The following is a 144,179-nucleotide window of genomic DNA, read 5'->3' on the forward strand; positions in this document are numbered from 1 at the left end:
ATTTTGTAGTCTATCTCATTAGTCCAACGAAATCCATCCACAGGTAGTGGCTCACACATAGCTGTGGAGTATAGCGAGTTACAATCTAAATATATTAAATACACACTCTCTTGATTGGGGTCATAGTGTTCGCCCATATATCTATTATTGGCTTTAGCGTAACGTGTAGAAATCATACTGACTCCTCCTCTAATCGCACTTTCTATAAACAAATGCATGTCAATATCTTGAAATAGTTGTAATTTTATACCAGTCATTCTAAGACAGGCCTCCCACGTAAGTCCAGGAAGTGAATACATATGTACGGGGTCAAGTTTGTAATCTTTTAAGCACAGGTCTCTAAAAGTCTCAAAGACATCAGCCAGTAGCAATACATCTGTTTTAAGATATAAATCATGATATTCTTGTAAATTATTTATATTAAAATGTATCCAGACATTTTTAGCATATTCATATTCATTGGGAGAGATATGTTCTTTAGTTAGAGTACTGTAAAATGCTTCTATAGGAGGGAGATACTCTGCAAACTTATCTGGTCCTGTCATGTATTCATAGGGAAATACACCTTTGCGTTGTAGTAGTGGATTTTGTATGAATCTAAATATATTTAAATTGGAAGCTAATTTGTATAATGGAAGAGACAGAAAGTTATAGTAATCTAAAAATACTAAATCATCAACTGAGAATGATATATATTTTTCCATATCTTTGGCTATGCAATTTAATTTACAATTATTAAATTTTCCTAAGTGTTGCATTATTAAATGACCATCGTAATTTTTCAAGTTATGGAAGAATACTGGGATTTTCTTTGTTACTTTATAGTTTAAATTACAATCATTGTGGGCAGCTCCACGGTATTGCCCAGAGGAATGGCAATGATCTCTCACCCTATCAAAATATAGGGGTTTTTCACAAATGTGACAATGTGTTGAGTTTTGGAAAGATGCCTCTTGCTCTGGAGTTATTACAAGGGGAATATATATCGACATTTGACTTTTAATGAAGTCATAAGTCTCAAACAACCTTTTGAAAAACACATCCATAACATTTGCACCACTATACAACTCTTCAGATATTATCTTAGAATCTCTTACTACAACAAATGCAAATCCAGATGGAGTATGGTTGTTAGAGTTTATAAAGCATTCAAAATCTGCATAAATCACAAATGGGGCTTTAAGTTGATATTTATAATTTTTAAATTGTAATGTATCTTGTTTAGACATTTCCACTCGTTGGGCATCAAAGTTTTTACAATATGTTGCATGACGTTCCAATATATCATTAGTGTAAAAATGTTGTAAACAAAATTTGCAAAAATGCTTCTTATGGTCATCTTTTGTAGAGTGGAACATTAACATATTAAAATCACGAATTAAACAGTAATGTGATTTACGACCTTCTTGTAATAATAATAAATCTATGTGAGTATTTCTATTTAGTTTGGTTGTTCTTAATGGATATATACATTTCTGGTCTTCAACTCCAAATACATTAACACTTATATTATTCTGTCTTTCGAATTTATCTATATCAGATATTTTTACGGGATATTTTATATTTGTCATATTTAACTGACTTACGTAGGGTACATAGTTAGAGACCCTTTCAGCATGATCATTAGCATTCCTTGGATATAAAGCTGCTAAAATTGACCAAAGAAAGCATTTATTATCCAAATTTTTTATATTTAAAACTGCTTTTGTCAATTTAATACTCTCTGGTGTGGGAATGTATGATTTTGGAGTTAAGGGCTTATACTTGTAAACATGTAACTGCCAATATTTAGTATGGTCATAAATCCATCCACTGCCTTGGGCTTGATATTTGTGTATAGATGCATCAATCTTTAAAAGAGCATTCTTAATTTGAGGCTTTAAATCTCTCTTCTCAATAGTTAAGGTGGTAATGCTTCTAAAATCTGCAATACATTCTTTCTCATTAACTAATTTTCCATTTTGATCCATAGAATATTTTATAAATTTGATTCTCCTTACTAAAGTCCATTTTATCGGCAGAGGACAAGAGTGAAGAGTATTTTTAAGTTTAGTTTTAATCGATTCACCAACAAATTTAATCATTGTATATGGACATTTGTTGCAAGAATGTACATGTCTTTTAAAATGACCAACAACATTTCTTTTACAGAAACTACAAGTCTTGTGAGTTATTAATATATGAGATTTTAGAGCTATGTTACTATCACAGATTAAATTACAAACTTTACACAGTTTTACCTTGATTTGATGTATCAAATTGTAGTGGCGAATCAGGTTACTTTTGGTGGAGAATGACACAGAGCAGTGTTGACATGTAGCCTTCATTTTATATATGTAACAAAAAACTAGGTTGGCATCTTCTATATAGTTGAAATTACATTTTAACAATTTCAATTAGTGAGAAATAATAATTTAAATCAGAATTTTAAATGTTAATATTCAAAACAATTTTATACAATAAGATTTTATAATTGCAATTTTCAAAATCAAAACTAGATCAAAAATTAAATTTGTTAAATAAAAAATACTTTTTAGCAATTCAGAATGTTGAGTCTACATTTATACAGTGTGTGCTATAGAGAAAACTACCTATGTTACCTGTGTTACATTAATGAGTGAAATTCAGCTAATTGTATAAAAATCAGGACTTGTTATATTTTAACATAGTAGAAGTTATACAAAAATGACAAAGTGTCATGAGAGAAAAATAATATAAGTTTTAAAGAAAAATCCTGTAAAATTTTTTCTAAGTTCAAAAATAAGGATTTTAATGTTTAAGTTTCACTGCCATAGTAACTGTTGAGAAATACTCTTTAGTATAAATTACATTTTGACAATTTCAATTAATGAGAAATAATAGTTTAAATCAGAATTCTAAATTTCAATATTCAAAACAATTTTATACAATAAGATTTGACAATTGCAATTTTCAAAATCAAAACTAAATCTTAAAGGTTAAATTTGTTAAATAAAAGAATACTTTTTAGCAATTCAGAATGCTGAGTGGAGCGACACAGAGCAGTGTTCATGTAGTCTTCATTTTATATATGTAACTAAAAACTAGGTTGGCATCTTCTATATAGTTGAAATTACATTTTAACAATTTCAATTTGTAAGAAATAATAATTTAAATCAGAATTTTAAATGTTAATATTCAAAACAATTTTATACAATAAGATTTTATAATTGCAATTTTCAAAATCAAAACTAAATCAAAAATTAAATTTGTTAAATAAAAATACTTTTTAGCAATTCAGAATGCTGAGTCTACATTTATACATCGTGTGCTATAGAGAAAACTACCTATGTTACCTGTGTTACCTTAATGAGTGAAATTCAGCTAATTGTATAAAAATCAGGGCTTGTTATATTTTAACATAGTGGAAGTTATACAAAAATGACAAAGTGTCATTAGAGAAAAATAATGTTTTAAAAATAATAATAAAAATAATAATAATAAAATAATAAGTTTTAAAGAAAAATCCTGTACAATTTTTCTAAGTTCAAAAATTAGGACTTTAATGTTTAAGTTTCACTGTCACAAGTCTTTTGAAAAATACTCTCTCTAAGTTTCAAATAATAAATACACAGACAGGCAGTCACCTAACTAAGTCATTTCCGCACGAGCAAGCGAGGAAGTGTCCATACAACTGCAATTAATTATACAGAAAGACCAGTCTCAGACATTCTATTCGCTACCGAGACAGGGGTGTGGCAGCGTAGGATGTCTAGACAGGTCCACGGTGCCGACGCCTTCCACTAGCCCAGCCCCGCATGTGAAAAAAACTTACCAGAGGAGAGAGATCAAGATGGCTGCGCTGGCTGCGACGGAAGGGGACTTACTGAAGGAACCGGTTTTCCCCGCCTTTTTATATAATTCCCAGCGAGTGAATTCATAAAATAATTTTTAACAATTGCAGTGTATTTGTAAAATTTATTTTAACAATTTCTGGAGAAAATTAAAATATGAAAGTACAAATTTAATTTAACACCTGTCACCTGTCATCACATCAATCACTGTCAATACGTCCGACGCCGCGCGCCTGTCTAGACATCTGGCACCACGCACCTGTCTAGACGTCTGGCACGGCGCACCTGTCTCGGCAACGAATAGAATGTCTGAGACTGGGCTGTCTGCATAATTAATTGCAGTGGTCTCAACACTTGCGCATTCAGGATCACCGAACCTTGGCGGAGGTACCCGAAGTAGCCTTGATGTGTTGTTAGTGTCGCTGTTGAAAGTGAGAAGACCGGTCGCACTCAAGGCCAGCAGCATGCCCAAGTTTACGCAGTAGTTATATATCAATGGTTTACGTACAAACCTCGCACTGTCAAGTTGATGATTTTGAGAATATACTTGTAAATGCATGTGGATTTGAAATAGTAATGAAGTTATACAATGGTATTGAACATTTATATTGGGGTGTACAGGCGAAGATCAGGATTTTTGGATTTGGTGGCTAAAAAATGATCCCCATAAGAATAACATGGGAAAAACATGCCTAAAGTGGGGTCATACCGGTAGTTCACCACTACTAACGGCGGGAAATTGCCGAGCCGACTTGTTTAAACAGTTAACTGAATCTCCGCCTGACTGTGCCACCATCTCAGACGGACCAGAGAGAGAGAGGTGGACGCTGCACGCCAGCACGCCCAGTGAAGAACGCAAGTCAGTGTCTGCGCGTGCGTTGTGAAGTGTGAGGTGTTTAGTGACAAAAAGTTCCTATACAATATTTGTGAATGGATTAAATCGACCCTTTGACTTTCAGTGCCGTCTCCGGTGAGTTTACAGCGATTATGGATGTGATTTTGTTTATTTATAAGTCACATTGCCGATTGTACATTTGATTTCTTTTCATACAGCATTACTACCCAAGCATTGATTTTATTGAGTACAGTCAGCAGTGCCCAGTGTGAGAGCTACTTGTTGGATGAAATTGATGATTAAATTATAACCCAAAGTAATCTTATCTAAGAATGTTCTACACGCTTAGTATTTGATTAAATAATAATTCGGGTAATTTGTGCTGTTAATAACAAGACCAATGATAATGTTATTAACTTAATAGCAAAACTGATTAATAACATATACACAAAGCTCTTTACAACATACAAATCAAATAACTGCAAAAAAATACTGGTACATAAAAAATACGTAATTCAATTTCGTATATCATAGACTAAGGCTTAAAAAAATTGAAAATCCTTTCACTCTAAATGTATGATATGGTGATTATCCTGCAAACATTGTTGGGGTGTACAGTTTATTAACTGGGCTACGCTAGGCCTATCGATTGAAAATAAACGATTCAATTAGTAAATCTTCATTCGATTTTTTTAACTATCAGCAAGTTTAGCTAGTTTGGGATAGCACACACGATTATTACAGTATTCACTTAATAATTTATGTTAGATTGTGTGGGTATAGAAAGATAAAAATGACATTGCCATCCCTTTTATTGTTTATAATACTTTGACACAGGTTTTTACTTTTTATGTTAACATATTTAATACAGTAATGGAGAATTTAAACTTTGTTGAGTGTACAGGTTTGCTGCGATTGGGGTTTAAAGGGCTTATCCAAAATTAAAATACTTTTCTGTGGTGCATTCTGTGGAAACATTGTGGCGCTATTTAAAATCATTACTTATACAGAATGTTGTGATTCAAACATATTCAAACCTACAAAACAGTTGGTGAAAGTAAACATCTGCTTTTCAATAAAATATTTTTGTAAACATTGTAGTTCCAAAAGTCTGACATTGAACCCCTTAAAACCCTCTGGGGCGGGGCCCTTTTGACGGATCTGCACCAAACTTCACACAAACAATCCTTGAAAGATGCTTAATAATGCCTGAAAGTTTCATTACAATCTGTCGAGCGGTTTCGGAGTCCATAACATATATACACATATAATGCCTGAAAGTAAGCCTGGGAAGTTACGAACGTACTTTTATTATTCTTTAATGTTTAATGAAGAGTATAATTATCGTGTGTGGTAAAGACCATTGCCCGATGAACAAGTACAGCTGGATCTATTATGTACAAATTTAGCAATACGTGTTTGAATTTAAAATTAATATCACTCCCTGTGTGTAACACCTGGCGGTGTGCAATTCTTGAGCGGAAGCAGCAGCAGTGACATATTAGGCGACGTAGAGCGCGAAAGTGGGCAGACGACGCGATTGACCAACCAGACGTCCTTGTATGCCTGCCTCCACCTCCGAGGTGTGGAAAACAAATGTTACATACTCTGGATTAGGCGTGCTTGCTTAGGTTTGGATTGAGAAATGGCTAAAATAGACTACGGAAGAATCCAAGTAATTTGTTTTTAGAACGTACTCGAAGTCAAAACAGTTCATAATTCGACGATAGATAATGAATTGCTTATCGCACATCATTTTACTTTAAAACACACGTTTAATTTCTTGTCGCATTTCTTCTCATGGATTTCTTCGATTCAAACTTATGTTTTAGTTTGTGGTTTTAAGTACTACAATTTCTAACCAATAATGTGGTCTGAACTAAAGAGAAGAAAATGGAAACTCAAGATTTTGTTTGTAGATGATACTGAATCAATCTCTCCACTTCAGTATCACGACAATCAGATACGTTTACGTTTGAATATTCGGGTTGACGAGGTGGAACAACTTGACACGCCTATAACAGAGCGTCGTGCCCACGGGCCTGTCGCAATAACTTACTTTTGGGTCGTGACTTTTCCTTTCGCTGGCGAGCGATTATGAACCTGGCTGTTGTGTCATGCTGTCCCTACGAGGTTCATTTTTCTGTGTTTCCAAAATAATTCAATCCTTTTGAAATATAAATACCGGTACACCGATGATTGGCATTCGACAAGCGTTTTGCGGTCGATTTGTTACCATTGATGTGTTATTTGACTTAAAAGCACTTTACATATTCTGTTAGAAATATGTTACATGTAAATACTCCTAGAAACATAAAGCATGTGGGGTACTACTGTACTTCCTTGTGTTCACATTATAAATTCGTTGTCAAAACGTGATAGGGTATATGTTTTATTTTTATAATATGGACAAATCGTTAACGGTTCCTCATTAAAAATTCATTATAACAACGTCATTGGGTTTGATGTTATGAACCAATCATTATACGGTCATTGACCTAATATTTTGATTTTAATCAACAAATGACAACATATTGGAGAATTGGTTTAGGAATTATGTCGTAGGTCACAGAAGTAAATTTATCGTGGCCGTTTACAAACGCCAAGCAAAGTACCAAATTTATTTGAACCCGAAATGAAAACTTCATCCTGAGAAGTCTTCTGGCCAATCAATATTAATAAACATTTTCATTTTACTATTCTTTATTTTTACTTGCTTATGTTGTCGAATACCAGGTTACAACAATTTTAGTTTAATTCAAAGATAGCAAACTTTTAAATAAATTTTAATATCAGTATTCACCGTTGGGATCGATAGCTAGGAGAAGCGTGTGTTTCGGTACTATCGACGCGTTCCACACAGTTCACATTGAGTTGTGAAAGTAAAATGGAAATAGTCTTTCACCTCACCCACTCTAGACAATACTAGGCTGACTGAAGGGACTGGCCTAGTTGGGGAGCAATGAAGCTTTCATTCGGGCTTGGAATATACAGTAGTTCGGTCAAACTAACTGCACCCAAACTGAGATAAAGTTTTAAATGTAGGCTACGTGCATACGTTTTTTCTAAATGGACAGAAGGAGTATTGTCTCCAAAGTTTCCTAGACATAAGTTAAATTTGAAAAAAGTTGTATTTATATAGATCAGTGTACCTTTTTGAAAGCTACATTTTATTATACATTGAAGAATCAAAAGCATTCAGAAGCATTCAAAATCATCCAGACAGAAGCATTCAAATGCATGGCAAATTTAGAGAATTAGTGTACCATTGTCTTTTGTATACGGAAGTAGATATCCTTCGATGGACAAGTTGTGGCAATTTTTTATTAGAAAGATCATTGTGTAATATCATAGTGCATAGTTTCATTGTACTAGCAGAGGACACTACCACAGTCTCTTTAATACTTTCCCTGCAAGTTTTTAATACAATGATGGTTTGTTGTGACTTGAACAAATGCGAAATAGTATATTTCATCACTAGGGTTCATCAGAAGTGACTCTTTTTGGCTCGAGCTCAAGTTTTACGATCGAGACGAAGCCGAGGTTGGAAAATGAGCGTGTGATGGACTATATTTTTTCATATTGCATCATTATTTGAACAAACTATGTATCAAAACTAAAATAGTTTTCATTTGAAGATAATCTCTCAAAACTACTTCTAACTTTTTTCCATTTAATTTTCTAATGGAAACAATCAGCTGTTTAGTAAGTGATTCAATCGTTTCGTTGATTAAGATTGTGGCGCCGGTAGTATGCATAATACTATTGATGTGTGGAAAAATTTACAATAAGGCAACGATTAACTACAATCGATTAAACAAACAATACTTCCTTTGATACATGCAATATTGTTTAAAATCGAAATTTACAACTGAGCTGACAACAGCTGGATTTTTACTCCCTAAAGAGTAAATATGCCACTTAAGACCCGCAACGCATGCATAAAAAACGACTGTTTTTGTTGCAGTGTGACGAAAAATAGTTAATAGTCAGTTGATCTTTCAGTTTAGCTTTGTTAAATAAGTATTCTGCAGAAATTGTAATTGACACAGCACACACTTTCGGTAGTTTAATTCAACTACGGTCATTCTAAAACTGACTACAGATTTAACATGGGAATGGAATTGAGAGCAATAGATACTCCAATGACAAATTACATCTGGATGCAATATCAATCCCCATCGGGTTCTATCCGGCAACCTTCAGGTGTGAATGCGGGTACTTTTCGTATCGTTTACCATTTTTATATATACCCGTTCATTATATTATGCTTGTTCTCAGACATTAATAGTATTGGTGTTCAACAGAAATATGGCCTACAAATTTGTTGTTGAGAAAGTTTATGATTAACAACCAACTCATCTGAAGCCACCGCTTCGTGGTGTAGTTATCTTTTGCATTCTGTGATCTTCAAACTAGTTGCACCGTCACGACCAATGTTCCGCTCAGTATCTTCTCCAAGGGCAACTAAAATGGTATTAAAATCCCACAAACGTGATGTAGCCTCTCTTATCTCAATACCATCTGTAGTTTAACCTTTGACAGTCAATGGGTTTAACTGAGCTCTCCCCGTTGTTCAAGGTTAGTTCACAGAGTCAATAATTGTAGAATTGAGTCATCGCTGCATGATTTCTTTTGAAACCTAGCATAATTTTGTTGGAAACAGTGCAACCTGACCAAGACTAGTCAAATTCAACTCTGAATTCTCTTGTAAGACCTTCATAGTTTTCTTGTGAATAGATCTACGTTTTCATTACTCTGTAGGAGAGAGAGCTGTCCTAGTGGTAGAGTGTGTGCGGGGCTTCTGTTCCCGTGGATACAGGTTCAAATCCTGCCAATCACCAATGGATTTTATAATTTTGTACATGCTAGAGCCTAGAGCTTAGAGGCCTAGAATGTGAAGAAAAAATAAAATAAGCTTTATTTACTATGAACTATTCTTGTTTTCAACCACCATTCATCTGTGGTGATATTTGTTGTTAAGGACGTATAACGACGAGTTTCAGACATTTTCCCCATCAGGTTCTGTTACGTGCACTAATTACTTCATCGTGTAGCAACCGTTAGACAACGTGGGACCGCATAGAGTAATGAACGTTGCCACAGCTGGGGCATAGAGTAATAATCTACTTTAATTAAACCTACTAAAGATTGCACAGTCGGCGTTTCATTTTGTTTAGTTTATGTAAGTTTGCCGTCAATAACGGTTATAATAGTCTAGATGCAGTTGTGCTAATAACCAATGTTTATAATTTAGTTGATTGATATTACTGAAAATTGCATTTTAAAGACTAAGAATTGTAATTGAATGCGTCCATTGACTTTTAAATAAATAAAAAACTTCTTTATTTAAACGGCAAAGTTAGAACTTACAAGTCCTCTCTACCTACCACTTAACCTCTAAAACATAAATGTAAATTAAAAAGTGCGGGGACAATCTAAAGGGACATAATATAACTTACAAACGCGCTAAAATAAAGCCAAGCACTATAAATTCGCTCGCCTGCTAGACAAATCCAAACAGTCCGCTCCTCTGCTAGAGCGTTCATAACACTCTCGACTGTTTACCTGATAAAGAAACCCATGCAATTTGCCTTCTCACTAGAGCTTAGCAGAGGATGTCCCTCAGCTTTACCCCCAGGATCGACCTCTGAACATCCATCGACGTTGACGTCTACAGATCAACCAGCTCATCTGAGCTACCAGGCCTTGGAACCACAGCTGACCATGCGTTTATGCTCCATCAAGGAGCTGAAACTAATGAAAAAGTGGCGCGAAGCGAGTGCATGAGCAATCCGGGACCTCCCTCACTTGATGGCGACGATGAACGTATATTGAGCTGATTAAATAATATTAGCCAGAACTGTATGGTCCCTTTTGATCATTCTTATCGACCTGAGCCATCTATCCCATCTCCCTAACCTGAATACCGTATTCAGGCCCCACACGACTTCAGCACACGAACGAACCTATCCTCTCGCCCCACAAGATTATGTTGCAAACCTTTAAAAAAAGGACTAAACTTTGTTGTACAATAGACGAATGTTATAACATTTCTTTCTCATTGACACCTTTAACGTAGTTATACAGTTTGCAAAATAGTTGTATAGTTGTGCATTTAATGTATTGATGATTGGTAGCACCTTTAAAGTCTACTTTATTCCATTTAACACATACTTATTTAAATAATGGGCCAATTTTTCATGATAACAGCACATAAAACGAGATTTTCATTGTGATGTCAGGTTATATCCGAACTCCTAGAAAACTAGTCCATCAATCCATCGTAGACAAGCGTTGAGAGGCAGTTTACGGAGAGCAAGTATGTGATCGATTATTTCCGTTTCCGTCGTTCCGTGAGAACGTCGTCGGTTCCAGTGTTTCAGCTACGGCGCCATAGCGTTCCCCGTTACCGTTACTGTTCCTCGTGTTTGTGTGCTCCATTTTCCGTCCGTCACAGACGAGCGCTCATCGCGTCCCACATAAGCAGCTCGCAGCTCCTGGCTGGCCTCTCATTGTCTTGGTCGTATACTCAGTAATTCGTCACTCTTGTCATCTTTGGAACTATCAAGAATTATTGGCCAGTAGCGTAGCCGTGAGGTGTGTATTACTAAATTCTGATCTAAATATTACTGCTTTCTAACGTAGTAGCTTTTCTGTTCCAGGTGAACGTAAAAGATACTGGTTTAAAATTATATTCGTGCAGATGAACCCGGCTATCACGTGGCATACTGTATATGATTTTCCTCGAGCTTAAGTCCGGCAGTGGAATGTTTATTTTTTGGAACAAATGCTGGTCAGAAATGGTCTATCTATTTATGCTTAACTTTGTTTACATTTTGATAAAGTTATTGATTGTTCTCTGTCGAAAATCGTTACCTTTGACTATTAGTCAATGGTATTACTAAACCAATGACAGTTACATAAAAAATGATACAGTACAAATACAGTAAGATGTGTTTAGTTGTTCAATTAATCGTAATGTTTTCTAAAGTAAAGGGTGTTCCAGAGGTTAAAGGCGTTTTATTTTACAGTCCAGCCCCCTTTGAAGCTAAAAGGACATACCCCTTGATTTTACAGTACCTACCCCTTTGAGCTACGGCATTTATACAGATTAAAGTAGGCAGAGAATGAAAACATCACTGTGACAACTAATACAGGGACTGTAACAGTAATGTTGGGACGATCAGGTTAACCTGTTTACTGAGGGGTCATTGTTTCCTATGTTTGTTATATTTGTTGGCCAGACCTGGGGTTTCACGTACGCTTAAAAAAGGATTTGACCGCAAAATATTTCGCGGCATATCGAAGATTGGTCCGTTGAAGTGTTAACTCTTTTATTTTGTTTTCCAACCCTATAACTTACCTATGCAGTCTACATTATTCCGCAATATTACACCTCTACAGGCACGATGACCCAAGACTCAGAGGCGAGGCGAAGCCTACAAGGAGTGACGTCACTGGGAGAGGTTGACGTCATCACACCTTGGCTCGAGGCCGCCGAGCCCACGGGCTCACGGACAACACATACTCTCGCCTTATGTTGAGAATATTTAAATTAAAGGGGTTACGACCAAGATTATCTATTCTTTTAGATCCGTAATTCAACGTATTTAGTATACAGTGCAATATAAGAATCACATTGATTATTGAAGGATTAAATTTAATAGGATATAGACCAACGGTATAGTTAATCAACGATGGATTGATAGTCCACATCAAAACCTCTAGAATCTGTATTCACAGCCTCATTGATTTATACTCAACTCGAGACTCAAATCATTCAAGTAGACCTTTTCATCATACAAGTAAACTTCCCATCCTATTGTCATAGCAAAGCTGAAGCTTGTTTTCATGTGCATGCCCCTTGAGTTTGGGTTGGTTTGATGATTATCTGTTAGTTTAGAGTAAATTGTAGTGAGCGCGTCAGGTGCCTCACACGAAGGCGCAAGAGTATAGGGATGTGTTCCAGACGGAGGTCGGTTGACCTTCAGTTCTAGGTTGATTGGAGGAGGGGTGAGAAAGTGAGAGAGAGAGAGATAGCGTGTCGTCCAAGGCGGAAGAGTACAAAGCGTATAGTCTACCTTCCCTTAAGGACTGGGGTGTCGTACCACAACTAAGCTGTTCACAGACGTTTGAATAACAATAGCAGGAATAGTGGCCAGCAACGGAACCCAAAACTAATAAACTCTATCGTATAAATAATGTTTTTAGTACTGGATTATGAAATGTGCAGATAGGCTTACAGTATTTAGCTGATTGATAGTCTCTCTCACCCCCTCTCACTCTCTCATTGTCTCTCTCTTCCCCTCTCTCTCCAGCGTTTACTACCCTTTAGGCCATAAATCAGGTGATTGTCCAAGACAAAGTCCTGGAACGCTTTCCGTCTCCTAAGATATAGTAACAACACTTACAACATATATCGTAACAAACTATTAACTCTTAAACAAGAGAAGAAGACTTAAACGACATCGACGCCAAACATTACCAACATGGTATACACATCAAAACGTTCCACAGATTTTTCAGTATGATGTAAACTTGCACTATTCAAAGTCACTACTATATATCTTTTGTTGTGTCGGCGTTGTTGCTGTACCCCGAACATGTGTATGTATGTTTTCGCGGTCTTTTTGTATTCAGTTGACATTGTTACATCGAACGTCTGTGATAGTGGCCATGTTTCATGTGTATGTAGTGTTTGTTGGTCTTTGTCGAAGGTCGACGACCTACAGCTTTCACTAGGACGGTGGAAAACTCACTTTCTTCTGACCATCACAGACCACCGTCAACAATATAACGGTCTGTCTACACACTGTATCAAACATCAAACTGGTCTGACCGGTTTAGTAAAATTGTTTTAAATTATCTTGTTTATCAACTAGTGTATTATGTAGATATATTAAATTGTATAATGTTATATCATATCATTTTCTTTGTGATCTCAATGCAGTTGTCATTGATTTGTAACACTAAAGCTGATAACACAACATTTCGAACATTTTTCAAAGACAACAACGAAGTCTCGAGAGACTTGAACGATAGGTCAATATGAAGCGAAGGTTCATTGAGTCAAAAGACAATAATGTGTAGATTTTCAAAAGTTATTACGTATTTACAGTACATTTATAACACGCATTAAATGAGAACACTACGATCGCAAAGTAATGTACTATTACACCAAACCAAATATTTCCCATAATAATTGGTCATGATCCTAACTACAGTACATAAAAATGGAGTTAAAGTTGTTCGTTCACGAATTGCCGCCAAAAACATGCCAATTTCATGTTATTTATACTGCGTTGTAAACAATGCCTGTAGAAATTACAAGTCAACACTGAATGTTTATGTAAATATAATAATTATAAATTATTGAGAAACAAAATTGTAATGTTAAATATTCAGCGATCTGGTTAGATGGGTGATCAAGCAAAGGACAAGAGTTAAGACTAGACAAAGGCGTAAAAAAACATCATTTTGTCCTAAGCTATACTGTTGTACTTATGATCATATCTAGGTTTTATATTAAAATGATAAGAGATCTGTGATTTTCTTTTTCGGGGAAAGAGCTGTTCTAAGGTAGAGCTCGGGGCTTCAAAGCCAGAAGTTATATAATCCATTTTTATTCTCAGTTTTGTAAAGACGACCAAATAATAAAAATTACCCCAGTTCAATAATAAATCATGATACTTTATTAAATTCTCAGCAAATGAAATAAACTGTAATAATAATTCTTGTTAAATTAATTAGGCATAATCGTAACTGAGTCCAAAATATGTTTTTTCTTTTACCCGTTAAAAAATAACTTATTTAATACTCTTCAAAAAACGAATTTAAATGAAGTCTTCAAACACAAGCTAAAATTTTTAACCGCGGCATTTATTGTATATTATTATAAGTGACGTATTTAAACATGTCAATTTTTACCCGATTGCCATTTTTGCCTTATGGCGAGAAGATAATATTTCTAATAGTGTGAATCGAAGGCAAACCATTGGTAAAAGACTTTGGAGAAACAAATCTGCATAACGGACTTAATCACACTAACATATCACATTCAAGAAGATTGCAACCAAACTGTAAGGGTACAAGGTCATGAAATAATGATAAGGTAAACAAGGACATTTGAGGTGGGAAAGAACTAATGTTTAATCCTCCTAGGAAAGAACTGTGCTAATGTCCAGAACTCGAGGTCGATGTGAATAAAACATGATGAATCTGCACTCCTCCTCGTGGTATATAATGTTTGCCGGCGAATGTTCTAATTTACGAAGTTTAAGTTTCCTTGTTCTTAGAAATTAACCAGTCAATATACTAAAATATACCAGTCAAAATTATACCATTGTTGGACATCATACTATTTTAAAGCGGTTTTAAGCTTTAGATATGACAGCTATGTGTGTGTGCAAATTCATTCTTATCTTTACTGGTTGTTGTTTAATCATGTTAATTAGCCAACAGATGATACATGAGTGGTGTCATTTGCAGCTGTCATTTTGTGTTTTATTAAGTTAATTAGATTTTTATTCTATTTTGTTCATAACAAACGTTCGTGCCTTGGTAAATTAAACAATTTGCTGACCAACTGAAAAAAATACCTTTCATCGTGTTATAGAAAATCCAATTATCAACAAGCCTTTAACTAACATCAACTCTGACAAGTAATTATTTCAAAACAGCTTTATGCATAAAACAGAAACGCGGCCATTCAAACTCTAATAAGTATTAGCATTGACTATTGGATAGGAAGCCAACTGAATATATTCTAGTAGTAATATAGGCCTACCCTCAACAGCAGAGCACCCAACCGAACACATCGGAGCAGTAGTGCTTCTTTGGAGCTTGTGTAATTGTGCTGATTACACAAACAAACACAACACAACAGTACTACTTCCTTAATATGAGCTGACTAGAGACGGCTATGGCTGAGCTGATAAAAAATTCATTCCTACCCGTAGTGTAGTGCTGCTTTAAAGTTTGAGCTGGTCAATAAAAAAAGGGGAAAACACGTAGGCTACACACACCTCAACAGTAGAGTCTTATAACGCCTGCATGAGCAGACCAACAAGTAAAACACACACCATCGACGCTTGAGCTGAGCAACCAACCAAACAAACCACAACAGTAATGTCACAACGACGCTTGATTTGAATTTGAGCAGCTAACCAAACAAACCTCAACAGTATCTTTTGAGTTGTGTATTATTCCAGCTTCAAGAACGAATTAATAAACTAGTTTACCTTGTGGTTGCCAGATTCTTGAAATGTGTAGATATCTTGCTCGATGTACATTTCGCTACATGTGTAGCATCGTCAGGAGCACAGTTTGTCACATTAGTGTTTGTACAGGAGCACATTAGTGACAAACTGTGCTCCTGACGATGCTACACATGTAGCGAAATGAAATGTACATCGAGCAAGATATCTACACATTTCAAGAATCTGGCAACCACAAGGTAAACTAGTATCTTTTGATTTTGACGCCTGAGTTTAGCCAGCGAAACGAACCGATACTCCAACAACGTAAAGAACTACTGTACATGAGTTGAGTGACTCCTGTTTAGATCATAGTTTAGACAACGCTTTGATGACTGAAATATGATTGGCAGTAAGCAATCATCGGTAGACCTTTTTATCGGCTTGAGCAACAAACCAAACTCAACACAACAGTAGTGCTCCTTTGACGCCTGCGCCGAGCGCGCGGTCAAGGTCGACTGCGCCTGCGTGACTAAGCGGTGCGCAGACCTGTGTTCTGTGTTGCCAATCTACAACCAATTACCCGATTTGCGGGCATTTGGGGACAGATTTGATATTTGCGGCCGACTTGTGGTTGTTTTCCAGCAGGATTGGTTGTTGGAATATATAGATCAAACATTTTCGCATTGAGTTCTTGTTAGTTTTGTTTTACAGTAATTTTAGTGTTGGCTCAATACAACAAAGTTGTGATGGTGAGCTCAGGGTAAACAGGAAGTGGTTTAATGAAATGGCAATTTGGTTGGTGTAGTGACTCCTGACTATCTGTACATTAATTTTTATTTCACATAATTAATTATGTGAAGTACCTAATTAATTTACATAATTTTTTTCAAAACTTTGGAGAAGTAGGAAATGATTTCATTTTTACATCTTCTTAAAGCACATGTATTTTGATTGATAGTTTATTTTTTACTACATCTATCTATACTTCTATATCTATATCTATACTATCATATAAAAATCTAATGGTATCTGTCTGTATGTGTAATACCTTTGACTATTAATACATAGTCAATGGTAATACTTATTAGGTACAAAAACTACTGAACCAACTGGGCTAATTAGACTGCAGTTTAATTTTACAAAAATATAGCTACCATACCAAGAATGGTAATAGGACTATTCACACTTTGATACTGACCGTGAGACCATGGACTTTGCCCCTTTGGCTTTAAAAGTTCTGAGGTGAGGATTTAAAAAAGTCAATATTGATTTGCGGGCTTGCCTTTACTGGGCACATGCGGCAACTGAAACGCCTTGGCTGGGCACATCCTTTATCTTTGGCAGGGAGGGTCTGCCCCCCTCGGTTCCAGGAAGAACTCACGTAGCCAGCCAGTGAACTAAAGACGTAACTAATGAACGTAAGACTGTAAGTACAAACCACTAAAACTGTTGGGCTTATTGTATTTATTATAACTACACTCTACCAACAGAATTAAAAGTAGAATAAAAGTTACAATTATTCATTTGTAATCACATGTTAATGAGCATATTTTTCATTATTTCTCATGATCTGGTAGATTTGGACATAATCCGCTATTTTTCCCAACCCCCTGTGACCTGTAATTTGAACCCTCTCCCATGATCCTGTGAGCTAACAAACTCTTACAATTTAGATTTTTTTAAATCTCTTAAACAGAATAGACAGATACTAAGTGAAACCCGTCAAAATCGACGGTTTACTTTCAAGGCTTACTTTAATTAATCCAACTGCGATAAATTGAGTGAAAATTATACATATTTTGAGCAATTAGCATTGTTTAAAGAGTAATAAGTGTTAAAACAATAATGCTATTAATTGCGTTAGTTACCAAATATGGTTGATCATTCAATGAATAAAATATTTCCCATACCGTACGTCATCGGAGTTATTATTAGTATGTTAACTGGTATCTCTTCTTTTGGAAGAACCTTTAAATAGTATTAAAATCGTATTGGTGGATCTTTTGTAGTTAAAAACTTCCGCGATTTCATCAGTGCAATACAGATTAATCTATGATTATATTTGAGAAAAAAAATATCTGTTTGTTGAGGAGACACATTCTAACTTAAAAGGGAGGTCCATCCGTCACAGTGTTAGTTTGATTTTTCCTTCGTCACGTCGCGTCAGTTTATATCGTACTTCTGTGCCATTGAATAGTACCCTCTAGTATAGTTTTGAGAAATTGGTTGTGGGGTTAATGTTAAACATTTTTAATGAAACATATAACAACCAAGTTAAAGACACAGTATGAACAAATCCGGCATTTATCAAATAAAATGTTCAGACTGTAATAAATCCTACATTGGCCAAACAAGTCGTAAATTCAAGAAAAGGTTCCACGAACACATACAAGCATTAAAATCAGGTAACAAAACGACAATGAAATCAAAATTTGCAGAGCACCTAATTGAAACGTGGCATAAATATAAAAATATACATGGAACTTTAGAAATTCTAGAATAACAAAATAATGAATCTTAATATAAATGTCAAAGAGGATTTTCATAAATATACCCAAATTACTAAAGATTTCCTCAAAATTTACTGAATACCATGAACACCCACAAAACAAATCCGATGTTTGAAAAAATCCTACAATTGCAATAAAACAGAAATATTATATGATATACTCAAAATTAAACAAAGAATAAATCAATATCCTCTAAATTCTAAGTTAGCTCTTAGTTAGTATAGTTAGTTATATGATTATAATTATTCCTTTTATTATTTGTTATTATATTTGAATAAAATATCAACATGACTATGGCCCAAGTGTTGAAACTAGTTGTTTGATAATAAAATGAGTTAAAAGGGTACTAATTGTTTTCTAATGTTTTCATTTGCATATATATATATTTATGAACAACTAATGCACAAATGTGGAAAATCAGGAACATACCAAATCAACTGCAAAGATTGCTCTAAACTTTATATGGGACAAATATGGTGATCAATTTCTTGACGATTCAAAGAACACATTCAAGCAGTAAAATACAACAAAATAACAACTCAAAAATCAATGTACGCCGAACACATTTTATCACATAACCATAGTTATGGACAAATTAAAGATAGTGTCAAAATGTTAGAATATGAACAAAAAGGAGGAAGGATGAATGTAAAAGAAGAATTACATGTATATCTAGTAACAAGAAAAATGAAAACAACATCCTTAACATAATGCAAACACAAAATTTAAACCCAATTTATGAAAAGATGGAAAAATTAAGACAAAATTAATCATTAAAACCATTGGCATAACGATATTTTTAATTATATATTTTTCCAAGACAAGATAGATTGAGTTAAAATTTAAACATTTAAACAAGAGTAAACTATCGTCCGTCACTCGTTCAAAATGTGTTTACCGGACTCGTATAGCAATCCCGCACTCGACTTCGTCTCGCACGGGAACGACCACAGTCTCATGGAGAAAATGAAAACTGTTGTAGTTTACTTTTGTTGTTGTGGTTTACGGATATATTTTGATAAAATTTGGCAAATTTATTTATTTCATTCTATACTATTGACGTATGGTCAAAAAACATGTTTTACCTTTCCCGTAGTAGCAAACCTCGTTAACACTCGTTAAATCTAATGTTATTGAAATTGGGAATAAATATGTCTTATTTATAGAAAAAATGTAACCAGACAGGTTGAAATTCGCTTCGTCTACAGGTTTGCTGTGGCGGGGGTATTGTATTGTTCTTGATGATTTGTAGAAAGTTTTTCAAACATTGTACTTTTGGAAATTTCATGTTTAGTTTGATATACTGAAAATAAGAATGTGTCTTTGATAAATTTCTTCAGGTGTCTAGGTCTGATAATCACAAAATTGAAAGTTCTCACCAGTATTGATTTTTCACAGTGGCTTATCGTTAAATGTTGATGTGGCAGTACAAATTTTAATAAAAACAAAAGAATATATAGACCACTGCTCTTCTATTGCTTATAGCTATATTTTTATAACCTTTTACTTTAGAAGATATTTGTGGATGAGACCCTCACTAAAATAGAAAATTAATCCTAGTTAAAATTAGTCCTAGTTTAATTAATACAAGAGTAAACTATCGTACGTCACTCGTCCAAAACGTGTTTACCGGACTCGTATGGTAATACTTACTTACTTACTTTTCGTCCAGTAAACACATATTTTCAGGACTAGTAACGTAATAAGCTATAATGTGCTTAATCTGTCATGTCTGATAGACAAGCGAAGAATTTCACAAAAGAGGTTCATTGTTGTTGCCAGCTGTCTTCTTTCTTGATACATCACTTCACTTATATTTTGGCTTTTGAATCATCTAATGGTGGGATTTTAGGATAAACTTAACCCTTGTTTTGAATAACATGTAACATGCACTTTCTTTGGTCACTCGGGATTTTCTAGGAATTCATTGCCGCGCGCCGTGAATGCCGGGCAAATGCGGACACGGAATATTGGGGACACATCATTAAAGAGGGCAAAAGCGGACACTAGAGATTACTGCTACCTGACAAGGGGTTGACAGGTCTCTGCAAATATTTCTAGGGCGGAATATTGCGGACACATGTATCTACGACGGGGAAAAAGGTGCGAGGGAGGGAGGCCACGGGTATTTGGCAGTTTAAATCTTTATCTTTCTATTTATAGCTAGACTATCCCTATACTATACGCGTTACGTTTGTGCTTACAATGTATAAATGCTCCAAGGATTTCCAAAACTGGAACTACAACTAATAGCCTTCAACAAATGTTGTTATTTATTATGAATATTTCGTGGAGTTTACTGTTAATAATTAAATTTTCATTAGAGAGCGCTTGCCAGATTAACAATGTTTGTTAATTAAATAAAGAATAAAGACGGGGAATCGCTAAGAGATATTGGGTTTTCTTACTTTATTAGTCCGGCCATGCTGGTTCGCGATCTCCTTTGAACAACGTAGATTTTTACACGTTTGTTTCAAATGTTGCCAACATCGTATTTTTACTTGAGTTATAGTGCTAATGGACGCATGTACAAATATCTCTATATTGCACATTCATATTTGAACGGACTGTTTTTGGCCTTTGGGGAGCTTAAAACAAAAAAAATAAAATCTGTTTCGGTTTCGGGCCTAGGTCTTGCCATGAAACCTATGTTTAGCGAATTTCCATTTGTGCTATTAAAATTGGATGTATTATGCCTATCCTGTTGTGCCGCATCACGGTAATAGATTATTCCCTATATAAACAATTTGATTTAACAGATTATAGGAATAATCTAAATATATAAAAGGCAAAGCCCTCACTGACACACTCACTCACTCATCACTAATTCTCCCACTTCCCATTTACCTAGGAGGCTGAAATTTGGTACACCGATTCTTTAGGCATTACATAGGAAAACTAAGTTGTTTTTATTCTGATCGGACTCTCGGGCTCCGCCCCAGTGGCTCTGGAGTTTCCATGTTAACCTTATGATTTTTCATATTTAAAAGGAATTAATGAATCTTATCAGCTGTTTCAATTAAACAAGTTGGTTCTGTTCAATAGCTTTAAAGGTACAAGGATTGCCAACAGGGTGCAGCACTATTATTATTTTTTTAATTTATGACAACAGCTAATTTGCAACCAAAAGGTGAGTGAGCGTAGCGAACGAACTTCAACCTGGAGGCGAGTTAACGTAGCGAACGAGCTAACCTGAAGGCAAGTGAGCGCAGCGAACGAGCTCCAACCTAAAGGTGAGTGAGCGTAGCGAAAGCACTTCAACCAGGACGTGATTGAGCCATGCGAACGAGCTCATCTTGAAAATTAAGAAGTTAAACGGGACAAAGCCCGCGGGTACAGCTAGTAACCAATATGCGTATCCCTTATAAAGAGCACAAGGCCTACTCTTTTGCGTAGTTGTAACTTCCATACCGAAGAATGCGTACACTGTGACGGTAAGAAGCAAACTGACATCTAATAGTTACCTCCCAACCCAGGTAAACTCGCCCTGTGTATTGTACGTTTGCTGAATTCCAAACAGAAAAATACCAGTAACACCCCTACTCTGGCATTCGCGCCCCAAGAATTGTACGTTTGTGAAATTCCAAACAGAAAAATACCAGTGAACTTAATCAATTTACTTAAACCAAATTTTTATAACTAACGTATTGATAATATTGTTCAGAAGTGCATTTGATATGTTTCGTTTTAGTTTTACATGTATAATAGGTTTACAAATATAAACTAATTTCTCTACCATTTTTAATGTTTATTTATATCGACCCCCAAAATATTTGACATTATAAATATCTCTTAAGTTTAATGTATTTCAATGTATTTCAACTACTTATTGAAAGCTGGAATATAAGTTGAACATCATTCTGTTATTGAGTTCTATATGATATTAATAGTTAGAACAAGTGGATAGAGTGTGGTCCATTATCATTTGTCAATTATTCATTACAAATTATTCTCAATAAACACGCATCAAATAAAAATGCCGAATTTTAGATAAATATCGCGCTTTTTGAAGCTAAGCCGGGCATCATTAAAATTATACAAGGCTTAATGTTACACCACCACACACCACAACAATGATAGTGGTATGAAAAAGTTTTCATACCATATATCATTGTTTATAGGCTCATATTTGACATCGGGTTACCTTTGTCAATTGATTGCTCAGGCGATAGACACGTCGTACAGTTTTTACAGGCCTACAGGAATAGTATATTACACTACTAGCCCGGTAAATGGTGTTTTACCGTGCAAGCACGACAGTTATTCGCGGATTTTAACAGGATTTTCGTGCGAGAACAGTGAGGCTTACCGGGCGAGTAACGTACGATTCCTGACATCATACTACACAGAAAAATTAGTACATTTTTATTCACTCATGAAACAATTTGTTTGGATATAACATATATTATAATATTTTTATATTTCAGAAAATAAAATAGGCCGTTGAATTTTGCTGACTAAGTGCACGGTAAAAAACTTTTACGCCACACAACACTGGTTTTACGATCTTTCCACACAATGATTTAGTCCAGATGACAGCTGTTTGCTAATAAAGTAAGAAAACCAATATAAGACAACAATTTTGAAGACAACAATTGGATTGCAAGAATAAGTTATTTAAACCACTATCATAGTAAAACCAATATCTCTTAGCGATTCCCCGTCTTTATTCTTTATTTAATTAACAAACATTGTTAATCTGGCAACCGCTCTCTAATGAAAATTTAATTATTAACAGTAAACTCCACGAAATATTCATAATGAATAACAACATTTGTTGAAGGCTATTAGTTCCAGTTTTGGAAATCCTTGGAGCATTTTTACATTGTAAGCACAAACGTAACGCGTATAATAGTATAGGGATAGTCTAGCTGATAAAGATTTAAACTGCCAAATACCCGTGGCCTCCCTCCCTCGCACCTTTTTCCCCGTCGTTGATACATGTGTCCGCAATGTTCCGCCCTTGAAATATTTGCAGAGACCTGTCAACCCATTGTCAGGTAGCAATAATCTCTAGTGTCCGCTTTTGCCCTCTTTAATGATGTGTCCCCAATATTCCGTGTCCGCATTTGCCCGGACACCCGCGCCGTCTGCCTGGCGTGGACCATGTGCCCAGCCAAGGTGAGGATTAGTGAACCCTTTTTGGCTTGTGCCCAGTGAAGGTTCGTCCTGATTTGCCACCACGATTACTAGATTGCCACCATGGCTGCAATGAGAACACTTATATGTTTGTTAATATTTGCTTTGACATTTCAATGTAAACAAGAAGAACTGCCAAATTGCATATTTCACAACTTCAGACAGCTGATCCAAAGAAATTAAATACAATATTTTACCTAACCCGCCATGTTAAACTTCCCTATCCCAAGCGTGATGTATACAACTTCCTTACTTCTCGAGTGATGTAAAGTTGAACAAAAACTCACTCGGTGATGTAATGAAACCCATTTAAATAACATTGAGTGGATAACTTAAAAATTATACCTCTATGGAGCCAAAAACGTTCAACGCTAGAAATCAGCTGTGTGTTTGAATTTTATTGTTATGCTTTGAAGAATTTTCCTAACCTAGCTTTTGTTTGTAAATGAACGTTACTGTTAGAAGATGAGTGAAATTGATAATGAAGCATATTGCTCGTACCTCCTGAATATTGTCGGGTCAGGTAAAATCTTGTACGTTACACGTTACGCAAGAGCGTGTTTACATCACTTCGGTGAATTATGCAACTCGCATTCGCTCGTTGCACAACATTCACCTGCGTGATGTAAAAACGCTCTTACTACACTTGTAATGTAAATAGCTATTACACAACTATGTGGTAGATTCGACCACTGAGCTATAATAATCTATACTAGTGAACCTGTGCGGCTCAATGCCCCGCAAAAAACCTATGAATTTAGAAAACAAATTCATCGTGTTATATTGACTCGACGTCGAAAATTTAATACAGTAATAATAAGGCCTTAGAAGGGAAGCAGTCCAGCCATTTTCTAGCCGTATGCGTATCATATTATTTAGTAAATTAATAAGTGTTCAAGTTCAAGTATGTTATAGGGTAGTTTTTTTTTTAAGATTTTAAAAACACATTTAACAAAATATTTTATTATATCAAACCAATAGGCCTATGTACCATATTTTTAGGGTCATAAAATGCTGCTTGAAGAAAACACTTTTAAAAATAAACACTAACAAACAATATTTTTATCACAAAATCACTTCCATGAATACTACAATTTTAGTCTTAAAGTTACCTTCAGGAATATTACCCTGGCCAGAATTTTCCGTAATGAATATGCGTATCCTATTAAAAGATGTAGCCTTACTTAAAACAACAGTTGCTCCATGACTGAAATTGGTCTGGCTAAGAACAGTGCTGCTCTTTAAATAAAGTGCTTGTGCTGCAAATGTCATAGATAACAGAAATTTGCATCTTTCCATTTTAAAAGGTAAGTTTGTTCCAGACGGGCATATTTGTATCCTGAAAATCAAAATAACTCTTTTTTTTATTTAAAAACTTAGTTGGATTTTCTAGATGGGTGTCCGCCTTCGACTGTTTTCAAAGACCCACTCTTCTTCCCTTTGGCATACTGACAATTAATTACCTAACTTGTCGAAGTCATGTAGTAATTCATTAATACTATTGTTAGTGTATAAAGAAAACTCGCCTTTGGCTCGCTGGGGGCTCCGCCCACAGGCCCCCTAGCTGTTAGTCGTCATTAGCGGTGGGATGAAGGGGTGTGAATTAGTAGATAGTAGTTTAGTTGTAACAAAGAGGGTAACAAAGCAGTCAATGAAACAGTTCCCAAGAATTTACATAGATTGGGAAAAGGAGCGAAAATTGGGGGTAAAATTTTGTAAGTACAAATGTGCCACAGGGCGACAGGGTGCAAATTTCAGGATTTTTAGCTAATCTAGAAATTGGTAAACGTGATTTAGACCGATGAATCTGTGGTGGCTATAGGATAGATATAAGGGGGATTTCGAGAGGGGGGGACTTTTTAAATGGTCCTTATTATATTCATACCTTGGTGTTAGCTCTAATACAGTAAACTTTGTATAGTTTTAATAACCTTGTGCATACAGAAAAGGTAAAGAGTCTATTATTACCTCGTGAAACTGGTGAAACCTTTTAAATTTTGATATTCAACTTTTAAGTTTTGGGGGTTAAAGAGTAAAGTTACGAAAAAACATGTATGATTAAAACCGAAATTAAGCCAAGGAAAATACAAAGCATTAATAACATTTGCAAAAAGTGATTATTTAAGTATGTAAAAATAGCGAAAACCAGTAAAAATTTGAAAAATACCAATTTCTGATAGCCGTAAAAAAACGTGTTATATCGTCTTTAGATATCCGCCATTTTGGACTTTTGGGGAGTTAAAAATTTTAAAATGTGACTTTTGCAAATTTCACCCTTAACTTAGTATCCCATACTACAATACTGCCAAATTACAAGTCTCTAGCACGATTCTAAACGATTCTGATGACCATAACAAAGTCATTAAATTTCAATGTTATTCTCCATAATAATAACATTGGGCTCGTAGTTTTGGGGGTCAAGGAGTAAAGTTACGAAAAAAAATTAAATGAGTAAAATTTAAAGCAAAGTAAGGGAAAAACAATAATAATATTTGCAAAAATAAATTATTCAAGTATAAAAAAATTGCGAAAACCGGTAAGAATTTTATAGAAATTTACCAAATTTTGAAAGTAGGGGGAAGCTGAAGCAGTGCGATTTTCGGGTAACGCTTAAAAGGGTTTTGTAGAAAATTTAATTCCTGTTCATGAAAAATCTTTCAAATCTTTTCTAGCTCTTACAGTTTTCGAACTATAGCCGACTGAAAAAAAACGTGTTTTGTCGTTTTCAGAGGTCCGCCATTTTGGATTTTTGGGTGTGTTAAAATTTAAAAATTGGAATTTGCAAATTTCACCATTAACTTAGGATCCATTACTAGAATACTAACAAATTTCAAGTCTCTAGCACATTTCTAAACGATTCATTTGACCATACCAAAGTCATCAAATTTCAATCTTATTCTGCATAAGAATAATATGGGGCTCGTAAAAGTGGTAAAAACTTAAGTATTTTGGGTCAAGGAGTAAAGTTACGAAATAACATGTAATGTGTAAAATTTAAAGTAAAGTAAGGAGAACACAAAGCAATATTAATATTTGCAAAAAGGAATTGTTTAAGTATGAAAAAATAGCGAAAACCGGTAAAAATTTAAAAGAAATTTAGAAAATTTTAAAATTAGGGTGTTTTTTTAAGCTTAAGGAGTGCGATTTTTGGAAAACGCCTAAGAGGGTTTTGTAGAAAATTTAATTTCCTTTCGCTAAGATCCTTTCAAATCTTTTCTAGCTCTTACCGTTTTCGAGCTACATCCGGTTGAAAAAAAAGTGTTTTTTCGTTTTCAAATGTCCGCCATTTTGAATTTTTGGGGGGGTTAAAATTTGAAAATGGGACTTTTGCAAATTTCATCATTAATATAAGATCCCCTACTACAATAATACCAAGTTTTAAGTCTCTAGCACGTTTCTAAACGGTTCAGTTGAGCACACCAAAGTCTACCATTTTCAATGTTATTCTCCCTAAGATTAACATGGGGCTTGTAAAAGTGGTAAAAAAACCTTTAAATTTTGACATTAAACCTAAGTTTTGGGGGTTAAGGAGTGAGGATACAAAAAAACATTAAATGAGTAAAATATAAAGTAAAGTGAGATTAATACAGAACATTAATAATATCTGCAAAAATAAATTATTTAAATATGAAAAAATAGCGAAAACCGTAAAAAGATTCAAAGAAATTTACAAAATTTTGAAAGTAGGGCGTTTTTTGAAGGTTAAGGAGTGCGATTTTTGGAAAACGCCAAAGAGGGTTTTGTAGAAATTTTAATTTCCTTTCGCTTAGATCCTTTCAAATCTTTTCTAGCTCTAACCGTTTTCGAGCTACATCCGGTTGAAAAAAAAGTGTTTTTTCGTTTTCAAATGTCCGCCATTTTGAATTTTTGGGGGGGTTAAAATTTGAAAATGGGACTTTTGGGAATTTCACCGGTAATGTAAGATCCCATACTACAATACTACCAAGTTTCAAGTCTCTAGCACGTTTCTAAGTGGTTCAGATGAGCATACTAAAGTCGGCATTTTTCAATGTTTTTCTCCATAAGAATAACATGGGGCGTGTAAAAGTTGTAAAAAACCTTTAAATTTTGACATTAAACCTAAGTTTTGGGGGTTAAGGAGTAAAGATACAAAAAAACATTAAATGAGTAAAATATAAAGTAAAGTGAGATTATTACAGAGCATTAATAATATCTGCAAAAAGAAATTATTTAAATATGAAAAAATAGCGAAAACCGTAAAAAATGTGAATGAAATTTACAAAATTTTGAAAGTAGGCCGTTTTTTGAAGCTGAAGGAGTCCGATTTTTGGAAAACGCCTAAAAGGGTTTTGTATAAAATTTAATTCCTGTTCCTGGATATACTTTCAAATCTTTTCTATCTCTTACCGTTTTCGAGCTACATCCGGTTGGAAAAAACGTGTTTTGTCGTTTTCAGAGGTCCGCCATTTTGGATTTTTGGGTTGGTTAAAATTTGAAAATGGGACTTTTGTAAAATTCACCGTTAATTTAAGATCCCATAGTACAATACTACGCAAATTTCAAGTCTCTAGCACGTTTCTAAACCGTTCGGATGGGCACACCAAAGTCGGACATTTTTAATGTTATTCCCCATAAGAATAACATGGGGGGGAAACCCTTAATTTCGGGGGGGTTAAAATTTAAAAATGTCACTTTTTGGAATTTTCCCGGGGGTTTGGGCACTAGACCTACAAAACACCGAAAATTTCAAGTCTCTAGCTCATCTAGAAGTGGGCTAGAATTTGTACCCCCCAGTGAGTTACATATGCGGCTGTATATATATTAGACTCGCCTTGTGCTCGCTGGGGGCTCCGCCCCCAGGCACCCTTTTTTGGTTGGGGGATAGTTGCCCCCAGGCCCCCTTTTAATAGTATCCGTGATGAGAAGTTGTCACGGGGGACAGGATGTTGTTCGGAAACATTTTTGCGTAAAAGATGTAGTGATAACTTGGCAGTTGCGAAGTATTCCATAGGGGGGTAGTTTAGTGCAAACCAAACCAGTCTTGACATGTTACAGTCTCGATGTAGGGCCGGTGCTATCATAAATTAAATTTGCTAAGTCACAACCTCTAAAACTTTCTTCACATCAATAAGCATCGATATAAAGTCTTAGGAGTTAGAGTGAGGTAAAATAATATTTTAAAATAATCTTAGGCCCCCTTCGGGGGCGAAGGGTTGGTAAAAATTATCGGCATGAAGAATGGACCCTTTACGCAGTAAAAATCACCGAAAATAGGGGAAATAAGGTAAAATTTCAGGTTTAAACACGAATTTGGGGTGGAGATGGGAAAAAATTAAACTAAATGCATGGCTCAATCATATCCTGGTTAAAGTTCGTTCGCTACGCTCACTCACCTTTAGGTTGGAGCTCGTTCGCTGCGCTCACTTGCCTTCAGGTTAGCTCATTCGCTGCGCTCACTTGCCTTCAGGTTAGTTCGTTCGCTACGCTCACTCACTTTTAGGTTGGAGCTCGTTCGCTGCGCTCACTTGCCTTCAGGTTAGCTCGTTCGCTACGCTCACTCACCTTTAATTTGGAGCTCGTTCGCTGCGCTCACTTGCCTTTAGGTTAGCTCGCTCGCTACGCTCACTCACCTTTAGGTTGGAGCTCGTTCGCTGCGCTCACTTGCCTTCAGGTTAGCTCGTTCGCTACGCTCATTCACCTTTTGGTTGCAAATTAGCTATTGTCATAAATTTTAAAAAATTTTAAAGTGCTGCACCCTGTTGCTAATCGTAACATTTTATTAATGGGGATGAAAGAGGGGGGGTTAGAATGGAATTGGTCTAAATATTTATAATTCACCTACTTTCATTTAGATCTCGTTTGCGTGTATAAGCATGTTAATTTTCTATAAGGAATACGTTAAAAAAGCGTTAAAAACTTACTTTTTTGAATGAAAACCCGCCATTTTAAATTTTTCAGTACGTTGAAATTATAGAAGGTCACTCAAGGGACTTTCCTTTCAACGTTAAGACCATAAAAAGTACAAATATACAAAAAGTCGTTTTATAAATTAAAAACACCAAAAAAATTAAGAATTTTCACAATTTTTGGAAGTATAGCGTTTTTTGAAGGTGAAGGAGTAAGATTTTCGATATGACCCCTTCTTCGAGAAAACTGTCTTGTAGAAAATTTAATTCTGAACCTACGATTTTCCCTCAAATCGTTTCTAGCTCTTACCGTTTTTGAGCTACAGCAGTTTTTAAAAAACGTGTTTTTCCTAAAAAACTAGGGTTTTAAGGGATTTCTTTTGGTGGGTTTCGGTTGGAAAAAACTAAATTTTGGGACTTTCTGGGTGGTTTGGTACCCAGACAAACCTTCAGAAAAAATTTCAGCTCCGTAGCTACTCTAGAAGTGACAAAAATGTTTTTTTCTGTCGCCAAACGCCCATATTTCACCTACTGACGTTTACTTCTAGTTTGCTTGTCGTTGCATGTTAATTCTCCATAAGAAATACGTTAAAAAACTATCTTTTTTATTAAAAATCCGCCATTTTGAATTTTTTTTGTAGGTTTAAATTATTGAAGGTCACTCTAGGGACATTCCTTTTAACGTTGGGAGCATTAAAAGTAGAAATATATCTGCGAAAAGTCGTTTAAAAAATTAAAAACACTTAAAAAAATCAAGAATTTTTACAATTTTTGGAAGTAGAGCGTTTTTTGAAGGTGAAGGAGTGCGAATTTCGATATGACGCCTTCTCTAAAAACTGTCTTGTAGAAAATTTAATTGCGAACTCACGATTTTTCCTCAAATCGATTCTAGCTCTTACGGTTTCCGAGCTACAGCCGTTTTAAAAAAACATGTTTTTCCAAAAACCGAAATTTTTATGGAATTTTTTTGGGGGGGTAGAATTTTGAAAATGGGGTTTTTACGATTTTTACCGGTAAAGTAAGATCCCATAGTACAATACTACGCAAATTCCAAGTCTCTAGCACGTTTCTAAACGGTTCAGATGAGCGTACGAAAGTCGTTGTTTTTCAATGTTATTTCCCATAAGAATAACATGGGGGGGAAATTGTTATTTTAGGGGGGGTTGAAAGGGGAAAATGCGACTTTTCGGGATTTTGCCGGGGGCTTGGGCACTAGACCTACAAAACGCCGAAAATTTCAAGTCTCTAGCTATTCTAGAAGTGCCCAAACATTTGTATCCCTGATGAATCAGTCAGTTACACATGCGGTTGTATATAATATAGACTCGCCTTGTGCTCGCTGGGGGCTCCGCCCCCAGGCCCCCTTTTTTGGTTGGGGGATACTTGCCCCCAGGCCCCCTTTTTTGGTTGGGGGATAGTTGCCCCCAGGCCCCCTTTTAATAGTAGCCGTGATGAGAAATTGTCACGGGGGACAGGATGTTGTCCGGAAACATGTTTGCGTAAAAGACGTAGTGATAACTTGGCAGTTGCGAAGTATTCCATAGAGGGGTTGCTTAATGCAAACCAAACCAGTCTTGACATGTCAGAGTATCGATGTAGGGCCGGTGCTATGATGAATTAAATTTGCTCTAAAACGAATTAAAGTCACAGCCTATAATCATGTTTGAAGTTCGTTCGCTACGCTCACTCACCTTTAGGTTGGAGCTCGTTCGCTGCGCTCACTTGCCTTCAGGTTAGTTCGTTCGCTACGCTCACTCACCTTTAGGTTGGAGCTCGTTCGCTGCGCTCACTTGCCTTCAGGTTAGCTCGTTCGCTACGCTCACTCACTTTTAGGTTGCAGCTCGTTCGCTGCGCTCACTTGCCTTCAGGTTAGCTCGTTCGCTACACTCACTCACTTTTAGGTTGGAGCTCGTTCGCTGCGCTCACTTGCCTTCAGGTTAGTTCGTTCGCTACGCTCACTCACCTTTAGGTTGGAGCTCGTTCGCTGCGCTCACTTGCCTTCAGGTTAGCTCGTTCGCTACGCTCACTCACCTTTTGGTTGTAAATTAGCTATTGTCATAAATTAAAAAAAATAATAGTGCTGCACCTTGCTAGTGGTAAAATTTTATTAATGGGGATGAAAAAGGGGGGGGGGGTTAGAATGGGATTGGTCTAAATATCCATAATTCACCGTCTTACATTTAGATCTCGTTTGCGTGTTTAAGCATGTTAATTTTCTATAAGGAGCGTTAAAAACTTTCTTTTTTGAATGAAAACCCGCCATTTTAAATTTTTCAGTACGTTGAAATTATAGAAGGTCACTCAAGGGACTTTACTTTCAACGTTAAGACCATAAAAAGTACAAATATATGTACGAAAAGTCGTTTTATAAATTAAAAACACCAAAAAATTCAAGGATTTTCACAAATTTTGGAAGTAGAGCGTTTTTTGAAGGTAAAGGAGTGCGATTTTCGAAAAACGCTTAATGGTGTCTTGTAGAAAATTTAATTCCAAACTCACGATTTTTCCTCAAATCGAATCTAGCTCTTACCGTTTTCGGGCTACAGCTGTTTTAAAAAAACGTGTTTTTCCAAAAAATAGTCGTTTTTAATGGAATTTTTTTGGGGGGGTTGTAATTTGAAAATGTAACTTTTTGGGATTTTCCTGGCGGTCTGGGACCTAGACGGACCTCCACAAAAAATTTCAGCTTCCTAGCTATTCTAGAAGTGCCCAAAGATTTGTATACCTGATGAATCAGTCAGTCAGTCAGTTACACAAGCGGCTGTATATAATATAGACTCGCCTTGTGCTCGCTGGGGGCTCCGCCCCCAGGCCCCCTTTTAATAGTAGCCGTGATGAGAAATGTTCACGGGGGACAGGATGTTGTCCGGAAACATTTTTGCGTAAAAGACGTAGTGATAACTTGGCAGTTGCGAAGTATTTCATAGAGGGGTTGTTAAGTGCAAACCAAACCAGTCTTGACATGTTAGAGTCTCGATGTAGGGCCGGTGCTATGATGAATTAAATTTGCTAAGTCACAACCTCTAAAACTGTCTTCACATCAATAAGCATCGATATAAAGTCTTAGGAGTTAGAGTGAGGTAAAATAATATTTTAAAATAATCTTAGGCCCCCTTCGGGGGTTGGTAAAAGTTATCGGCATGAAGAGTGGACCCCTTGCGCAGTCAAAATCACCAAAAATGGGGAAAAAAAGGTAAAATGTCATGATTAATCACGAATTTGGGGTGGAGATGGGAAAAAAATTAAACTAAACGCATGGCTCAATCAAATCCTGGTTGAAGTTCGTTCGCTACGCTCACTCACCTTTGAGTTGGAGCTCGTTCGCTGCGCTCACTCGCCATCAGGTAAGCTCGTTCGCTGCGCTCACTTGCCATCAGGTAAGCTCGTTCGCTGCGCTCACTTGCCTTCAGGTTAGTTCGTTCGCTACGCTCACTCACTTTTAGGTTGGAGCTCGTTCGCTGCGCTCACTTGCCTTCAGGTTAGCTCGTTCGCTACGCTCACTCACTTTTAGGTTGGAGCTCGTTCGCTGCGCTCACTTGCCTTCAGGTTAGCTCGTTCGCTTCGCTCACTCACCTTTAGGTTAGAGCTCGTTCGCTGCGCTCACTTGCCTCCAGGTTAGCTCGTTCGCTACGCTCACTCACCTTTAGGTTGGAGCTCGTTCGCTGCGCTCACTTGCCTTCAGGTTAGCTCGTTCGCTACGCTCACTCACCTTTTGGCTGCAAATTGGCTATTGTCATGAATTTAAAAAAAAATTATGGGGATGCAAGAGGGGGGGTTGGAATGGGATTGGAATACGTTAAGAAATCGTTATAAACTACCTTTTTCATTGAAAACCCGCCATTTTTAATTTTTTTTAGTACGTTCAAATTATAGAAGGTCACTCAAGGGACTTTTTTTTCAATGTTGGGTCCATAAAAAGTACAAATATATGTACGAAAAGTCATTTAAAAAATTAAAAACACTTAAAAAATCAAGAGTTTTTAAAAATATTTGAAGTAAGGCATTTTTTTTAAGGTGAAGGAGTCAGATTTTTGATATGACCCCTTCTTTGGGAAAAGTGTCTTGTAGAAAATTTAATTCTGAACCTACGATTTTCCCTCAAATCGTTTCTAGCTCTTACCGTTTTCGAGCTACAGCAGTTTTAAAAAAACATGTTTTTCCCAAAAAACTAAAGTTTTAAAGGATTTTTTTTGGTGGGTTTCAGTTAGAAAAACTAAATTTTGGGACTTTCTGGTTGGTTTGGTACCCAGACAAACTTTTACAAAAAATTTCAGCTCCGTAGCTACTCTAGAAGTGACAAAAATGCTTTTTCTGTCGCCAAACGCCCATATTTCACCTACTGACGTTTACTTCTAGTTTGCTTGTCGATACATGTTAATTTTCCATAAGAAATACGTTAAAAAACGAACTTTTTAATCGAAAATCCGCCATTTTGAATTTTTTTTAGTAGGTTTAGGTTATAGAAGGTCACTCTGGGGACTTTCCTTTCAACGTTGGGAGCATAAAAAGTAGAAATATATGTGCGAAAAGTCGTTTTAAAAATTAAAAACGCTTAAAAAAATAAAGAATTTTTACAATTTTTGGAAGTAGAGCGTTTTTTGAAGGTGAAGGAGTGCGATTTTCGAAAAACGCTTAATAGTGTCTTGTAGAAAATTTAATTTCAAACTCACGATATTTCCTCAAATCGATTCTAGCTCTTACTGTTTTCGAGCTACATCCGTTTCAAAAAAACGTGTTTTTCGCAAAAATGGGCGTTTTTAATGGAATTTTTTTGGGGGGGTTGCGTTTTGAAAATGTAACTTTTTGGGATTTTCCTGGTGGTTTGGGACCTAGACGGACCTCCAAAAAAAATTTCAGCTCCCTAGCTACTCTAGAAGTGTCCAATATTTTGTATACCTGATCAGTGAGTCAGTTACACATCGGGTTGTATATAATATAGACTCGCCTTGTGCTCGCTGGGGGCTCCGCCCCCAGGCCCCCTTTTAATAGTAGCCGTGATGAGAAATGTTCACGGGGGACAGGATGTTGTCCGGAAACATTTTTGCGTAAAAGACGTAGTGATAACTTGGCAGTTGCGAAGTATTTCATAGAGGGGTTGTTAAGTGCAAACCAAACCAGTCTTGACATGTTAGAGTCTCGATGTAGGGCCGGTGCTATGATGAATTAAATTTGCTAAGTCACAACCTCTAAAACTGTCTTCACATCAATAAGCATCGATATAAAGTCTTAGGAGTTAGAGTGAGGTAAAATAATCTTAGGCCCCCTTCGGGGGTTGGTAAAAGTTATCGGCATGAAGAGTGGACCCCTTGCGCAGTCAAAATCACCAAAAATGGGGAAAAAAGGTAAAATGTCATGATTAATCACGAATTTGGGGTGGAGATGGGAAAAAAATTAAACTAAACGCATGGCTCAATCAAATCCTGGTTGAAGTTCGTTCGCTACGCTCACTCACCTTTGAGTTGGAGCTCGTTCGCTGCGCTCACTTGCCATCAGGTAAGCTCGTTCGCTGCGCTCACTTGCCATCAGGTAAGCTCGTTCGCTGCGCTCACTTGCCTTCAGGTTAGTTCGTTCGCTACGCTCACTCACTTTTAGGTTGGAGCTCGTTCGCTGCGCTCACTTGCCTTCAGGTTAGCTCGTTCGCTACGCTCACTCACTTTTAGGTTGGAGCTCGTTCGCTGCGCTCACTTGCCTTCAGGTTAGCTCGTTCGCTTCGCTCACTCACCTTAAGGTTAGAGCTCGTTCGCTGCGCTCACTTGCCTCCAGGTTAGCTCGTTCGCTACGCTCACTCACCTTTAGGTTGGAGCTCGTTCGCTGCGCTCACTTGCCTTCAGGTTAGCTCGTTCGCTACGCTCACTCACCTTTTGGCTGCAAATTGGCTATTGTCATGAATTTAAAAAAAATTTATGGGGATGCAAGAGGGGGGGTTGGAATGGGATTGGAATACGTTAAGAAATCGTTATAAACTACCTTTTTCATTGAAAACCCGCCATTTTTAATTTTTTTTAGTACGTTCAAATTATAGAAGGTCACTCAAGGGACTTTTTTTTCAATGTTGGGTCCATAAAAAGTACAAATATATGTACGAAAAGTCATTTAAAAAATTAAAAACACTTAAAAAATCAAGAGTTTTTAAAAATATTTGAAGTAAGGCATTTTTTTTAAGGTGAAGGAGTCAGATTTTTGATATGACCCCTTCTTCGAGAAAAGTGTCTTGTAGAAAATTTAATTCTGAACCTATGATTTTCCCTCAAATCGTTTCTAGCTCTTACCGTTTTCGAGCTACAGCAGTTTTAAAAAAACATGTTTTTCCCAAAAAACTAAAGTTTTAAAGGATTTTTTTTTGTGGGTTTCAGTTAGAAAAACTAAATTTTGGGACTTTCTGGGTGGTTTGGTACCCAGACAAACTTTTACAAAAAATTTCAGCTCCGTAGCTACTCTAGAAGTGACAAAAATGCTTTTTCTGTCGCCAAACGCCCATATTTCACCTACTGACGTTTACTTCTAGTTTGCTTGTCGTTACATGTTAATTTTCCATAAGAAATACGTTAAAAAACGAACTTTTTAATCGAAAATCCGCCATTTTGAATTTTTTTTAGTAGGTTTAAGTTATAGAAGGTCACTCTGGGGACTTTCCTTTCAACGTTGGGAGCATAAAAAGTAGAAATATATGTGCGAAAAGTCGTTTTAAAAATTAAAAACGCTTAAAAAAATAAAGAATTTTTACAATTTTTGGAAGTAGAGCGTTTTTTGAAGGTGAAGGAGTGCGATTTTCGAAAAACGCTTAGTAGTGTCTTGTAGAAAATTTAATTTCAAACTCACGAATTTTCCTCAAATCGATTCTAGCTCTTACGGTTTTCGAGCTACAGCCGTTTCAAAAAAACGTGTTTTTCGCAAAAATGGGCGTTTTTAATGGAATTTTTTTGGGGGGGTTGCGTTTTGAAAATGTAACTTTTTGGGATTTTCCTGGTGGTTTGGGACCTAGACGGACCTCCAAAAAAAATTTCAGCTCCCTAGCTACTCTAGAAGTGTCCAATATTTTGTATACCTGATCAGTGAGTCAGTTACACATCGGGTTGTATATAATATAGACTCGCCTTGTGCTCGCTGGGGGCTCCGCCCCCAGGCCCCCTTTTAATAGTAGCCGTGATGAGAAATGTTCACGGGGGACAGGATGTTGTCCGGAAACATTTTTTGTCCGGAAACATTTTTGCGTAAAAGACGTAGTGATAACTTGGCAGTTGCTAAGTATTCTATAGAGGGGTTGTTAAGTGCAAACCAAACCAGTCTTGACATGTTAGTGTCTCGATGTAGGGCCGGTGCTATGATAAATTAAATTTGCTAAGTCACAACCTCAAAAAACTTTCTTCACATCAATAAGCATCGATATAAAATCTTAGGAGTTAGAGTGAGGTAAAATAATATTTTAAAATAATCTTAGGGGCGGGGGGTTTGTGAAAATTATCGGCATGAAGAATGGACCCCTTGCGCAGTCAAAATCACGAAAAATAGGGAAAATAAGGTAAAATTTAAGGTTTAAACACGAATTTGGGGTGGAGATGGGAAAAAAATTAAACTAAACGCATGGCTCAATCAAATCCTGGTTGAAGTTCGTTCGCTACGCTCACTCACCTTTAGGTTGGAGCTCGTTCGCTGCGCTCACTTGCCTTCAGGTTAGCTCGTTCGCTACGCTCACTCACCTTTAGGTTGGAGAAACGCATGGCTCAATCAAATCCTGGTTGAAGTTCGTTCGCTACGCTCACTCACCTTTAGGTTGGAGCTCGTTCGCTGCGCTCACTTGCCTTCAGGTTAGCTCGTTCTCTACGCTCACTCACCTTTAGGTTGGAGCTCGTTCGCTGTGCTCACTTGCCTTCAGGTTAGCTCGTTCGCTACGCTCACTCACTTTTAGATCGGAGCAAGTTCGCTGCGCTCACTTGCCTTCAGGTTAGCTCGTTCGCTACGCTCACTCACCTTTAGGTTGGAGCTCGTTCGCTGCGCTCACTTGCCTTCAGGTTAGCTCGTTCGCTACGCTCACTCACCTTTTGGTTGCAAATTAGCTATAGTCATGAATTTAAAAATTTTAATGGGGATGAAAGAGAGGGGGTTGGAATGGGATTGGAATACGTTAAAAAAATCTTTAAAAACTCCCTTCTTGATTGAAACCCCACCATTTTTAATTTTTTTAGTACGTTAAAATTATAGAAGGTAACTCAAAGGACTTTGTTTTCAACGTTGGGACCATAAAATGTACAAATATATGTACGAAAAGTCGTTTAAAAAAATAAAAACACTTAAAAAATCAAGAGTTTTTACAATTTTTGGAAGTAGGGCGTTATTTGAAGGTGAAGGAGTCAGATTTTCGATATGACCCGTTCTTTGAGAAAACTGTCTTGTAGAAAATTTGATTCTGAACCTACGATTTTCCCTCAAATCTTTTCTAGCTCTTACCGTTTTCGAGCTACAGCAGTTTTAAAAAAACATGTTTTTCCCAAAAAAAACTAGGGCTTTAAAGGATTTCTTTTGGTGGGTTTCAGTTGGAAAAACTAAATTTTGGGACTTTCTGGGTGGTTTGGTACCCAGACAAACTTTTACAAAAAATTTCAGCTCCGTAGCTACTCTAGAAGTGACAAAAATTCTTTTTCTGTCGCCAAACGCCCATATTTCACCTACTCACGTTTACTTCTAGTTTGCTTGTCGTAGCATGTTAATTCTCCATAAGAAATACATTAAAAAAACTATCTTTTTGATTGAAAATCCGCCATTTTGAATTTTTTTTGTAGGTTAAAATTATGGAAGGTCACTCTAGGGACATTCCTTTCAACGTTGGGAGCATTAAAAGTAGAAATATATGTGCGAAAAGTCATTTTAAAAATTAAAAACACTTAAAAAAATCAAGAATTTTTACAATTTTTGGAAGTAGGGCGTTTTTTGAAGGTGAAGGAGTGCGATTTTCGAAAAACGCCTAATAGTGTCTTGTAGAAAATTTAATTCCAAACTCACGATTTTTCCTCAAATCGATTCTAGCTCTTACCGTTTTCGAGCTACAGCCGGTTTAAAAAAACGTGTTTTTCCCAAAAAAGGGAGTTTTTAATGGAATTTTTTTGGGGGGGGTTGCATTTTGAAAATGTAACTTTTTGGGATTTTGCTGGTGCTTTGGGACCTAGACGGACCTCCACAAAAAATTTCAGCTTCCTAGCTATTCTAGAAGTGCCCAAAGATTTGTATACCTGATGAATCAGTCAGTCAGTCAGTTACACAAGGGGCTGTATATAATATAGACTCGCCTTGTGCTCGCTGGGGGCTCCGCCCCCAGGCCCCCTTTTTTGGTTGGGTGTCAGTACAAATGAGCCACGGGGAAGATGAGGTTGTCCGGGAATTTTATATTGTGTAAAAGACTCAGGGATAACTTTGCAGGGCAGGCCCCCGTTTTTAAGGGGGTTAGTGGGAATGTTCATGGGGGGGTTGTAATACAGCAGCAGGAGGGGTTGAACATTGAAACCGTCACTTTTCAGGACTTTCCCGGTGGTTAGGTGTGGAGACACGTCATCGTGCAAAATTTCAACTTCCTAGCACATCTTGAAGTGCCCAAGGCAACTTTCAGTTTTATTTCCTACTAGCTGGCCCGTCAGATGACGTCCAGTCCTAATGTGGTTTTATGTCAAATGCTCGTTCTTTTTTAAGATGAGCTCGTTCGCATGGCTCAATCAAATCCTGGTTGAAGTTCGTTCGCTACGCTCACTCACCTTTAGGTTGGAGCTCGTTCGCTGCGCTCACTTGCCTTCACATTAGCTCGTTCGCTACGCTCACTCACCTTTAGGTTGGAGCTCGTTCGCTGCGCTCACTTGCCTTAAGGTTAGCTCGTTCGCTACGCTCACTCACCTTTAGGTTGGAGCTCGTTCGCTGCGCTCACTTGCCTTCAGGTTAGCTCGTTCGCTACGCTCACTCACCTTTAGGTTGGAGCTCGTTCGCTGCGCTCACTTGCCTTCAGATTAGCTCGTTCGCTACGCTCACTCACCTTTAGGATGGAGCTCGTTCGCTGCGCTCACTTGCCTTCAGATTAGCTCGTTCGCTACGCTCACTCACCTTTAGGATGGAGCTCGTTCGCTACGCTCACTCACCTTTAGGTTGGAGCTCGTTCGCTGCGCTCACTTGCCTTCAGGTTAGCTCGTTCGCTACGCTCACTCACCTTTAACGTTAAGACCATAAAAAGTACAAATATATGTACGAAAAGTGGTTTAAAAATTAAAAAATCAAGAGTTTTTACAATTTTTGGAAGTAGGGCGTTTTTTGAAGGTGAAGGAGTCACATTTTCGATATGACCCCTTCTTTGAGAAAAGTGTCTTGTAGAAAATTTAATTCTGAACCTACGATTTTCCCTCAAATCGTTTTTAGCTCTTACCGTTTTCGAGCTACAGCAGTTTTAAAAAAACGTGTTTTTCCCAAAAAAAACTAGGGTTTTAAGGGATTTATTTTGGTGAGATTCAGTAGGAAAAACTAAATTTTGGGACTTTCTGGGTGGTTAGGTACCCAGACGAACCTTTAAAAAAAATTTCAGCTCCGTAGCTACTCTAGAAGTGAAAAAAATGCTTTTTCTGTCGCCAAACGCCCATATTTCACCTACTCACGTTTACTTCTAGTTTGCTTGTCGTTACATGTTAATTTTCCATAAGAAATACGTTAAAAAACGAACTTTTTAATCGAAAATCCGCCATTTTGAATTTTTTTTAGTAGGTTTAAGTTATAGAAGGTCACTCTAGGGACTTTCCTTTCAACGTTGGGAGCATAAAAAGTATAAATATATGTGCGAAAAGTCGTTTTAAAAATTAAAAACGCTTAAAAAAATAAAGAATTTTTACAATTTTTGGAAGTAGAGCGTTTTTTGAAGGTAAAGGAGTGCGATTTTCGAAAAACGCTTAATGGTGTCTTGTAGAAAATTTAATTCCAAACTCACGATTTTTCCTCAAATCGAATCTAGCTCTTACCGTTTTCGAGCTACAGCTGTTTTAAAAAAACGTGTTTTTCCCAAAAATGGTCGTTTTTAATGGAATTTTTTTGGGGGGGTTGTAATTTGAAAATGTAACTTTTTGGGATTTTCCTGGTGGTCTGGGACCTAGACGGACCTCCACAAAAAATTTCAGCTTCCTAGCTATTCTAGAAGTGCCCAAAGATTAGTATACCTGATGAATCAGTCAGTGAGTCAGTTACACAAGCGGCTGTATATAATATAGACTCGCCTTGTGCTCGCTGGGGGCTCCGCCCCCAGGCCCCCTTTTAATAGTAGCCGTGATGAGAAATGTTCACGGGGGACAGGATGTTGTCCGGAAACATTTTTGCGTAAAAGACGTAGTGATAACTTGGCAGTTGCGAAGTATTCCATAGGGGGGTTGTTTAGTGCAAACCAAACCAGTCTTGGCATGTTAGAGTCTCGATGTAGGGCCGGTGCTATTATGAATTAAATTTGCTAAGTCACAACCTCTAAAACTTTCTTCACATCAATAAGCATCGATATAAAGTCTTAGGAGTAAGAGTGAGGTAAAATAATATTTTAAAATAATCTTAGGCCCCCTTCGGGGGTGGGGGGTTGGTAAAAATTATCGACATGAAGAATGGATCCCTTGCGCAGTAAAAATCACCAAAAATAGGGAAAAAAGGTAAAATTTCAGGTTTAAACACGAATTTGGGGTGGAGATGGGAAAAAATTAAACTAAACGCATGGCTCAATCATATCCTGGTTGAAGTTCGTTCGCTACGCTCACTCACCTTTAGGTTAGCTCGTTCGCTGCGCTCACTTGCCTTCAGGTTAGTTCGTTCGCTACGCTAACTCACTTTTAGGTTGGAGCTCGTTCGCTGCGCTCACTTGCCTTCAGGTTAGCTCGTTCGCTACGCTCACTCACTTTTAGGTTAGAGCTCGTTCGCTGCGCTCACTTGCCTTCAGGTTAGCTCGTTCGCTACGCTCACTCACCTTTGGGTTAGAGCTCGTTCGCTGCGCTCACTTGCCTCCAGGTTAGCTCGTTCGCTACGCTCACTCACCTTTAGGTTGGAGCTCGTTTGCTGCGCTCACTTGCCTTCAGGTTAGCTCGTTCGCTACGCTCACTCACCTTTTGGCTGCAAATTGGCTATTGGCATGAATTTAAAAAAATTTAATGGGGATGAAAGAGAGGGGGTTGGAATGGGATTGGAATACGTTAAGAAATCGTTAAAAACTACATGTTTGATTGAAAACCCGCCATTTTTAATTTTTTTAGTGCGTTCAAATTATAGAATGTCACTCAAGGGACTTTGTTTTCAACGTTAGGTCCCTAAAAAGTACAAATATATGTATGAAAAGTCATTTTAAAAATTAAAAACACTTAAAAAATCAAGAGTTTTTAAAATTTTTGGAAGTAAGGCGTTTTTTTAAGGTGAAGGAGTCAGATTTTCGATATGACCCCTTCTTTGATAAAACTGTCTTGTAGAAAATTTAATTCTGAACCTACGATTTTCCCTCAAATCGTTTCTAGCTCTTACCGTTTTCGAGCTACAGCAGTTTTAAAAAAACATGTTTTTCCCAAAAAAACTAGGGTTTTAAAGGATTTCTTTTGGTGGGTTTCAGTTGGAAAAACTAAATTTTGGGACTTTCTGGGTGGTTTGGTACCCTAACAAACTTTTACAAAAAATTTCAGCTCCGTAGCTACTCTAGAAGTGACAAAAATGCTTTTTCTGTCGCCAAACGCCCATATTTCACCTACTCACGTTTACTTCTAGTTTGCTTGTCGTTACATGTTAATTTTCCATAAGAAATACGTTAAAAAACAAACTTTTTAATCGAAAATCCGCCATTTTGAATTTTTTTTAGTAGGTTTAAGTTATAGAAGGTCACTCTAGGGACTTTCCTTTCAACGTTGGGAGCATAAAAAGTATAAATATATGTGCGAAAAGTCGTTTTAAAAATTAAAAACGCTTAAAAAAATAAAGAATTTTTACAATTTTTGGAAGTAGAGCGTTTTTTGAAGGTAAAGGAGTGCGATTTTCGAAAAACGCTAAATAGTGTCTTGTAGAAAATTTAATTCCAAACTCACGATTTTTCCTCAAATCGAATCTAGCTCTTACCGTTTTCGGGCTACAGCTGTTTTAAAAAAACGTGTTTTTCCAAAAAATAGTAGTTTTTAATGGAATTTTTTTGGGGGGGTTGTAATTTGAAAATGTAGCTTTTTGGGATTTTCCTGGCGGTCTGGGACCTAGACGGACCTCCACAAAAAATTTCAGCTTCCTAGCTATTCTAGAAGTGCCCAAAGATTTGTATACCTGATGAATCAGTCAGTCAGTCAGTTACACAAGCGGCTGTATATAATATAGATATAGTTATTTAGATTAGATAAAAGTTATTTGGCTTGGTGCTTTCATAACTACAAACTCAAAATACACCCACAAGTAAAAAAGGATCAAGTTATTGGTTTAAAAAAAAAACTATGTTTGTGTAAAAACATTATTCACATGAAGTAGATGATTTGTTTGATTTCTCGATCAGCTGTTTCGTTTCTAATGAATTAATAATTCCAAAGATTTGTGATTTTACTTACATACATTATTATAGTAAAGTTTTCTAAATCATGGTAACCTAGTCTCAACTAAATTTTTATATTCCCAGCATTAAAATAAAGTAGTGAATCCATTATGAGTAAACTTTAAGGTACACAATCCTTGATTGAAATGTAGTATACATTAACAGCCATAATACGCAGCAATTATTATTTAGTAGACTTTGACTATTTTCAAGTAACAAACACATGTTTCTGTAAATAAACATTATCTCCCACGTTACCCTTATGGAGAAATATGAAACTTTAAAGGGCCCCAGGGCCTCACTCTCTAATTATTTCCCTAAAAAGAAGGTTTCCTGCACAACTTCATGTTACGCTATTTCCAATGACACCAAAAACATATCAATCCGGTCAGTAGTTTTGGAGGAGTAATTGTCACAAAAAACCTGCTTGCGTATTAAATAAGTACTAGTGAACCTGTGCGGCTCAATGCCCCGCAAAATAACATATGAATTTAGAAAACAAATTCATCCTGTTATTAATATTGACTCGACGTCGAAAATTTAATACAGTAATTATAAAGCCTTAGAAGGGAAGCAGTCCAGTCATTTTCTAGCTGTATGTGTATTATATTTAGTATATTAATAAGTGTTCAAGTTCAAGTGTGTTCCTAGTTATTTGTTAAAGATTTTAAAACACATTTAACAAAACATTTTATCATATCAAACCAAAAGGCCTATGAAGCATATTTTGAGGGTCTTACAATGCTGTTTGAAGAATATACTGTTAAAAATAAACACTAAAAACAATATTTTTATCACAAAAGCACTTCCACGAATACTACGATTTTAGTCTTAAAGTTACCTTCAGGAAGATTACCCTGGTCAGAATTTTCCGTAATGAATATGCGTATCCTATTAAAAGATGTAGCCTTACTTAAAACAACATACAATATAGTTGCTCATGACTGAAATTGATCTGGGTAAGAACAGTGCTGATCTTTAAATAAAGGGTTTGTGCTGCAAATGCCAAAGATAACATAAATTAGCATCTTTCCATTTTAAAAGGTAACTTAAGTTTGTTTCAGACGGGCACATTTTTATCCTCGAAATCAACATATGTCCCCACTTACTTGTCCCGGTTAAGACTTTACATTCTATTAAGCTGTTAACCATTCTGATCACATGAAGCCTTGTGCCATTAATGAGGCCCTTTTGATGTATTAATATTCCACATCAATAAAACCACTGCCCCCTTTTATTAGTCTAATCTGAGTCTTGGCAATACACTGACCTCTATATTTAAAAACTCAGTTGGATTTTCTGATGGATGTCTCCGCCTTTGTCTGTTTTCGAGGACCCACTCTTCTTCCCCTTGCCATACTGACAGTTAATTACCTAACTTGTCAAGTTCATGTACTAATTCATTAATACTGTTAGTTTATAAAGAAAATTAGATAAAAGTTACTTGCCTCGGTGCTTTCATAACTGCAAACTCAAAATACACCCAGAAGTAAAAAAGACTCAAGTTATTGGTAAAAAAAAAACTATGTTTGTGTAACAACATTATTCACATGAAGTAGATGATTTGTTTGATTTGTCAATCAGCTGTTTTATTTACATAAAACGATTTAATAATGTCAAAGATTTGTGAGTTTAAATACATAAACTATTATAGTAAAGTTTTCTAAATCATGGTAACTTATTCTCAACTAAATTTTACTATTCCCAACATTAAAATAAAGTAGGGCCTATTAAGATCCATTATGGGTAAACTTTAAGGTACACAATCCTTGATTGAAATGTAGTATACATTAACAGTCATAACACACAGCAATAAATTATTATGTAGTAGACTTTGACTATTTTCAAGTAACAAACATATGTTTCTGTAAATAAAAATCATCTCCCATGTTATCCTTATGGAGAAATGTGAAACTTTAAAGGGCCTCACTCTCTAATTATTTCCTTAAAAAGAAAGTTTCCTGCACAACTTCACGTTACGCTCTTTCCAATGACACCAAAAACATGACAATCGGTTCAGTAGTTTCGGAGGAGTAATTGTCACAAAATATCTGCTTGCGTATTAAATAAGTACTAGTGAACCTGTGCGGCTCAATGCCCCGCAAAAAAACATATGAATTTAGAAAACGAATTCATCGTGTTAAAGGCCTATATTAACTCTACGTCGAAAATTAAATACAGTAATAATAAAGCCTTAGAAGGGAAGCAGTCCAGCCATTTTCTAGCTGTATGCGTATTATATTTAGTAAATTAATAAGTGTTCAAGGTTAAGTATTTTATAGGGTAGTTATTTTTTAAAGATTTGTAAAACACATTTAACAAAACATTTTATCATATCGAACCAATAGGCCTAGCCTATGAAGCATATTTTGAGGGTCATAAAATGCTGCTTGAAGAAAACACTTTTAAAAATAAACACTAAAAAACAATATTTTTATTACAAAAGCACTTCTATGAATACTACGATGTTAGTCTTAATGTTACCTTCAGGAATATTACCCTGGTCAGAATTTTCCGTAATGAATATGCGTATCCTATTAAAAGATGTAGTCTTACTTAAAACAACATAGGCTATACAGGATATATATATATATATAGTTGCTCATGACTGAAATTGGTCTGGCTAAGAACAGAGCTGCTCTTTAATTAAAGTGCTTGTGCTGCAAATGCCAAAGATACTGTAACAGAAATTAGCATCTTTCCATTTTAAAAGGTAAGTTTGTTTCAGACGGGCCAATTTTTATCCTCGAAATCAAAATATGTCCCTACTCACTTGTTCCAGTTAGGACTTTACATTCTACATTACATTGTTGTTAACCGTGAAGCCTTGTGCCATTAATGAGGCCCTTTTTGATGTATTAATATCAATAAAACCACTGCACCCTTTAATTAGTGTAATCTGTGTCTTGGCAATCCACTGACCTGTGACCTCTATATTTAAAAACTCAGTTGAATTTCTAGAAATTCCAACTGTTTCTAGAACCCATCTAGATGGGTGTCTCCACCTTCGTCTATTTTCGAGGACCCACTCTTCCCCTTGGCAGACTGACAATTAATTACCTAACTTGTAAAGTTCATGTAGTAATTCATTAATACTGTTAGTTTATAAAGAAAATTAGATAAAAAGTACTTAGCTTGGTGCTTTCATAACTGCAAACTCAAAATACACCCACAAGTAAAAAATTATCAAGTTATTGGTTAAAAAAACTATGTTTGTGTAAAAACATTATTCACATGAAGTAGATGATTTGTTTGATTTCTTGATCAGCTGTTTCGTTTCTAATGAATTAATGATGTCAAAGATTTGTGATTTTAAATACATCAATTATTATAGGCTAGTAAAGTTTTCTAAATATGGTAACTTATTCTCAATTAAATTTTACTATTCCCAGCATGAAAATAAAGTAGTGAGATCCATTATGAGTAAAGTTTAAGGCACACAATCCTTGATTGAAATGTAGTATACATTAACAGTCATATTACACAGCAATTATTATGTCGTAGACTTTGACTATTTTCAAGTAACAAACATATGTTTCTGTAAATAAAAATTATCTCCCTTGTTATTCTTATGGAGAAATACGAAACTTTAAAGGGCCCCAGGGCCTCACTCTCTAATTATTTCCTTAAAAAGAAGGTTTCCTGCACAACTTCACGTTACGCTCTTTCCAATGACACCAAAAACATGTCAATCGGTTTAGTAGTTTCGGAGGAGTAATTGTCACAAAAATCGTGCTTGCGTATTAAATAAGTACAAGAGGTCGTCCAGTGGTCGAAACTCGACCAAAAATATGTAATGTACTCACTTCTCTATTTTCACCCCTCACTGTAAATAAAACACGTGATTGGAGTTTCTTCCATTTGTTTTGATTTTCTGTTTATATTTCGTTGTTATTTCGTCACCAGCATGGCAACGCATAAAATCCATGTTAATTTTTTCAAATTTTCAAACTCATTTTCGTGCTTATCTTTGAGCCTATTTAAATTTATAAAGGGATTCTGCACACCTACAGGAAAATTGCTTTCTAACGGTATGCACAGATTTACCCCACGATGTACACAAGCTGAGAAAAAAGGTTTTAAAGAAACATGCTTGCCTATTAATATATAGATAGATAGATAGACTAGAGGTCGTCCAGTGGTCGAAACTCGACCAAAAATACGTAATGTACTCACTTATCTATTTTCACCCCACACTGTAAATAAAACATGTGATTTGAGTTTCTTCCATTTGTTTTGGTTTTCTGTTTATATTTCGTTGTTATTTTCGTTACCAGCATGGCAACGCATAAGATCCATGTTAATATTTTCAAATTTTTAAACTCATTTTTTGTGCTTATCTTTGAGCCTATTTAAATTTATAAAGGGATTCTGCACACCTACAGGAAAATAGTTTTCTAACGGTATGCGTAGATTTTCCCTACGATGAACACGAGCTGAGAAAAAAGGTTTTAAAGAAACATGCTTGCCTATTAATATATAGATAGATTTCAATGGATTCGACTATTAATGGTGGTAGGTTATTTAATCTAAACCTTTATAGAGCCTACACAAGATTTCAAATTAAAAGCAAAATGATGGATTTCACTATTTGCCAGTATTAAAATCCACAAACGTTTCTATAAAGGCAATTAAGGTTGAATTTTGTTTCTAAAAGCGTTGGTGGATGTGTATATTTTATACAACAGATGTAAAGATCAAAATGATTCCATTTTGTGTCCTCTTCCCATTGCAAAGTACAGGTACAACAGCTAGTAAGTCATAGGCGTACTCTCTTAAGACTAGCGACACACACCTTACATATAAGTTGTCGTATTGTATCGTTATAGGATTTTAGTTAAAAAGACCCATCTTAGGCTTTAAAGCTGCACTGGGATATAACAGAACAGGTACATTGGTTGTTGGAGAGAGAAACCAACCAAGTGTGACATCACGGGTCACCGAGTCAGCTTCACAGCTGTCAGTCACTGCTGCATCAAAACTGCCTCAAAACTTTGATGTTCTGTCATTTGCTATGTTGGTCAAGCCCATAAAACAGATAGTAAAGCTAGATAGTACTGGTGGTAGGATATAGCATTAGCATATACATAAAATACTCCCTTTTAAACATTCTAATTGATCAGTTGAAGACAATTTTAAGGAATGTAGCCTAATTTTTATGTTTGGTATAGATCAACACATTTAGATTGGCAGGTGGGCAGATTTTTGCATTACGATGATAAGTCTACTGCCTACTTGCAGGGCAGCTGAGTGGTTCTATGTTGTAGTGCTCCACTTAGAATCAGAAGGTCACCAATTTAACTTTTTGATGGTTCAACCCTGGACCAAGCTTTCTTGGGTCATTCATTGGTCTTTTAATAAATGGTCCTAGAACATAGCAGCTGATCTTAAGTCAGCAACAATGTCACACAGCGATCATTTCACTCCTTCTATGCAATCATCTATACAATCCTTACTTTAATTCAGCTAAAAATATACATACACTAACTACGTAATTGTCTTACGGGATTAAGTGAAGTGAAATTTACGGCAATGCTTGTTGCAGGATGCCATGGTCCGTAAGGTCGGCAAGCATCACTACGTGGCCACTCATGTACCCTCGCCTCACTACCACGAGAGGGGATACTACACAGATGGTACCATATCCATCTCTCTCTATTAGTTTTACTTCTGCACCTCTACTCCGGCACTTGCATCTTTGTAGGTTACTATTATCTGTTGGACACTAACCCACAGTTATTTCAACACTAACAACTTGTGTGTGTGTCAGCATGACTTTGGGTTATATGACATCCAGGGAAAAGGTGGTATTACTGGTATTAGTTTTCAATACTTTTGGGATAAGGTGTTGTTGGAGTTTGTTTTAAATAGTCTGATTCAGGGTTTTGAAGGTTTGAGAAGTGTTTATTGTTGAAAGAGTTTTTGTATGGGTTTTACACGCTTTTTTAAACTAGCATTTTAAATTTCTATAGGCCTATTTCACTGCAATCTGAGGGCAACTTGGTAACGAATAATTAAGTACCTAATTAAGTTCAACACTGGCAGGTAAGTCATTTGTTGAAGGGTTACAGGCGTTTTTGGAATGTGTATAACCACAATGAATACAAAGGGTTTGTATTCAGTGGTGTAATAACACACATTGTAAATGAGTTGTGTGCTGTGGCTGTAAGTCATCTGGATCACTCCAAAGGTTGCAGTAATCACACACAACATATGAACATAATTATATCAGTAAACAGTTTACCATAACAAACAAACAAATTAAATTGCTCAATAGCGATCAAAACCAGGCAAATGGGTAACTCCAAGGCCCCACTAGAAAAACAGGCCATGCTGCAGGATCCATGACATCACACTATTGTCAGGACCACATAAGTTTGCAGTTGAGGTAGGAGCCTATTTACCATATGGTTTTGAATGAACCAATGAGAACCATGCGGTGTTGCCAAATCTAATAATACCAGCTGATTTGAAAATATTGCTTAGTGTTTTAATAAAAGTGTTGTCAACGGGCGATGTGGCAACGAAGCACTAGCCTTGTCTTGTGATTGGCTGCCACCAACTGCAAACTTACGTGGCCCCGACAATAGCGATAGATTGCATTGATAAATTAATTGCCATCACCATTCCCATATGTTTTAGGTAAATAAACTAGCTGGCTGTTTGCACTGAGCTAATCTCAATGGCTGTTAGTAAGATTTTAATGGTAAGAGTTTAGTACAACTATCCACCACTGTGACGTAGTGTTGCGCTGTCCATGCTGCAGCATGGCCTGTTTTTTCTAGTGGGGCCTTATGGTAACTCTTGCCTTAATTTAACACATTTTTGTTGGGCTAAGTTTAACAGCTGAAAAATAAGACTTTTTATCTTTATTTTCTTATAAATTTGTTGTTTACAATTAATTATTTATTCATTTTTACAATTAATTAATAGAAGTATTTTATCAATAATTTTAAACTCAAGTGATGAATAATATATTAGTAATTTGATAATTTGCATATATTTTGTACCATATGTATTCTAATTGTCAGTTTCAGTGATTTTTAATGGAATTTTACAGAAATGCCAACAGGTTGTAAAGTGTGTCTTCATCAGTGAACATATTATTTAACTTGTTATTTAGTTAGGAATGTAAAAGAACGCCTCTGGTATAATTTGACCTTTAGCTTGGAAACTCTGTGTAAAAAAGGCTTCTCCTCTTAATGTCTATTCCTATGTTTTAACATAATTCCTTTTACAAGCCCACCATTTGTTTACCAGTATTTAAATTATTATCGATTATTTTTATGTGGGTTGACTAAACAATGTTTGAAAATTGGTTTGAAATAATTGTGGTTGGGAAAGCCGTCTGTAAATTAGTACCTAATCTACACTACTTCATTATTTGTATTCCCTATCTGTTTGTTTTTATATTGATATTTTTTGTACTTTCAAGTAATTTGGTGATAAGGGGAAAACAGTTTTCATTACAATGTCAAAACGTGTCTCTATTTTTCTATCTATGGAACAACTACACAACACACACACACAAACACCGTAATTACAGCTAAATTACTTTTACCCTCCTTAACAATTTAGTAGCATCTAGTAAAACAAAATTTCTTTGCTCTAGTTTCTAGTTTACAAAACAAAACTGACTTGTTAAGCCCGTAAGCTATGTAGAGAGTGTTCAGAAACAAACGAGAAATTGAGTTGTCTGGTTCTTTCCACAAGTAACTATCAGTTTATTTTCTTAATTAGAATTTTTTACGTTTATTATAAGACACAAACAATCTGAGCCCTGATCTTTTTACCATCCAACTCTAACATCAACCTTTTGTTAGATAGCGCAATTAATTGATAGCCCAGTGATAAGTGACATCTTTGTCCAGAATCGACCGCTCTTGGAATCGAACAGAAACCTTCAGATTTGAAGACGAGCTAAAACCACTTCAGATACCTTACTCTAATTGTTATACTGTAAACAGTTCCCACACTCCAGACAGCTCGCCTTGACTACTCCCTTCACAACTTCCTACGTCGCGGACCTGATTCCCACCCTTCCCATAGCATATTAGGATTGCAGATACCTTAATCTAATCGTCTCAAACAGTTCCCACACTCCGGACTGCTCACCTTTACTACTTCCTTTACCACTTCCTAACTCGCGGACTTGTTTACCTCCCTTCCCGCAGCATTTTAGGATTACATAAACCTTAATCTAATCGTCATAAGCAGTTCCCACACTCCACACTGCTAGCCTTTACTACAACAATCATAGATAGAAAAAGTCCTGCTACAATGTATCGAGTAATCTTCAGTATAATCTTTGCTCAATCGTAACAACTGATGCTTTTCCTTTTGTACTGTATATTTTGTAATTTGCTAGTATACCGTGGATAGACTACTTACAAGTCTTTTGTTTACTTTTTCCTTGTTATTTAATCCAGCCAAGATGGTTACTTAGCAACCCATAAGACTAATGTAAAAAAATGTGACTTTCTGTTTAATTTTTCGACGTAATTAGATTTTTGTTGGCAGTTCTAACTGCAGTAAACTCGTTTTTAGGCCAAAAATAAACTACTGTATTTACAACATTTAAAGAAAATCGTCGGAGCAGTTTTCGAGATCTTGGTGCAAGCATACATACATACAAGCAAACATTGCTCATACTAGAGTATAGGATTATGATTATAGGGAGTAAGAGTGTAAATTGTAGAAAATTAAAAAAAGTTGTTAGCCTATGAAAGCTTAAACCCTTTGCCTCTATAAAACTGGGTAGGCCTACTCGTAGCTGAGTAGCTATGGTGCTAGTTTGGTGATCAGAATATCACCGGTGTGCCCAAGAGAAAGGTCTGAAGATTTTTGATGGTTTTAAAGCTGTCCTCCTTTTAATAAAAATGGTCCTGTCCAAAGGACTATATAGCTGATTTTAGAAATAAAGCTGTCAACTCCATTCAACCATCTTCGCCTAAACATACGCACCCCAGTGAGTTGATGTTGTAATTAAAAGCTTTTGTTTCTTCAGGAGAAGACAGCCAGAGAGCAGCCTCAGAGAGGACGATGTCCGAGTACACGGTGACCAACGAGCGTGCGCGAGTGGTTCCTCCACCGCGCAAACACCGGCCTCGATCACGCTCCAGAGAGAGGGATCGGCGCACGCGGAGTGAGGAGCGTTACTACCCTGAGGAAGGTTCAGACATCTATGTCACTAGTGCTGCCTATAGACCACCCTCTGAGATCAGGTAGATATTCTGCACTCAACTCATCATAGTCAACATATCCATTGGGGGTCAAAAGGCTAAACTCCAGAGAGGGAATGTTTTGGAAGTGGTTATTTTATTCTGTCAAAAAATCTAATTTTGACCTAATTATAAAACATTACTGATAATTTATGGTCAAAACTACATCAATTAAACTTGGTCATAAGAATCACTAGCAGCCTGCGTCACTTTATGACTTCAAAATCCATGATAGATTTTATTTATAGTTGATAAGAATGAAAACGATTACGGTATGTTTCATCATATCCCTATTTTTCCAATTGCGAGCCCTATTATTTTCATTACGTGCGCGATCTCTTCGAGGCATCTTAGAAAAATTACAATTACTAATGAAAACACAAAATCTAATGTAGGCCTAAGTCATTTTCTTCTTTACATTTTACACAACTAACATTATAATATTTTACTTAAATTCTCTAAAACATCAATAAATCATACTATGAAGACACAAAATCCTCTCACAACACAATATACCTTACGTAAGTAATTTTATTCTTTACATTTTATACAAATACATTACAACATTTTACTAGAATTCACTGAAACATCACCAACTACAGATAACGCCATTTTCGTAAGGTAAAAACAAAATAGTATCATACTGGAAAAAGTTCAGATGATTGACAACAGAATTCAGCACAATAGCACAAACTATTAAATTCTTAAAGCCTCTAGGATGAAGGGCTTTCACGGGATATCATCCAAACCCGCATAAGGCACATCTAGAGGATAAGAGTTCAAAAATGATACCCAATATCCCTCTTAAAAATATTTAGGGGTCGATTTTCTGCACACAAAAATCCAACACATTCTTTTAATAATATAGACTAGACTACCTGTTGCTCGAATTCGAGCAATTGCGATTTATTACAGTTGTTATTTTAAAACAAATAACAGTCATAATTTACGATGACTTTAAAAGAGTCGACTCATAAAGATTATGGAAATACTCACAATGTACATAACAATATAATCAATATCTTGTAAATATCTTAAAATTTTTCAAAAGGTGATCTTGTTCTTTAGTGTTTTCTACAAATGTTTCCCACTCATAGCCACATTAGGTTGTCCATAATAACGATTATAAATTTTTAAAAACAATATTTTTCTATTATTCTTCTACTTGGTGGTGTTCTATGACTTTCCTATGTTTTCATAGTTTGAAAAAAAAACTGTTTCAATGATTGCTCAAGAAATGCAGCACAGTGTTAATTCAGTTTCCACTTTAGTATATCAAATTGTCCAGGCTTTCTTCCATTGTAATATTTACAACCCAAATTAAAATAGTAAATATTTCATTTTAACCCGGTCAGTAAATGTTTGTAGCAAACGTTTGCTTAAATTGCAAGTAAAATATTACAGTAATAGCAATTAAACTAGGTGGCGTTCACAGAGGCATCCACAAAATTTAGCGGAGTCATCAAGGGTTCATATTATTATGTGTTTGTTATACTGCAGTAATAACAGTCGTTTTTAATGCATGCGTTGCGGGTCTAAAGTAGCATCTTTGACTATTATAACAACTTCTGTATACAATAGTCATTGCCTTAAAAACAAAAGCTTTTTACATGGTTTATCATGTTAAACTTACTAGGTGGCGTTCGCAGATGCATCCACAAAATTGAGCGGAGTCATCAAGGGTTCATATTATATTGTTTTTGTCATACTGCAGTAAAAACAGTCGTCATTGATGCATGCGTTCCGGGTCTAAAGTAGCATTTTTACTCTTTAGGGAGTAAAAATCGCTTTTAGCCTCTATGGAGTAAAAATCAGCTGTTGTCAACTCAGTAGTAAATTTCTATTGTAAACGATTGCAGGTATCGAAATATGTATCGATTCTTGCTTCGTAATCATTATAACCTACAGTCTACAGTCTCCTCCCATAACATTTTAGCATTGCAGATACATTAATCCATTCCCACGCTCAACACTGCTCACCTTTAGGCCTACTACTTCCTTCACCACCCCCTACGTCATGGACCTGTTTCCCTCTCTTCCCATATCATTTTAGGATTGCAAATACATTAATGTAATTTCCAAAACCAGTTCCCTTCCCACACTCTGCACTACAAGCCTTACTACTTCCTTCACCATTTCCTACGTCATAGAACTGTTTCCTTCCCTTCTCATAGCATTTAAGTATTAGATACATTTATCTAACTGTCCAAACGGTTCCCCCACTCTGCACTGCCAGCAGATTCCCAAGATTGCAGATGCCTTATTCTAATCTCATAAACAGTTCCCACACTCCAGACTGCTCGTGTTTACTACATCCTTCACCACTTCCTACGTCTCGGTCCTGTTTCCCTCCCTTCCCAAAGAATTTTAGGAATAAAGATACCTAAATCTAATCGTCAAAAACAGTTCCCACACTCCGGACTGCTTGCGTTTACTACTTCCTTCACCACTTCCTACGACATAGACCTGTTTACCTCCCTTCCCTTAGCATTATTGGATTGCAAATACCTTAATCTATTGATCATAAACAGATAACAAACCCCGATCAACTCGCCCTTACTACTTCCTTAACCACTTCCTACGTCGCGGACCCGTTTTCCTCTCTTCCCATAGAATTTTAGGAATGCAGATACCTAAATCAAATCGTCATAAACAGTTCCCACAGTCCTGACTGCTTGCCTTTACTACTTCCTTCACCACCTCCTACGTCACGGACCTGTTTCCTTCCCTTCCAATAGCATTTCAGGATTGCAGATACCTTAATCTAATCGTCATAAACAGTTCCCACACTCCGGACAGCTCGCCTTGACTACTTTCTTCACCACTTCCTACGTCGCGGACCAGTTTTCCTCCCTTCCCATCGAGTTTTAGGAATGCAGATCCCGAAATCTAATCGTCATAAACAGTTCCCACACTCCAGACTGCTCGCGATTACTACTTCCTTCACCACTTCCTATGACACGGACCTGTTTACCTCCCTTCCCTTAGCATTATTGGATTGCAAATACCTTATTCTATTGATCATAAACAGATACCACACTCCGAAAGTCTCACCTTTACTACTTCCTTCACCACTTCCTACGTCACGGACCTGTTTCGTTCCCTTTCCAGTGCATTCTAAGATTGCAGGTAACTTAATCTAATCTCATAAACAGTTTCCACACTCCGGACTGCTCACCTTTACTACTTCCTTCACCACTTCCTACGTCCTAGACCGGTTTACCTCCCTTCCCATAGCATTTTAGGATTGCAAATGCCTTAATCTAATCGTCACAAACAGTTCCCACAGTCCGGACTATTCGCCTTTACTACTTCCTTCACCACTTCCTACGTCGCGGACCTGTTTCTCTCCCTTCCCATAGCATCATAGGATTGCAAATACCTTAATCTAATGGTCATAAACAGATCCCATACCCCGAACAGCTCGCTATTACTACTTCCTTCACCACTTCCTACGTAGCGGTCCTGTTTCCTTCCCTTCCAATAGTATTTTAGGATTGCAGATACCTTTCTAATCGGACTACTTCCTTCACCACTTCCTACGTCGCGGACCCGTTTTCCTCCCTTCCCATCGAATTTTCGGAATGCAGATACCTAAATCTAATCGTCATAAACAGTTTCCACACTCCAGACTGCTCACCTTTACTACTTCCTTCACCACTTCCTACGTCACGGACCTCAAGCTAGTGTCGTCATTTGATTATATTTATGATCCATACCATTTCTGTTCTAATATCTGTGGAATAATGCTATCAGCTATTTCTTTATATACTGCATTCAAAAGTCAACAGCTGATCATATGTCTTTGATTATTTGTTTATGTGTCAAATACTGCGTCCATAAGGATTACATTGAAACTTTGAGACCCAGTGGGGCGGATTCCTGAGAGACTTTTTTAACGCCATATAGATGTTAGCACTCACCGATATGGTCTTTATCACCATGCAAAATTTGAAAACGATTGATTCAGCCGTCTAGGAGGAGTTTGCGTATTACGAAATGCATAAGAGTCGATGTATAAGAGCTTCGCTCGCTCCGCTCAATTATCCAGCTGATCATAATTTAAACAGAAAATATGTTCTTCTTAAAGGATAACATGGGGACTTTAAAAGCCACTGGGGCAGAGCCCAAGGGACTTTTTCAAAAATTTAAGGTCAGTTTGCAAATCTACACACCTAGAGGAGCATTTTGGTATATGGGGTTAGATCTTAAAACGAAAAAGCCTTATCGTTTACAAAGTTTCATGTAGCGTATTAATAATATATCTACCGACCGCTTATCATTTAGATAGATTCTAGATAGGTAGATAGATTCTGCTTTACCTCAGGGCAGAAAGGATAAAGCTGCCAATTATTCATAGAAGTTTTTATTAAGCTTTTACTTGATCGTGTAAATGAAATAAGGGGAATTGTACAAGTTTAGTTAAAACCAAGTACAGTACGCATAAAAGAAATATCACTACCAAACTTTACAAAAAGACAATTGAGTCTATGCTATGATGAAACTCAAATTGATTCTTATAGTCCAGAAGAAATGTAAAACAAACATTATACAATTTTACAAACATTTATTGAGTTCATGATAGAGTTAAATCTGTGAAATTATGTTCATAAAAACTTTAATTTAATCTGAAGAAACAAGTTTCAGTGGCAGTCAAACCAATGACTATATAATTACGATGTCAGTGTCTCTTTCAGTCGCGGATCCCGTCACAGCCGTTACAGCCGACATGCGCCAAGTCATTACTCCTACCGAGCTCCATCAGAAGTTTCTACCATCAAAACCAAGGTATAGTAGCGTATTTTTTCCTTTTTATAAAACCCTCTTAATTGGAAAACTATCACATCTCATTAAAAACTAAAACCTCTATAAAATTAGTAGAAACCATTATTAAGACCAAAATATACAATGCTTTTGGAGATTAAACCAAACATAAGTAATGATTATGTTACTGATAGGAAGCTGCAGTTTATATTGACTGGGATGGGTGGCGTCGTCCTGTAATCCAGCTACTAGGAGGTCACGAATTGTGGATATTTATAGGCATACACTGTGGATGCGTGTGGATTAACGTCCGCACGAGTGAGTACTACGACTATCCGCAGTACTATCCTGATAATTAGACCAATTCGTATATACCAAGGAAAAATGTGCTTCGGATTCCACTATAAACTGTAGGTCCCTTAGTTGCCATTAGCTGTATGGGCTATTAATTAACAGCTGTGTCTAAGGAATGTCGGCCTTAGTCACTAACAAGACTAAAAGATCGCGCCACTCATCCTACACTCATCTCCATTCATACTTGGCTTAAAATACCTACTAAGTATGGTCGCCATTTCATTGAACAGTATTGAACAGTAACAGTATTGAACAGTATTGTAGTTGTATGACGTTTTTATCTCCCTCCCTTTTTGCTTTGAAGGCAATAAAATTAGGAAAACCAACTTGATGGCTTTCAAATGGTAAGAGAAGCCTTGCCTAAATTGTGGTAAATTTAGTACCACATACATTACCAAAACTTTTAGTATACAATTTGTTGGAAAAAGAAAAATTGAAATAGTCATCCGATTTTCACTACCAGAATCGCTTATTACCCAAATCTCATAAAGAATGAATAAAAAAAAACCTAAAAGCTCAGTAATAAGGATTGTTGTTAAAGAAGGCAGGAGCCGTTATCGGGGCAAAAGCCAAAAACTCTTGTGGGGTTGTTTTTTCATTGTCTCCCACGCTCACAAAAACATCGTCATTGTTTTTTGCGATAGCAGTTAAATTCTGCACCCCTTCTAAGGTCTTGTAGAAATCAAAATCATCATCGTCACCTGCGGTCACAGAAACATCATTATTGTCTTCTGTAATCGCAGAAAAATATATATCATGGTCGGTGTAGCAAAATCTTCCACACCTTCCACGGTCCTGCAGAAATCATCATTGTCACTTACTGTCATGGAAACTCATCATCGTTTTCCGTGATTGTGGCCAAATCTTTAATATCTTCCTCGAACTTTTAGATATCATCTCGTTTCCTGAGGTCACACATACTCCTTAAGCAATTAATTAATTAGCTTTGTTTTTTTTTTTTAACGTAAGGGATTAGCTGAACACAAATGTTTCCTCAGGTGGACCACAAGCGGGGATTGGTGATTGAGACGATGTCTGCTCCCAACCCGTTCTGTCCTCACACTCGAGGGATGTGCTGCCTCATGCTGCTGCTGAACCTTGGCCTCATCCTCGTCACACTAGGCATCGTCATAGTGGTGCAGTTCTTCCAACCAGTTTTTGTTTGGTAGGTTTTGTTTTTAAGGCTAGTTTTTTTGTCGTGGTAAGTTTTGTGTACTTTGGTGAGTTGGTGGCTCAGTCAGAGGCAAAAGATAGTTTAAGTTAATTCATTATTTTAATTATTTGTCCGAAAATAATAACAAAAAATTATTCACCTTGACGAGGAATCCAATAAGGTTCTAAGCCGTGGAAGACCTTTACTTAAACCATTGACTATTGTAGTCAAAGCTTAAACTATGAAGACTGGGCAATCCATTAGGAAGAGATTTTAATAAAGGGTGATCATTAAATTATGTTATTCATGATCTATAGAAAATTTCATATATAATATATGAGAGATGTACTTGATATGTACACACCTCAGTGTCCACTGTTTGGGTGGGAGGTTCATTCCACCGGACGCGTTGCAGAAAGTCAACAGTCCCGGAAGGTCAAATAATTTATACCTGTGCCGCTAGGTCAAAAACTACAATGTTTGCAGTGTCTGTAGATCAAAAATCCCAGTAAGTCAAATAGTACAGTCCGGGCTAAAAACGTAGTCTATGTTAAAGCAATTGACTTATTGGGAATTTGACCTAATGCAACAGCAGTTTTAATATAACGAAATAAGATAAAATATAAGTTCAGTTTCGCTGAGTCAACAGTGCCGGAAGGTCAAAAGTATAATCTGTTAAAAACAACGATAGTCCTCTCGACGCATGACTTCAATAATTTCGTGTTTTGGTGTACTTAAAGTTGTGCTAAAATTTTGAAATTTGGCACAGAGCTTCTTGGTTAGTCCTACTCGATGACTATTTTGTTGGAACTTTAAACTATTTACCGATCTAATTAATAAAAATTGAAAAATGTATGGTGAAATAGTTTTAAATCGTGATTTCTAACATGAAAAAGTTAGCATGCGAGATTTTTTTTTGTTTTTGGGTTAGAGAGGTTTTGTCTGTGGCAAAGTTGTAGCTAAAAGTGTGATGCGTAAAATATATATTTTTTAAATTTTTTACAATCAGTGGTTCAATAGATAACTTGGGTTGAAGAGGACGGCAAATTTAGCATTTCGCAACGCATGGAAAGACATCGTACGATGGGACTGCTGAGTGGACTTTTAATTTACACTTCTAAGGACAAGAAAAATATGAATATACAAATCACCAGTTCATTCATATTATTTATAAAACATCTTTCTGTATTACCAGCTTACACTTTTCACTTATATTAATAAGAATACATCATAAACAGGGTGTTAAAAATAAGCGGGGAGATATTTTACCTAGTAATTCATTGGGTCAAAATAAACAGAAAATGAAGGATACCGTAACATTTTTTCCAAAATCGTTTCGTTAACCAGATATCCGCCATTTTGTATTTTTTACATACAAATATTTATCTTTACACTTTTCCAACCGATGTTAATGAAACTTGGTATGTATGTTAAGGTAGGAGAGACCCATGTTATTAAAAAAGATTCATCTCTATTAACCTTAAAATTTTAAAATTTAACACTTAACTACAATATAATATACTTTACTACACCACAATATTTACGTAACCCCATATAAATCTTTAAGAAAATAAAACGTTCACATTTTTAAAATCCAAAGTAAATCAATACAATCTTTCTTTTTTGAAAAATACAGGGTGATTGATATAAGTGTGCCAGCCGTTTTATTCGAAAACTATAAGAGATATCAAAAAAAGTTAAATGGTAAGTGCCTTGGATTTTTTATGAAAAAAATTATAGTCAAGTCAAACAAATTATTTTAGCCGCCATTTTTCCAATATGGCCGCCAACTTTGATTTTTCTTACGAAACACCCTGTATTTTATGATGTATTCTGGTAGAAAAGGCAATTTTAAGACAATTTTATTCTTGTGATTTTTTTCATAAACCTAACCGTTTCAAAGATAATAATGGTTTAAGTTGTGAAATTTTGAATGGTTTTCGTGCAAAACAGCTGGCATGCTTGCTTCGAAACTCTTTCTCATGCAGAAATTTCAAAACTTTAACCATTATTATCTTTAAAACGGTTAGGTTTATGAAAAAAATCACAAGAATAAAATCGTCTTAAAATTACTTTTTCTACCAGAATACATCATAAAATACAGGTTATTCCGTAAGAAAAATCAAAGTTGGCGGCCATATTGGAAAAATGGCGGCTAAAATAATTTTTTTGACTTGACTATAATTTTTTAAATAAAAAATCCAAGGCACTTACCATTTAACTTTTTTTGATATCTCTTATAGTTTTCGAATAAAACGGCTGGCACACTTATATCAATCACCCTGTATAGTAAAAAAATATGGCGATGTTAAAATAACGACAGGTGAGTTTCGATCTGGGTGTTTCAGGTTTGAACCTAGGAGGATTTAACATTAATTAACATTAGAGTTTAATCCTCCTAGGTTTGACTGATTGAGAGGAATACATGAAACCGAAGGGGGAGGGATCACAAGTGCATTAGTACTTACTTTGATGGATTTAACAAAAACCTTTTCTATTTCACTTATATTCAGCTGTTTAATTTCAAACGATACGTTTTAGCTACATCATTAACATGATTATCATCATCATTATCGTTTGAGTTTGGGTTTGCGGCAATGTATTTTTATGAATAAAACCTTTAACTTGATACCAAACTTGACCTCTGTTGCTATTAATTGACTGTATGGACTATTAATTAACAGCTGTGGACAACCTTATACGAGTGTGAGTAAGTCCGAAAACAGAGTAAGTCTGAAAACAACTCTAAAAAACAATAAGCAATAAATTGCAAGAACCGTTGCTTATATCATTGTGTGTAAACCACATAGAGTACACCTGTATTCTATCTATTTTACCTTTTATTTTTCCAAGACTTTATAGAAAATCACGCATTACGTGATCAGTGAAGAAAGGCTGTATCCCATGTGTTTTATAGGTAAAGAAGACAAGGGCGGTCCTAGACATATATTTTGGGGGGGGTCACCGGGGGCCTGGGGGGTATGGAATACCCCCCAAAAAGGAGGGGGGTCCTGGGGTTCCCCCCGGGGAAAATATATAAATAAATAAATATAGGCTATACAGGTGATCAACTCAAGGAGGCCACCATTGGGATATCGGAAACGGTAAGAATTAGAGAAAACTTAAAATGGGGGACATTCCTTTATTTTTTGTGGCAGTTAAAAATATGATTTTAGTTTCTTTTTTTTACTCAACCGCCATTTTCCAAAATGGCGGCCAAATTTGAAATTTCTTATGGAACACCCTATATTTTATCATGTTTTCAGATAGAATAGGCAATTTAAAAACTTTTTTATCCTTGACATTTTTTCGATAAACCCACTCGTTTAGGAGTTACAGCCAATGGAAAAATGACTTCCGGTGTACATTTTACATCATGTAACTCCTAAACAAGTAAGTTTATAGCAAAAATGCGAAGAGTAAAAAAGTCTTACAATTGCATCCACATTCCAAAAAAGACCATAAAATTCATTAAAAATATGAATTATATTATTTTTAAAATGGCGGCAAACTTGAAAAGTGGAAAACTTTTTATTTTATAGTCTTTAAGGAATGTAGATGCAATTCTAAGACTAATTTACTTTCTGCAATTTTGCTCTAAACTTACTCGTTTAGGAGCTACATGATGTAAAATGTACACCGGAAGTCATTTTCCATAGGCTGTACTCCTAAACGAGTGGGTTTATCGAAAAAATGTCAAGGATAAAAAAGTTTTTAAATTGCATATTCTATCCGAAAACATGATAAAAAAACTAAAATCATATTTTTAACTGCCACACAAAAAATAAAGGAAAGTCCCCCATTTAAAGGTTTCTCTAATTCTTACCGTTTCCGATTTCCCAATGGTGGCCTCCTTGAGTCGATCACCCTGTATATATGAATTTGAACGGATGGTGTTTTTGGCCTCTAGGGACCTCAAAACTAAAAATTAAATCGGTCCCGGGTCCAGGTGTTTAGTAGCTTATTCCCTATATGGAAAATTCACCAAAAACCTAATAGTTATATAGAACAATATTACATTCAACCAGCTGTTAGTTAATACAAATTATATGGGACTAAAACAAATCAATGATTACAAAGATTCCTTTAAAAATTAATTTGAACATCCTACTAGTTTACTATGCATATTTAATTAATCTGCCATCCTCATACCTAAGAATTGAATGTATCAATGGTCAGCATTACACATAGTATAAATAAGTCAACTCTAAATATGTCTTTAAATTTGTGTCACATATGCTGAATGTTTACAGCTGTTATGTTAAGCAAATTATATTGAACTAAAAGCTAGCTTAGAAGGTTAGCGTCGGCTGCTAGACTTTTAAAAAATTAAAACTTATTTTCTAAAAAACTGGTACCCTTAATTATAATTATGGCTTTGACATTCCCTGGTTCTCAAAATTATCTTTCTTTCAACACAAAAATAATGAAAATCCGTCTACTGGTTGATTCAGAATGTGAAAAAACCCCATTTACGTTTTAATAATATATATGATAGTTTGGACAGGTTTCAACCCTTCCGAGGCGTAATACGTTTACACAGTTTATGTGTAGACTACATTATAACTCATAAAATAGTTCTAAAATTAAATGGATCTCCTTTTACAAACGTATATAATAACCAGAAATTTTCAAATCGCCCTTGCGTGTATTTCATGCCACAAATTTTGACGAAAGGCTTTTTATTACATAAACTATACCTATTTACAGTGTTGACCAAACAGTTGGCAAGAAGCATTAATAGATAAGCTATGTACCAAATATGATAATTTTAGCTTTATTCTAATTATGACAAAACACGAAGTAACTAAAAGCGAGTTTTGTTGGTGTAGTAAGCGTTGCAGGAGGTCTACTTTATACTGAATCGACGTTCACTTTTATTGCTTTTGATCTTCCGGCACTTTTGACTCAGCGAAACTGAACTTGTATTTTACCGTATTTCGTTATATTAAAACTGCTGTTGCATTAGGTCAAATTCCCAATAAGTCAATTGCTTTATCATAGACCACGTTTTTAGCTCGGACTGTACTATTTGACTTACTGGGAATTTTGATCTACAGACACTGCAAACATTGTAGTTTTTGACCTAGCGGCACAGGTATAAATTATTTGATCTTCCGGGACTGTTGACTTTCAGCAACATTCCCCATTCCACCTACCTTGAATATAGTATCAGGTCTCTGCAAGCTGTTTTGGCCCTGGAAAGACTAAAAATGGTATTGATAAGATATATAGTCATATCATATAAGTAAGTTAGTTTTGACACACCTTAGGAAATAATTGTTAACACGCTGTGGCTACTATAATTGTAGTACCTTAACACTAGTACTGCACGTGGCCTACTATAAATGAAGCACTGCGCTCCCAGCATTCGGCGGGGAACGTTGTTATCCACGCCGCGTGTAGTGCCAGTTTTGTATGTAATTTTAGTACAATTTGTTTTTCAATGAGTTATATTTGTATCTTATTACTGTATAAGTGCTCTTTGAACAGTGTACTGTGGGGTTTTGGCTTGGATTTAGTGACATGGAATAGAATAACGATAATGACTGTAAGTAGTGTAGCATTGTGTAAGGAACCTAACCTCAAAATTGTACTTCACACCTTTTTTGAGGTATTTTTGATGGTGTACTTGGCCCCTGCTTTTTCCCTCCAACTATCCAACTTACCAGGGGGGAGGTGGTAAAACTAAAAACGTGGGACGCATGCAATAGATAATCCTTATATATAATACGTGAAGGCGATTTCTACAAAACACTACTCCTCCGTTAATAATGGACGGATTTTTACAAACGACGTGTCAAAGTAAAGTATTTTTTGTGTAGACGCGCCCTTTCACCAATTCCTGTAATAAAAATCCTCGGGCTTTGCCCCACAGGCCATCAAAGTTGAAGTTTCTCCCTTAAGATTAACATGGGGGAATCTAAATATTTAATTGGAAACTTTGTACCCACTAATTTGAGAGAACGGCTGGGCGTAGAAACTTGGTAGAGGTGTCCAAAGAAAGGTCTTGGTCTGTAGATGAGTTATCAAACGAAAAATTAAGCAAAATCCCTTAGGACTCTTCCCCAGAAGCCTTTAAAGATCCCTCCACAGAGTTGTTTACATTTTGGCCATGTGAATAATACTTTTTAATGAAACAGCTGTTAATTTTTAAATTGTATTTCAAACAACACATATTTATTGGAAGTTACTGAATTCTACCAAATAAGTATTTGCAATGTCATTTTCTGATTTTAAAATTGGTTTTCTTCTTTATCATGTTATGTTTTGCAATATAACATTCCATAACGAAATCAGTGGAAAATCCTTTTATAACAGCAATTCTTAAATTATTTCTTATTGAACTATCTTATATCTATTGTACGGTGTCTGCCTTTTTTTACCACTTTTGGCTACATTTTATTATATTATTCCAAACAATATATCAAATATTTATGTAGAAATATCTCCTCTTATCGTGTCTAATAAAATCTAAACATAGAAACCTTGCCTAAAATGGTACCCATCTTGACAAATTATTTGAACCTATATTACGGACTTTTGGCGCACTGGGTTGGTATTGAAAATAACACAACATTTTTAAAATATGGCACAAAGAAAAATACTATTTAAGCAGCTTACTGCATGACAGAAAGGTCATATTCCTTTTAAACTAGATCACATAATCCTTTATAAGATACGTTGATTAACAATATGTAAACGTCAATATATACGTAACAGCCAATTTACAGTATTTTTGCTTTTTGGAAATGTCCCATTGCTATGTAATTTGCATTATTTGTTGCCAATGAAGCTGCCAAGACCATATGAACTAGGAGGCCCCTAACAGTTCAAGAATAAAAGCCAACTTCACTTCAAGTATTCCACTACACCTAACATTCCGTAGAGAGATTATATTGACAACTTTATGTTATCGATAAGACTGAGACAACTAACTGACCTCTCCCATGTCAAGGAATTCCAGCTTTAACAGTAACCCCACAATCAATTTATCAAAACTATGCTAGAGGGTTCATTCATGGGCACAGAAGCACGATATGAACTGACACGACGTGATAAAGGAAAAATCAAACTTACACTGTAACGGATATACCTCCCTTTGAGGTTAGAATATGTCTTCCCAAAAATATTTTCTTTTCAAATAAAATCATATTACACTGATGAAATCACGGAAGTGTTTAGCTACAAAAGGTCTACCAATACGATTTTAATACTATTTAAAGGTTCTTCTAAGGGAAGAGATACCATATAACATACTAATAATAACTCCGATGACGTAAGTATGGGAAATATTTTAATCATTAAATGATCAACCAAATTTGCCAACTATAACGCAATTAATATCATTATTGTTTTTACACTTATTACTCTTTAAACAAATCTAAATGCTCAAAATATGTATATTTCACCCAATTTATCGCAGTTAGATGAATTAACGTAAGCCTTGAAAGTAACCATCGATTTCGACGGGTTTCACCTAATACTAGTTTAGTAGGTGAAGATAATTGTAAATTAGCTATTGCATGTGCCTCACGTTTTTCGTTTTAAATCTTACAAGTATTTAATCTCTCCAAATTATTTTCTTCTCTTTGTCATTAATGTGTAAATCTATTTTATAAATGGCCTGTTAATACACAACCAAAACCTTTTTAACTGTAAACAGATGCTGTTGCTACTATACTCTCATAATCATAAAACTTTAGAATCTCTCGGGAGCAGAACCTGTACCTCTTAACCTCTGCTCTTTGAAAAAACTGTAAAATTAAAGTACAGTTGAACCTCGTTTGTACGAACCTCGATAAACCGAATTCCTCGATAAGACGAATTTTTCTTAATCCCCTTGACACTTTCATATAGGTCAATGCTAAAAACGCCTCTATACAACGTAGTAATTAAGTTAAAAACCTCCATAAGACGAATTTGTTTGTGACATGGACTAGGACTGATTAACCTCTATACAACGAATATTCTTAGCACAAAACCTCTACAAGACGAACGTGACCTCTATAAGACGAATTTATCATAATCTTAACCTCCATAGTACGTAGTTTGTACTCCAAACAGAAGCTTGTCTCAACATGAAACCCCCACCCATCCCTCCTCCTTCCTCAGTCATTGTTTTTGGAGAAACCTTGGAGCGAGGAGAAACCTCTATAAGAAGAATAACAGCAGCATTAAACCTCGATAAAACGACCCTCTTTATTAAGAATACCTCTATAGTACGAATTTTTCCCGTACCCCTTGAAATTCGTCTTATAGAGGTTCAACTGTATTTACAGCTGACTTCAATTGATATATTTACATTCTTCCAAAATGTAAACAATAATTTCTTTTTAGGGAGCCTATATCCAAGAGAAATATGAAAATGAAATGATTTAATATTGCCATTGACTATTTGCATTGTCATCCATTTGTGAGCTAAGTTTCAAGTTTCAAGTCTCTAGCTCATGAGGAAGTTAGTTAAAATTGATTGCAAAATTTGTACCGTACAAGAAAGCGAGCTAATGTAAACGTTTTAATATCTTTCTTTGGTTTTTCTATGCTGTACAAATATGAATGCTTCCAGCAAACTCATCAAAAAGCTTGACTCTTTGAGTTTATTTTGTAAAGCTCGAGTCGAGCTGAAATACTTGCATGAAAATGAAATGAGTACTTGCACACCCCTATTTTATATCATCTTGAACTGTTCTATGAGGACGACAAATCTGTTTGTCTAACAGACATTAAAAAGTTACTCAACTAACAAAACCTGGCAAAATTATTTTAGAAAAAAACAAAAGCTTTTAAATTTGTCTGGGATTGAGCAAATTGCACAGGTGATGACTGTTGTAGCATATTGTTTTATATTTTGGTTAGAATGCTTTAAATTTTGGTAAATTTGTATGAAAAATAGTATAAAATCAAACGACATTTATATAAACCTGACAGAGACATATTTTAAAATCGTCTTCAGATATTCTCAAACTAGGAGTCATAATTATAACTTATAACCAACTAACTTGAGCATTTATGTTTTAGGATCCTGGGGATAGTGTTCCTGATCTTTGGTTTCTTGACGCTAGTTGGGAGTCTGATCTACTGTGTCGCTATCTGCAGGGACGCCAAAACGCCAGCACAAGTAGCTGCTGAGGACCATTACTGGACGAGGCACTGGTCCAAAAACATCGGCTCTCCGCCCGAGATACACTACAGAGCTGATGACAAGTTCAGCGATAGATATTAGACCTAAACATTGTTAAAAAGTTTAAACTGTTTTGGGTTATCAGGTTGATCTAACAGACCTCCAAGTTTTGTTGTGCTGTACATTTTAGGTTTCCTTCATCTTTTCCACAATCAATAATTTGAACCGATAGTGTCTCCAACTCTTCATACCCAATGGTGCCTGCAACACGTCATACCCACTGTGTCGCAGTTCTGGTTTTGGCCCATTTCCAAAGAGTCTCCACACGGCTATCTGGAAAAATGCGATGAATACGGAATACTGATTGTAATTCAAATTACCATAAGTCACAATACACACGTGGTTCAGACCACTCGCACTAGTTAAACCAGCAACCAAGGTTAACTTACTATATGTCGGTATTGTAAACCACTTTAAGCAAAACATTCGTAACTGTCCCTTGGCGGATCCAGGAATTTGAATGGGGGGGGGCTGCTTTTAAATAATTTCATTAGATGTTATAGCGAAATAGATGTTTTTTGAGCATAACTTTTGTTTGGGGGTTCAACGTAGAGTACAATTTAAACTTCTCCATGCCTATTTTTTAGTTTTTTTAGATTTTTTAGAGTTTCCAGATGGTTGTGTATCAGATGGGGACTTTTCAGGAATCAGCCAAAACCAGTACTGAGGCGCAGTGACTATGAATTATTGTTGGGGGCACCAATGGTTCAAATTATTGATTGTGGAAAAGAAGAAAGAAACCTAAAACTAAACTTGTAGATTGGAGGTTTGACTCCTTGAAAGCCTGATGATGGTCCAACCTAAACTGAAACTAGTTGACACTACAGCAACCAAGGACCACTATTCTGGTATTATAAACTATTTTTGATAATATTTTTTTATACTATGCCATGGGCAAATCCAGACATTTTAAACGGTCATTGGGCTGCTTTCAAATATCTTTAGGGGCTGCAGCCGAAAATGTAAAAGTAACTTTAAACTTGCATTTTGGGACAGTAAGGGGCATACAAGGAGTAAAATTCAAACCTCACCAAGTCCACTTCATAGTTTTGATCATTTTTAATATTTATTACCCCAAAAATGGGGTGAGGGATACAAGCCCCCTATCTGGATCTGCCCATGTATCTGCCTGAGATATGCTACAGAGCTAACAACAAGTTCAACAATAGATAGACTTTAAACATTGTACTGCCATGTTAATGCAATCATTTGAGATTTTACAGTCCAGTCCTGACAAACCTTGTGGAACATAAAGATATTGTTGTAAAATATCTAATTGCACCAGTAAAGAGGAAAAAACCAATGTTAAGTTAATTACCATTTCAAGCTTAATATTCAGGTTAAATTTTTTAAGATCTTGGTAATCTCATGAGTACGTTTCCTTATGCTTTGACAACTATTGAGGTAAGACCAAATTAACAAAAATAAAGATGTTTTTGTTTTTTACAATCTTGCAATTATTCAACAATGCAACAGAATTGCATGTGCACATTTAATGATAGAGGAGTTTTGAGTTAATCTCTTATTTGATGTTCAATCTCTAGATAACGGGTTAGTTATGTCTAATATTTGGTTAATGTTTTAAACCTTATGTCTTATTTTCAAATATAATGCCATAACAATTGTTAATTTTTGTTGAAGTTTTATATTAGAGAAGAAACTATGACTTGTCATTGGTTGGTCGTAAATTATTTGTTCATTTGACTTAAGATAGCTTTTTCATGATTAATATTTTGTTTAATGTTCTACAACAACAAAAAAGTAATCCCTTAACATCACCAAACTGCCCAAATGAATACAACTATTGCAGTGTTAAAAACTAATGGATAAAATGTACACAGCAGAAAAATGGCCCAATTAAAATACTCATTTTACATCAATTAACAAATCAAAGGTTTCAAATACCTGCCACTACTTTTAGTTACAAGTTTTTTTCTAAAAAGAATATAGAGCATTAATAGCATATTTCATCACTAGGGCCTAAAGTGACTCTTTTTGGCCCGAGGTCGGAAAATGAGCGAGGGTTAAAAAGTCACTTTTTTGTAATGTAACGACTAACTAAAATCGAAATTTACAACTTAGTTGACAACAGCAGATTTTTACTCCCTTAAGAGTAAATATGCCACTTTAGACCCACAACGCGCGCATTCAAAACCTCTGTTTTTGCTGTAGTGTGACTAAATAGTACATCACTAGGGGTGACTCTTTTTGACCCGAGGTCATGTTTTACGATCGAGGGTTAAAAAGACACTTTTTCCCGTGTGGTAAACTATATTTTTTGTTATATTGCATCCAAACAAAGCTAGAAAACAAAATAATTTTAAGTAAAGATAACCTCTCAAAACATCTTCCAGCTTGTTTTAAATTCTGCTAATGCAAATAAGTAGCTGTTTAGTAAGTGATTCCATCATTTAGACTATTATGATTGTGTTACAGTAAATTATACCATTGATATGTCGAGCAATCGACAACAATAGTCTAAAACCTTACCTAATAATTAATCAAACATCTTCCAGCTTGTTTTCAATTCTGCTAATGCAAATAAGAAGCTGTTTAGTAAGTGATTCCATCATTTAGACTATTATGATTGTGTTACAGTAAATTATACCATTGATATGTCGAGCAATCGACAACAATAGTCTAAAACCTTACCTAATAATTAATCAATTGATAAATAATTTTGATCGATACGATTGCCACAATCAAAATTTACTACCGTTTACAACAGCTGATTTTTACTCCCTAGAGAGTAAAAATTATACTTTTAAACCCGCAACGCATACATTAAAAACGGCTGTTTTTGCTGCAGTAAGACGAAAAAAATTATATTACAGTGTATTTACAACACATCACTGTTTACACTGAAATTCTTTTTGTCTTGCAAAACTATACAGCCAACAATGGGATTTGTCTCGGTTTCACAGCCCAGTGGTTCCTTATAGTATAATTTGTTGGGTCTACCTGATTCTCCTCTATATCTTGTGAAAAATACTTCAGTTTATAGCAAAGCAAGGAATCAACTGTGGTACAACTGTCAGTTACCTTATAAAGTATACTGTACTTTCATAATGTTTTTTTCCTACAGTTAGCTTACAAAGTGGGCTAAGGTGCCTTCATTGCACCAAATAAAACACAAAGTAGGTAGCTAATTGCTGCATATACTTACTTTTGCCCCACTAATTTTAATTTTTACCCTACTCATTTTTTCACACTCTAGTATTCAAACCAAACAACACAAAACGTTGTGCTTTTATTATGCACGTAATACATGTACGCTTAAAAATAAGTTGGCAACACTTAAAGATACTATGACCACAATCAGCTGGTGCAGGGTTTTTATTCCTCCCAAGCTTGGATTTAAGCTAACCTAAAAACGTGTTGTTTAGTATTTGAAAGACTAATTATTTATATGCTTTATATAGTAACTGTAGGAAAAATATAATGTGTAAGTGTAACGCGAGTGCAAAGTGCCTTTGCTGGACTCAAGAAACTTTCCACACATGGGCAGCAAAGTACCACTACGCACACTAATTACACAAATAACTATTCATTAATAATGGAATAAAGATAAGTCAAATTATTTTTGTGTATTTAATTGTTTTAATAGATTTTAACAATGACATGACTGTTTTTGACAACCACAGCTACACGGTGAAGTTGGAAATAGATATTAAAACGAAAATCATTATTTACTCCCACCTAAATACCATCCCTTAATTTACAAAACATTAAATGATTAGACTGAACAGTTAGAGATACATTTCCCAAACTTACCTTTAGGAAACACATAGGCTTATATAAATAAATTCAAATAACTTGTGTCTCGATTTTACACAGTCAAAGTGTAGCTGGGTTTATCAAATTTTCTGGATCAATCTTCTCATATTTGGTGCTCTTAAACATCTGTGATGTACCCTTAGATACTTATATTCAGTTTTGTAGTGGTTTTGTAGATATTGTGCTACGTTTTAATAATCTTCAATGTACATTTTGTTAATTATTTTTCAAACGTTTGCATTTAAAGTTTCAAGATTTGTAAATTTCATTTCTAATGTTTATTTACAGTATAGTTTAGAGATGACATATATTAGAATCAATCTATAGTTTATTTGGTGCTATATTCTACTTTCACTGATATTTTTTTCCAATTTAAGGATTTTTATACAGACTGATCAAGTGTATTGAATATATTTACCATTAACACAATTAATTGAACCCTAAACTAAGTAGGTCTGAAGCTACACCCAAACTATTTTAATTGATGAAGATTGTTTAGTCGATTCAATTACAAATATCCAGTATTTTTGGAAATAGGACTGTCTAAGGATAAGAAACTAAATTATCTTATGTTACATTGTAATTTTTCAATCAATTAAACTAAATGTTTTATAATTTTGTTATGTCAAACTTTTAGTTTCTTACATTATTCAGAACACTATATATAAAATAAATAAAATATATAAAAGCACTTTGCATAATCTTTTCAAAAGTAATGATTGTTAAAGTTTTCTGTAAATAAAATGTGTGTATGTATAGTAATTATTAACAATTAGTATTTATAAAATAAAAATAGTTTTGAAATATTTGTTGGTAAGATTTTGTTGTCCCTTTATATTCTGTACGTCTATGAGACCTATGAGACACACATTGGCCAAATCACGCCACTAAATGTGTACTCAGTCATTTATTAAATACTGTTGTGCATTGGAGTGCATTGCAAAGATTCCATGTGTACGTAGCTGTAGTGGTTATGTTGCAGCAGCAGGTAAGAACCTTAACCATTTTGATAAGCGGCTCGAATCCCTACATAAAGCCTTATCATCGGTGGTCCCCTTGAGATTATTTTTTTTTAACAGATCATTGAAATAACACACTGGTTTCAAGATTACTTTGTTTAGGAGAAAATAAGTTTTTTTTGCTTAACACCTTCAGTGCGAGGGGCGGGAAATGTCGTCCTTCACCATTGCCGGGGAACATTGTAATTGTTGCCAGCCTGTAGCTTAGAATGCAAGCTAAGAAGACTATTATGAAAACTATTAAGAAGACTATTAGAGATGTAGCTTGGTTATTTGGTGTAGGTTGGTACTAAACATTCCCGTCAAATCCAGACCGGCAATGCTTTTGTCCTGTTTTTGGGGATTATCTCTATTCGAGCCGTATTACAAAGACTCTGGTTATTGATCCAGGCAGTGATGTTACCTTTGGGTGTTTCAGTGAACTACGTGAACTATCGGGGTAACGCAGAACAATCACCACTGCTCTTTTGTGATTCGTCTTACTGGGATATTTCAATGCCAATAGCGATCGCTTATTCAGTTAGCATGCCGGGGCTCCGCCCGGGCCTCACCGCAGTTTAGAAGCGCCTGTGTAAAGGTTTTCAGCAGTTAACGTGTTAAGTCTTCTATATAGTGCTAGAACAAGTCAAGTGGAAGTTTATTTCCATCATCCAATAATTATTCTCAATTTTTAAAGCTATATTTCTCTCTCAGGAGATTAATTAATTTCACTATTCGAAAGTTTACCAAACGTAGAAGGCAAAACTGCCAGTCTAATGTCTAAATGTATAAAAGTCAAAGCTACACTGATTTATCAATATTCTCCAACTTCTCGAATAGATACACAGTAGACTCCCTCTTATCCGGACATTGGTTTAACCGGACTACACTCGGCGGAAATGTCATCTAACCGGACAACTTTTATCAGCACATCTGTTTAACCCGACTTGATCGGTATGAGGTGGGCGGTACTGAAACAACTGTTCTCGTGGGAAAGATTTGAGACCAGCGATAACATGTATAAACACAATGCTCTCCTAAATTTAAGTCAAATATTTGGGTTGCATGCATTTAAGTGGTCCGTTTTAACGAGTTTTTGGGGATGTCGGTTTAACAGGAAAAACCTAATAAAATCAGTATAATTGAAGGATTGTTTAGATAGATTTAGATTATTCCAGACAATTCTCGACCGTACCGCTTGTCCCTGACCATCACGTTTATGATTTCTATCATAAAAATTTCAAAAATTTAAATATCATATTTCAACTAGGTGAAACCCGTCGAAATCGACGGTTACTTTCAAGGCTTACGTTAATTCATGTAACTGCGATAGATTGGGTGAATTTGAGCATTTAGCATTGTTAAAAGGGTAATAAGTGTAAAAACAGTAATAATTTTAATTGCGTTAGTTGCCAAATTTGGTTGATAATTCGGACTCATCGGAGTTATTATTAGTATTTTATATGATATCTTTTCCTTTGGAAGAACCTTTAAATAGTATTAAAATCGTATTGGTGGGTCTTTTGTAGTTAAACACTTCTGTGATGTCATCAGTGTAATATGATTTTATTTGAAAAGAAAATATTTTTTGGGAAGATATATTTAACTTCAAAGGGAGGTATATCCGTTACAGTGTAAGTTTGATTTTTCCTTCGTCACGTCGCGTCAGTTCATATCGTACTTCTGTGCTAATGAATGAACCCTCTAGCATAGTTTTGAGAAATTGATTGTGGGGCTACTATTAAAGCTGGAATTCCTTGACATGGGGGATGTCAGTAAGTTGTCTCAGCCTTATCAATAACATAAAGTTGTCAAAATAATCTCTCTACGGAATGTTAGGTGTAGTGGAATACTTGAAGTAAGTTGGCTTTTATTCTTGAACTGTTAGGGTCCTCCTCATTTATATGGTATTGGCGGCTTCATTGGCAACAAATAATGCAAATGACATAGCAACGGGACATTTCTAAAAAGCAAAAATACTGTAAATTGGCTGTTACGTATGTATTGACAATTACATATTGGTAATCAACGTATCTTATAAAGGATTATGTGATCTAGCTTAAAAGGAATATGACCTTTCTGTCATGACAGTAGCTGCTTAAATCATATTTTCTCTTTGTACTATATTTTAAAGCCAAAATGTAGTGTTATTTTCAATAATGTTACCAACTCAGTGCGCCAAAGTCCGTATATAGGCAGGTGCAAATAATTTGTCAAGATGGGTACCATTTTAGGCAAGGTTTCTATGTTTGGATTTTATTAGACACGATAAGAGCAGATATTTCTACATAAATATTTGATATGTGTAGAATAATATGATAAAATGTAGGCAAAAGTGGTGAAAAAGTCAGACACCAACCCGTACAATAGATATAAGATAGTTCAATAAGAAATAACTTAAGAATTGCTGCAAAAGGATTTTCCACTGATTTCGTAATGGAACGTTATATTGCAAAACATGACATGATAAAGAGGAAAATAAATTTTAACATCAGAAAATACCTTTGCAAATACTTATTTGGTACAATTCAGTAACTCCCAATAAATGTGTGGTTTGAAATATAATTTAAAAATGAACAGCTGTTTCATTAAAAAGTATTATTCACATGGCCAAAATGTAAACAACTCTGTGGAAGGATCTTTAAAGGCTGCTGGGGCAGAGCCCTAAGGGATTTTGCTTAGTTTTTCTTTTGATAACTCATCTACAGACCAAGACCTTTCTTTGGACACCTCTACCAAGTTTCTACGCCCAGCCGTTCTCTCAAATTAGTGGGGACAAAGTTTCTAATTAAATATTTAAATTCCCCCATGTTAATCTTATGGGAGAAAGTCCAACTTTGATGGCCTGTGGGGCAAAGCCCGAGGATTTTTATTACAGGAATTGGTGAAAGGGGGTGTCTACACAAAAATTCTTTATTTTGACACGTCGTTCGTAAAAATCCGTCCATTATTAACGGAGGAGTAGTGTTTTGTAGAAATCGCCTCCACGTATTATATATAAGGATGTTTTATACACAAAAGAAGCACACCTCCATAAAAAAGTAACGATTTTTCGGGTCTCAGGTAAGTTTTTTTGGAATTATACAAACTTAAAAGATTTTATTGGCTTTTTTTCAATTTTTTTAGTTTTTTTTTTCTAGAAAGACCAAATATACCAAGAGCTTAGTGAGCTGTTTATTGTATAATGGCCATAAAAGTAAATTAATTTACAGCAAAACATAGTTAGAAAAATAATATTAACTACCTATTTTTAATATTCAGTTTTATGTCCGTGATGGTTGTGACAAAATTTCGTGTTTTTCCATCAAAGATGCACTATTAATAAAAAAAATCATCAAAGATATTGCGTTACCATGGACATTTTATGAAACTTCAAATGTCAATGAAATAAAAAAACTTCAAAAAACGGAACAAAAAAATTTTAAAGTGCTTTTCCTGAAAAAGTACGTTTTTAAATTTTCACTCTACTATAACCCATCAACTTGGTCAGCAACAAAGGATAAGGTATAAAATAGAAATTTAGACACTATAGTTCAGCCGCTTAGAAAACGACCTGCGCGCTTATGCTAAACCAATGCTGGAGGAGGTCGTTTTCTAAGCGGCCGACCTATAGTGCATTTTGTGACTGGCTCACACAAGTAGCCTACATTTTTTAGTAAAAAATTGGCAACAGCTGTTTCATATATATGGGATGTCTACTTCAGTATCCAATAGTCAGTGGAACAACGCTTCAGCATACTTAATTATTTATTTTCGTAAGCTCGCTCTACAAAATGGTTTTTTAATGATTTGCAAAATTTTATGTTTTTAGGGTTAAAAACTGGGTTAAACTGATTTCTACCCCATAAAACACCCTGTAAACCCTCGTTCCCCTAGTCCAAACTTACAGGTTTTCAAACTTTTTCAAATTAACGTAGGTTTACACGTTTGTACCAAATTTAATCAAAATCTGATAATTTTTGCTCGATTTATCACGATAACAGACACACATTGACTAAATTAATTATATATGAACGGTGTTTTTTACCTTTGGGGACCTCAAAATGAAAAAGTAAATGGGACCCGGGTCCAGGTTATATGAGACCTACTGTAATAGCTTTTTCCGTGATGGGAAATTCGCTTAAAACAAGATAAACACCGCACAGAGCTAACAGAGCACAACATTCTGAAATTTACGGAGCTACTGTCGTCAAATTCAAACAGAATAATTTCTTTAAGCACAGCAAATGTGCACGGAGCTGCTGTTACAAAATACAACTAACTAGTATAGTCTAACTAACTAGTATTAGAAAAAAATCCAACTAACTAGTATTAGAAGGTAAATTAAAAATATGCTCAAAATTACAAAAACTGGTTACAGTGTAAGAATAAAAATTGGCCAATAAAAACCACCTTTACACATTACCTAGATATACTCTATATGATTCTGAAGAAATTCTGAAATAGGATCCATGGATATAATGTTTGTGATCAATGGAAGGCTTTAAATGGAAAGGTGAATTAAAGGAGTTGTGTCACAGCAGCGGGAAAGATTGGTTCAACTGTACCTATTTTTATAATGTGGCCCGAACCCAAACAAAGCCCCATCATAACCACCTGAGACCTGAGAGGTATCACCTGAGAACGATTTTTGTTTTCCATTATGACTTTGTTTGAAGCAAAATAAGTTGTTGAACGGCTTCATAATAATGACTTGCACGTACTGTTTGCAGAAATTTGTTCGGTTGTTGTCATGGGGGACCTAAATTGTAAACATCAGTTATGGGATTGTAGATCCACTAATCCAAATGGAAACCGCTTGCTCCAATTCACCAATCACTCGAATTTAATGATTTATTAAGAGGACACACGGTTTAAGAAAATTTGGTCTTTTAATTTATAAGGTATCCTATAGTGTAGCACACATCTACCATAGCCCTAATGTTCTATCACTGCACCTAAACCATAGAAAAAAGTAAAGTTCACATTGTGTACCACAACTTTTTGGCACGACAGACGTCGTCCTGTCCTAATGTGGTTTTATGTCAAATGCTCGTTCATTTTCAAGACGAGCTCGTTCGCATCGCTCAATCACGTCCTGGTTGAAGTTTGTTTGGTACGCTTCACCTTTAGGTTGGAGCTCGTTCGCTGCGCTCACTTGCCTTCAGGTTTAGCTATGGTTTAGCTCGTTCGCTACGCTAACTCCCCTCCAGCTTGAAGTTCGTTCGCTACGCTCACTCGCCTTTTGGTTGCAAATTAGCTGTTGTAATAAATTTATAAAAAAAATAATAGTGCTGCACCCTGTTGGTAACCCTATTAACTTTTTAATGCTATTGAACATCACAGAATCAAATTGTTTAGTTGAACCAGCTGTTAAGATTCTTTAATTCCATTTAAATGTAAGTATTCATAAGGTTAACATGGGGAACTACAGAGCCACTGGTGCGGAGCCCGAAAGGATTTTTGAGATAAGAATAGGCATATATATGTTAACCAGGTATATAAGCTACCTTCATACAAAACTTTATTTAAATCGGCTCGGTGGTTTTTGCGTTATTGAGTAACAGACAGACAGACAGACACACACACACAAACACACACCATCTCATTTTAGCGAATTTCCCATATAGGGAACAAGCTATTACCGTAGGTCTCATGGTAAGACCTGGACTTGGGACCGATTTACTTTTTCATTTTGATGTCCCCAGAGGCCAAAAACACCATCCGTTCAAATTTATATATATATATTTATATATATATTATATATTTATATATATATATATATGTGTGTGTCCGTCAGCACGATAACTCGAACAAAAATTATCCGATTTTGATGAAATTTGGTATAAACGTGTAAACCTACATTTATTTGAACGAGTTCGCGAACCAGCATGATCGGACCATGGGAACAGGGGTTTATGGGGGGTTTTATGGGGTAAAAATGGGTTTTTCCCATTTTTGACCCTAAAAACATAAAATTTTGGAATTTTTTTCTCAACCATTTTGTAGAGCTTAAAAAAGTAAATAATTTAGTTTATTGAAGCATTGTTGTATGCCTAATGGTTACGGAGAAAATTCAAAAAAGTGCAAATTTAAAATTCCCATGTTATTCTTATGGAGAAAATGAAAACTGTTGTGGTTTACTTGTTTATGGATATATATTGATAAAATTTGGCAAATTTATTTATTTCATCCTATACTATTGACTTATGGTCGAAAATGCTTTTTACCTTCCCTGTAGCAGCAAACCTAAGCACTCGTTAAATCTAAATGTTATTTAAATCTTACTAATATTATAAATCTGAAAGTTTGTGAGTTTGTGTGTGTGTTTGTGTGTATGTTTGTGTGTGTGTTTGTTGCTCAATCACGCATAAACTACTGGACGGATTGGGCTGAAATTTGGCATGATGATAGCTCACATTCCCTATTAACATTAAAGCATATTCTTATCTCAAAAACCCTTTCGGGCTCCGCCCCAGTGGCTCTGTAGTTCCCCATGTCAATCTTATGATTTTTCATATTTAAAACGAATTAATGAATCTTAACAGCTGTTTCAATTAAACAAGTTGGTTCTGTTCTATGATGTTCAATAGCATAAAAGTTACAAGGATTACCAACAGGGCGCAGCACTATTAATTTTTTTTTAATTTATGACAACAGCTAATTTCCAACCAAAAGGTGAGTGAGCGTAGCGAACGAACTTTAACCTGGAGGCGAGTTAGCGTAGCGAAAGAGCTAACCTGAAGGCAAGTGAGCGCAGCGAACGAGCTCCAACCTAAAGGTGAGTGAGCGTATCGAACGAACTTCAACCAGGACGTCAATGAGCCATGCGAATACTTATGAAGTTAAACGGGGCGAAGCCCGCGGGTACAGCTAGTTGAGAATAAATATGTCTTATATATGGAAATATTTTAGTAAAAATGTAATCAGACAAGTTGAAATTCGCTTAGTCTGCAGGTTTGCTGCGGCGGGGGTATTATATATTAGTATAGATAGAATTGGATTAATCTTTAGGTAATATGCCAAAATTATCACCTTGCATTGAAATTGAAAACTCTGTTAAAATATTTACAGAATCATTAAAAATGTGTGCCAAAAAGCTATCTTGAAACCCTCACATCCCACTCCATAACGACTACTATCATCCTCCAAAGAGAATATGCATCTCAATAGAGAAAAACGTAAAGTTAGACGACTTTGTCAGGTACCGTCTACCACACTTTAAAAGGCAACTCAATGAACTGAAGACGAGTTAAAACAGAACTTGAGGAATTTAGAATAGACAAATAAAAAAAAATATATTTCTGATATCCATCCAAATGACCCAAATACGTGGAAAGCAACTAAACGCCTTTTAAATACTCCTTCGGTCATTCCTACATGTATATCAAAATATTACATGTTGATGTTATTTCTTGTACTGGATCAAAGTGAAATTAGAACAGAGCGGAAACAAGTGAGAAGAAGTCACGCAATAAAGATCTACACGTTCGCTTACGTCGCCCGCGTCGTACTTTACTTTCCTTTCCTTCTTGTATTGTTGGTGATATTGATCTCCCAAGAACGGGATAACTATATGAATACATACAAGACAAGACACACATCCATAATTATGTGTGCCATATCGTGCTGTATGCAGTGATGCAGTTTGACCAGTGAATATAGTACAACTTTCCAACTTACGAGTACAGTACACGCCCATGGTGGAAGAAGAAACACAGGTGTGCTACTCCCGTCATAGGCTGATGTCACCCAGATAGCAAACCTAAAATAACCTCATAACTGACAAGTATTTGTTTGGGTCTAATTTCTGTTTATTAAATAAAACTGGAAATTGTTCAATTAAAATTTTATAATGACTTAATAATAAAATTAAACTGTAATAACCGAACCGAACCAACCAAACCAGCTGATAATAAAAAAATCTTGGACAAAAAGTTAACGTTACCAGCAGGATTCGAACCCGGGTCCTACAGCATATTAGCCCGGCACGCTAACCATTAGACCACCGAGGCCGATGGCCATCGACCGTTTTGTTACGGTAATGGCGTTCCCTCAGCTAATAAGAAGCCCACAGCTGTCATCGTAGCCTCTTCTATACCTCCCCTGAGTAAATACCGTATTTGTTTGGATTGTTATTGTTCTTTATTTTTTTCTAAATAGTGAAATGGCGTTTGCAATCTGGGTGACGTCAGCATATGACGGGAAGATATCACACATGTTTTCCTTCCACCATGGTACGCCGATGTTACACAGTTTTAACAAACAATGACAACAATCGACAATGAAACCACTGATGTTTCAAAACTAGTCGCCATAGACTATATAAAAAAGTGGAATAGATTACAGAATAGGACTGGCCTTTGAAGAGGTAGGCCTAGTCTATGGCTAAAATTATAATTTTAGGATTGACGACGTAAGGTATGTTAACTTATTTTTATTGTCAATAATAAATCCTGGAGGCAATGATGAATAAACTATCAATATATAACCTTGTACCAAAATTCGAGAGGAACCACCATCCCAGTAAAAGGGGTGACTTCTACATCAACGAGGAGTTTCGGGTAAAAATATTCGACCTCCATTGCCCCAATATCACTTTTAACTCGCCGTGGGCGGTAATGTAATGAGGAACAGGTGAATTCCTATGCATGGTACGCTCACAGCACTTACTCATATATTTTGTAACCTACAAAGACGTTGTAATGTCATGCAAACTACTATTGATTCGTACACGGACTGGTTGTCCACCCTGACTCGCCACAATATTTTACGACCTGTCCTTGGCTGTACCAGAACATGGGACTGACGCTACCACCAAATAGCGTATTTCTAAATTGTGAAGTCACAGAATAGCGTATAATTGGCCAGAATAACTAATTATCGCGTAGTTTCAATAGTTTCATGCACCAGGCCTGTGTGCTCGTGACGCATTACCCGCCTAAACGCAAGTATCATGTCCATCAAGCTATTGTCTTCTGTCTTGTCGGTTTCCCGCGTTAGCGCCAATCAGGCCGGAACCTCTTCACTTTCTTCTTCGCCAACTTCGGATCCAGGTCAAAGGGCATAATATCATCTTTCATGCATTTAACCATAGAAAATGCATATAAAATTATGTACCATAGGACGTAAACTCTTTTATTGCTTCCTGACACTGTTCCTGTTTTCCTAAAGTAATGTTTCACAAGTGTTAACTGCTCATCAAATATCGGGGTGGATTATTATCCCCCTGGAATTTTACCCCCTGGGCAAAACTGGCGCCACAAACCAGGGGGTAAAATTCCGGCGTCCCATAAGAAACAGTCAACAGTTAGCAGTTAGTTGTTGGTCATGTCTCAGTTGGAAAGAGCGTTATTTGGTGACCACTATCTCTCCCCAGAACACACGGTTAAGGTTAAACCGTAGATAGAAGTGTGTATGGTCAATTTATTTGTATGTAAGGACGTGGATGTTTATGGATTAAACGTATTCAAACATTTTTACTTTGAGTGGTTGTGTTAATGACTAATTTCATATACAGGGTGACAAAAAAGTCTGGAAACGGTTTAATATCTTTTTGACTAAATCCGTTAGAAAATTCAAACCTTTCACATCAACTTACATGTATGAAAACTACTTTTTCCAAGCATTGTAATTTTTTTACCTCTACCAGGGGACGACCCATGAGGAGATGGTACATAATCTTAATTGTAAGCATAGGTTGATATGCACACCATTTTAAAGGGTTAGTCAAGTGGAGTTCATTGCCGGAAACCGCGTCCAAAAAGGTTCATCCGTTACAAAATGGCAGCTGTCCAAAGTTCTTGTGAAATATACCTGCACAGGCCTTAGTATGGGCAAATACTCGTATTAAACATTAGCTTGAGAGCTTAAACTGTTTTTTAAAGTCAACTAGTTCATAGACTAATAGTATTCAATCTTCAAAACAAATTTAACCGGGTTTCAGATTTCCCTACTAATGTTGACTATGAGTATTTACCAATACTAAGGCCTCTGCAGGTATATTCCGCAAGAACTTTGAACTGCCGCCATTTTGTAACGGATGAACCTTTTTTGACGCGGTTTCCGGTAATGAACTCCACTTAACTAGACCTTTAAAATGATGTGCATATCAACCTATGCTTACTTTAAAGATAATGTACCTACTCCTCGTGGGGCCGTCCCCTGGTGAAGGTCAAATAATGTCAACGATTGCAAAAAGTAGTTTTCATACATATAAGTTGATGTGAAAGGTTTGAATTTTCTAACGAATTTAGTTAAAAAGATATTAAACCGTTTCCAGATTTTTTTGTCACCCTGTATATGTATGACCATTGATTAATCTTTATATTGGTGCTATAACTTATTTGTGAAGATTAAATGTCACATGTTTTTAATAATATTGTAAGATGAGTAAATAAATAGTGGTTGAAATGTTGTACTGGAATTGACTATTCTTTTATTTGACTTTGATAATTGACAATTTAATAGGTTGGATTACGTTTTCAATTAGGCAACTACTTACGAACTTTGGAGGCTATAGTTGTAGTTAGGCATAAACGTGTAATGTCTAACTTGGCTGAAAATACAAATCTTATAAAAACTATGCCACTGCATTGGAAATTAAAACATTAAACTGAAGTCAAACGATATTTGGACGCTATTGGATTACTTATTTGTATTTTTAAATAGCGTATCATAGATAAAACCTAATGCTTGTATCCATGGTTTGTATAAATAATGCATGCCCTTTTACCAACCAAAACAAACCGCTAATAATGCAGAATACTTAAAAAAAACGTGTAGGCCTACATTGACACGTATGCAACGGAAAACAGATTGCAGGTTTGAGAAATATATAATTTAAAGTTTAATACATTTTTATTTTACATGTTATAGATTTTACCAAACATTGTTAGATAAACTACAGTAGCGAAACCTGTGAGAAGAAGAAGCATATGCACGGGACAACAATGGAAGTTTCTCTCTCGTTTCTAGCTCAGTGTTCAGTTCAGTTTGTGCTGTACGATCGACCAGTGAACAAATCAAGAATCTTTGTATAGTTCCATCACAGGTAAGGAAAAACTCTTTCTTGAACTAACTTATTATCATTCAGGAGTTTAGAAGAATTAATACAAATTTGTTTTATTGTTTGCTAAAGTACTTCCATGACATGTATAAATCTTTGTTTAGAATTTTTACTTTTTTCTTATTGATTTTCGTGTTACCAATCGCGAATTCGTATTCCCTTTTTAGGATAAATACCCCCGCCGCAGCAAACCTGCCGACTAAGTGAATTTCCATTTATCTTAATTGATTTAATTAATCCTATTTAAATGACATTGGGTTTAACGAGTACCTAGGTTTGCTGTCACAAGAAAACTAATAAAGTGTGGTTTTTAGTAAAATGTAATAGCCTAGAAAAAAAAAAATTTTGCCAAGTTTGATCAAAATATATTATGTACAAGCAAACTACATAATTTTAGAATATTCTCCATAATAATAACATATGAATTTTTAATTTAAAATTTTTTGAATGTTCTCCGTTACCAATAACCACACTAAACACTTTGAGGCCTATACTAATTTTTTGGCTTTTTAAGCTCTTTAAAAAGGTCTAGAAAATTGGGAAATTTTGTGTTTTGAGGGTCCAAAATGAGAAAAACCAATGTTTACCCCATAAAACCCATCACCGTTCCCATGGCCCGATCATGCTGGTTCGCGAACTCATTCAAGTTTTTCCCACCTTACACCTTTGAACCAAATTTGATCAAAATCGGACAAAAATTACTCGAGTTATCACGCTACGGACACATATATATGTTTTATTTAGTCAGTGACAGTGATAAGACAGTGCTGGCCAGCCTTTACAGTTTTAACCAGTTTTATCACTTTTTATTCCATTTTAATAATTTAATCAACATGACTAGTTTTTACTATTGTGATTCTGACAGTGTTTTAAAGAATCTTTTGACAAACCACAATGTTAATACATTGATGATGTGGTTGCATACAATGACCTGACGAAGTTCTATGGAACGAAACTAGTTGTCATACCCAGCAACTGTGGTTGGATAAGGTAAAGCTGGGTTTTCCTAGACGCGGAGTCGGCCAGCGGAGAGCGGACAACGGAGAGCGGACTCAGCTTGTCTTAGGTAATTTAATGTTACTGTTTTCCTAGCAGTGGAGCGGAATGCCATGTTAATTGCAATTCCGCTCTCCGTTGTCCGCTCTCCGCTGGCCGACTCCGCGTCTAGGAAAACCCAGCTTAATCCTTTTATTTTATCATACATAGGGTTAGGCGTCTGGAAAGTCTGGAACCCCCAGTTAACTTTTTAACGTGTTGCAGTAGGAAAACCAAACTCGGTACATATTTACAACATAAGAAATTGCACTTTTTCATCAAAGTTACAACTTTGCCCCAGCCCCCAAAATGGGGTATTTTGGGGGCAGCCCCAAATGTTCAAATGTAAACACCTATCATGTGACCCCTCATTTTAAAGGGTGTTTAAAGAGAAATTGAATGGTGCAAACCAGAGGTCAATATCGCACCCCTAATCAAAATGGCAGCCATTTTAATTATTTAAGATGAGCAAGCAAGATAAAGTCTGGACACCCCCAGTTAACTTTAAAAATTTAATATTTTAATACATAACCAAAAGGTGAATTCTCTCTTTTATAAAGGTATGCTGAGTTTAGTTTTCCTCCTATAACTTGATAAAAGGTTAATAGGGGAAATTTCAAAATTACTGCCATTTTGATTAGGGGTGAGATATTGACCTCTAGTTTGTGCCAATTAATTTGTCTTGAGAAACCCTTTAAAATGAGGGGTCACATGACAGTGTTTACATTTGAAAATTTGGGGCTGTCCCCAAAATACCCCATTTTGGGGGCTGGGGCAAAGTTGTAACTTTGATGAAAAAGTGCAATTTCTTATGTTGTAAATATGGTTGTGTCCTGATTGCGAACAGTCCAGATTGCGAACAAGGGTAAAATCGTCCAGACTGCGAACACCTCAAAAATGCTGTGGACTACCTGAACATGAGTCGTCCAGACTGCGAACAAATATTTTTGAATCTGTAAAGATGGTTTAGTAGCTGTTGTTGAACGTGAGATTTAATTGCTTGTTGAGTTGGGAATGTGATTGAATGATTTATGTTGTAATGTGTAATGCATATACATGTTATTTCGGATGTAAGATGTATGTAAGTATGGTATTTATTTTAGTTGCTATTTAAATTGCTCGTTGACGATGTTTTTTTAGGTAATGATTGAGTTTGGAATGTGATATTGGCAAATGCATGATATTTCGGCTAATTATAGTCAGTTTCTCTTATATTAATATGTGAGGCTATTTTTGTGAACAAAACTCCTCCGTTATTTCTGGACCGATTTTAACGTTTGAGGTGTCAAATAATTCGTCTCAATTTGTAGTATTGCATAAACGTTTTAGAACTTAAAAAACTCTTACCCTTAAGGGCACGAGACGCTATCAAAGGTCGCATCTTCCCCATAAGAATTACATTGAAAGCAAATTTAAAAACAAAAACAACTGTATATAAAAAGAAACTCACCAGCTTTTTGGGAGTAAATATTGATGTTTGTAATATTTATGAGGTAATAGACAAATCTAAACAGTCAATCAGTTTTGTTGGAAGAACAGACAATTTCTTGAGTTTAAAGGAGAAATGTTGAAAACAGGAGGAGGAGACAATTAATAGGAAATCTTATACGAATAAGAAGAGTAGAGGAGAGGCCTGGTCTCACAGTAAGGAATCCAGGTACACACTCACTTGGGGAGATGAATCATTTTTGTCAGTTATGCTAAGCAACTTAAAAACATGAAGAATATACAACAGATGTTGTCACAGTGATAAAGTAAACCTACCTAAAGTCCGAACAAATAAATACATGCAAGAAATGTTTACTGGTTAAAAGCTTTAAGTCGGGAAACATTTGTAGAAAACACTAAAAAATAAGGCCGGGTCCAAAAAATTCTAAAATACAAGAAGCCTTTATTATATCAAAGAGCTATTTAATAGCGTGGGTATTACAATTAGTCACATAAGCATTTAGTCGGGTCTTTTAAACTCATCGAAAATTATTACTGTTATTACTGTAGTTTTAAAATAACTTCTGTACCTATAATACCTGCACTTGACAGTTGCTCGATTTCGAGCAACAGGTACCCTAGTTCATATGAAATGATTGTTTTATTTCCTTTACTCTGAGATTGTTTAGTAGTTGCTTGTTCAAGTCAAACATATTATAATTAATTTTAAATAAACAGCCAATTTAAATACCTATTATCAGAACGAATTTGTGAGTCTGGAAGAATCTGTCTGTTAATAAGGGGCTTTACCACCTAATTATACTACGTCTCATAAAGATATATGTCTTCAAGAACATTCATCCTTTCCATTATGTATATTACCAGTCTTAAGTTGTGATTTAGGCTAAATCATTCTGTTAAGGGTTTATGAAAGGGTTATATGAAAGGGTTGAAAACCCCAACCACTCAAAATGTGTTCGCAATCAGGAATCCTCCCCACCCCACGGACGACCCCCTCCACCTCGTAGACCCAAACATGTTCGCAGTCTGGACTGTTCGCAATCAGGACTGTTCGCAATCAGGAGGACACCGTAAATATGTGCCGACTGCCGAGTTTGGTTTTCCTACTGCAACGCGTTACAAAGTTAACTGGGGGATTCCAGACTTGCCTGACCCTGTATACAGTATAACCCTACCTGTATACAGGGTGTCCATAAAAAACGTTTCAGGACTTTGGGAAATGAATTCTCATATTAAAAGGAAGAAAAATGTTTATGTGAAGGTATGTCCGAAAATGCATATTTATCCAGATATCCGCCATTTTGTTTTTTATACAAAAATATTTTTATCTGTGAAGTTTTACATTCGATGATTATGAAATTTGGCAAGCATGTTAACATACACAAGACCTACTATAGAAAAAATAATTAAGTTGGTCCGATTGTAAATTTCAAAATGGCGGCCGTTTGAATTTGTATAACTTAAATAACTCAAAAACGGCTAATTCTATAACAAATAGAATACGGTATTTTTTGGGATTTTTAACTTCCTATCAAACAATACCAAGATCAAAAAGATCGGACGACAAATAACTTAAATATAACGTTTTTGGTGTAAAAATAAGGCAAAGTTATTGGGGGAACACCTAATTTTGCCTGATCTCCCAACAAAAAAACTTTCTATTTCAGTTATTTGTCGTCTGATCTTTTTGATCTTGGTATTGTTTGGTAAGGAATTAAAAATGTAAAAAAAGTATCCTTTACATTTTGTCATAGAATTAGCCATTTATGAGTTTTTTGAGTTATAAAAATTCAAACGGCCGCCTAGCATATGAATATAGCTGCCTATACAAATTTCAAAGAATAGCGTTTTTGGCCTCTGGGGACATCAAAATGACAAATTAAATTAAATCGGTCCCGGGTCTAGATCGTACCATGCCACCTACGGTAATAGCTACTTCCCTATAGGTAAATTCGCTAAAATGCCAGGCATATAAAATGTTAAGTTATGGATAAATCGATTCTAGCTTTTACAAACTTTAGTGATGAACGGCAAAACCACATAAAAACTATTTTGGTGATGTTTGTTTCCTTGTGCGTTATGACGAAAAATAAACAATATTTTATTGAGCGGAGCAAAGCGAAGCTCCTTGGGATCAACTTTAATGCAATCTTTATTACACTTAAAATCTCAATAACGGCTGCACATCGGTATTCCAGCCAAACTTACCAAGGTTGTTTTTTCAAATGTTTGGATGGTTATTAAGACGTGTGTACCAATTTCAATTTTTCTGTAGCCTACAAATTAAGTTCTGTTCTATAGACCTACTTAATTTGTTAATTTGATCGCAGTTGTGGTATCTTGGTACAAATTTGTAATCCGCAAAGGAAGCATCTCCATATCAAAACAACAATTCCGTTATGTAGAAAGTAGCCTAGCTAAAACGAACTAAACGTGAAGAAGGTGGCGGATACGGGGCGATACGGCAGTCCAAAGGTGGCGAACGTATGTTTTCTGTGGCGTAAGCGATATCGATGTTGACAATGACCTTGGTTACTTCGGGAAGTGGAAGTGACAATCCTTTAGCCACGGTTCGTTATGTGAGAGGATACAAAACATTGGGACGTACGCAGGACAGACGGGTTCCATAACACAAGAGATCAAATACGTCGAGGTTAGGAAAGAACCTTATGCTTTGAAATCTTCATTTTGTTGACATAAATTCCGCCCCCTGCATTTTTCAATCGTCTTTCCAATTGTCTATCTTTCTATAGAACAAATAGATTGTAAGCTAGGGCCTAATGATTTCCTTTAAAGATTGAATATAGTTTTTTTAGTAAGTAGATTATTTTAATCAAACCTCTTCTGTAACTGAGAACAGTTGGGTTGGGGAATCAGTAAGGCATATCTAGAAACTAAGGTCGTATATAAAAAGCTAATGAAAACACACTTTTACAAATTTTATGCATTTGTGCACAGTCAAAATAAACAGTATTAGTAATCTGGCACAAAAACGTACTTTCTACCATTAGCTTGTCAACAACCATCTTTGGTAAGCGGTGCGGTGTGAATAACAACTATTATATTTTATAAGGAAAATCACAAAGTTTACAATATATCTTTTGAACCGTAATTGTTTCAGCAATGGGTGGTTGCTTTTTGTTTAGAATTTTAAGGACAATAAAACATTAATCTTAATCAAAATGGGTTTTTTCTAAAATCAGATTTTTTTGTTATTTTATGGGTGTTTCATGGGAAAATTACATACAATTTTTACGGAAATGGGATTTGTACAATTTTGTTCAGAAAAAATGACTATAAAATAGCCTACTACATTTTGATCATAATCGTTCCGGCCATTTTTGATAAAATTTGGCTTTTCCGTTAATTTATAGGTTTTTATGAGAAAAAATTAAAAATCAAAATGAAAAAAATGAAAAAAGGCCTGGAGATACCATGGATTCCACATACCAAATTTAATCAAAATCGGACTACAGGTGTGGTCAGTAGCTATGTACACATCCACACATACAGACAGACAGACACACACACACACACACACACACACACACAGGTATCACTTTGAAAACCACTTTTTTGGGTTCAGGAGGACTCCACTCAAAACTGAAACTTGAAAATTTTGACGAATACTACTTTCTCCATACTATGGTATAGGGGGAGAAAGTAAAACTGTTGGTGTTGCATCTGAAACTAAAAAAACAACTGAAACCTTATTATCGTTGTCTTTGAATTCTGCAATATATTTTTCGGCTTATCTAAGAATCTGAAGCCTGTTTTGTATTTTGAAAGTTGACAAAATTTGTAATGTCTGTCAATGTCTGGCCCAACTGAATGTTTCTCTCTTGTTTTAGAGTAAATTGATCAGAAATATTGTTTATGCTTTACCAAGTTATAAAACCAGGACTAAGGAGAAAAGGTGTTCATTTACATGTCCTTCATTTTATCATAATTATTAACAATTTATCATGGTAAAATTATTTAAATAGCCACCATAAAAATGATCCCTATATTAACCTGACTGAAGAATACCTTTACTGCCTAAAAATGTTTATGGATACAAAACCAAACTAACTGTTTTACATTTTTGAGAGGGAAGGGAAAGTATATACAGTCTGTCTAAATAAATGTTTTGAACTCACAAATGAGCTGGGAATATAAGCCATGTTTCTTTCCCTCGCACTGCGAGAAAATACAGAAGACAACTCTCTCTAGACAAGAAAGACAATAGAAGCAATTAAAATGTTATGTAACAGTATTGAATAGGTCATTATCCTGGTGTTCCAAGCAGAAAATTCCTGCCGAACTGTACAAAGTGTATTTCCTGTAAAACGGTATCCATTGATCAGTAATGTATATCTATATAAATAAAATTAGAGTTTTGTCTGTACATTGCTTAGAATAATGAACTTTTTGGTTATTTTTACATTTCATAGGTCAGAGAAACCGAATCAAACCTTATCTCAATTTCTGTCTGTCTGTCTGTCTGTCTGTCTGTCTGTCTATCTGTCATTCTCTTGGTAACGCTAAAATACGCACTTTATTACAACTACTCCTCAATAACTATAGCACTGTCCCGCCTGAAACTTATTTTCCAAATACTATACATATATGAGATGGTTTTAGACGTATTTCATCGAATATGAGACAGTTAGATATTTAACAGTAAACCCTTGAAAATCAAGTTTTTGTCGATTTTTGACGTGGAATTTCTGGAAGCCCATGTTAACCTTATGAGAAATGAAATTATTGAATCTTAACAGCTGTTTCAATTAAACAAGTTGGTTCTGTTCTGTGATGTTCAATAGCATTAAAGTTACAAGGATTACCAACAGGGTGCAGCACTAGCACTATTATTTCTTTTACATTTATGACAACAGCTAATTTGCAACCTGGAGGCGAGTGAGCGTAGCGAACGAGCTAACCTGAAGGCAAGTGAGCGTAGCGAACGAGCTAACCTGAAGGAAAGTGAGCGCAGCGAACGAGCTCCAACATACAGGTGAGTGAGCGTAGCGAACGAACTTCAACCAGGACGTGATTGAGCCATGCAAACGAGATCAGATAGTAAAAATAAAAGTAAGCCTACCGTTATAGGATCGACCGGCAGACACAGAGGTAATTTAACCTTTTATTGATTGTCTTACCGATCCGGAACAACAAAAAACAACATAAAATGAAGCTATGTATAATAGTTTGGCCAGCATATCTTAAAATATGCAAACCAACTGCTGTTCTTTATATAAGAAGGTTTCAACTGAATATTATAAGATCCCCGTGCGTAGAACGGGTACACAGCTAGTTCTCAATAAATCATTTTAGTCAGTGAAATATGGCCTTGTTGTACTATACATGGTTGAGTTCTGGTTAGCTTTATTTAAACTTTAAACTGTTCCAAAATGTGCTGGGCTATTAAAACATGTTATGGTGCCCTTAAATTGTTATTTTGATTTCAATATCAAAAAATAACATATGATTTTGTGTTTTGAACCTTTTGAACATGTTTTGCTGGAAATAGTCAAATAGTGTTGTCAACTTCTGAACCACTTTCAAATTTTCTCATCAAAAGTTGAGTAAAGTTTTCTGAAGCCGTTTATAAAGAATATCTACAGAGTACAGTATCCTTATATAAAATACGTGAAGGCGATTTCTACAAAACACTACTCCTCCGTAATTAATTGACGGATTTTTACAAACGACGTGTCAAAATAAAGTATTTTTTGTGTAGACGCCCCCTTTCACCAATTCCGGTAATAAAAGTCCTCGGGCTTTGCCCCACAGGCCATCAAAGTTGGAGTTTCTCCCATAAGATTAACATGGGGGAATTTAAATATTTAATTAGAAACTTTGTCCCCACTAATTTGAGAGAACGGCTGGGCGTAGAAACTTGGTAGAGGTGTCCAAAGAAAGGTCTTGGTCTGTAGATGAGTTATCAAAAGAAAAAATAAGCAAAATCCCTTAGGGCTCTGCCCCAGAAGCCTTTAAAGATCCCTCCACAGAGTTGTTTACATTTTTGGCCATGTGAATAATACTTTTTAATAAAACAGCTGTTCATTTTAAAATTGTATTTCACATATTTATTGGGAGTTAGGCTTACTGAATTGTACCAAATAAGTATTTGCAATGTTATTTTCTGATTTTAAAATTATGTTTCCTCTTTATCATGTCATGTTTTGCAATATAACGTTCCATTACGAAATCAGTGGAAAATCCTTTTATCACAGCAATTCTTAAATTATTTCTTATTGGACTATCTTATATCTATTGTACGGGTTGGTGTCTGCCTTTTTCACCACTTTTGCCTACACTTTATCATATTATTCTACACATATCAAAAATTTATGTAGAAATATCTGCTCTTATCATGTCTAATACAATCCAAACATAGAAACCTTGCCTAAAATGGGGGACCCATCTTGACAAATTATTTGCACCTGCCTATATTACGGACTTTGGCGCACTTGGTTGGTAACATTATTGAAAATAACACTACATTTTGGCTGTAAAATATGGTACAAAGAGAAAATACGATTTAAGCAGCTACTGTTATGACAGAAAGGTCATATTCCTTTTAAACTAGATCACATAATCCTTTATAAGATACGTTGGTCGTTGATTACCAATATGTAAACGTCAATATATACGTAACAGCCAATTTACAGTATTATTGCTTTTTCAAATGTCCCATTGCTATGTCATTTGCATTATTTGTTGCCAATGAAGCCGCCAAGACCATATAAATGAGGAGGACCCTAACAGTTCAAGAATAAAAACCAACTTCACTTCAAGTATTCCACTACACCTAACATTCCGTAGAGAGACTATTTTGACAAATTTATGTCATTGATAAGGCTGAGACAACTAACTGACATCCCCCATGTCAAGGAATTCCAACTTTAATAGTAACCCCACAATCAATTTCTTAAAACTATGCTAGAGGGTTCATTTATTGGCACAGAAGTACGATATGAACTGACGCGACGTGACGAAGGAAAAATCAAACTTACACTGTAACGGATATACCTTCCTTTGAAGTTAGAATGTGTCTTCCTAAAAAATATTTTCTTTTCAAATAAAATCATATTACACTGATGAAATCACAGAAGTGTTTAGCTACAAAAGACCCATCAATACGATTATAATACTATTTAAAGGTTCTTCCAAAGGAAGAGATATCATATAACATACTAATAATAACTCCGATGACGTACAGTATGGGGAATATTTCATTCATTGAATGATCAACCAAATTTGGCAACTAACGCAATTAATATCATTATTTTTTTACACTTATTACTCTTTAAACAATGCTAAATGCTCAAAATATGTATATTTCACCCAATTTATCGCAGTTGGATGAATTAACGTAAGCCTTGAAAGTAACCGTTGATTTCGACGGGTTTCACCTCGTTTTTATAATTGGCCGAATTAAAACCCTGGCCATATATTTATGTTTTAAGCAACAATGAATTATTTTCAGATGGATGGGTCCGAGTGGTTTTTGCTGCTGCTGTTCCTAGTTTTGTTGGCTCGCTCTCATGGCCAGAATGACACTACTTCTTCTGAAAACCCAACAGGTAAACCTCAGGAAGATATGCAATTAACAAAAATATTCATTGAGATGGTTTATCAAGTCTCTAAAACACTCTTTATTAATGGTTAATAGAAACTCGCATAAATTTCATATACCACACAAATATTGTTGTATCGAATGTTTATTTAATTAATTAAGAGATGGAGTTCCTACTGCAATGTCTTTAGACAGCTATGGTTTGCATTTTGTTTTGTTTATTTGCTTACTAGGAAAATTATGTACATTTGTAAACTTTGAAAGAAAGAAAGTTGATAACAAACTTAAACTCTCATTTACTTAACTTATCAACTTAAAACTTAAAATAAAGCAGGTAAACAAAAACAACATAATCCACGGATTTCACGATAGATGGTTTTCTGTATTGTCATGAAAGTGTCCTGTTGGCATTTAATTTCAACTGTTGAATGAGTGTGAAAATCAGAGCAATATGTGTCAAGTGGTTTTTAGAGCAATTTTTCTCACTAAAATTTGGGTTAGGAGTTTATGTTTTTACTTTTTGGGCTGGAAGTTCTAGAAGTATAAAGACCACTAGCATGGTTTGAAGACAAAATTAAAAATCAAATTTACCATGCATAAACACTGACAGTTATATGACTATACAAGAAATACCGTTCACATCTTAAAGTTCTTGCTATAAATATAGTTTTAGAATGAAATAAACGTAGTTGAATTGAGATATGGACACAGTGGGATAAAAACCATGCTGATTTCGGTCAAATTCGCCAATTTTTGCCAAGCAAAATTGAAAGGCTATACCGAATAATCTTTTGCATCACATCAACTATAGGGCAACATGTATTAAGGAATAAAATATAATTTTACCCTGTAATAATACACCACACCCTATGAGTGGAGGGCTACTTCAACTGTGTAGTATTTGAATAAAATATTGGCTTGTCCATATAGATGGGATGTCTACGTTAGTACCCAAAAGTCAATGCTGTAACTAGCTTGCACAGTTGTGTTTCCAGAAGTGCGCATAGTGAGCGAGCCATTGACCAAGGTGGTGAGTCATCATGACCCGTGCACGTTCCGTCTCGAGTCTGCACTCGGAGGAATCTCTACTCGGAGGTCTTCCTCTGGTTCTTCACACACGCTCGATCTGTCAGGTGTGTAATTACCTGGTGTGTAGTTACTATTAGGGTCTCTGAAAAACTACCTTCCAGATGTAAAAGAGATTTTGCTCATAATGCTATAACGCCAATAATATAACTATAGTTCGGCCGCTTAGAAAACGACCTGCGCGCTAATGCTAAACCAATGCTAGAGGAGGTCGCTTTCTAAGCGGCCGAACTCTCATTCAAAACAAAACTTAACCATTTGTAACAGCTGATTTAGGAGTGATGGCCCGTTAATGGTTCCCTGGGGTGCAGCCAAGTGTCTATTTGCACATTATAGGTACAGATAACTAAGGGATGGGTATTTTTTTAGATCAAACGCATTAACCAATCTGGATTTGGAAAGGTATGCTAAACGTTTAAATGTCTCTTGCTATGTCCATAAAAAAAGTTTTATAGGAGTAAAACAGTTTGGCTAGCTTCCGTTTCATCTTGAATAGGTTCAAGATTTTAGCTTGTCTATGTGTGTGTGTGTTCACAAAAACCGGGTTTATACAAGAATATTAATTTGTATGTTCATAAAAAGAAAAAAAATTTTAGAAGCAGGAATGGTTACATCAATAAATAATCCCAGGTACTTAAAAAGGGTTGATATTATAATGGTACAAAATAGTTATCACAATAATGCCATGGAACGTAATAAAAGTCATGATCTTTCAAACAAAGAAATGTTAAGAATTTTCATATACTTTTACAGGTTATGCTCTGCACCAACCTCTAAGGACTGCTCCATATGAGATGTACGTGACAGATATGAAGGTTAGGATGCCCACGCACCCCAGCCACTGGGCTCGTATAGACAACTGTCGCTACAACCCTAGCCAGGCTGTACTGCAGGCCAGACTGGTGTTCAAGGACTTGTCAGTGTCAGGTAATAGAAACATCATTGCACAGTAGAGAGAAGAGAGTGTCCAAAAGATGATATACTGGAGCAAGATTAGATTTTTTTTGTCCTAGGACGCTAGGCACGAGCCCGGGATTGTTTTTCACATTACTTCAGGCTAGACCTAGGGGTTGCGGCATTATCACTTAAATAAAATCCATTGGTGATGTGGCGGGATTTGAACCACTAGACCAGATCGCTCCCCCGAGAAAATTACTGAACTTTCTTTTTCAACTATCTATGCGACTATGCGAGTATAACTGAAAGTCTGTTGCAGCCTGAGAGTCGTATACAACAATACACTTGGCTTTTGTTTTTGTATTACCAGTGTTGCATGTGGTAGGTTATGTGTGATAAATGGCCTAGAGGTTCAAGAGGTGCTATTTCTCCAGCTAGGAGGCAGCACTTAGGAATCTGTTGCAAAACATGAGCAATTATAGCTGCTGCACTGTAGCAGACCTCTCATTTTTAGAAAATGAGGTAACTCGCAAGAGAAAATGAATCCGCTGATTTTCTCTTGTTCCTGATTGCTTTTCCTTCATCCCAATACATTGTAATTTTCCAATCTAAGTTAGCACGTCTTACTAAATATGTTGTTTGGGAATTGTAATGTGGGTAACCTTCTTCAAGGTATAATATTTTCTACAAGAGTGTTTCGCAAAGTGATTAAAAGTACTGTTAATTTTCCAGCCCTTTGTCCATTCCTGTATTTGGCTTTACCTCTTGTGTTAAACTTAATGTTCTTGTGTTTGGCTCCCGCTCGCACATAATCCTGGAGCTAAAATGTAACAGACTATTTAAAAGTCTTATAAGGGTCAATTCAAAGGTTACCTATTAGAGATGAACAATTGTTGAATCTGCAACTAAGTATTCTTGATTGCCAGGAGCAGTGAAGCTGTACAATGAGGCCGACACACTCCACAACCCCAAGATAGCGACTCCTGCTGAAAGATGTCAGATGATGGTGCGACTGCGCAAGGCTGGCATCGGCTTCACTGTGGTAATCAACTGACTGATGTGCTTATAACAAAAATGTTAACTGATTATGATTCAATCGATGAACTCTTCTGAAACAACTTTCTGTATATACCTTAGTAACAGCATTTCTAATTGATACTGAACTAGACATCCTATCCATATGGAAGGGCAGTTTCAATTTTTTTTTATTATTTAATATAACATAGTTGAATGAGCCACTCCCAAAGTATGCTGCTATAAAAATTTGATTTTCTCCTTTTTTCATAGTGAGGTCTGGATCACTAAATTTAAGCTAAATGGTTTTTTGTTATCACCATTGCATCCCTTATAATATTTTTTACTGAAACTGTCATCTTTGTGTCTGTTAGGTACCACAGCAAAGGGAAGGCGGAGGTCTATCTGTTAGTACAACAGCAACATTCCTAGACCCTCAGTTTGTCAGTGTTCACGCTTATGGATGTGACAACCCAGACCTGCTTGAACGGAGACTTCAGGTATGTCATATGGATTTTTTGTTTAGGTTACCCTGAAATATTACCCTTCAACAATCTGGAGCGTATAGAGCTTATTGGTGACAATTGGCCCTCCTGTTTCAAAATACAATGAAATAGGCCTATTAGATGAAACCCCCATTTTATTTTTCTAAGACCCAGAATCGTTTTTCAGATTATTTCAAGCTAAACCTAGGGGTTGCAGAGATACGAGTGATTTGGTATCACTTGACGGTGATTTGGTGGGATTTAACCTAAGACCTCAGGGACCGAATTCTCACGCTCTAACACTAGCCCACCTCACTCCCCATACCAAATACCCCATACTATAAGATCTTATTTCTGCATTGAACTAGCAGACTGTATTGCATTGCACACTGACTGTATGAGAAAAGGCGGAACTGGAAGCTTTTTGATATTTTGAAACTGGGTCAGCTGTCCTTGATCATTGGGTTTGATCTTAGTCAGCAACAAAGCTGTCGTCTGTCATTAAACACTTCTCATCCACATTAAATTAAGCACTCTGTTGAGTTGGTATAGAATCATTCAACCTAAATTTATTGTTGTTTTTTTAAGATACATTCCCAGACATTTTGAAAGAGAGAAATCTTTATTAGATTCGAACATTGTCAGTTGCTCAAAGAGCACTATAGCATTGACTGTGATTACTGTAAGTAGATTTCTCAATCAATTTCAAATCACACTCCTCATTTCATTTTAATACTGACTTGTAACAAAGAGTTGTTATTTGAATGTAGGATGAAGATGAGCTGGATATGGGTAGAGAGATGGAAGATGTGTTTCTAAGAGGCATTCAACCTTTGTTGACGACCTACCTGGAGAAACAGCTTCACCCTGCACTGCGCGACACACTGATGATCAACATGGGCTACAGCGTCTCCTACGGGAGATAACTGTAAAACAAAGACACAGGATGAGCTAACCTTAAATGAGCTACCTTGAGAGAATTTTTGAATTGCTCAAGGTGTTATTAAAAAGTATTTATTTTGTAGTTAAATCGGTGCAGTACATTTGAATGATCATGTTTATAATAATTTATATTAACATGAGTTTTATTCCGAATGCACTTCCATACTAAGTAGTGAATTAAGATAAAAAAATCAAGACTACATTGTGACCACGATCTTTTAGAAAAAGATATTACAGTAACAAAAACCTTGTCTGTCTGAGTTTTTTTACAGTAGCATCCTGTACACATAAATGCTTTTATCAAAGCAAAACTAATAAAAGTTAATGTATATATACTTGTCCACTCTTGTAGAATTTATCTAGGACTCGATTTGTGATTTGTAAAAAGATCCCATAATACAGGTTGGTTATTCTATTTGCATTTTACATTATTATCAATATCATATAGAGTGTATAGAAAATGAAAATACAATAATACGAGTATTGTGAACAGACCATACGTTTTCCATATAATGCTTGGGTTGATTATTAAATGTAGGCTAAATGTAGTTGAAATGTATTATTTAAATGTCTAACGCAACTAAACTACCTAAAAAACTATGTTAAACTGTTGAACCCCTAAAACTGAGGGTTTACATTTTGTTGTCATTGTTAAAAAAATTGTTTAGTCCCACAAAATCAATAACAAGAGGCAGAGTTTCAGATTTATTAATTTTCATTTGCATTTTTGATCCATGCAACTCAAATATTCAAAATTACCGGTACTTAAAAATACACATTTATGAATAATATGGAATGTTTTTTCATAATAATTACAAGGGCAGTCCATGTTGTGTGATGAAGCCCTAAAAAGGGTTTGTGGATATATTTTGTGAGTTTTCAGCAGAACATTTAAGGTAATACATAATAGAACTTGATATCAGTAGTGAATATCCCTTTTAAAATTATTAAGCTTGAAATTATGTAGTAATGGTCGTTTGTAGAGTAAACCATGCTTTACTAGAGTTGTATGATTTTCATTTACTTTAATACTTTGCTTAAATACTTTTGAATGAAATGGTGACCATACAAAGTAGGTATCTTGGTACCTATCTTAAGCCAAGTATGAATGGAGATGAGTGTAGGATGAGTGGTGCGATCTTGTAGTCTTATTAATGACTAAGGCCGACATATTTGACAAAGTACTGCAAGTACAAACAACTCACATAATCTAATGTTTCATTACCACATTCCTGTCTTTGTATTATTTTCCATGTAAAATAATGTGTTACAACAGATTAAGGAATCTGGTTAAATGTTTATCTATGTTTGCACACTTGGACTGATCAATTGTGAGAACACTACAGTTAGTGTGCATTAACAAGGAGATAACACTATACTCCCAGTCTAATAATAATGGGATACACATATGCTTAATTTTCTTTGAATTCGCACCAGCAGTTCATTTTTTATGTACTTTGAAGGTTAATCACTATTTGTTTTAAATTTTATAAAGCTCTCCAACCCTTAAAATAGGAAATTTCCTTTAAAACGCTGTTTGCACCTTATTCACTAACATGTGATACCAATAAATTATTTAGACATCCCAAGAACAAAACGACCTGCGCAGAAACGAAAAGATCTTGTTGTTCGCACCAGTAGGTGTGGCGTACCCTTCCAACCTGCGCGGCTTGAAATGGCCCAGGGTTCTTTTGTTTCTGGGATGTCTATAGTGTCTGGGTAGCCGAGAAGTCAGAGCTAGCCTTCAAATCTGAGGGTTGCTGGTATGTTCTCAACCAAGGAAAAACTTGAGCTCGGGTCGAAAAGAGTCACTTTACACCCTAGTGATGAAATAAACTATTTTACAATCTGAGTAGACAAAAAATGATTTTACTAGCTAAATCTTTGTTTAAGCTTCATTCAAAGATTTATTATTTTTATTCTTTTCAGATTTTATTGAATTCATGTAAAATTAACACTAAGGATTGCTGGTGCTGAGCCTGTGAATAACTTAGATTGTTACACGTCTTTCCAAATGACGACATGACTGTATTAACCTAATTACTTTTAAGAGACAGTGAATTAGTTTGAAAGAGTTTCACTTTTTAGTTACAAAATAATTCAAGGTGATAATATCTTCTATATTGTTATATATTATATCAGCTTTATGTAATGTAAATAGATATTTTAAGTACAATTGTTTCAAAATATTTTGTGTTTTATTTTGTTAGCAAACGTTACGTCCTATTAATTATGTTTATTTGTAGCTTAAAACTAACTATTGACCTTGTATACTGCAAGTGAATAGTTTTGAATTTGAAGTGTTTTTCAATTATCGGCAGAAAAGAATTAATTTCAAGGTTTGTTTATGCCTACTATAATCCTTCTTGAGAGTGCTTATGTTGAATATTTTTATTTTTTTATTTAGGATAAATTTCACAGTATGGGCTTACCTCTTTAGTTAGAGTTCCAGAAGTAAAGCAATAGAGTTTGCAAATACAGTATCATTCTGTTTAAACTAAAGAGATGATAATCTTACTAATATTATAAATGTGAAAGTTTAGATGTATGGATGTATGGATGGATGTATGTTTGTGACAAGTGAACGCAAAAAATACTGGTGGGATCGGGCTGAAATTCGGCATGATGATAGCTCATATTCCCGATTAACATATAGGCATATTTTTATCCCAAAAATCCTTCCGGGCTCCGCCCCAGTGGCTCTGGAGTTTCCCATGTTAACCTTATGAGAAATGGAATTAATGAATCTTAACAGCTGTTTCAATTAAACAAGTTGGTTCTGTTCTATGATGTCATAGACAAAAAGAATTAAATAATTCTTTTTGTCTATATGATGTTCAATAGCATTAAAGTTACAAGGATTACCAACAGGGTGCAGCACTATTATTTCTTTTACATTTATGACAACAGCTAATTCGCAACCAAAAGGTGAGTGAGCGTAGCGAACGAACTTCAACCTGAAGGCAAGTGAGCGTAGCAAACGAACTTCAACCTGAAGGCAAGTGAGCGTAGCGAACGAGCTAACCTGAAGGAAAGTGAGCGCAGCGAACGAGCTCCAACCTAAAGGTGAGTGAGCGTAGCGAACGAGCTCCAACCTAAAGGTGAGTGAGCGTAGCGAACGAACTCCAACCAGGACGTGATTGAGCCATGCAAACGAGATCATCTTGAAAATTAAGAAGTTAAACGGGGCAAAGCCCGCGGGTTACAGCTAGTAAGTTATAAAGTTAACAATAGGATGACATCACAACCAGTGCCACAAAACATAAATACGTTATTTAAAACAGTATTCTGCTAATTCATAAAAATATAAATTTGCAAGGGAAATGTTTAGTTTATGATGAATCTGTTGTAGCCCTATTATGTTGAATTTAATATTACTTACCCACGAGCTTCACCCCGTTTGACATCATAAGTATTAATAAAAAACTATTGATTGGTTAAGTTAAACTGAAATAAACAAAACAGAATACAGTAATACAGACAAAAATAATCACACCTGATTTTAATAAATTGAAAGAATAACATACAAGTAAGTACAGCTGAGGTATTTTTAACATTAGGTAGCCTATATGGAAAGTTACCTTTAGAAAGGAATTACGACCTTAAAGGGCAATTTTTGAAATAATGGAAGGTTTTGCGCAATGTCATGAAGAACATTTTAAGTATATGGTTTATGGGGGTGTGACTTGTAGTTTTCTCAAAAGTTCATGGGTACTTTGGGATTTGTATATGGATTTGTAGCAGCTGATTATTATTATTGTTTATGTTCGTGGTTGCTATGTTGTGAATCATTCTAAAAAGTCAATACATTAGTTTTCCAAAAGTCAAAGGTTTTACTAAAGTGTTTACAATTATTTCTTAAATAGTTAACATGCTGTCAGAATAACTTGTGAGAATGGATTGTAAACGCACCTCTTGATATTAGCAATACAGCCTCAGCCAAGGAAGAATTAATTGAGAGTATTAAAGAAGCAATGGGAAAACTACCCTGGTACTAGCAGAGGCAGGAGCAGTATGTGGCACAAGGCTAAGTACACCAAGACTCAAACTGGCTATGTTCAACACATTGATAGGTAAAGAGGGCCTTAAATTGATTGAAAAACATGTAGATACCAACAATACAGATCTTGCTGGTATCATAGAAGCATTGGATTCATATTTTGTAGTAGGAACGACAAATTCCTTATTAAATAAAGTTGTGGTATTGATGGTTTGTCAAGTTTAAATAAAAACGAGTTAGAAGAGACATTAATATGTGACCGTCTTGTCATAGGCCTAGAAAACAATGAACTTCGGAAACGTCTATTGCTGAAGAAAAACTTGAAGCTAAATGATGCAATGGAAATTTGTTTGCAGCATGAAAATACAGAAACATATGTAAAGCACCTCTCCAGGAATCGAAGGAACTTCTTTTAAGATTACAAAACATCAATAACATGAAAAAGGTCAATCTTGTCGATACTGTGGAAAATTTCACAAAAGAGGGGCTTGTCTGGCTTATGGTAAGATCTGTTCCAGTTGCCAAAAAAGAAACCTTTTTAGTAGGTAGTGTGTGTAAAAGCAAAACGACAGTACATATTGAGGACGAAGAAAACCAAGATCAGCATTCTACTTCTCAAGAGGATGTCATGCATATGAAAGAAACTGATAGACCTACTTACAAAAAACAACCTTTTGTCAAAATGCAAGTCAATAGAAAGTTTTAAAAATACATATAAACTAAAACTAGACTCAGGAGCTACATGCAATGTTATGAGTATCACTGATTTAAGAAGGACTGTTGGATACTGATGATAAGCCAGTTTTGAACGAAAGTATGGTCACTCTATCATTCTCTGGAGGAATGACACAACAATCATTAGCAAATATTGTCTTGAGAGCTAAATTTAAGAAATGGTTCTACAATTTAATATTTGAAGTAATGGAAAGCGAAAAAAATCCGTTACTAGGGGTGAGTGATTGTTTGAGACTGGGTTTGATTACCACCGATGATAAGGTGTTTCAAGCCTTAGCTACCACACAAGTCCAAAAAATGATTTATTTAGTAAATATCCTGATATTTTTGAAGGGCTTGGATGTCTTGAAGGTTCATACAACATTAAAGTTTATCCAAACGTTCAGCCTTCAGTTGCTGCTCCTAGACGTCACCCTCTTGCTCTGAAAGATGAAATAAATACAGAGCTCTGCAGACTTGTGTCTCTTGGAGTAATTAAAAAGGTCACAGAACCTACTGATTGGGTTAGTAGTATAGTGGTAGTCAAGAAACGTAATAAAATAAGACTATATGCATAGACCCTTTCTACCTAAACAAAGCCATCAAGAGATCTCACTATCAAACGCCTACTACTGTTAAAGAGATCATGCCACAATTAGCGGGAGCAAAATTCTTTAGTATTCTAGATCTAAAAGATACTTAAAAGATCATTTGGCACGTCAAACTTACAGAGGAAGTGAGCAAACTCACAACATTTTGGACTCCTACGGAAGATTTCGCTGGACACGTCTACCCTTTGGTATATATACTGCCCCTGAGTAGTTCCAAAGAAGAATTCATGAAAATCTTAAAGGGTTGGATGGCATTGTTGCAAATTGCTGATGACGTGATGGTTTTTAGTAAAGGAGACACAATTGAAGATGCAAAATTTAATCATGGAAAGAACCTTCAAGCATTAGTGGAAAGAGCTCGACAGCAAGGAATAAAGTTCAACAAAGACAAATGCAAAATTGGAGCCGACAAAGTTACATACTTGGGCCATCTAATAACAACAGAGGGAGTTAAGCCTGATCCCAAGAAAATAGAAGCGATTAGTAAACTCAAACCACCCACTTCTAAAGACGAAGTCAGGAGATTTTTGGGATTCAACCTACCAGTTAAAATTCTTACCCAAACTCTCAGAGATAACGGCACCAATTAGAGATTTACCGGTACTTAGGGATGACTGTGAATGGGTCTGGGACTCACCTCAAGAACAAGCATTCCATAAATTGTTAAGAATGATTCAAGAAGCCTCTACCTTAGAATTTTTTTATGAAAGTCGGGTTGCTTGATTCAATATGTGATGCGAGCTAATATGGACTGGGTGCTTGTCTAATGCAAGAGGGTAAACCTGTAGCTTACGCGTCCAGGTCATTGACAGACACAGAGACATCATACGCGCAGATTGAAAAGGAATGTTTGGCGATTGTATTTGGACTTCAGAGTTTTGAGCAATTCATCCATGGAAGGAATGATGTTCTTGTGGAAACAGACCACAAACCACTTGAGTTAATATTTAAGAAGCCGATTGTTTCTGCCCCAAGACGATTACAAAGAATGCTACTAAGACATTCAAGATACAATTTCAATTTTATTTACAGACCTGGAAAATCCATAGTCATAGCAGACTTCTTATCAAAAGCACCTTTACAAGACACACAAGGTTACAAAATCGATAAAGCACTGATATTTCAAAATGAAATCAAACAAATAGAAGTTTTGAATGACATAAACATAACAGACCAGAGGATTCAATTCAATTCAATTCAATTCAAATTCTCTTTATTCATTCACAGTACAAGTTTTTATACAATGAATAGCGTCAAATAAATATTAAGATGAATTATGCTTTACTTATCGCTAAAACAATCATTATCTTTTCAAAACAAATTTTAAGCTTAAGAATAATAAACAAAACAAAATTAAATCAAATCATCTTTCTAAACTATCATTTATGATTTCTCTTGAATTCCAAAATTCATCCAAAGAATACAAAGACAATGAAAGGAGATAATTTTTCAATCTTTTTTTAAAAACGTCAAAACGTTTTTCCTCTATTATAACTTTAGGTAAATTAAATAAGAATTTTATGCCAATGAAAATACATTTCTTCTCAAAAAACTTTAATTTATGTCGTTCAACCTGCCTAGTATGCCTTAATTTATAGTGTCGAATATTTGTACTATTAGTTTGGAGGTTTAATTTTTTTACATGTAATATAGTTTCATAAATATACAAGTCATAGACTGTCATAACACCTAATTTAGAAAAAAATGGTTTCATTGATTGGCGTTTATTAGTTTATTTTTAATTTTGAAAATAATTCGGAGTGCTTTTTTTTGATGATGAAGAATTTTATCCAAATTTTTCTGGGTAGTTCCTCCATAAATTGCTATACCATAGGATATGTGAGAATTTATTAATGCAAAGTATATGGTTTTTAAAGTATCAATATCACACACCCTTGACATTAATTTGTCTCAGGGCATATCTACCTTTTGACATTTTATCAATTACATGCTCAACATGCTTATCCCAATTTAGGTTTTGATCCAATATCAATCCGAGAAATTTTGTGTACTCCACTTGACTCAAGTTTGAATTATCAAGGTAAATATTCGGGTTCAATTTACATCTTGATTGTTTTGTGGAGAATGATACAAAATTTGATTTACTGTAATTTATTAGGAGATTTTTGCTACTTGAGAAATCATTAATTGATAAAAGATTTAGAAAAGATTTCAGTTCGACTTCCTCTTGGGAATTGCCTGTAACTGTGATGTTGGTGTCATCAGCATAAAGACACACTGAACTTCCTCCATCGACAGCTAGTGGGAACCCCCTCATATAACAAAGAAATAAAAGAGGGCCCAAAATAGATCCCTGGGGGACACCATATTTAATATTTTTGTATTCAGAGTAAACATTTTGAGTATAAGAGTATTTATTATTTGGATGGCAGAAATTATGCTGTATTTGGACACATTGTTGCCTTCCTTGCAAGTATGAACTGAACCACTTAAGCTCTTTATTATTTATATTTAAGCCGTGAAGAATTTCTATCAATTTCTTATGTGAAACAGAGTCAAATGCTTTTGAAAAGTCGAGAAAAATTCCAATTACCTTCTCATTTCTGTCAATGGAGTCAATTATGATAAATGAATGATAAATGAAATGATTCAGGATAAATGAAGTACAAGAGGAAACAAAGTTATGTCTTATGATGGCTAAACTAGCAAAGACCATAAACGAAGGATGGCCTGAAAAGAAGGGAAAACTTTCAAATTACTTAAAGCAATACTGGAACATAAGAGATGAACTGACAACAGCTGAAGGTTTAGTTTTGAAAGGAGAACGGCTTGTAATTCCAGCAAAGCTGAGACTGTCAATGTTACAGAAATTACATTCTTCTCATCAAGGCATAGAATCGAGCCAGTAGAGAAGTGATGTTTTGGCCAGGAATGACAAAAGATATTAAATCGACTATGGAAAGATGCTATAGGCCTTATGGCCTTGTCAGAAGTATGCATCCTCACAAAGAAAAGAACCCTTAAAACCTCATGAAATTCCATCTCAACCCTGGCAAAAAGTAGGAGTTGATTTTATTTTTCAAATTGAAAAAAGATAATTTTCCAATCGTGGTTGACTACTATTCGTGATTTTTTTAACTAAGAAAAGTCTACTCACTTAAACCTTCCCGGACGGGTGACGGATATATCCGCCTAAGTCTCTGGCGATAAAGGATGGGTGGCGGATATATCCGCCTTCTCTTCAGACAGACTGGCAGGTGCTTGAGCAGTAACCAGATGTTTCGTGCTACCAAGGCGCCACTTTCCTGCTCTCTCCATGGCTGCGCTCTCTCCCGCACTCCCCCCTCTCTCCAACGCCTACCCCTCTCCCGCGCACCCCCCCGCTCTCCTACACTTCCCCTGACAGTAGTAGTTAATATGTTTAAAACATATGTAGAAGTTGGTCCTGAACCACGATCGTACAAAATCCAGACTGGTGATGGACGAGAATACCGAAGAAACTCATGGTTCCTACGAAGAGACAAGTCATTCAGAATCTCCCATGATGTGAATAAAGGTCAATCGTCTAGGTCAGAAGAACATAACAATGACTCAGCTCCTGTTGTAAGACGAGGGGAAAGGATTAGAAGAACACCAAATAAATTTGACTTGTGAAGGAGGGATGACAGTAGTAGTTAATATGTTTATAACATATGGTAATTGTTCTACATATGTTTTGTGTTATTGTTTTTATATTTGGATTGAGTTTTTGTTGAATTAGAAATAAACAACCTTTCTTGAGTTCAGTACAATTATTTAATAATTAATCTAATGACATCCCCCTCGACGTTTCGCGCTCAACACTACGTTGTCTTTATTTGTTGTTTACATATTGTTCTTTATTTAATGCCTAACGTTCTCATGGTCATATCTTAAAAGATGGGGGGCGAATATATCCGCTGCTTTTCTTCTCATCCGGGGACGGGTAGCGGATATATACGCATAGTTAAAAACGAGTTAAAACTTATTTTGACAGTATTAAGTGTTCCATTGTGTTTATTTTATGTATAGTTGTATAACAAAACACAAATAAGGAAAATACAATTTTTCCTTTAACTTTTTCCCGTTCTATGTTACGATTTCGCACGTCCGGGAAGGGTTAAAACAGCAGGACTAATTAATATTTGCAAAAAGAACATTTTTCAAGATATGGAATACCTTAAAGGAGTTTTCTAAAGAGTGGAAATTTGAAGTAGTAAGCTTGTCACCTTATAATCATCAGTCAAACGGAAAAGCCAAATCATATGTGAAAGTGGCAAAGAAACTAATTAAAAAGGTTAAAGAAAACAAAGAAGATTTGAGTGTTGCATTGTTGGAGTTGAGGAATTCACCTATTAAAGGAATTGGAGCCAGCCCAGCTCAATTACTGATGGCTAGAACAACAAAAACACTACTACCAGTGTTGGAAGAAAGTCTTAAGCCACAGATAAAAACAGAGATAGAAGACAAGATAAAACTGAAACAATTGAAATAAAAGAGGCAATATGACAAAGGCAGCTAGTCGAGAAGGAAGTCAGGAATACAGACTATTTATTTGTATTGGTACATGTTTGCTTATCTCAAATTGTTTCATCACTACCAAAACTCATTTAACACTTGCAAATTGTGTTTATACTCATGGTTTGCATCACAATAACAATTAACAGTTATTAGAATAGAATTGGTTTCACTTCAACACCTTGCGGATGCTAAAAAAAATCTTGAACATATAGCATGCTTCATGTAAAACCATGAAAATGTACTTGATGTTTGTAAAACTACCATGGATATCATTCAGCATAGAAATTAATTAGCAATTAATTGTGTCACATAGTGTGATAGAAAAAAAACTGTGCTTCTGTCTTCACAAAATGTTTTACAAATTTTGTTCCATATTGTTTCAATGTTTTATAATAACTTGGTAAATTTATTTATTCTATACTAAGCTAATACTTTACTAAAAAAAAAAAAAAAAAACACTTTATTAGTTTCCCTGTAGAAGCAAACCTAGGTAGGTACTCGTTGAACCTAATGTTAATTAAATAGATTTAATTGAAATCAATTCAGGTAAATGGAAATTCGCTTAGTCGGCAGGTTTGCTGCTGCGGGGGTATTGTATTTATAAACATCCCATATCTAGTTTACCTATATAAGTTACAATGTACATGTTTAAAAATCCACAGAGTGTAAATGTATAGTTATAAGGTTAGAACTGACAGTGGTCTTTAAATTATTCTAAAATGTAGGATACATTTTCCATTTCCAAAACTTATGACATATTGATATTGTCTGTGTAGAACTCATTTTCAAGTCTGAAGGTTGCTGGTTCGACCCCAAATGGGGCAGGTTTTGGAGCCAGATGCCATTTTTGTCATCGGTAATTTATCTGTCAATAATCCTAGCTAACAAAAAGGGCGACCGACAGTAGGTAGTAGGTAAGAAGACCAGGGTTTCAACCAATCCCTTGCAAAAAACATAAAAAAATACATTAGATGTAATTTTATCAATACTAATAACTTGAATGATTTCTTTGATTATAAAGTGTGATAGTTACACATCAAACTATTACAAGCAAAAAGTTTAAACCAAACTAACAAATCTTGTTAACCCAAGAATCAAAGTTTCAACTCTTGAAAAACTTTACAATCATCTTTTTGAAACTTGTGCGAAATCAAACCACACAAGTCAGTGTGTAATTTGCTAGATTGTTCTTTATGACAGTAATTCAACACCGTAACGGATCGAGCCTGTGTGTGGGCAAAGATCCTATGTATGGTAATGAGATAAACTCTGATTAGGATTCCAACAGGTTTGAGAAGGCAAGGTCATCGACCTGATGGCTGAGTCTCCCTAACCTAACCTGTGTAATGTGTCGGTGCCAGTGGAATGATTTGTCCGCGGGCTTGTATTATTGTGTTAACCACTACAGGGTGTCTAGGACTACTAGGCTTGGTCTATGCCAGAACTGTTGCGCTCAACATCCCTGCGTTTTCCGACACCGTCAAACCACCCATACCTGAATCAGGTTTGTAATTTGTGTTGGTAATTGTCACAATTTGTTAGTTTCAGTTGTACGAACAAGATTAAAATATTTTGTGTGTATTTTTCTAAATATTGTTGGTTTATTATTATTTTATCAATCAATTCTTAATGTTAAATTTATCTAAAACATTTGAGTAAACATGTACAATACGTAATATCTTGGAGAAAATCAACAATAAAAACTCAATTAAAATAATAAATGAATCAACTAGAGAATCATTGAAACATAAAAAAGCTAGTAACACACCATTGGGCATTATTTAATAACCCTAACATACGTGTTCAAGTAAAGTAAATAGATAAAGTTTATCATTACAAAAGGAAATTCAATTAAATTGCTCCCTTTTGTACAGAGTACCTATATTATGCATGTAAAAAAATGTTATTCATGCTTATTCATTACTTAGAAAAATTACAAATATAAATAATTTGTTCTCAAAATTATTTATCACTTCTGTCCAACAAAAACGCTTCTCGTAGAAAAGATGGTAATACTTAGTTAAAGTCTACTGAACCTTATTTCATGTCTTAAAAAATTCAATATTTGTTTTTCATCTCAAATTAATCTACGTTTCTTCCTGATTAAGAAAATATATAATACTTAGAATATCAGAAAGCTTCTTATGATAACAATAAATAAACAAAGATAACTCTACCGAGATTTTGGCTACACTATTCTTATGGCTTTAAGTAATGTGCTGTACGCTTTTCCAAATTTTCTTTATCTTTAGGTAACACATAGTTGTAATACATAAAGACATTAAATTTGGCATGAATCAGTCTGGGTACTTGATGAGTACATTAAACCAAACATATATTAATTAGTGATACATTTTTATACAAACATATATTTTTTTATATTGTAAAAAAAGTATTTTTTTAATGGTTAAAATAAATTTTATGTAGATACATTTCTTTAAAACGTGGTTTAACATAACGATATGGATGTGATAATTAAGTGTGCAAAAAGCAGTATGGTAGGTTGAGTGGTTTTTGTGCTATATGTACTCGAACTTGTATAGAATCTTCATAAAAAAAGCATTGAACCAGAAAAGGTACAGTCTCCCCTTGCAAAATAATATTTCAAATTGGTTGTCAACCTTATTCTACTGGTCTGGTAAGTATCTTATCATGTTGGAAAGTAGATCAATTTCAGAGAATTTATTTTCATCGTACATTAGCATCAGGTAGTTTCTTTAGAAAACAATGCTGAACAACTATAATGCCAAAATTCAATACAGTATACACTGATAAATGATTCTCATCCATTATAGCACAACTCCCAGTGGGAGAAGAAGGACTGGAGGATGAAGAGGATCCAGAAGTCACGCCAGCTTTGTTCCAGGGAGACATGGCCCTTACAGACGAGGTATATTTATTGTCCTTATTATGTATAAGGAAAATATACTACTGTAGTTAGTCTACTACTGCTTTATACCAAAAGAATTCAACGCATTATATGCTCCATGTTTTTCTGAAAAGAAACTTCTGAAGGTTCTAAAGACTTGTGAAGAGTTTGTAATTACATTGAGACATTAGAAGGATAGGTAATGATAATGATTTATCAAATATTGTATTTTTCCATACCAGAAATCAAATAAACATTGGTGACCTGAAAATCAAAAATACACTTAGTTGTCCTTATTTGGAAGTTTACAACATTGAAGATATTCTATAGAAACTGCAGATGAAAAGTTGCTGTATTTAAACAAAAAACTTAAACTTTAAACAAATAAAGTGTATTATGTTCAGTTCGTATTTGCATTATGGCTGCCGACAAAATTAGTATGATATTGCATTGTTTGCCTACTGCATTGCTGTTTCTAGTAATCATACAGAAATCTATTGAAATACAACAGGTTAACTGGAATGTATATCCAATCCAAGTATTTTTTTACCAATAGGATTTTGACTTTTACAGGCATTTGAACATTGGCGGGTTGGTTTACGATGGGATGTTTTTCCTGAGAAGCTTTGGGAAAATCGTACAGTTCCCTACGTAATAAGCCCTTTGTATGGTAAGCAAAAAATTATTATACTTCAAATAGATTGTTGTGGTGGATAATTATAAATTTTAAAATCCAAGTATTATACTGTATAGCCTATACGTAGCCTATATGTCACACTTCAAAGCTTACATTCAAATAATTCTTGAATTAACTATTTTTAAGTTGTCATCCCCAAAATACTTTTAAATAAAGTAGACACCAGCCTGTCCCTGTCAGGAAAGTTACTTTCTTTAACCAAATAAGCATAATTTTAACTGGGTAGCCACTATTCATCACTAAGGGTGACATTATTATTAATCTGTGTTTTAAATTATTGGCACAATATAAACCTGGTTTCAACTCGCTTTTATTAAAATAATTAACACAAATATAAAGTTCTTTTAACGAGTTTGAGGGCACCAGCTAAGTCTTCCAGTCTTAAAATAGCTTAGTGTAATTTAGATTTTAAAAAAAATTGTTTAAAACTGTTATATTTTGGTGTTTAATAATACGACACTTTTGAGCTAGTAAAAAGTTATCAGACCTTTAAAACAAGTACGGAGTGAAAAACCAAATAAAAATGGGACACAATAATCTAGTTTAGTTTTTTGTTCTATAAATAAGAGTAACATTTTAGGTTTAAATCCAGCACATTACTAAGACTAATTTGATACTTATTATTTTTTTTGACATGATGGTTGAACAGGTTTGAAGCCCAAACTTAAGCTGTAGATCCAGAATGATATCAGATGTAGATCCAGCTGTATATCTAGAAGAAAAGTATGAGGAGTATTGCCTCTGCTATTTAGTATACTTTTCATTCGATTATAGTGATTACGGTATACAGGGTATTAAAAGTTGGGGACATAATTTACGAATAGATTTCTTAGGTGAAAATAAGGAGGAAATCAAGAATAAAACCTTTTCTAAAATCACTTCTTTAACCAAATATCCGCCATTTTGTATTTTTTTTATTTTGTATTTAAAAACTCCTATCAAACAACACAATAAAGCTCAAAAAGATCAAATAAAAATAGCTGAAATAAAAATTTTTTTTGTGAATGAGGTAGAATAAGGCTAGTTAGGCTACAGCTACGTGAACCTACGTAAATTATCCAAATTTATGTCCCCATCTTTTTTAACACTCTGTATTTAGAAGTAGTTTTTAGAGGTGACTTTTATGGGTAAGAAAATACTTAATCGCAGATTGAAGTTTAGAGATTAATGATAGTTTTCTGATAATTTTTGTTTTACTTTACTAGGAGAGTAAACTATTTTAAGAAAAAAACTAATAGTGCTACCTACGTTTTAGAACCAGACAACTACATAACAATTTACAAAGCTATTACAACAATAAACTTCATGACGTGCATCAAATTTGTGCCTTGGAATGGAAAATCAAAAGACTTCCTACTCATTTGGCCGATCAAATACCCAAAGGGGTAAGTGAATAGCATAAGAATAATAAATACTATAACCTACTAAAAGATAATTTTTGAGTCACTAAAAGCTTTAGATACTTACTCTATATGGCTGGGTAGCTGAGTACAGTAGACTCCCTCTTATCCGGAAACCTTTTAACCGGACTACACTAGGCTAAAATGACATCTCTTTAACCAGCAAATTTATATCAGCACATCGGTTTAACCGGACTAGATGAGCAGGAAGTGGGCAGTACTAAAACGACTGTTCTCGTGGGAAAGTTTTGAGACCAGTGATCACGTGTCTAAATACAATGCTCTCCTAAATTTAAGTCAAATACTGTATACAGTATGCATTTAAACGGTCCGTTATACTGGGTTTTTGGGGAAGTCGGTTTAACCGGAAAATCTGTTATCTGGACTGGCCTTGGTCCTGAAGAGTCCGGATAAGAGGGAGTCTACTGCAGTTATAGTGCTTGCCTAACAATTAAAAGGTTGCCGGATTGATCCTAAGAAAAGTCGATACCTTTTTGATGGTTGGAAACTGGACCCATCCGTCCCTAATTATTGGACTTAAAAATAAATAAATGATCCTGACTAATGAAACCGCTGATCTTAGTCAGTAACAATTAAGCCTACACAAAACACAGATGATTTCTCTCATAGGCGTAACTCAGATGACCCTTGGGGGGGGGGGAGGGGTACACTGATGGTGGTGTGGAATACTCTCAAGTGGGGAGGGGTAAAAAAACAGGGGCAGTGGTCAAGTATCCTGTCTTGGAGTTACATAAAGCAGTTTTTATTCCATTGTAATATTTGTATATTGTGTCAGCAACATACATCTGCTGATAATATTTTTAAATTAGGCGATTCAAGTAAAATAGTGAACAAGTAGTAAAAAGTCACAGGTCTAGCAAAGTTACATCATTGATTTTTTTGCTGACTACAGTAGAACCCCTCATATCCGACCATGACGGGACCGGGCCAAGGTCGGATATCGGGAGGAGTATAACCTGCAGTTTCCGTGACATCAGTAATTGTCTCTCACAACAGCGGTAACACCCGTGAGCGTTAACTTGCAGTCTCCGCGACTTCGGTAATCGTCTCTCACGACCACACCCGTGAGTAGTGATGTGTGATACGTATCGTATCATATCGGAATATCGCGATATTCGGGGGACGATACGATATTTTGATACGATATTTGAAAAACGATACGTATCGTATCGCCTAAAACGATATTTGTATTTATATCGGCACATAGAGCGATACGATTTATGTCAAAACGATATTTTTAAGCTTTTTTTGCGCAGGCCGAGCAAACTGCAAAATCTGTACTCTGTGGATGTGTAGTTTGAAATAGGAGTTTTTGACGTCTGTGTTTTTGGTTTTTACTTGATAATGTACCAGTCCCATCCCAGTCCAGTCCATTTCCACTAGCGTGCTATCTAGCACTAGCAGTGCAGAGTGTAGGCGGCCGTGGTGGGAGGGAACTGTCTGTGGCAATTACATTAATGTATCTGCAATCCTAAAATGCTATGGGAAGGATAGGGAAACAGGTCCAAGACGTAGGGAGTTGTGAAGGAAGTAGTAAAGGCGAGCAGTGTGACTGTGGAAATGGATTAATATTAATGTATCTGCAATACTAAGACTGTTTTCAGAGTAAACTAATGATTTTCCCCGAGCAAAGCTTGGTCCCCAGGTACTTATATAAAATTTGCCGTTTCTAGGTTAGGTAGGGGAGGGGGGAAAGATACGATACGTATCGTTTTTCTTTTCGATATTTTTGACGATACGATTCGCGTATCGCGATACAGACACCCGATTCAATATGGCGATACGATATTTTTTTCCGATATGTATCGTATCGCGATACGCGTCCGTATCGCCCATCACTACCCGCGAGCCTAACTTGCAGTCTCCGCTACTTTGGTAATCGTCTCTCATGACCGCAACACCACCTGTGACCATAACTTGCAGTCTCCACGACTTCTGTAACTGTATCTTGCAATGGCTGCAACACCCTTTATCAGCGACAGTGGTGATCGTCTGCCGCGATTACGTCAACATCTGCGATCGGCTTTTCAGTTAACCGATCACGCTCGGCGTTATCGCCCCAGACAGTAAACAAGTAGAGCTTTGGACATCACAAGGTCGGACAAGAGAGGTTCTATTGTATCAATCCTTTTCTTCCATTCTGTTAAGTTAGCAGTAGAGTCTAGACATTAAACATATCAAAACATGTTTGGATTTCTACAACAAAGGAGGGAAGTTGTCTTGAATTGATGGTGATCCCTATCTTGTTGCGTACAGGTAGTGTGTTCACCATTCAAGTGTTGAGGATTATCTTAACTTTCTTTATCCAAATCTCCTCATTTATAGATGCTGGTCGTACGTGGGCAGGTTTGGAGGGGCTCAGATTGTGTCCCTCCAGGCCCCAGATGAGAAGGGCCCCAACTGCCTCGGCAGCGAAGGACGAGCTATTCACGAGCTTTTACATGCTCTCGGACTTTTCCATGAACAATCGAGGGCCGACAGAGATAAGTTTGTGAAAATACATCTGGACAATGTTGTTCCTGGTAAGCTTTATATTTATTTTTTTACTATTCATGAGTATCCTTACCCAAGACTCTCTCAAAGAAAGAATAACTAGGTATTCCTATAAACTGAGGAAATGTTATTGTAATGTTAAGCGAATTTCCCATATAGGGAATAAGCTTTTACCAAAGGTTTCATGGTAAGACCTGGCCCCGGGACTGATTTTCTTTTTCGTTTTGAGGTCTACAGAGGCCAAAAACACCATCTGTTCAAATTCATATATATATATATATATATATATACACAAACACACACATGTGTCCGTTAGCGTGATAAATCGAGCAATAAATCAAGGTTAAATTCAAAAATATTACATTGTAGACTATTTATAAGAAAACTTGGAAATTACCAACGAAAACAAAGTTTTATTTGATGTTTACTGCAAATACCCGGACTTTTCTTTGTTATATATTTGTTTTTGTCTCATTATTCCAAATTAGCCTAATTAATAAAATAGTGACAAAAATACAGTTACAATTCAACAACAGGTAATGGGCAATGTGCCTCGTGCTGTTTGCACGTCACACGTGCGCACACAAGCGCCCTAGTGTGTGGGCCGCTTTAATTTTTCCTGTTAGTAAAATTAACATTTTGTTCTAAAATTGAATTTTTAGAAGGTTGAAAAATGTAAGGATTTTAAGTTCAGTAATTAATTTTCAGGATTCCAATCAAACTTTGACAAACAAAGTTTGGACAACACAACTTATAAGTTTGAATATGATTACGACAGCATTATGCACTATGGAAGATACTTCTTCAGGTGAGTATGAAAATATATTATAAAACTGAACACTTAAAATTTGTAAGGTAAATCCTCATTTTTAGTAAAGAAAAAACATCAATTTTTAATCCATGCATTAAGAGTCTCTTTTTGTCCCTAGGGAGTGAAACCATAGACAAATAGAATGAACATAGACCGGCAGCAGTGCTGCGGTTAGCATATGTTCCGGGGCCCACCGCTAGGAGTATCGTGTAGTTACGGCGCACACTGCTGCAGCGTCTGCTGGTAGCATACAGCTCCTGCACTCCTTGCCTGCAGCGGTGTGTGCCATAACTACACGGCACTCCTAGCGGTGGGCGCCGGAAGCTTCCTTTGACAGTCTATATTTATTCTATTTGTCTATGGTGACACACCTTTTTAACTTTCTATGGAGTAAAAATCTGAATTTTGAATCTTGATTGTTAACTATGATTGTAAGCAATTGCATCTAGCGAATGTTTGAATCGGTTGTTGCTTATTGTAGCATTCCTGTCAATAGTTGTTAAGCGCAGCAACGCACGCCGGGTAACTGCTAGTCATTTACTAAACAGCTGCTTGTTTGCATTAGAAAAATTATTGAAAGTTAAGAGTTGTTTTGAGAGGATATCTTTAAATGAATAGTATTTTTGTTTTGTAACTTAGTTTGCTTAAATAATGGTAAAAAAATATACAGTTCATCACACCAGCAAAAAGTGTCTTTTCAATCCTCATTCATTTTCCGACTGAGGCTTTTCTTCCGTAGTGAAACTCAGAGAGTCATTTTACACTCGGTGATGAAATGTACTACTGTATTTTACTAACCGACTTCCCCACTACCAACAAAAGGAGGAGGTTCTCAATTTGTTTGTGGGGATGTTTTTTTTTTCTATGTATGTTCACCAATTTCTCTGTGATTTTTTTACCGATCAGTGTGGTTCCAGCACCAAAATAACCAGGAGAGTTTCTATTTGGTACCTTATATATTATGTTTAAGTATAATATTTGTTTCGGTGAAAAATTCTGAAAACCTTAAATATTCAACATTTATTTTGTTTACATTTGTGCAGATTGTTTACATTTGTGCAGAAAAGGCAATAAATAATAATAACATTCCTACAGCTGTTAGTTGAAACCATCTTCTATCTATATATTAATAGGCAAGCATGTTTCTTTAAAACCTTTTTTCTCAGCTTGTGTGCATCGTGGGGTAAACCTGCGCATACCGTTAGAAAGCAATTTTCCTGTAGGTGTGCAGAATCCCTTTATAAATTAAAATAGGCTCAAACATAAGCACAAAAAATGAGTTTAAAAATTGGAAAAAATTAACATGGATCTTATGCGTTGCCATGCTAGTGACGAAATAACAACGAAATATAAACAGAAAATCAAAACAAATGGAAGAAACTCCAATCACATGTTTTATTTACAGTGTGGGGTGAAAATAGAGAAGTGAGTACATTACATATTTTTGGTCGAGTTTCAACCACTGGACGACCTCTAGTTTAAATGAAGCTACAGACAATTCTTCATGAAACAGTTGCTTCATATTGATCAATAAACTATTACTTGCCATGGAGCCTAAATGAATAACATTGAGAAAAATGCCTTTTGTTTAAGTTACTATAAAAAATGTATTTTAACGTTTGACCTGATTTGTGTTTACAGTCATTCTGTTTTTAGTATTCAATTCAATTCAATTCAAAACATCTTTATTCATTAGTATATATTGTATATACAAGAATGGTGTCAAATTCATCGTTACATAAAATATGAACACAAATAAAAGACAAATACAATAGACAAAAACAAAACAACAAAACAATACAGTCATCTCTCAAGTAGGTATAAAACAAAAGTATACTTCAGTGAAAACAAAAAACAAAAATATAGTTCAGTGAAACAGCAATAGGCCTAAAACATTTTAAGTCAATGCTGTTATTGCTTAGCCCAGAAATCTTTGAATTTATAGAGAGCATTTTGTGTCAAATGTAATTTTAGAGCGTTTTTAAATCTGTAGTCATCTGTTTCATTTTTTATTTTTATTGGTAATTGATTAAAAAATTGTATTCCAATGTATGATGGTTTTTGTTTAAATATTTCTTTTTTATGCTTATTAATTTGGAAATTATATCGGTTTCTTGTGTTGTAATTATGATTATCGACGTTTCTAGTAAATGTTGAAATATTACGTTTAACATGAAGAACAGTCTTGTAAATATAAAGGCTATAAACTGTCATGATACCCAATACAATAAAATGTTTTTTACAGTGTGCATCAAAATCCAATTTAAGCATTGATCTTATTGCATCTTTTTGAAGATGTAAAATTTTTTTGAGGTTAAAATTTGATGTTGCTTCATATACTTCAAGACCATACCCAATATGGGTATGGACCATTGAAAAATACATTGATTGCAATGTTTTGATGTCACAAAAAGAGGACAATGTCTTCAGAGCAAAGACTCCTGAACTAACTTTTGAACAGACCTCATTTACATGATCTGACCAAGACAGTTTTCTATCCAGTAAAATACCAAGGAACTTTGACTTTTCAGCAAGGTCAACAGTATTAAGGCAGTCTGTTGGTTCTGTGTCATTCCTTGGATTACCATTTTTACAAGAGAATTTAATTATTGTTGTTTTATTTTTATTAGTTAAAAGGTTCAAGTTACTTAGTCTTTCGTTAACTTTGTTTGTTGCTAGGGATAATTGATCAAAAACATTACTTCTATTGCTACTAGCTATCGTTAGATTAATATCATCTGCAAAAATACAAAATTTATTATTTAATGTTAGGTTTGAAAGACATTCTGGTAACTTTCCTAAATACATAAGGAATAGGAATGGTCCCAGGACTGATCCCTGGGGAACGGAATATTTAATTAATCTAGTTTTTGACTTTATTTTAAATAATCTATTGCCATTGAGGTGTTTAGTTTCCACATATTGCCTTCGACCTATTAGGTATGATTTTAATAAAGCGAAATCTTTGCCAATTATACCATTAGAAGTTAGTTTTTCTAGTAAAATAGAATGGGATACACTGTCAAACGCTTTAGTCAGATCTAGAAATGCAGAAACAGTATGGTCACCTTTGTCTAATTTATCCACAATATGTTCAACAAAAGCTATGACTGCAGTAATAGTTGATTTATTTTGTCTAAAACCATGCTGTTCCGAATCTAATAAGCTATTTTTTTCAAAATAATCAGTTAGTTGCATCAACATACACTTTTCAAAAAACTTTGATAATGATGGTAGGATTGAAATAGGTCTGTAGTTGGCAGGATCCTTCTTGTCACCCTTTTTAAATATTGGAATGATTTTTGATACTTTTAATTCTGTGGGAAATACTCCAGATATCATAGAAGCATTTATAACATGCATTAGAGGCTTAAGAATTGCTCTTTTTGAAGCCTTAATGACTTTTGTTGGGATGTCATCATATCCAGATGACCACTTGTTCTTTACTGAATTAATTATTTTATCTAACTGTTCCTCAGATATAGTATGAAACTTAAATCTAGACTTATCAGCAATAACAGCATTGGACTGCTTGGGGCTATCCCCAAAGGAATCTTTATTATTCAAATTTGGAATTATTGTGCTGTCAACTAAGTCAGCATAGTAATTATTCATTATGTTGACAACTTCCACAGGGTCAGTAACAGAATTTCCATTATATTTTAAAATAATCTGGGATGGTAAATTAGCAGAATTTCGTCCAAGTTCAGTATTGATTAAATTCCAAGTAGTTTTTGCTACATTTTCAGATAAAGTGATTTTATTGTGAAAGTATTGTTTCTTCTTTTCAATTATGAGTTTTTTTAACCTTCTTTTTTGCTGCTTTATGTTCAATTTAACTGTCATATTTTTATTTTTCCTTTTGTTTTTACAAGCATTTAATAAGTTTTGCCTTTCTTCTTTGATCTCTATATCTATCCAATTCTTAAATCCGTGTTTTGTAGATACTCGTTAATACCACTATAATGCCGATCTCTGATTACGGTAATAAAATAACACTTAACGCATAGCTATGAAAAAGACATGCAGATTAACACCTTTAGTTATAGATAGTCACCTGCAATATGGACACCCTCTTTCAATTTTGTATCAAAAATCATCATAGAGCCGCGCCGACTTAAAATACGTGAGCTTGCCTTATACAAAAGTTTACTTTATTGAAATTATTTCATTCTTTTTAGAGCGTTTGAAGTCGGTTGTATTTTTTTACAAAAATAAATTATCTATTCTGATTTTGTAGATAGCTGAATTTTTTATTATCTACATCAGAAAGTATATGATTTTTAACAGTTAAGACAAATATTTTTGAAGACTAGTGCACCTGTTGCTCGAATTTGAGCAATTGCAAACTATTACAGGCGTTATTTCAAAATGAATAAGGGTCATAATTTCCGATGACTTAAAAGAGTCAACTCAAAGATAATGTAATCAATCGCTCCAATCCAGTTATCGAAACTGAAAACGAACGCTCTTGTGTGTATCATGTGTTTACTATGAACAGCTGTTTCTTAATATGCAATTAACACAAATTATTCGTCTGTTTAAGTAAACAAAATCTTTTCTTCATAAGAAATACATTGGGATTTTGATGGCCCGTGGGGTAAAGCCCGAGGACTTTTATTACAGGTGAAAGGGGACATCAACAAAAATAATACTTAATTTTGACACATCGTTTGTAAAAATCCGTCCATTATTAACGGAGGAGTAGTGTTTTGTAGAAATCGCCTTAACTTAATATGACATATGATATGACTGTAAGATAAAAATTCACTCAAGTTTCCCCTACCAGATTTTAAAATGGTTTTAGCGAATTTCCCATATAGGGAATAAGCTATTACCGTAGTACTCATGGTAAGACCTGGACCCGGGACCGATTTAATTTTTCATTTTGAGGTCCCTAGAGGCCAAAAACACCATCCGTTCAAATTCATATATATATGTATATATATGTGTCCGTTAGCGCGATAACTCGAGCAAAAATGATCCGATTTTGATGAAATTTGGTACAAACGTGTAAACCTATGTTTATTCGAACCAGCATAATCAGACCATGGGAACGGGGGTTTTATGGGGTAAAAATGGGGTTTTCCAATTTTTAACCCTAAACACAAAAATTTGCAATTTCTTTTTAAACCGTTTTGTAGAGCTTAAAAAAATAAATAATTTAGTATATTGAAGCGCTGTTGTATGCCTGGAGAAAGTTCAAAAATATTGTAATTTAAAATTCCCATGTTATTCTTATGGAGAAAATGAAAACTGTTGTAGTTTACTCGTTAATGGATAAATATTGAAAAAATTTGGCAAATTTTTTTTTTCATCCTATACTATCATAGACAAAAAGAATTAAATATAGACTGTCAGCCGTGCTGCGGTTACCATGGTTACCATAAGTTCCGGCGCACACCGCTGTAGTTTACGTAGCGCGTACGCTGTAACTACCACGGCGATCCCAGCGGTGTGCGCCAGAACTTGTGGTAACCGCAGCACAGCTGACGGTCTATATTTCATTATTTTTGTCTATGATACTATTAACGTAAGGTGAAAAAACACTTTTTACCTTCCCCGTAGCAGCAAACCTAGGCACTAATTAAATCTAATGTTATTTGAATTTGGAATAAATTTGTCTTATTTATGGAAACATTTTAGCAGAAATGTAATCAGACAAGTTGAAATTCGCTTAGTCTGCAGGTTTGCTGCGGCGGGGGTATTTTAAATTAACTAATTTTACTGTGGTTATTTTCCATTGCAACAGTTAGGTGTGCTTCTTAAAAATACCTTTTTACTGAAAAAAAGCCGGTAACACCTTTACAACCTTAAAATGAAAACACTGGCCCTAGTTTGCATATTTGAACACTTTTACGACGAGGTCGAGATAAGTAGCCAGAGGTGCCATGGCCTTGGGGGGTGGGGGGCACTACCAGGGAATCTATAATACCCCCATAAAACTTTGTATAAATAACTTGTGAGGGACCATTTAAGAAAGTGGAAGAAATGTATTTTTATTTGAATTTGTATTGTTGGTCAGCTGTTTATGCATAACAATAGAACAATTGATGTGATGAGTGACGTATTGTTTGGCACATTTGGCAGATGAAACAACATAGAATTGAAAAAAAATTAACTATTTTTTATGTTAGGGGGGGGGGGCACAACGTGGCTCCTACGTAAGTAGCCATAAACAAGTACTCAAACCAAGTCACTATAACAGGTTTGATGAAAACTGACAAGAAAACCCTGTGATACTATCAATGTCCACAGTACGAGAGAAACATACAAATAATAGTATTTTGTATATATATACAAATGATATATGATGAAAATTCTTGTTTCAGTAAAGGTAAAGGAAAGCCAACAATCACTGCAAAATATCCAGGAGCAAAGTTGGGACAGCGGAAGATGATGAGTAAGACGGACTGTTTAAAGGTCAATGAACTTTATGGATGCTTAGAAAAGTCCAAACATTCACAGAGAAAGTACTACAACTTGTGTAATTTTCTGGGTTTATGAATATAAAAGCTAATATTGTAGTAAATTTTACCAGCCAAATTTGGTGTTTTTTCATCTTATTAAGTTGAAAACTGTAAATAAATACTGATGGATTTTCAATCAATAAAGTTACAGTTATTTGTTTAAATACACAGAATTTAATTTATCTATTAATGTTTTAATTAAATGGTTATAAATATTTGTGATTTCCTGTATTATTGCAACCACATTTATTTATTTATCTCAACGGAGATCTCCATTTTAATTATTTTACATTATTTCCATTTTAGCGAATTTCCCATATAGGGAATAAGCTATTACCGTAGTACTCACGGTAAGACCTGGACCCGGGACCGATTTTTTTTTTCGTTTGAGGTCCCTAGAGGTCAAAAACACCATCCGTTCAAATTCATATATATATACATATATATATATATATATATTTATATATATATTTATATATATATATATATGTGTCCGTTAGCGCGATAACTCGAGCAAAAATGATCCGATTTTGATGAAATTTGGTACAAACGTGTAAACCTACGTTTATTCGAACGAGTTCGCGAACCAGCATGATCGGACCATGGGAACGGGGGTTTATGGGGGCTTTTATGGGGTAAAAATGGGTTTTTCCCATTTTTGACCCAAAAAACATAAAATTTTGCAATTTCTTTCGAAACTATTTTGTAGAGCTTAAAACAACAAATAATTTAGTATTGAAGCGTTATAATGCGCCTAATGGTTACGGAGAAAATTCCAAAAAATTGTAAATTTTTTAATTCCTATGTTAAATTTTGCCCAAATTTGGAAAATGTTTTTATTTCTTACTAACTATTAACATTTTACATAAAAAACACTTTTACCCTCCCTGTTGCAGCAAACCTAAGTATGTTTTAAACTGATTCTATTTAAATAGGGAATAAATGTGATATTTTTAAGGAGACATTTTAGTGTAAATCCATTCAGGGAAATGGAAATTCGCTTAGTCTGCAGGTTTGCTGCGGCGGGGGTATTTACATTTTAGATTATTTTTATGTAATCATGTGTCAAGAATGGGTAAAAACGCCAAATCACTAGGTACCGTATGGGGCCGCAACTCCGCATATCTCAATCAAATTAGATATGAATGAAAGACGAGTATGAAATAGGTAGCTTTGTTACCAATATCAGTTGTTCCTTTAGACAGCCAATTTACAGTTGGCTCCTTCTTTTCTGAACACCTTGAAATAAGACCCATGACTAGACTACAATAGTCCGAACCAAGATAATACTTTAAATGAAAGTATACGTTCAGTGGCGGTTCAAAGAGGGGGGGGGGCTACAGGGGCTAAAGCCACCCCTTGGAATCCTGGAAAAATCATTTTAACATACATTTCATCCTTAAAATGTGCAATATTATAAATCAGACAGCAATGTAGCTTTTACCAAACTAAATAAGTAATGGCAGGATTAGTATTAAGTTCCACATAGAAAAAAAACTTTGTGGGGCAATAGCACGACCAAAAAAGCAATATTACACTATGCTAAGTTGTATGCATTATCCAATTTTTCCAGCAGTCAGCTTTTGACATGCTAGGCCAGGGCAAAGGCGAGCGCGAAAACGAGGACAGGGAAACAGCTGATTTCATGTTCCTAATTGTCAAATTGTCTGCTATCTACTGACAATGACAGACATCAGTCATCAGCGGTATCGCCAGTAGCCATTTACACATAACAGCCACACTGTTACACATTTACAGTAGCCAGTAGACATTTGATTGATACAGTACTATATTGTGGGTTGTCTACTGTGACTTGTTTATTGCTATTGTTGGCTAGTTTAAATATTTTATGTAGTGCCAAAAACTGTGACAGATCTCTCTAATGAAGAAAAACTTAAGGAGAAAAAACGAGTCTATTTCCTTGCATGACATATAACAGGTGAAAAGGGAGGTTTTTGGATAATTTGACAGAGTTCTATGCGTTAAAAACGGCATTATAAAGTTACCAAACGGCTTTTAGGAGATATGGCTTTAGTACAGTATATATTTTAAAATAAAAAAATGCAAGTTAGTCAGTATAATTTTTTAAATGTCTATTTGCTCATGACAAATAACAGGTGAAATAGGAGGTTTTTGGACAATTGGACACAGCTCTAGACATTAATATTGCTTAAGAAAGTCATCAAACGGCTTTTGGGAGGATATGGACATAGCCTACAGTGTGTTTTGAAATTTATGAATGCAATTAATTGTCATAGTTTAGTTTTAAAAAGGTCTACTTGTGCATGACAAATAAAAGGGGAAAGGGAGGTTTTTGGACACAGTTCTAGACATAAAAAATAGCTTTTTCCTACAGTCACCCGACAAAGTTGGCTTCCTTGTACTGTTTATAGTACAGAAAGCTGCTAATTGCTGCATATTTATACTTTGCCGTACGGTTTATACTTTGCCGTACGGTTTATACTTTGCCGCACATCAGGATTCCAACGAAACAACACAAAACAGCGTGGTTCCATTATGCACGTAATCCGTGTACGCTTGGAAATAAGTTGGCAACACTTAAAGATAATTATACTATGAGCAGCTGACTGACTATTATAACTACGATTTAACCTGTCATTTCGTGTTTATAGTTTCGGTATTTCTGAACTTTCTGGACTTTTCTTTTAAACGTTTTTAAAACCTTCCTACGATCTTAATAAACAAGAAAATACCTTTTAAGCATTTTTTTAGGCGCGGAAACCACTTCAAATTACAAAAACATACGGAACTATATTCTCAAAACACGGAGCACATTTCTTGCCGAGGAAAAATAGCGGAGTGATATGGACCGCAGGTACTACTTTCTCTAGGGCACCATTTGTGTTGCCAGCTGAACCTAAAAACGTGTTGCATAGTGTTTGAAAGACTAATTATTTATATGCTTTATAGTGACTGTAGGAAAAATATAATGTGTAACACGAGTGAAAAAGGCCTTTGCTGCACTCGAGATCATTCCACACTCGCCTGCGGCTCGTGCTAAACATTGCTCTCGTGTGCAGCAAAGTGCCACTTTCACCACTAGTTACACAAATAACTATAGAAAGTCACCAAAGGGCTTTTATGAGGATATGGTCGTAGTCTACAGTATGTTTTGAAATTCATGAATGCAATCGTCATAGTTTAATTTTTTAAATGCCTACTTGATCAAAACAAACAACAGGTGAAATGGCAGTTTATGGACAATTGGACACAGTTTTAGGTGTTAAAATGGCATTAGAAAGTCACCAAACGGCTTTGAAAATAACAAAATTTGAGGGCCCCCGGTCACCCCTCCTTTATTGCGCCCTTGACAAGGTCCTAGAACCGCCACTGTATAAGCTTCGCGTAACAACACATATATGTGAAGTAGTGCAGTACTTTAGTAGCCTAAATAATAAGGGAAGTCAGCAATAAATGTAACTACTAAACAACACTAGACGTTTGGCTAGTTTATTGATTGTTTATGAAGTTATGGACGAATGGTGAATATGTGCAACTAGTGTGTCTCAGCTCGTGCATTAGATTAGAATATTAGATTTTGCTGGCCGAATCAAACGGATCAGATATAAGACATAAGATAGTTTCAAGACCAACAAATTAGTAAAATATGAAGTCACTAGCTGTTGTACCCGTGCTTTGCAAAGGGAAGAGGACACAAAATAGAAAATTTTTGGTCTTCACATTTGTTGTATAAAATAGTTACACCCTGTTGCTAAACCTTATAACTTGTTATAGGTCGGCCGCTTAGAAAACGACCTCCTCCAGCATTGGTTTAGCATTAGCGCGCAGATCGTTTTCTAAGCGGCCGAACTATAATGCTATTTAATACCATAGATCCAACTTGTGTATTTGAAACAGCTGACATAACTATTTTATTCCTTTTAAATATGATTACTCATAAGGTTAACATGGGAAACTCCAGAGCCACTGGGGCGGATCCCAAAAGGACTTTTGCAATAAGAATGCGTCCATATGTTAATTGGGAATGTGAGCTATCATCACACCAAATTTCAGCCCAATCCGACCAGTATTTTTCGTTTTTACTTGTCACAAACATACATACATCCATACATCCAAACTTTCTCATTTATAATATTAGTAGGATATAGCATGGTTATACACATGAGGTATTGTGCCGACCAAGTGTATTTCTCTACAATATAGTTCAATCAATACCTCACATTGCGAAGTTTGCACTCTATCTCATTAATTTTTGTACAGCTCAACCTTGTGGATATCACATGTATAGGCATGCTCAATATAAATGGTACGGTAATATAAATTTTAATTAGTGTTTTTTTTTTATGAAATAAATTTAAGTGCTTTTGGTGTCTGTTGCATGATTTTTATGTGTTTTTTGGTGAATTTAAAAGTTCTCTACCAAAATTTAAATGTTAACCCAAAAAGAAAGATGGAATCACTCATGAAAATTGTACAATACCTATAAGATTAAAAAGTAAAAAAGAGTACAGTATTTAAATCTGGAATAACAAATAGCCACTTCAAGAATTCTACAAAACAAAAAATAAAATCTATCTATTTTATCTCTAAAATCTATCTTCAAGAAAGAGGGCGACGAGTTCAGGTACAACCGTAGGCCTTCTCACCTCGGCCACTTCAGGATGTAAGGTATGAAGGTCCCGCTGCTTTTAACATTCCTTCTGATGATAATTTTTCGAACTTGGGCCCTTTGAATGAAATATAAAATCAAAATTGATTTAATTAATTTAATGGTGGCTGCTATGTACTCCCGTGAATTTGCGGGTAAAACCTCTTATAAATAAAATAAGTCTAAATAACTAGCAAGTGCAAATTTGTTTTGTCTGTATAGGCCTGTACTGTTAGTTGTTAACCTTAAGGTAACAGTACTTGGCACAGAGAATTGTGTTTAACTAACCATGATAAAGGACTGAAACCAGCGACCACAGAATTGAAATAGACCTGGCATGCCAAACGGTAAAGTGAAGCCTGTCGCAACGCCTAGCACCTATCCAAAATGGTGGCCGCAGTGATGAGTCACCCATGTACTAACTATTTGTATTTTTACAATGTATTTTACTATTTTCTAAACTGTTTTGTAGTCACTGACACGTTGTTAATAACTAAGAATGTAGTAGACGTAATGCAATGCCAAAGTTATTTTATGTGGGTGCCAAAAGTTTCAAAACAATGCATTGGCCATGACCTGTTTCCAAATGATAATTTCTTGGATCAGGATCCTATTGAAAATCATTTTTTTATTTTTAATCAAGGTACATTGTAAGAAATTCTTCACAGTCAGGATACATCACTACATAAAAATTTACAATGAAATATTTCACAGACAAGAAAATCAGGAACCCCCCTTACAAAAGCAATTACTTTTATGGGTCAGTAAATGGAGGTGACCGAGATATTTGTTCCAGGTACCATTAAACATTAGTTAACTTAAAGTACAATGTTTATTGTACCTAATTGATATTATTGTTTTTAATTATTATATTTAAGGTTGTATGAAGCTTGTTGTTGTTACAATGTTTGAGTTTTTTGTAAATAAATATTTGCTATTTAGGCATAACTATATATTCTATATAACCACCTTAATTTAGCACTATGCATTTATGTTTGGCTACCAGCAATTTGATGTAGTACCGGTAATTGATTTTATAATTTTACACAGATGTACTGATTTGATAATGACTGTGTTTGTATTTTAATCCTTATGGGCTTTACAACAAACAGTTGGTTATTATTTTTAATGCAAATGAATAGGCACGTATGTTAATATAAATATTGATATTATGCGGTTGGTAGACTTAACATGTTACCAACAAACATATAATACCTTCCTGGGTATATAATTCGGAATCGCGAAGCTCGGCTAACACAGGAGTCGACCCGGCAAGTAGAGGCCGGGCGCGCGTTCAAGTTGCTGCGAACCACATTACGAAGCATGTGTTGGTATACATGTTGTATTATCAAAACTACAATAGCTATTTTTTTTTTCTAAAAATAAGTTTTAAAAGATATAGTATTCTGGCTACATTTCTTTAGCTTACATAACGCACCTGCCTTCAAAACAAAAAAAAACTGCCTTGTAATGAAACTTTTTGATGTCACCAATTAAAATGTATAAAACAGTTTGAACTTTATTTAATTTTTATAATGCCAAACCATTTTAATTTTTAGATTATAAATATACCATTAGCATCCTATAACAACATATACTAACGCATGTACTAATCTATAGCAAGTATGTAAAGTTTCAAAAAATTTTGAGCATTTTAAGGTAATAAAACAACAGTGTAAATGAAAAGGAAGCACTGAACATTTTACACTTCTCTAGGCCCGCTCAACGTTTCTAAGCCTATCCAAGATGGCCAACATGGCTTAAATTCCCGCAATGTAAAGGCTTATGGCATAGCCAGTCTATTTTAATTCTGTGGTCGTTGACTGAAACATTCCAACAGTTCAAACAAACAAATGCAGTATATTTTTATGAACACAATTTTCTATGAATGATAGTCTGCAGCTCCAATCACTTTAAAGTCTTTCTGACACAACACCTTTATTTTCTTCATGTTCGCTAGACTCTCCTTTTGCCGAATTCATCAGTGAAGGGTGTGGTTTTTCCAGGACTCGCTTCATGGCGTAAGCATCTTCACCATCAGCATAGTATTTGGGTTCAATCTCTGATATAACAAACTTTAGTGTGTTAGTGTACAGATTAAGAGCAGCTCGGTTGCTCTTCCGGACGTGAAGTGAGACGTACTTGGCATTGAAGCACTCCACCATGGCCAGTGCAGCTTGATCCATCAACTTTTGTGCGAGGCCTAGCCTCCTGTGAGAACGTTTGACAGCCAAAGAGGTTATATGGCCATGAGGATTGTCCTCGCTATCCTCCTCCATTTTGGCGAGCACGTAACCAACAATCTGACCTTTTTCGTCCTCCGCCACATAGCTGAGTTGCGGCCAGGACAACCCGTGGTAGAAGTAATACTTCATCTGATAATTTTCAGGCAGACATAACAAATTACAATGCTGCATGTTCATAAGATCGTCAGGTCTTGCACAACGGATGTTCATATTTATATAAAACTATTAACCCTGATATAAATATTAAATAATAAATTCTCAAGTTACTCCCGACGGATTCTCTTTACTCTTGTTTTACGAGATTCCTCTTCAGCTGGGGGAGCATCAGACATTCCCCCTAACAGTTCTCTGACGAATCTGAAGTTGGACAGGAACACTTTCCAAACAAGGTACCACCCTGAAACAAACAAAATTAGTTACTTGTTTATAACTATCATAGTGGTTTGAAGTGTTTATTTGGAAACAAACTTCATAATATAAAGGTTGTGTTTGAAACTTACATTTGGTTTATAACTGGATTCATTTCCCACTGCTTGTTTGATTGAAAATGAAATTATATTTTTTGGAATTCAACCGATAACAAGGGGCCTAGCAGAGAAATTGTTAGTTAAATAAAAAAAAATTAATTATGTTAGGCCTATGTATTTCAATAAAGAAGTACCGGTAGTGATTGTGTTAGTGTACTTGTAAATAAAACTTGATTCTACTCATAATTCAGATATACTAGCGAACCTGGCACATGGAATTGCCATGGTTCCAAAGATGGCACACAATTACGTCAATGGCCATGTCATATGCTTGTACTCCTATGGTGAGGTATGTGCATCGTAAAAGATGCAAAGTGTGGGATTCTCAAACAACCTTAAACTAAGTTAACTTACAAAGCTAATTAAGTCAATTTCAAAATAATTTAGTTGACAATCTATTTTGTATAATTAAAAATGATCACAACATCATTTTTGTGACTGAATATAAGTTAAACAGGCGGGTTTAGGTTGAGTACTGGCAAGCAGTAGGCTGATACCATAATTTTCTAAACATTTTTTGGCATGCTGTAAAAAGGACAACCCTGGCTCTTGGGGATATAGCCTATTGTCTTTCAAAGGACTTGTATTTTATATAGGCTTACTCTGAATCAATTCAAATTTAATCATTTGTGTTTCCACACCATTGGCATTTTTTTAAGATGATGAAATAATAATATAAAAACACTTGCTAAAACTAAAAGCGTATGCATAACTTATAACCCCCTTATAACTAAAAAACGAAGACAGATAACAGGATGGTGTTTGTTCCAACCAATTCCTTGCCCCAAAAATAGGGGGTGTACATGGGTTTGTACTGCCTTACCAAAAAAAATAGGAGAAATAACCGGAAAAGGGAAAAATCCCTGTCCAAGAATCCCACTCCCCAGGGCCCAGAGCCATACACCTACCCAATATTGGATTGATAGTGGGTGAATTGATAATGTATTAGCATTCAGGAAGCATATGTTACAATTAATAGGTCCAGTCTTTGATCACATCAATCAAGGACCATTTGAACCACCATTAGTCTACCATTTTGGAACGCCCCTCAGCCCCCGGTGAGTTGTTATCCGGTGATGTTTGCGGCCCGTTTGACCCATCCTTTGGAGTTCGCCGATACTTGATCGTCATAAAAGTTTACTTTTCAAGGTACCGGTACCGATACTGTTTTGTCGCAAGGGAAAAATCTGCTGTGAAGGAAGCGTTGCGTGAAGTGTTGGCTAAAGCACATACAATTGGTCATCACATCAGAGAGTTTCTCAGCGACAACGGTGGTGAGTTTGACAACGCTGAAGTTCGTCAAATTCTCAGAGAATATGGTGTTAACCAACGTCTGACAGCACCGTATACACCCGAACAAAATGGTGCAGTGGAGAGAGAGAACAGAACAATCGTCGAAATGGTCCAGACCTTCAAGTACGCCAATCCAAATGTAACATTTCCTGAAGCGATCTGGGCGGAACTTGTCATCACTGCTGGCTACGTTTTGAATCAAGTTGGAAAGTCAGCAGTTGCCAACAAATCACCTTTTGAGCTCTGGTTTGGTCGAAAGCCGAGGATCAAACATCTGCGAGTGGTCAGTTCAAAGTGCTAAATTACGTCCATGTTCCTGTTCAGAGGAGGCGGAAAATGGACAGGAAATCTGTAGTAGGTTACCTGGTTGGATACGATGGCGAAGAACGATATCGAATCTATGTTCCAGAGAGAAAAGATAGGCCTATCGTAGTTTATCGTGACGTCATTTTTCAAGAAATTGTTGGAGACTGTGACAAGAAAGTTGAGTGGCCCATCAAGATTGAGAAAACCAATGACGTCGAGGAAGATTGGCAAGAAGTTGAAGAGACTATTGACGAGCCTAGTTCTCCAGGGAAGGGTGATGATGAGCCTATACCAACTGAGGACACGTCAAGTAGCAGTGATAGTGAAGATGCAGAGTTATCCAACGATCCTGCAACCCGGCACTCGACTCGGGAAAGAAGGCAACCCGAGTGGCTAAACGATTATGTCTCGTCAAACTTTGCCGAAGTTACTCTTGTTGATGATGAAACAAACCCTCTACCTCAACCAAGACTTCAAGTCCTGCAAAAAATTCTTGTACTCTCGACATGACTATGCAAATAAGGGAAAGTGTTGAAAATGCCTGCCTTTTGTTATTTGTAATAGTCATACTACAGATGATGTGAATGTTTTTTTACTATCAGCTGTCTTTTTTGTTGTCCAATATTGTTCCTTGTCATGAAAACAAATGAGAAATACATTTGATTATTTTATAGTCTAAATTCGTTTTTCGTCGTAGTTTTACTAGATTATCCCTAAACACCTCCACTTGGGATGGGAGAATAATTCAAGAGTTTTAAATGTTTTCTAGGCCTATTGGCCTATGCAGGGTTTAGGTTGTTACTCACCCAGACAAACAATAGCTATCACCACAATGAAAGACGACAAAAATGAGATTATTGCCAGTAGAAATTCCATCCTTAATCAGAAATGAAGAGGGATAGACATAGCTACATTGGTTAAGGAATAATAACTCTAAAGAAATAGGATAATGCAAAATTGCTTAGTAATAAAAATTCTAATTAAATTCATTCTGTTATCACCACCATTTTGTAACTTCACTTCACAGTTTCACACAAGCAAGCATGACGCAAAGTATAACCTCAAAGTTCAAAGTATAAACCCCGATTTCTTACATTACAAACATCCAATCGGTTTAAGTAATAAGAAAGGTTATTATGAATAAAATTTCGTAATTATATAAGCTTAGAAACCAATCAACTCACCGAAACAGTAAAATACAGGCAAAACTGTTATAACCAAACTTTGTTCTGTAAAAATGTAAAATATAAATATTTTTTTTTTTATTATAGGAAGAATAGAAGAATAATGTTAATGTTGTTTCCTTAAATAGAAGTGGAAGGGGTAAATTCGTAGCATGCAACTGCGATGTGACATTTTTGATCATTGCGTTGTTGGGTGGGTTCCATAATATCGACAACCGTAGAAATTGATCGAAACTGAATTATTCCCAGTTTGTCGACACTGGAATATTCCCACTTAACCGACATCCCAAATAACCGACGTCGCAAATGATCGACACCACAAATTGTCGACATCCCATATTGTCGACAATGAAATAGTTTCATTTTGTCGACACTGAAATAGTCCCAGTATATCGACAAGCACCCGTTCTTCGGAGCTACTCTTGAAAAGGAGTTGTTCTAATTCATCGTTCAGTTCCTCAACTCACGAGTCGCACTCGCAATATTTGATTCCGAATTCCGACGGACATCTTCAAGCTGGCCATTTATTGACTAAAAACTTTTATATAGTAAATATTTATCTTTTTTATTTCTTTCCTTGTTTACAAGAAAATAGATGACTCGAGTGTTACAAACACTAGTTTTTAAAGGAATAATGTGAAATAAGTTAATTTTTATTTGGTAAAAAACGTAATCAACGTGATAACTTAATAACATTAAGTAGTCCTACCAGACACTAATTTAGGTAAGTCACCAACAAGAACCTAAGATACAGCTTATTCGTAGGCTAATTCTGGATCATCAAGCAATATTGTAGCAAATGTTTGAATAGGCACTATCCCTAGGCTATTAGGATTGTCTCTTTTTCCCACTGACCCAGTGTCAACTTTAAAAATTTGTTTATGTAAAAATATTTGGCTGCACTTTAGTTTATGTCCTACATTCATTCAAATGAAAGATATTAATACAAGACTATTTAATATTTTGAATATTTCATTCCGTTAGTTAGGTTAAGTTTTACCCTAACATTACCCAAAATTGATATAGGCCTAAGTTTATTGAATGAAATAATCAATATGACTGGGACGGGTGGCGTCGTCCTGTAATCCAACTACTAGGAGGTCACGAATTGTGGATATTTATAGGCATGCACTGTGGATGCGATACTCCCTGGTGTGGATTAACGTCCGCACGAGTGAGTACTACGACTATCCGCAGTACTATCCTGATAATTAGACCAATTTGTATATACCAAGGCAATAATGTGGTTCGGATTCCACTATAAACCGTAGGTCCCTTAGTTGCCATTAGCTGTATGGGCTATTAATTAACAGCTGTGTCTAAGGAATGTCGGCCTTAGTCACTAACAAGACTACAAGATCGCGCCACTCATCCTGATCCTACACTCATTTCCATTCATACTTGGCTTAAAATACGGTACCTATAGTGTGATTGTTGACGGAAAGCGGCTGGCTGAAGGGTCGACCATACTCTCACACACGCAGGCCTCACACACACAGACGCAAGGGATTAGGACGGACGTGGGACGGACCATTGTCCTGCCGCACGAGTCATCGCTGGCTCACGGAAATTGAACTATATTTTTTTTTAATTTTACGTTTGTTATAAAATGTGGTAACGATTTTGACTTCAGCTCAAAATGCTTAGTAAAATGATACCTACCAAACAATATATATTTTGCTTACAAAGTGTAAAAGCTACGAATATTTTAACACGTTTTTATTAGCTAGCTACTTGTCATAATCATTTCGTGTTTGGACTCATTTTTCATTGAATTAAACAACAAATTTATTAACACTAACCATTTTACTGTATATCTAAAATCAAATGAATTGCAATTTTGAGGTATCATACAACAGATCTTATATTTCTACTTAGTGAATAGGGGATCGGGGCTTTCAGGCAATTAGGACGGTGGTGAGTGTGCGTGCGTGAGTCGGGTCCCTCACAGGTAGGGCTGAGCTCCAGCCGCACTCCGGTAAAAATCAGACTATACTTTGTATGGTCGCCAAGTAATAAGTAAGAAAGTATTAAAGAAATATATTCATTGGAATGAGTGTAGGACGTAAAATTATGTGCTGTCAAATATTCTAGAGCTGTTTGTATTTGGTGTAAGACTAGACTTGGATTATATAATTCATTGCTGATGACATCAATGTTAATTTTATAGATGATCCTGGAGCAAAGGCTGTAATTTGACCTGAACCCAAATTGGTCTCTATTTTAAATATTGTCTTGAACCAATAAGTTAAGAGGACTAACCTTTCTGGACGACATTGCCATCGACATCACTGCAGATGAGAGAGAAAGAGAGACCAGAGTTGTGGACCCTGGAGGCAATTACCATACTGCCGTGATAATGTTACTTGGTCTAACCATAACTTAAGTGAGGTGAACATTCTTTCCCCTTTGTGATAGATTCTAGGCTATGTTTGTTAACTAAGTTATTCAATGTTCAAATCGGTACTTTGGTAAGTATTATCCAGAGGCTACAGATAGGCTATACAGCGCTTTGCGGCGGTTATGTTAGGTTGGGTTATCATAAATGGAAAGAGCATTTTTATGTCCTAGGCCTAAACTTACTGTCCATATTTGGGTGGGTTCCATATTATCGACAACCATAGAAACTGATCCAAACTGAATCATTTCATTTAGTGTTGAACAGAGTTTGAACAACTAATTATTTATATGTTTTATGGTAACTTTAGGGAAAATATAATGTGTAACACAAGTGCAAACTGCCTTTGCTGCACTCGAGAAACTTTCCACACTCGCCTACGGCTCGTGCGTAAACATTTCTCTTATGTGTAGCAAAGTGCCACTTCGCCCACTAGTTACCTACACAAATAAACTATTATTAATAGTTTTTGGTGGAACATAAGGATAATTAATTATAATCTTTATGCAAATTTATAGTTTTTTTTATAAAAAATTAAAACTAGGCCCCTACTTAAAATGTATTTGGATACATCTCGAAACATGTTGTTTGGAAATGTCTTAATTAGGCTAGAGCTTGCATTTTTGCAAATTGGGAAATAACAAATAATTAATGTTTAACACGTTCGCTACCGAGCGACGCACATATGCGTTGGTCCGGTCACTCCTACAGACCAAAAGGAATGATCATGACGTTGCTTACAGACCAAGTGATATAGGAATAACATTGCCAACAGACCAAAAGAGAAATATCGTTTAAATGGACGAATTGACTTCATATTAACCTTAAGTGAATAAGTAAGCAATAAATATTGTTTTTATTTATCGTTTGGAGCAACTTTCAAAACGCTGCATATATGCGTCGGTCAGTTTATTTAATGAAATCTAGATAAAAAGATTACCTACATTTTCGTTTCAATAGACCAGGCGACACACGTTTAAGCGTCGTTGTAAATTTGGTTGTTTCAAGCTTTTACACAAACAAATAAAGAAACTCCACCACTCGCCAAAACTGCAAAGGTTATAACGTTTACATCTGTTCTGAGATGTCGCGGAATGCACAATGTAAACAACAATGTTGCCAACTATTGTGTGACGTAACCAATCGTCATATCCACAGACCAAGCGACGCACATTTGCGGCAGATATCCCTCTAGACCGATACGATAAAATCAGGGCTTTAAAATAGACCGTTGCTAAGAAATACGCTGATTAATAACATTGATCACCGACGCAAGTGTGCGTCGTTAGTCTATTTCAATGTGATCAGCTGACGCAAATATGCGTCGGTGGTCTATGCGAACGTAAATTCCATATAATTGTGGTAGCGAACAAGTTAAACCAATTTATTTTGTCTAAACCAAATTATTGTTACAAATTCTAATATTTGTACTAACTTGACCCAGATTTGCTCAAACATTTTCCTATTAGCTGTACCTATTTGAATATCGCAAATATAGAAAGGAGTGTACACACTTGTATTATTTGTTGGACTAAAATTATTTGTATAACACTATTTTTTGCAATATTTCTGTACAGAACTGAAGCCTACCAGTAAAATGGGGGCGTTGTAATTAATATCCTCCGACATTGGAGAATACAGGGGAGAGGTGCCAGAGGAAGAGGAGATCGAGGATGGGGCGAAGTAAAGACTAAGATTGAAGAGAACTAACTAATGGTAAGTTTTGCCATTTACTTAAATTTAATACTTATATAACCAGGGCCGTGTCCATTGCCCCCAAGCCTATGTCGCATAACCCTCCTGAATTACTAGTATTTAACCAGCATTTTAACTCGAGAGGTGCCCAAAAATTTGCTTTTGTTTTTTAGGAAATGTAGGCTATATTTTTTGACACCATAACTATAATTTTTCTGAATATGTCATAGTTTTTACATTTGGTAAGTACTGAAACAACAATAATTTTAAGACAAATGGAAAAGCCCCTGTCAACAGAAGCAGTTGAAACAAAAAATTCTCATACATCAATAAGGTACCTATTTAGTACAAGCGTGGTTCAATAAGACCTTAGAAGAATATAGAATAACACAATTTGTTGTGATAAATTTGATTTATTTTGCTATAATCTCCTTTTATTCAGCTCTATACACTTATCTTAAAGTTTCTCCAACCTCGTTCAAATTATGTCCAAATAAATAGTACCCTACAAACTTGAAAAGCCTTCAAAATACTCTTCTGTTTCAGTGATGACCAGCTCCATGGCAACTAAAAATGTCCGCTCGTAGGCCTTGAAGCGCCCCTATCCCCACCACCTTCCGCCAGTCACTCGCCCGACAGGGCAGCAAAGAAAACTGTCAGATAATTTTGCCACACTCTGTACGTTATATTTTGTCCTATACAAAATGGGTTATATGGGTCGGCACTTATGTATTGATCCAAACGGTTACTGCAATTGTGGCAAAATTAAACGATATTGTCCTCGGTAATGACCAAATCGTGATTGCAGGGTCATCATCTTCATCTCCCAAGGTCGCCAATGGTTAAAATTGTGGGCATCCTCGGTGCAATCGTGAACATCTTTCGCGGTTGCGAGGCCTGATTATCGTCACCCGCGATCGCTGGTTGTCGTAAATTTCGATCACGCAATCTTTGCAGACGCTTTCGGCTATCATGAGAATACAAGACAAACTTGGATTATTGTACCCCCTAATTCTAACAGATTGTGGGAAAATTTATTTTCCAAGAGAAAAAGCATTCTTTTGAGGCCCCAAGTGAGTCCCCTTCCCAGGCCGAAGCCCTTGGCAATCGCATTGTCCACTGTTAGGGGAATACGGCCCTGATTTGGAGGCCTATGTTGGTGTGGGGCCTGGTGCAAACCGCCCTCCCCCCCCCCCTCAGTACGCCACTGAGTAGCCCACATTAAATAATGATAGAAGTATGCATAAAAAGACTCTTTGTTCAGAATACTGTTTTAATTATTAATTTTTGTTCTGTTATATCCACTATCCAGGCCTGATGACAGGGTGGATGGCGATGGAGGCATGGAGGTTGGGGAAGAGGAGGCTGAAGAAGTGGAGACAAATCAGTTTGGATCCATTATGTTGATTAGTTTAACATTTATTTTGAACATCAGTATTTACATTTTTTTCTCATTTAGATTATTAAATTAAGATAATTTTATTGTTTTTATGAAGATTTTTTCTTACATTTTTAATATTTGTTTGTACTTCTGCCTGGTAAAAAAAAATACTGTTTATTATGTTTGTTAAAATGATTACTTTCACTAACTTACCTTGTCTTGGGTAACAAGAGATATCTTGATATTTAACTAGCAGGGTGCCTGTTCTATGGGCGGGGATTGTATAAGTCAGTAGAAACCTTCTTATATTTCGATACTTGGTAAATTAAGCATTTCCAACTTTATATAGTATAGATTGCTATTCCTGTATTGATGTACTGAAATGAATAAAATTATATGAAATGAAATGTTGTTTTTTATATATTTTGATGACACACTATTAAAAAGGCATAACAATATTCTAGAGTTTATAACAGCTAATGTTTGTGTTTTTATTAATGATTTATTGTGACTTTTGAGTGATTGAAGGATTTGTGATTTGGTTTTAAGGAGATTGATGTACCTAATTTTTTTAACCCTTTGAGTGCCAACGTCCAGGGAACCGGACGTTTTTAAAACGAGCCAAAAGTGCTGACGTCCGGCCGACCGGACGTTTTTAGAACGAGCCAAAAGTGCCAACGTCCGGCTGACCGGACGTTTCGTAATGATCGAACAGTTGTCATAACAACCGAATGGATACTCGGATTCTTTTAACCCATATATTAACATTGAGTCGAAAGTTACTAGATGCGATACATCGATTTTCGTTGGTCGAAATATCGAAAATTCAATTTTTACGAAATTTTAACCTAAAAATCGCCAGATCGCGCTCGGCATTTTAAGCGCGACCTTCGGGAATAATCATCGGCATTTTTTGAGCGTTACTTTTATTTCTCGCCTGGCACTCTAAGGGTTAAATCTATACTTATTAAATACGCAAGCAGGTTTTTTGTGACAATTACTTTTGAAATTACTGAACCGATTGACATGTTTTTGGTGTCATTGGAAAGAGCATAACGTGAAGTTGTGCAAGAAACTTTCTTTTTAGGGAAATAATTAGAGAGTGAGGACCTGGGGCCCTTTAAAGTTTTGTATTTCTCCATAAGATTAACATGGGAAACAAACATTGTTATGAAACTCCAGCTGTTGTCAGAAATTTAAAGTGAGAAGAAGAACATATGTTAATTGTAAAATTGTGACAGAGAGGTTATGCAGAAAATCAGGTAGTTAATGGTTATTTGGTGCTATTAAAATAAAGACTGAAATTTGTAAACGTACTGGCGACAATGGGTGATACCACGCAAACTACATTATCATTGACAAAGACCAACATGGAGAACCTATTGCGACTATAAGTGGGAAACTTTTCTACAACACACTAAAAGCCCATGGTGGAAGGAAAAAACATAGGTGTGCTATTCCCGTCCTTGTATAGCAAACAAAAGATCACCTGATTGTAACTGTCAAATTAGTATGTATTTGTTTTGATTTGATTGTTAATGTTTTTTTTTATAAAAACACACATTATAAAAACAATAACAACCAAATCAAAACAAATACATATACTAATTTGACAGTTATAATCAGGTGATCTTTTGTTTGCAATCCAAGTGACGTCAGAATATGACGGGAATAGCACACCTATGTTTTTTCCTTCCACCATGCTAAAAGCCAGATCAGCTTTTGAAACATGATAAAATATTTACAAGAAATGTTGATTATGTTGAACTGGTAAGTACATTGTGAGTATTATTATTAGTTACGTAATCTTTGGGTTGACTCTTTTAAACTCATCGGAATTTATAACTTATATTATATTTATTCTTAAACAAGTTATTTCTTTTTAAATAACTCCTTTATGTACTTCTTTGCGATTGCTCGATTTCGAGCAACATATACCTAGTTCAATTTATGGGTCAACTTTTTTTTATAAGAACCGGGTTTCGTTATTCATGTAACTATTGGAACACTTTTTATTATCCTATACTCTAATACGAGCAAGGTTTGCTTGTATGTATGTATGTATGCTTGCACCAAGATCTCGAAAACGGCTCCGACGATTTTCTTCAAATGTTGTAAATAGTTTATTTCTGGCATAAAAACGAGTTTACTGCAGTTAGAACTGCCAAAAAAAATTTAATTACGTAGAAAAATGCAACTGAAAATCAATTTTTTTTTAACATTAGTCTTATGGGTTGCTAGGTAACCATGTTGGCTGAATTAAATAACAAGTAAAAAGTAAACAACATACTTGAAATTGTAGCATGTGTTCATAATAAGCCAACTACCCACAGTATACAACAAATTACAAATACAGTACAAAAGGTAAAACATCACATGTTAATATCTAGCAAAGATTATACTGAAGATTACTCGATACATTGTAGTCAAGGGTAGCAGTGCGAAGTCTGGGATCTGTTTATGACGATTAGATCAAAGTATCTGCAATTCTTAAAATGCTATAGGAAGGGAAGGAAAAAGGCCCGCGACGTAGGAAGTGGTGAGGAAGTAGTTAATGATATGGGAAGGGAGGGAAACAGGTCCGCGACGTAGGAAGTGGTGAAGGTAGTAGTCAAGGCGAGCAGTCGGGAGTGTGGGAACTGTTTATGACGATTAGATTGAGGTATTTGCAATCCTAAAATGCTATGGGAAGGGAGGGAAACAGGTCCGTGACGTAGGAAGTGGTGAAGGAAGTAGTCAAGGCGAGCTGTCCGGAGTGTGGGAACTGTTTATGATGATTAGCTTAAGGTATCTGCAATTCTTAAAATGCTATAGGAAGGGAAGGAAACAGATCCGCGACGTAGGAAGTGGTGAAGGAAGTAGTAAAGGCAATCATAAATGCTATGGGAATAGAGGGAAACAGGTCTGTGACTTAGGAAGTGATGAATGAAGTAGTCAAAAGGCGAGCAGTCCGGAGTGTGGGAACTGTTTATGACGATTAGATAAGGGTATGGGCAATCCTAAAATGCTATGGGAATGGAGGGAAACATGTCCGTGACGTATGAAGTGGTGAAGGAAGTAGTCAAGGCGAGTAGTCCGGAGTGTGGGAACTGTCTATGAGGATTAGATTGAGGTATCTGCAATCTTAAAATGCTATGGGAAGGGAGGAAAACAGGTCCAAGACGTAGGAAATGGTGTAGGACGTAGTAAAGGCGAGCCGTGTGGAGTTTGGGAATAGATTTATGTATCTCCAATACTAAGACTGCTTTCAGAGTGAACTAATGACTTTTCCCGAGCAAAGCTCGGTCCCCAGGTACTAGTATCCATAATACGAGTAAAAAAATTAAACATAACTAGAAAACACCACGTAGGATTCGAATCAGCTGCTTGATATTGACATTTTGTGGACATTGTGTGACTATCTAAATATATAAAAGGCAAAGCCCTCACTGACTGACTCACTCACTCACTCACTCATCACTAATTCTCCCACTTTCCATTTACCTAGGAGGCTGAAATTCGGTACACCGATTCTTTGGGCATTAAATAGGAAAACTAAGTAGTTTTTATTCTGATCGGGCTTTCGGGCTCCGCCCCAGTGGCTCTGGAGTTTCCCATGATAACCTTATGATTTTTCATATTTAAAAGGAATTTCTTAACAGCTGTTTCAATTAAACAAGTTGGTTCTGTTCTGTGATGTTCAATAGCATTAAAGTTACAAGGATTACCAACAGGGTGCAGCACTATTATTTTTTTAAATTTATGACTACAGCCAATTTGCAACCAAAAGGTGAGTGAGCGGAGCGAACGAGCTCCAACCTAAAGGTGAGTGAGTGTAGCGAACGAACTTCAACCAGGACGTGATTGAGCCATGCGAACATGCTCACTTGTGAAGTTAAACGGGGCAAAGCCCGCGGGTACAGCTAGTTTATATATATTTCAATCTACTGATGAGGGAATTAAATTAAAAACAATTTATTTAGTATAAAAAGTATAGTTGACTTCCAATTAAAAGGTTTATTATAATAAAATAACTGGATTTGTAATAAAACAACTATTATTATAATAAAAAGCTAGTGACGTCATTTTTTATGTTTATGAACCATACCGTTTCTGTTCTAATATCGGTGATAACAGTTACAGTAATTCCTTTTACCTACGACCTTTTTTAAAGTAGCCGTTTCAGTTAAGTCCTTTAATACGTCAACAGCTGATCTTGTGTCTTTGTTTTTGTGTCAAATACTGCGTCCATAAAGATTACATAAAAATTTTTAGAGCCAGTGGGGGGGATTCCTTAGAGAGTTTTTTTAACACCATATAGTTGTTAGCACTCACCGATATATGGTCTTTATCACCATGCAAAATTTGAAAATGATTACTTCAGCCGTCTTGGAGGAGATTGCGTATTACGAAATGCATAAGAGTCGACGTATAAGAGCTTCGCTCAATGAGTTATACGATTTTAGATTTTTTTAACATAGAGTAGGTAAGGTGTTTACATATTTCCAGCACAAGGAACCATTTTGATCAATATTTTTGAAGAATTTCAGTGTTTGTTATTGTGTCTGATTAACATGGATATGGATGTCACTGAAATAGCCGCCCTGGAAAATATACCACACAAACTGACCTTGTGAAAATAGGGTTAGGAAAGTAAAAAACTGTCATTGTTAGTGTCAGCCCGGTTTTCTGGCTAGTCAAACTAGCCCATAACTGAATAAGTTACACACACTTACCATGGTTGGAATATGCAGGCAACCTTGTGTTTGCATTGAACAGTATGACAGAACAAAAACCAATAACTTTGTGGTAATGCAAACATCATCTATACAGTAATGAGAATTGAGAATCAAAGATTCATAATTATAATTAATAATTCAGTAATAGAGTAAACAAACAAACAATAAATCTTCATAAATAAAATTAGAGTTTTGTCTGCAAATTGCTCAGAATTATATATTATTTAAAACGTTTTTTATTAGCTCGCTTATTTCTTGTCTGGTACAAATTTTGCAATCAATTTTATACTAAGTTCCCGATGAGCTAGAGACTTGAAACTTGAAACATAGCTCCCAAATGGATGGCAATGCAATATTATATAATTTAATTTTCACATTTCCCTTGGCTACGCCCCATGGCCTTCCAAATTTTCCATGTTTACATTTTGAAAGAATGTAAATATATCAATTAATTTAAGTCATCTGTAAATTTTTTTTTTATACTAAATAATATAATTCACAATTTTGATATGGAAAAATAATAAAACATTTGCTATTTAAATAAATAAATAACTGGTACTCCAGTCCCATCTTCAAACTCTCTAAGAGTCCTCCACTTCTTCCTTGTCCTCCTTAGACACATGCTGCTGGCCCTTAACGTCGCACAAAAAGGTTTCTTCGATTTTTCTGTTAGGCATTCTGCCATTGCTCTTAAGGGCACGAGACGCTCTCAAAGGTCGCATTTCCCCCATAAGAATTACATTGAAAACAAATTTGGTACTTTCCTGTTAAAGGGAACTTTCATTATTATCGATGATTTTGTTTCGATATATCGATATTTTTGTTTTCCGATCCGATCCATTACAAATTGACAACAATAACTAACTGATCTTGTTTAGGCTAAAATAGTCTAATATATGGATTAAAAAATGAAACTGTTCTAAGCTGACTTAACATAACCAACCAAACTTGCTGTACCATTTAAAAATTCCGTTTGGGTTTGATAATAAAAAAGGCAAGTTAAACACGGAACTTTTAAATGTTACAGCAAGTTTGGTTAGTTATGTTAGGTTATTTTTTTAGAACAGTTTCATATACTGAACAATATTTATCGTAGTTGTCAGCTGATATGTTTCAATTTGTTAATATCAATCGAAAAAAATCATCATTCATAATGAATGTTCCCTTTAACAGGAAAGTACCACAAATTTAAAAACAAAAACAGCTGTACATAAAAATAAACTCACCATCTTTTTTGGAGTAAGTATTTATGTTTGTAATATGTATGAGGTTATAAACAAATCCAAACAGTTAATCAGTTTTGTTGGAAGAACAGAAAATGTCTTGAATTTAAAGGAGAAA

The 144,179-nt window shown here is 35.5% G+C and overlaps 4 protein-coding genes and 1 long non-coding RNA gene across 8 annotated transcripts; 4 read left to right on the plus strand and 1 right to left on the minus strand.

The window, feature by feature from the left end:
- Positions 1–4,626: 4,626 nt before the first annotated feature.
- LOC129002757 (uncharacterized) lies at positions 4,627–72,125 on the plus strand. 3 transcript variants are annotated; one of them, XM_054430796.1, is made up of 6 exons: positions 4,627–4,782; positions 48,450–48,604; positions 51,912–52,128; positions 56,811–56,913; positions 58,242–58,408; positions 67,418–72,125. In XM_054430796.1, the coding sequence occupies exons 3-6, from the start codon at positions 51,947–51,949 to the stop codon at positions 67,620–67,622; spliced, it is 657 nt and encodes a 218-aa protein (XP_054286771.1). In that variant the 5' UTR covers positions 4,627–4,782; positions 48,450–48,604; positions 51,912–51,946; the 3' UTR covers positions 67,623–72,125. The 3 variants fall into 3 exon arrangements, with proteins under 3 accessions (XP_054286771.1, XP_054286768.1, XP_054286770.1); XM_054430793.1 differs by having other exon boundaries at positions 48,450–48,540; XM_054430795.1 differs by having other exon boundaries at positions 48,450–48,540; positions 56,823–56,913; positions 67,418–72,124.
- An 11,214-nt stretch (positions 72,126–83,339) lies between these two features.
- LOC129004416 (uncharacterized) lies at positions 83,340–97,858 on the plus strand. Its single transcript, XM_054432993.1, has 7 exons — positions 83,340–83,387; positions 93,361–93,457; positions 94,446–94,583; positions 95,290–95,463; positions 96,360–96,475; positions 96,822–96,947; positions 97,703–97,858. Exons 2-7 carry the CDS (start codon positions 93,361–93,363, stop codon positions 97,856–97,858), a joined length of 807 nt encoding a protein of 268 aa, XP_054288968.1. The 5' UTR covers positions 83,340–83,387.
- Positions 97,859–109,052: 11,194 nt separating this feature from the next.
- Positions 109,053–122,619, plus strand: LOC129003090 (hatching enzyme 1.2-like). Its single transcript, XM_054431321.1, has 7 exons — positions 109,053–109,203; positions 110,495–110,589; positions 111,142–111,238; positions 112,521–112,650; positions 115,012–115,208; positions 115,888–115,987; positions 122,323–122,619. The coding sequence occupies exons 1-7, from the start codon at positions 109,065–109,067 to the stop codon at positions 122,495–122,497; spliced, it is 933 nt and encodes a 310-aa protein (XP_054287296.1). The 5' UTR covers positions 109,053–109,064; the 3' UTR covers positions 122,498–122,619.
- A 6,311-nt stretch (positions 122,620–128,930) lies between these two features.
- On the minus strand, positions 128,931–132,739 carry LOC129003092 (N-alpha-acetyltransferase 10-like). Of its 2 annotated transcripts, none has more exons than XM_054431323.1 (2): positions 132,647–132,739; positions 128,931–129,733 (listed from the first exon to the last, which is right to left on the minus strand). In XM_054431323.1, exon 2 carries the CDS (start codon positions 129,544–129,546, stop codon positions 129,004–129,006), a length of 543 nt encoding a protein of 180 aa, XP_054287298.1. In that variant the 5' UTR covers positions 129,547–129,733; positions 132,647–132,739; the 3' UTR covers positions 128,931–129,003. The 2 variants fall into 2 exon arrangements, with proteins under 2 accessions (XP_054287298.1, XP_054287297.1); XM_054431322.1 differs by lacking the exon at positions 132,647–132,739 and adding an exon at positions 132,269–132,507.
- A 1,498-nt stretch (positions 132,740–134,237) lies between these two features.
- LOC129004193 (uncharacterized) lies at positions 134,238–138,226 on the plus strand. Its single transcript, XR_008491681.1, has 3 exons — positions 134,238–135,037; positions 136,622–136,760; positions 138,052–138,226. It is a non-coding gene; the product is annotated as an uncharacterized LOC129004193 (long non-coding RNA).
- Positions 138,227–144,179: the final 5,953 nt, after the last annotated feature.

This window comes from Macrosteles quadrilineatus, unplaced genomic scaffold (genome assembly GCF_028750875.1).
Source record: "Macrosteles quadrilineatus isolate MER2022 unplaced genomic scaffold, UCM_ALF_1.0 Scaffold_9__3_contigs__length_116548681, whole genome shotgun sequence".
NCBI lineage: Eukaryota > Metazoa > Arthropoda > Insecta > Hemiptera > Cicadellidae > Macrosteles > Macrosteles quadrilineatus.

Bases quoted from the DNA above. Each gene is read 5' to 3' on its own strand.
- LOC129002757 (XM_054430793.1), top strand. From the start codon at position 48,456: ATGGTCCGTAAGGTCGGCAAGCATCACTACGTGGCCACTCATGTACCC. The intron at 48,541-51,911 runs GTACCATATCCA...TTGTTTCTTCAG, and splicing joins GAGGGGATACTACACAGATG to GAGAAGACAGCCAGAGAGCA. The intron at 52,129-56,810 runs GTAGATATTCTG...TTACGATGTCAG, and splicing joins AGACCACCCTCTGAGATCAG to TGTCTCTTTCAGTCGCGGAT.
- LOC129004416 (XM_054432993.1), top strand. From the start codon at position 93,361: ATGGATGGGTCCGAGTGGTTTTTGCTGCTGCTGTTCCTAGTTTTGTTG. The intron at 95,464-96,359 runs GTAATAGAAACA...CTTGATTGCCAG, and splicing joins CAAGGACTTGTCAGTGTCAG to GAGCAGTGAAGCTGTACAAT. The intron at 96,476-96,821 runs GTAATCAACTGA...TGTGTCTGTTAG, and splicing joins CTGGCATCGGCTTCACTGTG to GTACCACAGCAAAGGGAAGG.
- LOC129003090 (XM_054431321.1), top strand. From the start codon at position 109,065: ATGATTTGTCCGCGGGCTTGTATTATTGTGTTAACCACTACAGGGTGT. The intron at 115,209-115,887 runs GTAAGCTTTATA...ATTAATTTTCAG, and splicing joins TCTGGACAATGTTGTTCCTG to GATTCCAATCAAACTTTGAC. The intron at 115,988-122,322 runs GTGAGTATGAAA...TTCTTGTTTCAG, and splicing joins TATGGAAGATACTTCTTCAG to TAAAGGTAAAGGAAAGCCAA.
- LOC129003092 (XM_054431323.1), bottom strand. From the start codon at position 129,546: ATGAACATCCGTTGTGCAAGACCTGACGATCTTATGAACATGCAGCAT.